The sequence below is a fragment of the Natrix helvetica genome (genome assembly GCF_964273705.1).
Source record: "Natrix helvetica genome assembly, chromosome: Z".
Taxonomy (NCBI): domain Eukaryota; kingdom Metazoa; phylum Chordata; class Lepidosauria; order Squamata; family Natricidae; genus Natrix; species Natrix helvetica.
In genome coordinates, this window is record NC_138554.1 from 108394763 (window position 1) to 108538941 (window position 144179).

Sequence of the window (144179 nt, forward strand, 5' to 3'; positions counted from 1 at the left end):
ATTTCAGTAAGGCATTTGACAAAGTAGACCATAATTTGCTTTTGGATAAACTAGAAAAATGTGGAATAGATAGCATCTCCATCAGATGTATTCATAACTGGTTGACAAACTGCACTCAATGTATGGTCCTTAATGGAACTACATGGAGGGAAGTAAGCAGTGGAGTGTCTAAGATTCTGTTTTACACACAATATTCTTCAATATCTTGATAAACAATTTAGATTAGAAATATCTCTTCTGACTACTGTATAGGGCCTAAGCTATAATTTACCCTTCTCCTGTCTCTTAAGTTATTTTCACAAATCATTACATAAAACTTGTTAGATTGGGTATTGAGAAGGCAGACACAGGCTTATAGCAACAACAGCTCTTTATTAACAGTAGAACAGTATGTACAATCAGCAACTGCTTGGTCTGACAGCAGCCCTTTTATAGGGAGCTGTCAGACCTCTTAACCAATAGGATTCAATCTCTGTTCCTGCCTGAACAGAGGACCTTGGTGGAAACCACAGTAGACAGAGTTAATATCTAATACCCCTCCCCTCTTAGTTGGGATGTTTCTATTGGTCACATAATCACGCAGGTAGACGGTTTTTGTTTAGTCCTACCAGACCTGCGCAGTTCATTTGGAACCAGTTCTTTGGGCAGGTCGGATGGACCTGTCTGCTCTCCAGTTCCGCTCTGTGGAACCTCCTGGAACTTTTCCCAGACCGTGGCTGGAGCTTCTGGGATTTATACAATAATAATACAATAGTAGAGTTGGAAGGGACCTTGGAGGTCTTCTAGTCCAACCCCCTGCCTAGGCAGGAAACCCTATACCCGTTTCAGACAAATAGCGATCCAACATCTTCTTAAAGACTTCCAGTGTTGGGGCATTCACAACTTCTGGAGGCAAGCTGTTCCACTGATTAATTGTTCTAATGTTCCACTGATTAATTGTTCTGATGATTTGCTCATTTGGAGCTCGCTGTGGGCCTGCAACAAATTCAGATAAGTCCGACCCCCCCGGTACCCTCAGGCTTGAACTGGCTATAGAAGGAGTGAGTGTTTGCTTCTTTTGGGTAGGGCTTTGGCTGATTTGTTCAGGAGTTGCGTCTGGTGTTCTAAGTGTGGAGTTGGAGAGGTGGCCACGGAGTTGGTCAATATGCCTCCTCCAGTTTCTACAATCCTTGAGGTATAATAGATACGAGCGAGGCCCGGTGATGCCTATCACCGTGGCAGGGATCCACAAAGTTCCCCCGGTGTAGTTGTGGGCGTATACCGAGTCCCCTATGCTAAAGTTTTGAATTTTGCTTGTGGAGTCAGGGGGCGATGTGGCAGAATAGTTTGGGTGTAGCCGGTCTAAGTGGGACCTTAGCCGGTGACCCATGAGAAGCTCGGAGGGGCTTCTCCCGGTAGTGGCACTTGGCGTAATGTGTTGGATTAACAAATAGTGATCAACCTGTGTTTGCCAATCCCCCGGGCCCATCCTAGTGAGGGCCTCTTTTGAAGATCACACCATTCTCTCCACCTGACCATTGGAAACCGGATGGAATGGCGCAACCAGGGCATGCCTGATTCCCTGACTTGCTAAGTAGGTCTCGAATTGTATGGCTGTGAATTGGGGCCCTTTGTCAGAGACCAAGATGTTGGGTAGGTTGTGCATGGAGAAACATCTCTGTAGCACCTTGATGACTGCTTCTGCCCTGGTGGAGGTCATCAGGACTACCTCTAACCACTTCAAGTAAGCGTCCACAAGTACAAGGAAAGTTTGGCTGTGAAATGAGCCAGCAAAGTCAATGTGCATCCTAAACCAGGGTGCTTGAGGACGGTCCCACTCCTAGCGGGCACCTCTGGGGGAGCTGGTTTGGACTCCTGGCACGGTATGCAGGTAGCCACCCATTCTTCTATCTCCCTGTCCATGCTAGGCGACCACACGCAACGCCTAGCCAAAGACGTCATCCTGACAATGCCAGGATGCCCCACATGTAAAGCCTCCAATACTGCCCTGTGCAGTTTGTTTGGAATAACCACTTGGTCCTCCCACAGTACATACCCATTAATTACCGACAACTCATCACTTTTTGTAAAATACAATTTAAAATCAGCCCCAAAGACTCCGGGTATCTCCTGCAAAAGCCGTTCCATGACGCTTTGGAACAGTCCACGGGTGATATTAACACCAAATTGCAGGCGGTGGCATTTGAATGCACCCCTGTGCGTCACAATGGTTTGAGTCTCCACTGTGGTGCCATCTACAGGCAACTTGGTATGCCTGCGCCATGTCTAATTTAGCAAAGATTTTTCCTGGGCCTAGCAAATGTAGTAGGTGCTGTACAATGGGTACAGGGTATGCGCTTTGTTGTAGTGCGTTGTTAATTGTATATTTATAGTCCATGCAGATGTGGACTGACCCATCCAGCTTGACCGGGGTCACAATAGGGGTCTCCCAGTGAGCATGGTCGACTGGTTCTAGGATTCCCTGGTTCAGGAGCATATCAATTTCCCTGTCAATTTTAGGGCGGAGAGCGAAAGGTACTCTCCTGGATTTCAGTCTAATTGGTGCTATGTTGGAGTCCAAGCTAAAGGAGATTGGCCTCCCCACATATGTACCGAGACCGGTACCGAAGACGTCCTTGAACTCCTTAAAGATTGCCTCGGCGCCGTCTTCCTTCACGGAGTTGATCCCGGTCACTTCCAACCCCAGGGCTTGGAACCAATCAAGCCCCAGGATCCTCCGCAGGTTGTTGCTGGCCACGGTCACGGGAAGTTTTATGCAGAATAGGGAGCTGTCAGACGTCTCAACCAATAGGATTGAACCTCTGTTCCCGCCGGAAAAGAGGACCTTGGTGGAAACCATGGTAGTTAGAGTGAATATCTAACAAAACTGAATGAACAATATTTCAATATTTTCTTACTACATCTCCTTGGATTGTCTTGACTGCACAGAAAGCCAAATACCTCAATTTGGAGACCACAATTCTATGGGACTATTTTCTATACCATGTGCCCTTCTCTCTGATCACCTTAAAAGAGATAGTTCAAGGTCTAAAATGTGTTTATATTTCAAATTTTATTTAGAGAGTCTTATGGCTTATAGTTCCATTTTACTTTATTTTTAAATGATATTGGTGTTTTATTTTCTTTAAATGTGTTGTTTTATATGATGTCAGCATAATGTGATTTACTTGTTTGATGTTCTGTACAAACTGTGGATTATTTAATAAGCCTTAGTAATAAAATTGTAACTTACTATGATTTACATAAATACTTCATCTGATACTATGATAACTTCCTATGTATAGCTTTCTTGTTTTTCAACTCCATCTTTCTTCTATTCCTCTTTTTTGCTCGGTTTATGGAACATTTTGACTAATTAAATATTGCGCCTGTTATTAAGAATTAAACATTGTATAGTAATGAATAAGCTACTTGTAAAGCAAATTCTCAGAAAAGCTGTTCCTTTAACATTTTTAGTGTGTCCACCCAGATTGAAGATCTGGCCAAATGCCTAACCATTCTGCATTCAGCTTGGAGCAATGAAAATGAGTCAAGGATCAAGTTCCAGATGCAAGGTACTATTATTTGCATCTGTACTAATTAGTTATTCCAGAACTACTGCAATTGTTAAGGAAAGAAAACTAATACCCTATCCCCAGAATGCATTTTCAAGATCCTATTTATTTTAAAATTATTTAGTTTCCAGTTTCAGCTTCAGTGCTTTCTAAAGTAAGGTAAGATGATGATGATGATGAGATGATGATAAAAATAATTTATCTTAGCAAAATAAATGCAAATCCAAAGCATATTATTTTTTATTTTAATGATATGATCAACAACCAACTGCTTTTTAACAATTGTTGAAATTAGCGATATGATATAAATACAGTACCAGTAGAAAAGAAGGCATTATTTTCTGTTAGACAATAAAAGTTTCGCAATATTATATAAAATTCTTTTTGGCATTATCAGTAAATCATACGATTGGAAATTTTATATTGGTGTCATAAGTTAATTATTGAATTTAGTAGAGATGCTCTGAATATTTAGGACGAGTCCAATCCAGTTTTCTGAATGTAAGCCCCACTGAAGGCAAATTTTCGCAATCCTGCAAAATTAGTCGTTTTGTAATATACTTTGTATTATCTTAGGTTCTATATTGTAGATATTTTGTAATGAATGCCTTTCATTGCCAAATAGTTTTCTCTCTGAATAGAATTAAATGCTACACATGATCAAAATGACTGTATCTGCTAAAAATGCAGTTTTGGAGCACATTTACACAAGCACTCTTTTTTTTCAAGAAAAATGGTCTGATTTTCCTCCCGAACATTAAATAACAGGATTGAGAGTCTTTTCAGCAATTTTTTTACACATTTTTTTTAAAAAGCTGATTATTTTTTTTAAACGTTGATGCTAATTCTGATAATTATTAATACCTAATGCAAGCCATGTTCATCCCATTATCTTAAAACAGAAAAGCATAAAATATCTGTGAATGCTTCAGAAAAATATGAGAAATAAACAAGATCTGTGAAACTTGCAAAACTTACGATTTTAGAAATCTGATATATCAGCCAGAAGAAAAAAATGCACAAGTATTTTCTCTTTATTTATTTAGAATAGTTGTCCTTGTTTTCTCTCTCTATGTTTCTATGGAAGCTTACAGTAGAAAAAGTTATAGCAAAATGAAATAGATTTTAAGATGAAGTAAATAAATAAATTAGACACCGCTTTTTCAAGGCCTAATAATAATAGGAAGATAAGCTAGTTTAATTTAAAGAATGAAATACTGCAATTTAATTTCAAAGTCGTAGACTTGTATAATCATTTAATAATATTCCGTACAAATCAGTATTCTGGGCTTTTTAACATGATGAAAAGTTAATGGCTTTTTTTTTTATTAGCAGGAGCAGTAAGCAGTCATTGGATTTTGAATGCAAGTCAATATGTGGAAAAAACACTCCGTCCTTTACCTTTTGGTTTTGGCCATTGCAATAAACAATGTAGTATATGGACAAAACAGAAGGAAGGGACAAAGGTTAAGTCCTCTAGCAAGAAAAGACAATCTTCAGGGTAAATTCCTAGAATTTGATATAAGCATTATAAACGAAAAGGAAGTGCTATAGGTTGCATGAGAGATTCCCAGGGGAGAGTGATATGTTTATCTGCATTTTGTATCCTCACAAATCTAATGGAATTCTATATTTCCATCTTCATTGTATTACAAAGGACATTGTTATTCTCTTCAGAATGTGCATCTCTTTCTAATGGCAGACATGATGCATCGAATATGCATTGAAAAACATATAGGGCCCACAATTATATTTTCAGAATAGTTTGGGAGACATTCAGCTGGTTCAGTAATCATATCATTTGATAAACATGGCTGTCATTGCCACTGGATTATTTTGATCCTGTTGATCTAATAATATCTTAATATGTGGGGGAAATAATATATAAGAATTGTGGAATAGAAGTTCTTCCACCTGCCTACAATTGTGAATTATTTATATGTATTGAAGATTATCTGTGATGTAACAAATATTAAATGCTACATTTATGTGCTCTTTCTCTCCAGGGAAGGGCATCATCATTTTGAATTTGTCACCTAAATGATCCATTCTATTCTGTAAATCAGAATTGTACAATTGTGAATTATGAAACAGCTCTAAGCAAATTAAAAATGATGAATGTTCAACAGTGCCCCGAACTATTTCAGGAGTTATTCTGTATAAATAGAAACTGGGCATGATCTGTTAGGAATGTTGTATCTGATATTTCAGATTCTGTATTCAGCAAAGGGATATTAAAGTAGAATAGAATAATCCAGCATTCCAAGATATTGGGTCATGCTTAATGAGACTTTTCAAGGGGTGACAGTTTTGTTTCATGCTTAAGAAGAGATGTATCATGTACCAAAGCAAAAATGAATTTTATGTTCTAAAACTTCCCTTATTCCATGCATTTACTTCCATGCATTTACTGCAGTTATTCTATTATATGAGAAAGAACCTCATTTTTTAACATCAACACAGTTAGTATAAATTATTAGCTTCTTCTTGATTAGAACTATATTATCTAATTAGCATGCTATTTAGTATTCTTCTGGTAGCAAACTATGTTTAGGCCTAGAAGATTTGATATATAATGGATGGGAAGAAATTTTACTGATGTCCGAAGATGTTCTTTTTCAAAAGGTAAGTGGACTTTCTTGGGGTTTTTTTTCTTTGAAAATATTTCGCTTCTCATTCAAGAAGCTTCTTCAGTTCTAACTGTCTGATGGAAAACGGAAAGATGTATATTCTTTGCAATCATATGGTCATTAGCATGCTCAATCAGAGTGTGAATGGTTTAGGTTTATAGGTTTATTAAATTGGGTGTGGAACATTCTTGAGAATCTTATATTCCTTCATTCCCAAGAAAACTCATACTCGTTTGCACTCTGATTCACTCTGAGGTGACTGATGATACAGATAAACCCCCAAGTGGCTTCAACAAATCTCAGAGAGCTAACAACCAATCCTCAGAGTGTTAATGATTGGATGACCGCAAAGAAAAGAAATCCTTCTATTCCCCTACAGTCAATTAGAACTGAACAAGCTTCTTGGATGAGAAGCAGAATGTTTTCAAAGAAAAAAAAAGTTGCTTTTTGAAAAAAAATCACTTTTGGGATAACCATGATCTGAATGATTGAGAATCTCCATAGATACTTTTGCTGATGTTTTATTGCACCAATTTGTACTACCTCTAACAGAGTGCATGGGGTTGAAAATTCTTATGTTTCATAAGTTGTCCATGCTTACGTGTAAAACAACTGGCAATATATAGAGGTATGTAAATCCTTTTGTACATCAATGTCCTTTGAAGTTTCACCATAGTTGCCTTGATAGTGATGTCTATGGAATCAAAATTATGAAAACAGCCCCATTCCTTTTGTACATACATCACAATGCTGCTTTTTAATAACGTATGACTTTTCTCAACATGTCATTTCTAATCTTGTCCTTTTTAGATTCTGTCTGTTTTATTGACATCATCTTTGTTCTGGATAGTTCTGAAAGTGCAAAAGGTATATTATTTGATAAGCAGAAAGAGTTTGCTATCCTCTTGAGTGATAAAGTCTTCCTCATAAAGCCTACCCGGGCTCTCAGATATGACATCAAACTGGCCATCATGCAGTTCAGTAGTACTGTCAGAATTGACTATCCTTTTTCAGTGTGGAGAAACTTGCAGATTTTTAAGCAAAAAGTCAATGAAATGAGCTACATTGGGCACGGCACCTATTCCTACTATGCTATTTCTAATGCAACTCAGCTGCTCAAAGCAGAAGGTCGTAAAACAGGCATCAAAGTGGTTTTGCTTATGACTGATGGTATTGACCATCCCAAAAGTCCTGACATTCAAGATATATCAGAAAAGGCCAGAGCTCTTGGAATATCTTTCATTACCATTGGTTTGTCTAATGATGTCAATCAAACCAAGCTGCATTTGATATCTGGTGATTCTCCAGGGAAGTCTGTATTCATTTTGAATGAGCCCAACCTTTCAGATAAAATAAGGAACCAGTTGGTAAGTCTTTTTAAAGTTTAATTCATTTTAATTGTTGAAGTTGAAAGGCTTCAGAAAAAGGGGGGGACATGATTTTAAGATTGTGGAAATAAACTTATACTATGGCAATTGCCAACATAGTATAGATGTGCTAATTATAACTATTGCAGGTATACATTATCCTCAGTTTAGAAAAATGTAAAATATAAGGATGGACTATTTTTGGAAATAGTTCTAAGCAGCATCTTTTCAAACTTGCATTTAAGCTACTTACTGGACAGTTATTATTTACTATTTTATAACTTTTGCACACATAATTATATTGTTCTAATTTAGTTTTTAATTGTTTAAATTATTTACTTTAAATGGTATAATTATAAGAATGCAATTGATCAACTAATCATAATTAAATGCCATTATTGAATTGTTTTACTATAAACTTTCTAACCTATTTTTATTTATTAGTCATTATTATTTTATCAATCCAATTCATATCTTTTGCGTTTCTTATTCTAACATGACCACCAATCCTTATTGATATGGTTGTTTACTTATTTAGACCTCAGAGAGTCCTTATGAAAGTTATAGCTGTCTGGAATCTACTGCCTCTCATTCCCAGCCCTGCCCTGCCCTCTTCTCTGCTCATCACCCAGCATTTCAGCATCACAACCTTCAGACATTCTTCAGTAACTTGTTGATGACACTCAACCAATGTCTGCTTGTTGGTGGACAAGACAAACTTCCAGTTCCTTTCTTCATTAACCATTATTGTCATGGCCAAGAATTGGGTCTACAATTCTTTAGAGGTTGTCCTATCACAAATTTTGATACATTTCAAGAGCAAGGGAATGTCAGAGAGGGAAGAAAATATGCTTCTACAGAATGAAACAAGAAAGCAGTCTCAGAGTAAGGGCAGAATGGAAGATCAATATTATAGTAATAGTTTATATTTCTTGTAGAAAAATATCCCAAATATTGAATATTGTAAGTAGAGTGAGTAGCGTTATGGCAGTATTTTTCTTTGACTCATCTTTGCACACACTTTCAGGCCCATCATTCAAAGACAGATACAAACTATAGGTTTTCCAGGAGCTAATTAGATCATTTGTTTTGTTTTCTCTGGTCATCCTGTTTTTGGAGTTCCTTCCTTTTTGAATCTTTTTTTCTTGTTGGCAGAGATTCACTCCTTGGCTCTGCAAGCATTCCAGAGTTTTTATTTTGTCTACTTGGTATCTGGTTTGCAACTCCTTTTTGGATTTTTTTAAAGATGCTGCTCCAGATGTATCTACTCTTGGCACTTTTTACCCCATTGACATTAAAAGTAAAACTAGAAATCAACAGCTCCCTCTCCTTCTTTCATTTTTTCAGTGTTGCTTTGTTCTGCTCTGCTCTACCTACTAAAATAGCTTTTCTCTTCAGTCCGCTTCCTATAGAAAACCTAGAATATTCCTTTCCTTCTTATTTTTTCCCTGATCTCCAAAATAAAAAGGTGAATGATGCAGCCTTTGTACCATTGTATATAACTTTTCCTAATAAGCCTTGCTTGTCCTTTGTAACGGTGAAGATCTGCTTCTAGTTTGTTTGATTTGCACAGTACATTTTACTAAGTATGAATCCAGTGAATAAAATGAAACATCCCAAAAGGATGCTCAACACAACAATTCCTCAAATTTGCAACCTCATTTCCTAAACTTTTCTATGAAAGAAATAAAAAACCTTGGGAGTCAATCAGAACACAGTGATATCTCAATCAGTAATGATACCCTATTCTCTTCACTATCGGTTCAGTAGCGGGAACTCCTGAACCGGTGCGAACTGGCAGCATACCACCTCTGATCTCAATGTATCTGAAACAAATCCAGTATGCTTCCAATCCTTCCATGAATTGGATAATATGTAGAAACTTCATGTATGCAGCCTTCAGTTCAAAGAAAAATAGGTTAAATACCCAGCTGCAGATTACCTATTTGTAGAGTTAAACCTAGACAGGCAGATTCTAGCTGAATAGGTATGTTTTTACTTTCATTTACACAGTTAGTAGAAGGGCAAATGTCAGATTAAATATATTTACAGACTCAGACAGAATACCTGTTTGGCAGCTAGGCATGTGTTTGAGCTGGCAGCTAGGCAGGTGTTGGATCTTGCACTGCCCATGAGGACACTGGAGGACAAAAGTTTAAGTGGCAGCACATTCTTCCTCACAGTGGTGACATTGATTCCCCCCCCCCTTTTCTATGACTGACCACTTACCATCTATAATACCTTGACCCCATCGTGTTTTTAAAACTTTGAAGATTATTTATACGAGGCTTGACCTGCTCCGCCTGCGGGAGACCCCCCTCTTGCAGGCATGGCCCTTGACGCTTACAAGGGCCCGCCTTGATGACGGGTTTATAGACCCCGAGAGGTGGAAGAAACGGAGGCTTAGGGGTTTTTTAACTAAATGTTTTTTATCCTTTTTAGGGGGCTCCAGGGAGGGTTTTAGGGTAGGAGGGGAGGGAAATCTGTCCAGGAGGAGGGCCAGTGCCAGGCGAACAGGTGAGTCCAGGAGGGAAGTGAGTGTGGTGGAGGGGGGAGGGGAAAGAACGTTCCAATAGAGGGTTGCCTTATTACATCGGTCGCGGGGAGGAGGGGATGCGAGGACAGGAGAAGACCTCAGCGTCGGTTGGGAGACCGCGGTTGTTGGTTACACCCGGTCGTTTGTACCAATCCCCGCAACCTAGGTGGTCAGGAACTACAGAGCCAGGGCCTGAGGCTGATGCTCTGCAATGCAAGGTCCGTGACCAACAAGGCCCCCCTCATTAATGAGTTGATCTCAGAGGGGGAGCTGGACCTTGCAGGGATAACGGAGACCTGGTTGGGCCACAAGGGTGGTTTACCCCTTGTGGAAATGTGCCCACCGGGTTTCCGTGCATTCCATCAGCCTCGAGCCCTGGGTAAGGGTGGTGGGGTGGCGGTAGTTATACGGGAATGTCTAGAGCCGAGGGAGTTCACTGTTCCTCAGATACCCGGATGTGAGTCCCTTAGTGTGAAATGGGGCCCAGGGAGGCAGTGGGGCTTGCTGATTGTATACTTGGCTCCTCGCTATACGTCAGCAGCCCTGCCCGAGCTCCTCGAGCTGATCTCAGAGACGGCAGTTGAGACCCCCAAGCTTGTGGTTATGGGGGATTTCAACTTGCCGTCGACAGGGGAAGCATCCGAGGTAGCTCGGGAGTTCATGGCTTCCATGACAGCCATGGACCTGACCCAATTAATTCAGGGCCCCACACACGAAGGTGGCCACACTCTGGACCTTGTTTTGTATCTGAACAGTGGGTGAGTGATCTGGGAAGAGGGGATGTAACCATTACTCCCCTGTCATAGTCAGATCACTCATGTCTCCGGCTGGACTTCCCTGGCGCTACCCCCCACCGCGAGGAGGCGGAACCAAACTGTCAAAGTTGGTACCGCCCCAGGCGCCTGATGGAACCAGATAGGTTCCAGACGGAGCTTGGGCCATTCCCTGTAGTCCTGACCCGCTCTCGCTCCGAGAACCTAGTGGCCGCCTGGAATAGGGCGGCCGCTGGGGCCCTGGACTGAGTTGCGCCTTTGCGGCCTCTCCTGCGGCGACGACCCACCCGGGCTCCTTGGTTTACCGAGGACCTGAGGGTGATGAAGCGCCATAGGAGACGCCTAGAGGGCAGGTGGAGGTCCTCACGCTCCGAATCTGACCGAACACAAGTAAGAGCCTATTTACGGACTTATCTTGTGGCATTAAGAGTGGCCAAACGCAGACATTGTGCCACTCTTATTGCATCCGCCGATAACCGCCCTGCCGCCCTGTTTCGGGTGACCTGCTCTCTCTTATCACAGAGGACGCGGGAAGCCCCTTTACAGGGTAGAGCAGAGGAGTTTCGGGAATATCTGCAGGACAAAATCGCTCAGATCTGGAGCAGATGGGCCCCCTTCAGTGGACCAGAGGAACCGCCAACAGTGAGTCTTGTGAGACCACTCTGGGAGGAGTTTGCGTCTGTTGCCCCCGAGGATTTGGATAGGTTGCGTGGACGGCTGCGACCGACCACATGTTTAATGGACCCGTGTCCCTCCTGGTTGGTACTGGTATCCTGGGAAGTGACATGAGACTGGCTACTGGGCCTGGTGAACGCCTCTTTGAGCGAGGGGTCCTTTCCTGCCGCCTTGAAAGAGGCGGTGGTGAGGCCCTTACTCAAGAGGCCTTCCCTTGACCTGATGGAGCTAGCTAATTATCGTCCAGTCTCCAACCTTCCCTTTTTAGCAAAGGTTGTAGAGAATGTGGTGGCACAGCAGTTTCCACAACACCTTGAGGAATCCGAATACCTAGACCCACGCCAGTCCGGCTTCCGGCCCGGACACAGCACGGAGACGGCCTTGGTCGCGTTGGTCGATGATCTCTGGAGGGCCAGAGATAGGGGTTGTTCCTCTATCCTGGTCCTATTAGATCTCTTGGCGGCTTTTGATACCATCGACCATGGTATCCTATTGCGCCGGCTGGGGGGGATGGGAGTTGGAGGCACCGTTTTGCGGTGGTTCGGCTCCTACCTCTCCGGCCGGACGCAATGTGTGTTGGCAGGGGGGCAGAGGTCGACTCTGAGGCCACTCACTTGTGGGGTGCCTCAGGGGTCGGTCCTCTCGCCCCTTCTGTTCAACACGTATGTGAAGCCGCTGGGGGAGATCATCCGTGGTTTTGCGGTGGAGTATCATCTGTACGCTGATGATACGCAGCTGTACATTTCCACCCCAGACCACCCCAACGAGGCTGTCGAGGTGATGACCCGGTGTTTGGAAGTCGTCGGAGTCTGGATGGGGGACAACAGACTCAAGCTCAACCCCTCCAAGACTGAGTGGCTGTGGCTACCGGCACCCCGGTTCAGTCAGCTGATTCCATCGCTGACCATAGGGGGTGAACAATTGCCCCCTGTGGAACGGGCGCGCAATTTGGGCGTCCTCCTAGATGCCCGGCTGTCAATGGATGACCATGTGGCAGCCGTGGTAAGGGGGACGTTCCACCAGGTTCGCCTGGTGCGCCAATTGCGCCCCCTACTGGACCGGGATGCCCTACGCACGGTCACTCATGCACTGGTGACGTCTCGGCTGGACTACTGCAATGCCCTCTACATGGGGCTTCCCTTGGGACACGCTCGAAGACTGCAGCTAGTCCAGAACGCAGCCGCGCGGGCTATTTTGGGGGGTACTAGGTACTCCCACGTAACACCTTTCCTGCGCGAGCTGCACTGGCTGCCTGTGGTCTTTCGGGTGCGTTTCAAGGTGTTAATCACCATCTTTAAAGCGCTCCATGGCTCAGGACCTAGGTACTTGCGGGATCGCATCCTACCACACACTTCCCTGCGACCGATTCGCTCTCACAGGGAGGGACTCCTCCGGGTGCCGTCCACTAAGCAGTGCCAACGGGCGGCACCTAGGAGTAGAGCCTTCTCTGTGATGGGCCCAACCCTCTGGAATGACCTCCCCCCCGATATCAGAACCACCACCGACTTTCTCTCCTTTCGACGAAAACTGAAGACTCACCTGTTCCGTTTAGCCGGCCTGGACCATTCATAACCTTATTATAACTCCTGGCAGATATATTTTAACTGGGTAATTTTAATTAGGTACTTTTTAGGATTGTTGATATACTGTTTTTATCTGCTTTACCTTGTACAGTGTTGTATTGCCTCCTCTTCTATGTTTTTATGTTTGTATGTTTGTATTCCATTTTATCTGTTTTATTTGACTGTACACCGCCCCGAGTCCCTCTGGGGAGAGGGGGCAGTATAAAAATCGAAATAAAGGTAAGGTAAGGTAAGGATGGTGAACTATTTTTCAAAAAATGCCAGTATAAGCCTGCTAAATGGACCAGGTGCTTTATGGCCCTGGTTTAGGCCAGACTTGATATCATGGAATCTAAACTTAAAGTAAGATAGTCAGGTAGTGGCTCATCATCCAGCAAATCCATCCATTATCTGAGAAGTTCTATGAATCAAAATGCAAGCAGCATTAGCATAATATAATGTACTGTTTGGAAGTTAGGAAATGAAGCAATTATGTTTTTAAAGCCCAGATTTAGGGATTAGTGTATTGTGTGAACCCAACCACTGAGCTACATTAATTTTTTTTACAAAGAACAGTGTAATGTCATAAATCACAATTAGCACTGAAATAGCATATTATGAAACCCAGTCATAATGTCTTATTTGGTAAGTGAAATCATGGTGTACAGTGATTTGTAAATCTAATATTCTTATATTAATATAAATAAAATTAGAAATTATAAAATTAAATGTAACAACAATGTACTTGCTACATGGAATAAACAAAAGCAGATAGAGAGCAATATTGTATGGCTGATCCTCCAGAATATCATACATAAACATAATACAAAAAATAAACAGGATATGGTTAGATCAGAAAGGAGCACTAGACATAATGCAAGATCAAAGTTCATAATAGAATTACTCAGGGGAGTATTAGAAGCTGCACAATTTACCAGCAAGACTTAAAAAATAAGAACTGTCATGAAAAATACCAAAATGAGATCAGTTGATGTACTTGTCCTTGAAAATCTAGAAACATCAAAGACCGGAAAAAATAAAAGATAATTTTTAACTGGGTGCAGCTTTTCCCAGCAATTCAGCTCTGTGAGAGGAGGAATTGCTATTTCTATGCAAACATTTTTTTTTAGTTTTAAATGTTTAAGATTATTTAGTCTGTTTATATGAGCAACCCTTTATTATCAAGGTTAAATTGTTTCCTGCATAATTAAATGTTTCTGATGTAGAAAGAATTTCAAACAATAGATGCATAAGTAAGTAGCAATCTATATTATTTCTCAAAAGATCGCTTATTTCTCTCTTTAAAACAAAATGCCAGGAACTGTTCTTCAGATATTCCCAGAATTTGATAGCAGAAAAGTGGGAAGAATCTGAATCCAAGTGGACTCATAGATAAAACTTTCAGGGTGCTTTTATTCTGAACTCTTAAATCCTGTTAGGAAAATGAAAATAAAATTAGAATATGAACAGTAAGACCAAATTAAAGAAAAAATTAAAATTACATTAAATCAATTATTTAGTAACCATTTATACAATCACATCAGTTCATTCCATTAAACAAATATTCATGAGTAGATATTTTCCAAGCTTTTACAACCATGCCTTTGGAGTTAATGTGGAACCAGTATCATTATAATTGGCAAAAGAGCCAATCTTGTATTAATTATTAATTTGTTAAATAATACTTTTTTCCTGAATAGGCTAGCATTTACACGGAATAATAGAGTAACAGAATAACAGACTTGGAAGGGACCTCGGAGGTCTTCTAATCCAGCCCTCTGCTCGAGCATAAAACCCCATATCATTTCAGATAAATGGTTATCCAATCTCTTCTTTAAAACCCCCAATGTTGGAATATCCACAACTTTTAAAAGCAAGTCATTCCATTGATTAATTGTTCTAACTGTCAAGAAATTTCTTCTTAGTTCTAGATTGGTTCTCTCCTTGATTAGCTTCTTGTCCTACCTTGTGTTTTGGAGAATAGGTTGACACCCTCTTCTTTGTGGCAGCTTCTTAGATATTAGAACACTGCTATCATATCAACCCTAGTCCTTCCTTTCATTAAGATAGACATACCCAATTCCCATAACTGTTCTTCGTATGTTTTAGCTTCAGTTCCTTAATCATCTTTGTTGCTTTTTTCTGCACTCTTTCTAGAGTCTAATCAACTTTTTTTATATCAAGATAACCAAAAGTGGGTGCAATATTCCAAGTGTAGTCTTACCAAAGCATCATAAAGTGGTATTAACACTTCATGTGATCTTGATTCTATCTCTCTGTTAATGCAGCCTAGAACTGTGTTGGCCTTTTTGGCAGCTGCAACAGAGATAATTTTTCCATGTGTGCATATATATATTACCTGGTCTTTATAGTATCTTGATTACTGTTTGCTAAATTCCTGTTTCAATGTAATGACCCTATTCATTCATATCATTCCCAGAAATTAAAATTAAATAAAACTAAAACTAAATGAGTGCATGATTCTATTTGCATGGAAACTTAGAATGGCAGGATGGTAAAATAACGAAGAGGAGCTGATGATTCAAACAAGAGAGGGTAAAAGAAAATAGGATGATTATAAAAGAAATCCCCCCCCCCCCAATTATTGAAAATCAGGCAGCATGCAAGTTTAATACATTATTGTGATTATTACCCTTTTCTCTATTATCTTATCTTTTTATTGTCTTTTATTAATGTTTATTACATTTTAATAAGCTTATCTAATAAGATTATTGTATCTGATTTTATACACTCATGGCAAAAGTGCTATGCCTATCTTTAATAAGTTATTCAAATATTTTTTAAAAGTTTAAGCTGGCAATCAGTGAACAAAGTATCATGTTAAGCTAATCTATTATTTCTTCTATTTTTTCAGGCCACTTTATTTGAAGAGAGGGTAAGTGGGAGAAGTTTTATGAATATGCAGTGGATTTCCTTTTTTGTGTAATGTGTACATTATGCTACCTAGAAATATTTTCTTTGACTTACTTATTCCATCCAAGTAAATATATAATATTTTCCAGCCCTTCCTTCTTGCTTAAAGTTATTATTATTCACTTGCAAAGAGTTAATCAACTGAAACCACCATGCAATGCATCTTTGAAGAAATTCAGCAGTTCTAAAATTTTCAAGTAATTTTCTCTTTGAGATGGCAATCTGAGCTTTGAACCAAAAGAATCAATGCACAAGTGGAAGAAATGAACAGTTCTCAGAAGCTTGAATTCCACAGATACAAACCCTACAAAGTAAAAATACTTCTGTGTTATGAATAATTTAGTAGTTCAGGAATGTACAGCTGTTTCTTTGTTTATGATTCTGTCTGCTTGTACAATAGGTTGAAAGGCAAACTAAATATAATATGTTGGCTGTAGAATTAAGTCACTTTTTCTTTGGAGAGGTGAAGATAGGATTTCAGCTGCAAGATAGTTGATATACTTGCCTTGTATTTGAAGAGACATCATGAGCATTGGCAAGAAGGTTAAGTCATATATGACATCATTGCACATATGACACTGTTGTGACTTCTATTGATACCTACAAAAAGATCATTTTATGTACTCTGTTCAACTATTTGGTCTAGGAATGGTTTGGTCTAGCATATTATCTAAATCCAGCCATTATGATTGGTAAACTATGTTTGATGTCTTTCTTCCTCAAATAAATAGTCCTAGATGTAGTCTATATATCAAACCATAGCTAAACTATGATGTAGACCTAGGGTTTAATCCAGGAGTATAGCATTAAATTGTTACATGATAGATGAGTTAGAATGATTAATCATAATTTGTAGCAGGAGTTTATTAACTTAAATCCTAGCACTGCATGTTATCTGAAGCTAGAGAGAGGTTTAGCCTCTCCTTCCAACCTCCAAATGTAGAGACAAGAGCACCTGGGGTTATTCCAAACACAACATCTCGGTTGAATCCGCTCTTCTGGTTCTTCCACACGGTTTCCCATAGTTTGTTTTTAATATGAATTGGATTACTGTAATGCATGAGGTTGCTCTTGAAGAGTATCCAAAAAGTTTAACTGGTGCAGAATGCAGCTCCATGAATGGTTTTGTGTGCCTATAGGATGGCACAGGTTATATCTCTATTCTGGGACCTGCACTGGCTGCTGATCTGCTTCCAGGTACAATTCAAGGTTCTGGCTTTAAAAATCTACATGGCCAGACTTTTTAAGGATTGCCTCTTGCCAATCATATCTCGTCCCATCGTGTCCTGTAGGAGGAATATATTGTGAGTCTTGTCTCCTAAAGAATTTCATCTGATAGGACCCAGATGGTGTGCCTTTTCTGTTGTGGCTCCCAAACTTTGGAACATCATTCCCCCAAAGCAAGGTTAGCCCCAACCTAGTTAGCATTTTGAAAGGCCCTGAAAAGTGATTCAATCTTGGGCATCCATGTGGTTGTATTGTATCTAGATGTTCTTTGCCCACAAACTTGCCATTATTATACTTTTAATTGTCATAGTGATGAATAAATAAATAAATACAATTTCTACAGCCTATTTTGAATAAAGGTAAATAAGTAATACCTGTAAACTTATTTGTGCAGGATTGTTTCCTAAGTGAATTCAGATTTGGTAATTTCAAATTGCCTTCTTCATTTCCAATACCAATTTATTTATGTTTCTATGTTTCCTAAAACTTTTAGTGTGGAAAGAGCTGTGAATGTCAAAAAGGCGACCCAGGGCCCCGAGGACCACCTGTAAGTGTGTAGCATAATAAGAAATGTGATATTTTCTCTACTTATAGCTCGTGAGAGTAAATGATAATCTCAAAAACTTTAAGGATAATGTATTGATATTTGAAAATAGATAAGAAAGGAAAGAATCAACAAAGAACAAAACATAAAATCCCTCCAGAAAATAAATTTAAATTTCAATTGTGTAAAACTTTTAAGAGAGCTAGTTTGATGAAGAGGTGAAGATATCTGGCTATAAACTGGGATATTGTGAGTTCTGGTTTCTCCTTAGGCACAAAGGCAATTTGGTGACTTTGGCCAGTCACTTTCTCTCAGCCCTTGGAAGAAGGCAATGACATGCCATTTCTGAAAAAAAACTGCCAAGAAAACCGCAGGGAGTTGTCCAGGCAGTCTCTGAAAATCAGATATGATTAAATGAAAGGGGAAAAAAGCTTCCTAACAGAAGCTTTACTATTACACATGGGCATTGCTAAGCTCATGATTAACATATAAACACTGCACAGAAGAGCCAATTTTGCGTAATTTATGTATACATTCAAGCATGAATGTTCAGTCTGGACACTTACTAGAACATGAGTATTCTGGGACTATTTTGTGAAAAATCAAGATATTGGCTATAGCCTTGGCAGCAGTATCTTATGGGACATAGGGGAAAAAAAGAAAACTGAGCTGGTGCAAAAACTATGCAAAGGAAGAAGGAAGAAAAGCGTGAGATATGCTACTACCATATATGCTCTGTAGTGCCTATCCAAATTTTGTTTCTGAATTTTGATTGAAACTATAGTCTGCCTTGAACAATTTAGCAGAAATTCTGCAACAGCTAAAATCAATGGTAAATACAAAGCTGAAACTCACTTTCATGCTATAAGTACAATTGATAAGTCACATGTTGCACTTTAGCCAAATTATATTTGATAGGTATAATAATTATACTACTAATGATTGCTTATTACTGGTAGTAATAGTAATAATAACAAATCTAGTAGTAAACTAGTTGTCAGTTGCTTTCAGATTGTCATTTATATTGGTTTCAACCTTTAAAGTAGGAATATACAACTTCTGTTGGGTTGAGGGTCAAACCATGCGTTGCACACTTTGTCAAGAGCCACAGTCCAAAAGGGAGAACATGATTTGAGAGTTCCATTGATATCTTTTTTATCTCCAAGGAATGAAGCACAATTTTTCCTCATAACTCCCCAAATGCAAAGAGCCAAAATTCTTTAGCTCTATCATTCTGTACCACAAATCATCACTCAAAACGATTCCAAAGGCACAGTTCAAGATCATGACACTTATTCTGAAGACAATGACACACCAACAGCTAAACATAATTCCTGAGTGAGTTTGTGAGAAACAAAGACAAAGGATTTTCCCAATAAATTTAATAAATGGATCCCCACAAGCAGCTGCATCTTCTAAAGAGTGTCAACTGCAAACCTTAAGATTATAGAGGAAGTTATTTCATAACATTATAACTGTGTTTGGATTTTAAACTTTGGTATCCCGTTTAGCTATTATCTATCTTGAGATTTTGTTGGACAAGTGGTGGTGGTTGTTTTCCAACCACATGGAAAAAGCCAATGTATTATATGATGTTTCTATTCTATATAATTTTTAGTTGATTTCTTTAATCACTGGTCACTTTGTCAGTCAGAAATACTGTATGTAATTATTATGTATGTAATGGATGTAATGGATATATATATGTATGTATATGTATATAGTTTTTTTGTTTCTTAAGGGTGGCCATGGAGGAAGAGGGGATAAAGGTGAACAAGGACCCAAGGGACAAAAGGTAAATCCAAATGGGAATTTCTTAAAAACACACATTCTTTGTTGAGAAGTTACATATCAGTCCTACATCCTATGTAATTTTTGGATGTTTACCAGTATTTCATATCTGTGTTATGGTGCTTTCACTTTCATATTTTCCATGGAATACATAAACTATTACAATTTTTCTAAAATATTTCTTGTCCCATGATTAGGAGTCAACTCAGTTCTTATTGAGTTTTGGTTTACATTACAATTAGGGTCCCACGTTTGTGAGTTCAAAAAATCTGGTCCCTTAATAATTCTGGCTTGATATCTGCTAGAATAAAATTCATCTTCAAAGTTAGACATTCTAAGAAGAAAAACAAAATCAGTATGGCCACCCAAATGACTCTTCAGGGAATGCTCCAAGCATTTTTTAAAACGAAGGATTCCATATTAGTGAGAAAAAATAAACATGATTGTGGGAAAGATGTACTTGTTATCATCCCATTGTGGAACAATCAGTACACGTCTTTGGATCTTTGTCAATAGATTTAAATAAAATCATTATCAAAGTTGGATTCTATACTTGGTTAAATGTAGCATATGTGAAGCAATAGTTTTTTCCATATACAAAGACAATTTTTAATTAATTTCTACCTTCCTTTTCCAGGGCGAGGCTGAGAAAGGAGAACCTGGTGAAAAAGGTTCAGAGGTATATGGATAATTAGAATGATCATTTAGCTAAAAGCCCATCTATATAATGAACTGTCAGTTCTTGAAAAAGATGCTTTCTGATTAGTATCTTTTCTGCCAGCTTGTTATTTGATGCCATTGGTTCATTGCTCCAGTTTCACAATGGGGTTTTTGAAAGAAGGGATATTCTATTTCTTTTACTTGACTAGAGGAATCCTAGGTGGACAGAAAGGGAACAAATTATGCAAACTCTTCTCCAGTGCAATTGCAACCTGTCTGTCTTGTATATGTGATATCGTATGCATATGGGAAAGAGGTAGAATTGCTTTTTTGAGAAAGATGGGCAGACTCAAATAGATAAATAAATAAAATATAAATAAACAGAGCTTGTATTGCAATGCTATTGTAGACACCCTAGTAATTGCTTCATTTAATAGCTTTGATGTTAAAATAGGTAGAATGGGATCTAGTCTTCTTTCAGTTTTCATTTAATAGCTTTGATGTTAAAATAGGTAGAATGGGATCTAGTCTTCTTTCAGTTTTGTTCTCCTAGAGATAAGATAAGAAAAACTCATCAACATATTGTATGAGAACAGTGGAATAAGAGCGGAGAGACCCAGCTGCAAATTCACATTAGATGACTTATGACCAATTGTTATCTATCAACTTCCTGTTAGTATTTTAGGGTAAATGACATAGGAAGACAAATATGCACACTAGCCTTCCCAAATCTGGACACACTCCAAAAATATTCACTTTGATATTTTCAGAATCCACAGGCAGGAAATCTATACATCTAGAGGACATGTCTGAAAGTTGATATAACTCATCTATCAGGTATAAGGAACATAATGAAGCACTCACTTATGAAGACAGGCAATGAAGAGTGTCTGTTCTTTTATTTTCTTGCATATGAACGCAAGTTGAAATGATCAGGAATATTTGCATATAAAAGCTGTATGTGTAAAAGTGTATAAATCTTATTTTCTTCGCTATTTTTTCTCCAAAATGTCCAACTACTTATTATTTTATTGATATTTCTAATAAAATATTTTAATAAATAAAATATTTTTAATATTATTTTGTAACAGGGAAACCCTGGATATAAGGGAGAAAAGGTAAACTGGCTAATAAAAATCTTATTCTCATAATTTGTACATATTGTAATTACATATTCAAAAATGCAGTACTTAAATATGAGTTTGTATATTTTCAAAGATAATGAAAATGGACAGCATAATTATTTGACTTTGTGGATCAAGATTTCGATTCAGAATTTGAACGTGTGTGTGCATGTGTATATGTGTATTCTCTTGAGTTTTCTTGAGTAATGATTAAATTGAATGATTTATATCTGTCTTACATACATTAAAATTTATTTACAAAATATCATGATTAGTTTCATGACAATTTGTCATTATTGTATTTCAGAACCATAAATGTATAAAATAATGAAATAGACAATATTTTTTTCAGGGTGACAGAGGAGAATGTGGAACACCAGGGTTAAAAGGAGACAGAGTAAGTTAAAAATATTATTTGATTATTTTTTCTGTTTAAAATTGTTACTACTTGAAGAAAAATGGGGATTTTTTTGTAATGAAAAAGGCAATATCAATAGTTCTTAAAGAATCCTGTGTGATGTGACGTTTCATATTCATATTGGTTTGTAGAATGCATAATTGATAATATACATTTTCATTAAAAAATCAAACCAAAAGCCAAAAAATAGCATAATAAACCAGTAAGGTTGACTAAAATAACTTCAAGTTCACTCTTACAGCATTCAAGATGAATTCAAGCATTCAAGTATTTCCAGAAACAGTGGCACATCTTCTTCAAGACTGAATTATTAAATACAGAATTCAGTATTATTAAATATAGAATCACTGAAAAAGGGATAGATGCTGGCCACACTTCATCCAACATACACAGGTTGTGCATATTTTCTCATCAAATCAATTTTTATTATGATCATAGATCAGCATAAGGAAAATGGGCTATTTTAATTAAAGAGCATAAAAGATACAAAATCTGACCTGCTTTGACTGTACAACATTTATATATTGATTAAAAATGTGCAAAGCCCAACCTATTAAACCAAGGGAAACACATCTTTTAATTATAAAAAAAACAGTTTTAAAATAAAAAGTTGTGATGACCATAGCTTTGGCTGGATAGATGGATGGACGGACAGATGGACGGATGGATGGATAGATGGATAGATGGTAGATAGATAAATCGATAGATGGGATGGATGGATGGATGGGTAGGTAGGTAGGTGGGTCGGTGGGGGGTGGGGGGATGGATGGGTGGGTGTGGGGATGGATGGATGGAAGGATGGAACTCAGGGGCAGTTTATGTTTCCTCCTGTTCTCTGGCAATTACAGCACTGTGCTTACGTGTCCTCAAAAAGAAAAGGGTAAAGCACCTACTTGTTTAATTTTTATTTATTTATTGTGCTTTTATGCTTCTCCAGTCTTAATGTCATTTTTTCAAATTTATCTTCTGTTTCCCCCAGATGATATGCACTGATGTGTCATAGCAGAGCACAATCTGACCTTGAAATAGCTAAGCAGGTTTTGATGAGAGACCTCCAAGGAATTTCAGAGCTATAAATTAGAACAGGAAGTTTAAACAATTAGAAAACAAAACAACAAAATATTGGCTGTTTTCACCTAATTGATAGAAGAACAGTTTAATGTGAATGACACTTTATTTTTAAAGCTTTGGTGTATGGAAGTTGATCATATTATAAATATACAAAATACAATATCAATAGAAAAGAGCATATGTAGCTCAGGTTTGAACTGTAGATCCTTGGTGCACATTGAGTTTGGTGCTCTGAATATCCTGTATGGTATTGAAATGTCTGCAACCATCATCAGAAAGCACCAAGGATTCCACAGTACTACACTGTATTAATTAATATGTACTCCCAGAAAAATAATTGTGTGCCTAGTTTAAAAAAGTAGACAATCTACAACTCCACAGAAAATAAGAGTTCTAATGTAATTCTCATGTTGGCATGTATAACGTGACAAATGTAACTTCTCAAGCCGCTCTTATTACTTTAACATTCTTTTTAGACATTATCTTTTGCCAATAGCTGGCAACCTGATTCCTTGGTGAGAGGCTGCAATTAAACATGCAACTAATAACCATTGTTTCCTGCCTGAAGAGGGGGTTAGATTAGAAGACCTCCAAGGCTCCTTCCAACTCAGTTATTCTATTATATTGTTTTCTATTGTGGACAAAAAATGTTTAATTTGGTAAACAGGAACCCATATGATCCATAAAGTTTTTATCACATTATTGTCACATTGTCTATTGACACTGAGAGCATCTATTCTAAAGCCATAGTAGAGGATAAAGTGAAATATGTATGTGTCTCTATGTGTGTCCCCTTAAAGAGAAAATCCTAATTACAGAGCAGCTGGTGGAAAAAAGGGAAACCATATGTTTGGATTGTAGATATGTAAGGAAACAGCTTTGTCTGGGCATTCAGATTTTTGTCAAGGCAAAGAATAAAATGGCATGGAACATCTGTAAAGGATTAAAAGGCCATAATGGATTAGGCATTCAAAAAAATTTCTGAGTCATCCACAATTCTCATCACCCACAAGTTTCCCACTTGCTAGAAAAAGATGAAAAGGGTTTGCCAAAAGGTCTTTTTTTTTTCCACCAAGAGAAAGACAGAAATTATGCTGGGGGAAATAACCAGACATGTAGCAGGAACATCGAGGAAAATATTAAGGGAACAGTTCCAATCTTCAAGGACCCATTTACAGTCGGGACAGATCATCATTATAATATAATGGCTCTACTGTTATATGCCCTTTCTTTGTATTTAGATAATTCATTACTGATGTTTCCCTTTGTCCCTAATTTTGGGCTTCCCCAAAGAACACTTGGAATCCCAGCTTTCATAATAGCTAAACAGATGACTACTGCATGGTTGAATACAGAATCTGACATGGACTATTTGTACAGATTTTCAGAGAACAAGTTGTGTATAGTTAAATTAAAGGAGCTGCTTATGCCTGTCAGATAAAGAAAAAACTGTGTACTCATTTCCAGGACCCAAGCAAACTATCCTAATGAATTTTACACACTCTTCTCTCTCTTTTTCCATATTAAATATTCCCCCCTTGACTTAATTCACTTTTTATTTGAATTCCTGCAATTAAATTTTGTACAGCATGTAAAAAAATTATTGGTGTTGAAAGGATGTTACAGATGGCAACATAGAATGAAAGCCAATGTTGTTTTTTAAATCACAAATCTGAAATGTAATCAGACTGAAATATCACATAACTTCTATAGCTTGAAATATTTAATTGGTTTTATACACGTGGTTTAACTTTCAGGAAACTAATGTATTGTTAGACATTGTGTGATTTTGTGATTGTGCAAAAATCACAATGGTGGCAAAAGAAGTTGTTAATGCTTAACATACTGGTAAACTATCCACGGCAATTGGGACTGAAATTTCTGTTGCTTAGTAATGTGGTTGTAAAGTTTACTGTTATTGCTTAGTAACAGCAATTCCGGTTGCTGTCATAAACCCAGGACCATGTGGGTCATTAAGCGAGTGTCTCAAGTGGCTGACTGCAACATGAAAATAGGTGGGAGTATCAGGCCAGTAGGCCAGCCGCTGAGAGCTGCAGATGACAGTCATGGGAGAATGGATGGGACTCAGAAGCTATAGACATGAGCAGATGCTGTAGACTATGAACAACATGGGTTGCCATGGGCAGGGTGCTGTAGGTGCTGTAGGTGAATGAGAAAGTGCCATTGCAGATACTATGGATTCACACATGCTGTGGATAAGGTGATGGATGCTGGGGTTGGGGGTGTCAAGAAGTGTCATAGCAAGATAATATGGAATAGGGCAAGTGAATGAGTGCCACAGGCAGGTAAATGAAAAAGTGGTAGAAGAAACTTGTGAGCCATGGTGGCACAGTGGTTAGAATGTAGTACTGCAGGAGTTCAATTCTGAGTGCCTCAAGGTTGACTCAGCCTTCCATCCTTCTGAGGTCAGTAAAATGAGGACCCAGATATATGCTGACTCTGTAAACTGCTTAGAGAGGGCTGTAAAGCACTGTGAAATCGGTATATAAGTTTTAAGTGCTATTGCTATTGCTATCTTTAAAGTTGGCTTCCACATTGACTTTGCTTGTTGAAAAACAGCAGAGAAGGCATAAATGGCAATCATGTGACTTCAGGTCATTGCACCTTTTTGTTTATTTGTTTTGAGCTGGTTGTCAAGGGCCAAAACTGTGATCCTGTAAACATGAGAGGCTACTACAGGTGCAGATTTGTAAACCAGTCATAAGTTCCCCTTCATTAAGATCTGTCATGATTTTCAACAGATGCTAAGAATGTGTGATAATAATCTAAGGATTATATGTAATCCTTAGTTTACCCTCTTGTGACTGATGGTTAGAATTGTTATTTATGCTTTTCAAAAAAAATCTGGGAATATGAATGTCATAAAGATGTAGGAAATCTACTGAAAACAATACATGGATGTTACATTGCTGAGTACAGGGGATCCAGGGGGGTAGGTCAAAAAATTTAGGTTAGAAGCTATGATCCATATGATTGATGACCTTATTTTTTTTTACTGATGTTGCCTGTAAGATGCATGTAAAACAGAACAGGGCACCATTTGCATGATTCTACCTGCCATCATGACTTTTTGACTGCAAATGCCACTCATTTAGTAGGCTAGGTAGCACCTGGAGGTTATGCCAAAAGGAGAACCATTTTCAGTATCTAGAGATGTTCACCCACAACATTAGGAGGTTCAGTTAAAAATAGAAGGATGAAACAAATGTATCTGCTTTTCTTCCTTGCAAGCCATTGTTTGAGCATGGTATTCATGCCAATTAACTAATTCATGCTTTTGAGTATAGTATGCTTCTTATTGCTAAATATCAGAATAGTAAGTGATGAAATATATCAGAAACACTGTAGAAATATTCAGTATTCATATAACATGACTTCATAGGTGATAGCTGAAAACTGATAATATAAAAAAGAACAACACTGAGAAAGATTGTAAAATTATCCTCTAATGAAGATATAATGCTCTGTTGCATACAGAATGATTTTAAAAGCATTGTTTAAACCAGCTCACTATTAACACATCCATTTTTATTATTTTATTTGAACAGGGTCTAGATGGCCCTTCTGGCCCCAAAGGACCCAGAGGCCCTCAGGTAAGTTTCTCAAATTCTACAAACCATTTCATTATCGTTTGTATTAAAAATAATATTTTGTCCTAATTCTCCGGGCTAAACTACATATCATACTGAATATGCACCTGTTTTCTTTTACCTAAGCAGTGATTATTTTGGCCTGAGCAAAATATGTTAGAAGGAATATTTATCCTTTCTTTTATTAACTATGGTTCACAGGGGTTCACAACCCCTACTGATTCACAACCAGCACTGATTCATGGCCTGTTAGGAATCAGGCTGCACAAGCAGTGGGTGAGCAAGCAAATCTTCTTCTGCATATGTGTGGAATCTAGGCTGATGCAGAACCATCTCCCCCCTACCCTCCTGATCCATGGAAAAAATTGACTTTCACAAAACCAGTCCTTGGTCTCAGAAAGATTGGGAACCGCTATCATATAAGATCTGGGAATTTAAATATTTTTGTTAATAATTTCATGATAAATCATTGATAGTTTCATGAAGCTGTCACTTATATTTTTATATTGTAATTTAAATTCTTCTGTTAAAATTTTTCCTCATAAAAACTGGCTTGATTCCAACACTTGCTCAATATATAATAAAGGAGACAGATGAGCTCCTGCTAATTATTGTCCATTTGCTCTCTGTAATTAGCAAACATAATGCTAGCTTTGGCACAAATTGCAGTACTGGAGGTATTCTAAGAACATTATAGGTCCAGTACAATGTCATTTAGGGATAGATATTTTGCAATAAAATCACTCCTAATATTTGTTTGTTGGTTTATTTATTCAATTTGTATGGCAACTTATCTCAAACAAGTGACTTTGGGTGGCAAACAATCATAAAAGTAATTAAAAATCTAGTAACAATCACAATACTAAAACTTAAATAGTCACAGCAACCAAGAACAATATTACAATTCATAGACTTAAATAGTCACAGCAACCAAGAACAATATTACAATTCATAGACATAGCCAGGAAATGGATCCCTTTACACACATAGGATTCCAAACCTAGAATCAACCAAACTTCAAGACCTTACAAAAGGCCAACAGGATGTTCTAGAGGCAGGTGCTATGGCAGAAAAGGCATGCCTTTTAATTCTTGCCAACTAATTTCCTTGACTGACCACTGTTGAACTGTAACATGCCATTCTGCCACCCTGGATTAAAGAGGTAGAAACAACTGGGAGATGATGCTTCACCAGGTAACTTGGTCCCAAGCTATGAAGGGCTTTAAAGATGACAATCAGCAACTTGAATTGCACCCAGAATCACACTGGCAACCAATGCAGGTCACAAAGTGTTACATGTTCCAGGTGACCAATACATTTACTCCACCAGCTGAAGCTTCTAAATGTTCTTCAAGGACAACCCCATGCATTGGGGATGGGAGAACATGTGAGCATGAGTGACAAGGAGCAGACCTTCCTGATCTAGGAATGGGGACAACCCAAAGATGTGCAAAGGTTATCATGGTTACCACTCATTCTTCGAGCATTTCAGATTAAATTACGTATCACATATTACAGCATTGCATATTATATTAACTATGGCATCATTTAGCAGAGAAATATTATAAACTTGCAAGTGGTGCTCTTAAGTTACTGTAATAGAAAACACTTCAAACTGCCCAAAACCAAAAAAAAATCTGGTTTTTCAGGTCAGTTTAAATATTAAAATGCAGCAAACATTCTGGAGAGTGAATGCAAAGCAATACTTTTTTATAATCCTTTTTTAAATTAAACATTAAAATACTCCCAAAAAAGAGAAAAACACAAAAAACCCCAAAATGAGACAAAACTACACAAAAAGTGCATAAAAACAAAACAAAACAAAGCAGATTATATATATGTGTGTGTGTGTGTGTGTGTGTGTGTGTGTATGTATGTATGTATGTATGTATGTATGTATGTATGTATGTATGTATGTATGTATATATATATATATATATATATATATATATATATATATATATATATATATATATATATATATATATATATATATATATATATATATATTGTTTTCGTAGATTTTCACGGGTGTAGGTATGCTGGTTTTGTTGTATTCGGGTCTTTTCCCGTGTAAGGTTGAGATTGTCTTTGCAACGTTTCGGCAGGATCACACCTGCCATCTTCAAGCTGTGGGCTTAAAATGTGATCGGAGCTGCCGTTTTTCTGTAAGTCTTGGTGGGAGGGGATGGGGTGCTGGCTTTGTTTCAGTAAGTGGAATACTGATATATATATATTTGTGTTGTATTTGTACTGATAAATAAATAAAGGGAGACTAGTATAGATCTATTTTGAGCTAATTAGCTCTCATCAGCTAGCCATACCCTTACTGGGATTTGAATTTATTTATTTATTTATCAGTACAAATACAACACAAATATATATAAAAAAAGGCAACATTAAAAATAAAAATATGGTTTTCTGCCTGCATGGTCTTCTGTGATGAAGCCGAAGGACAGAAAGAGGGAGTGTGACCTCCCTCCCATATTCAGGCATACCAGGGGTTGTAACACAAATATATATATATGGATATGTATGTGTATGTGTATGTGTATGTGTATGTATATATATATAATCAATCCCCACCCCGCCACCCCATTGAATACTGCTAAGTATATTTCAGAGATAACAACTCCTCCTCCCTTGTAAAGCAGGCACACAATTTATAAATGTGTACAATACTGTTTAGCCGAACTCACTTAGCCTATATGGAAACATTCAGGTAAAAATGTGAAGCAACCCTAATACTTTTACAAAAAACATTTAGAAATTATTTGAAACGTTAATAACTTGCCTTTATGCTCTGGAGCTGTATATAATCTTAAAATTGTTTTAAAAATGAAACTTTTAAATATTCATGTTTGGCTTGAGTTTCATGGAGGTATCTGGCTAATGTTCCCAGATACTTGAATGCTGGGTGCATTCCAGTGTCATAGCATAAGACTTTTTTTGTTCTAGAAACTCAAATAACTGAGAGCACTGTAATGCTGCCTTCTTAAATATGAACAGATTTTTGTCCCCGTTTTTATTTTTAATAGCTATCAATCTCTGACTTGTCATTTATTCACATTCAGTATTTTGTTCTACTATCCTTAGCTTGAAGTAATACTGTGAGAACATTTTTGTCTTCTCAGTGGAATTGCTAGCTTTTCTCCCTGCCAATTCTTTAGCCTTTAGTACAAAAAATATCTAGCATTTCTCCATATTTATTCTTCTCTATTTAAGATAGATTCCCATGGGTAGAGAATTGTATTGCTACTGAACATCTAATTGATTTGGATTTTATTTTTCGGATGTTTTGGACTTCAAAACTCTCCGGGTCAACCAACTATACCAGTTGGAACAACATTGGAGAAACCTATGACTCTAAGGCATTTTTTTCTAGATTGTCATCCTAGCATTCTTGACCATGACCTCTAATCTCATGCCTTTGTTGATTTGAAATAACAAACAGGATGGTCTTTTTTGTGGGATTCGAATATAAAAGCCTGATATTTTCAAATAAAAGTCCCAATCGTATTTTATATTATTACCTGGAAATTGTGCAATTGTAATTTTGAAATTTTGTTGCTGAATATTGGTGACACGACCAAGTAATGGTGTAAACAATGGATCCTGTTTCTTGGTCTTGTTCACTGTTTGAAACCACCACTCTAATAATTCCAGAGAAACAGTGAAATGACTCATTGGTTGTGTTATAGGGTGGGTGTTGTATGTTACCAATTTCTAGGTTTGAGTAATAACTTTTGAACTACTGCTGCTCATATTGTTTTAAAGGAACTGACGCTGTTAGGGCAACACATTTATAACAGTTTGTTCATAAAGAATAATTATATGTAGGCCTCCATATGTTGCTTCTCACTGCAATGCAGCAGGTTAGTAATTGCTTTAATCTAATAATCTAAATAATCTAATTATTTTTTCCATCATTATTGTTGGGGGAAAAGTCCCTTATGACCATTTCCTAGATTTTTTTCAGAGGCCTGTTTATTAGTTTTGCTTCCCAACTCTGGCATTTATTTTATAGTAATTTGGTTTTTGTCTGTAATTCTCAAATTGGCAGTCTTAAGAGATGGATTTCAGACATCCTGCTGGACAATTCTGGGAGTTAATATTCACACACCATAAAATTGCCATGTTTGAAAAACACTGCCTTATATATTTATTGTTGTGTCAGTTAAACAAGAAATTAAATGTATTTTTGTAGCCAGATCTTTAAATTGTAATGATTTTAGTATTTTTTAATTTTTAAATGACTTTACATTTTTATATTTTGTTTCTTGATATTACACAACTTTTGGGCACAACTTTTAATATTTGTGCACTACATATAAAAGTTTGAGCATTCTCAATGAAAAAACAGTTTATAAGGCAACTACTCAATATACAGTTAAAAAAAAGAGAAAGATAGCCTCACATTGGAAAAAATAAATATCTTTTTAAAGCATTTTCTACACATGTCTGAACAGTCACTTCTTTTTCTTCACTCTTTCATAAACTGGATATTTAAGTTTAATGAAAGTCCAGCAGAATGTGATTGTAAGGTGTAATTTAATGAGTAACCAAATATGAAATGAAAAACAAATGCCGAGAATGCATCATTATTTCATAGAAATACTTCCCGTGCAATAGTTGGCTTTTAGTACTATCTTTATCACAACTGTTTTCTTTACACATTATAACTTTATATGATTTTAACCACCTCAAAAATAATAGAATTTAAGCAGTTATTTTGAAAGGCTTAAGATGGGGTTATACAGTATGTCATGCTTATACTATATATGTTTGTGATTAATCCTCATATGCTTTCCGGAATCATATGTAAAGGGACAGTTAATATAAATCAAATAAATAAATAAAATTCAGACAGCAGAAATAGAACAATAGGATAAAGTCTTTTGTAATAACATGATTTCAATCATTCTGCACTTTTTTGTACTTCAAAACTTGAAGTTTGTTTGCTTGCAGGATGCCTTTGCTGCTATTACTGAAACAATGTACTTAATTCCATCTAGGATATCTTAAGAAAAATACAGCTTCTGATGAGTAGAGCATGATTCACAAATGTAATAATAAATATATCTCCATTGATAGAAAATTTAATCCCCTCACTTTTTTTTCACTAAAGGGTATTGGTGGCCCACCAGGCGATTCTGGCTCAAAAGGTATTCAAGGAAACAAGGTAAGAAAGATATGATACATTGTTTTACAAATACATGTTAGTCAACCAGTCATGTCCTAGTCAGGTTCATAATTTTCTTTTCTTTTTCAAAATGTTCTGTGACCAATGGATTGGTCTGATTTTATACACTTCTTTTTCCTTTCTCCCTCCCTGATAAGCATTAAGTTGCTCCGTATACCACATATAAAATGTAAAGAAAGAGAAAAATTTTGAATCTTATATTTTGTACACTTTTGCAGAAACCAATAGCTAAATGTTCATAATTCATAAAAGATCATAATTGCCCAAACAAATGCACATAAATAATATCCAGGGTTTCCAGATACACCAAGATCCCAGGTAGGGGAACAAAGCCAAATCATAAGAGATTTCCAGACTACATATCTGGAATAAAGATGCTGTTCCAGAGGGCAAATGCTATGATAGAAAGGCATACTTCCTTGATTCCATAAGGGGACAGGGCCAAGAGCACACCCACTCTGCCTAATTATATGGGAGACGCAAAAATAATAGGGACCAATTCTTTTTTTTTCCCAAAAAGTTTTATTGGTTTTTTAAAACATTTATAAGGAAAAGGGTAAGTGGAATGGTTACAAATTTTGGCAGTTGCAAGTGTGGCAGATGCCCCCTCCCTCCAAACTCATAGGATACATCTAAATATAAAACATTAATACATAATCATAAAAAATCAGCATATTAATTCTAGAAAAAATAGTTTTCAATCAGTTTATATAGTTATGATATATAGTCTAGATATAATTTCATTATTACTTTCGGTCTGTTTATAACATTGTGGTTTTCTTATTCATTTTTGTGATCTGATCTTTCTTGGTGTTGCCCCTTCACCCCCCGCTGGCAGAGCTCCGGCCCCTCCCGTGTCCTGTGTGACCATTGTGGTGTCTTCTGTTTTTTCTAGGTTCGCTTTATTTTTTTCCATAAAGGCCTGTGCCTCTATGGGTGTATTGATTCTGATTCTTGTCTCCTCCCAGAATATCAGCATACCTTCAGGCATCAACCATCTAAACCACACCCCCTTCTGGTATAGTTTATTCGCCAATTGCGAATAGTTTTTCCTTTTCTCCCTAATTTTTTTGGGGATCTGCTTCAGGATGGTTATCTCCCTGTCATGATATGTCAATGTTTGCCCCCTTTGTGCACCCAGAATTTCATCTCTTGTGCTTTTCCTAAGGAATTTAATATGAACCTCCCTGGGTACATTGTGTGTTCTGGCATATGCTGAATTCACTCTATAGACCAGATCTATCTCCCATTCCATCTGCTGTTTATCTTTGTGTATGTATTCAGCTAAAATATTAGTCATAATGTCCCTTATATTTTCCCCATCTGCTTCTATTACATTTTGAAATCTAAGATAAAAGGACATTCTCTCAAACTCTGTTTTCATTTGTTGGATATCAAGTTCTTTGTTTCCCTTCTGTAGAGCCTCTACCCCCCCCTCGCCTCCGCCACCCCACCCTCCACAAGGTCCAGTCTCTGTGAGTTCTTATAAATTTGGACTTGATTCTCTTTAATTTCTTCCTTCATTTCTTTTAATTGTTTCTTAATTTCTTCCTGGCCCTGTATGAGTTGCTGGAGCATTTGTTGCAAATCCATCTCTGTACTCTTAGGTTGCATCAGTTCTGTAATCTTTGACTGTGTGGCAGGACTGGATGTTGCAGATGTCGGTGCAGAAGTAGCAAAGCCAGGTTTTCCAGGGGGTGGTCTTTTTGGAGACATGGTTTATAAAACAAAGAGATCAGTCAGTGTAGAGACTGGGCAGCTGGAGAAGTAGAGCAGGCAGATGAGTCCAGAAGGCAGAAGATCCGAACAGGTGGGAGTTTCTTTAGTCAATCTAGCAATAGATGAAAGTTTTTTCTCCAAAGAGTTCAGGAAATAACAATCCACAAGAGATTCCTCTGGGTGACACGGAGACAAAGACTGGAAGCCTGAATTTTAAAGGTGGAGTCAGGTTTCACAGTTCATGAAGACAACGGAAGTGTGCCATCTTGCCCTGCCAGCTTTGGGCTCAGAGGCATAGGAAAATTTTTAAAAGTTCACAAAGTTCTCAGGTCATCAATAAGTTCTGGAACTAAGTCCCATGAAAAACACTTTTACTGGGGTGAGGCATCATTAGTTGGCTCTCCCCCCTCCTCCTTCCCCTGGGGGCGAGAGCAGAATTTTTACAAGCCGCTTGTCCAAGGGGGGGGAATCCCCCTCCCTTCCAGCCGCTCCTCCAAGAATAAATCCGAAAGATTAACTTTTAAAATTACTGAAAAGTCCATCAGCTCAAAAGTAAGGGGATGAAGAGAGGAAGCATCTCACCGCACCGCCGCTGCTTCCTTCAGTTTTGCGTTCTCCGATCAGCATAGAGCGAGACGCAGGCGCGCCCTCCGAAACTGCTCTCCGGTGCCTGGAGCAAAGTGGAGAAGCCCCCACCAGCCGCCGCCGGTGCCAGAGCCTTCCGCGAGCCGCTCCTTCAGCAGGACGCCTCTCCGGGGCGTCCTGTGTCCCCCCGAGGACGGGGGAAGCCCACCGAAGAGCGGGAGCGGGCACTTCCGGTTCCGGCGGCTACGGCTACGGGCAAGAATAGGGACCAATTCTTGTACTCTTGCAATACGTTTCCCAATATCTCAGATGTAAACGAGATGTAAAAGAGTTAGGCATGTTGCCTGTAGAGGGGAAAACACTCCTAGAGAAATATTTTCATAGTTCAAATGTTATGGATAGTTGTTAAATCAAATTAATTTGGGGAAAGAAAATTATGGCTGTAGCTCTTTTTCTTTTTGCCAATCTATTCTTTCTAGTACACATTTATATAAATATTATCTGTGATACTTTACAAATCTATTCCAGGACTGAATAACAAGATGTTTATAAATGTGATGCTACTACTCCTGTTTTGCATTTGATTGTTAAAACACTGTGCTCATAATGAATGCAGCTTCTATTGCAGCATACGTGGGTGTTCCTGACGTGAAATATCTTGGCTTTATTTCTGAGACAACCAGAACATTTGAGGACACACATTTTTTTTTAATGTAGAATACATTTATGACCATAAAGATTTTAGAATCTTGGTTTCTCTTTTGTGTTTTCCTTGCATTGACTATTTTCATCCTTGGTTGGTCATCTTTTTTATAGATAACCTCTATTATTTTAGCAAATAAATAAAGAAATAAATGTTATCCTCAAATGTTTATGAGGATAAATGCCAGGCATTAATGAATTTAGAGCTTTTAAATATAATGGGTTGGATTCAGCTGGGGGCACTTGCAACTGTGCTAGGCCTTGTGTAGCACAAGGCCTTTTTCTCCCCCCCCAAAAAAAATTCCTATATAGATGCCCACCCACATTGGGACAGTTGTCATGAAGAGATCCACATTTTAGCTTTTTTCCTAAGAATACATTGGGGAAACTGCCTTAAGAAATTGAGATCAAAGACCATTTAACTTTTTTTTTTGCTCAGCATTACAAGACAAGATAGAAAGACCTTGTACATGGATTAGAGAATAAACGAAAGTATATGATATCATCAAGAGAGTAAAATAATTGAAATGGAAATGGGATGGTTACATAGCAAGAAGAACTGATGGCATGTGGACCAAAGCAGTCATAGACTGGATTCCATTTGATAAAAAAACATCCACCATAGAGACCTTAAACAAGATGGACCAATGACATCAACAAGTATTGTGGGCCCAATTGGCAAAAAAAAAGCTCAGGACCATATTGGTTGGAAAGATAAGAAAGAGGCCTTTTCCTGCAGTGGATAGACAATGGTTAAAATAATGATGATTTTTGCTTAACATTTTATTTTTGAAGGTAGAAAATGGATCATTAGAGAAGTAAACGCATACATAAATACATATTAAGCTATGATTTGTTTTAACCTTAGTTTGAAAAATATACCATAAGATATTCAGAAAACATAATATGTCATAATTCGTTTCATTGACTCGCATAAATTCATGAAACAACAGTGGAAATTGCCAAGCGATGAAGAAAAAGGATGATAGGCTAAAAGATTTCACAAAATTATAATTATGTATTTGTATTATATCTGTGAAAGCACTGGAAATAGAAATATACAAAAAGAGGAAAAAAGAAGGAAAGTTTTCCAAAGACCTCCAAACATATAAAGAGGTTTCTACCTTAAATGATATGTTAAAAGATGCTAACAGGCAGGTACTAACTGAAGACCAAAGAAAGATGGAAAGAATACATTGAAATATTTACACTAAGACAGCAGCATCCAAAATAATTCTGGCATGACAAAAGGAAGTTTAGATCAGCATTCTAATAGTTAACTATATTGGAAACTACAGGAACTGGTGGAATAACTACAGAAATACGGCAAGTAACAGAAGAATCAGTACAGTTATAACTATACCATTGTTGCAAATTTGGAGAATGACACTGGCCCATAAATGGAAAGAGATCATCTTATGTATCAATAACAAAGAAAGAAGACTTGATAGGACAAGTTTTGCTTGACTCGCTTAAAACTTACAGCCTGGGCATAGCACACACTCTTCCAGCTCCTCTGCCTCTTCCCTCTTTCTGGATTCACTCAGATGTTTTTAAAATTCACAGCCTGTGCACAGCACACACTTTTCCAGCCTCTCTGCATCTTCCCTCTTCCTGGATTCACTCTGACATTTGTGTGCATGTGCACAGGCTGTGAGTTTTAAAAATATCTTGTGTGTGCACAGGCTGTGAGTTTTAAAAATGTCTGGGTGAATCTAGGAAGAGGAAAGAGGCACTTCCCTCTTCCTGGATTCACTCAGACATTGTTAAAACTCCAAGCCTGTGCACAGCACACACTCTTCCAGCAGCCCCTCTGCCTCTTCCCAACATCCTCCCTCTCTACCCCAGCCACTCACCAGTTCTTTCTTCTTCTGAGAACTTTTCGGCAGCATGGTACAGATGGGCGGGGTGAGTGAAAGAGTGAATGAAGGGAGGGAATGTTCCTGTACAGGGCCTCCTGATCAACGGTAAGGGAAGGCATGCTAAATTTCACCATCTGGTACAGCCGTACTGGTCCGTACCAGTTAAAACCCATCCCTGTTGCAAAGATAAGAGCTATTTGAACAAAGCCTTTTCCTGTGTTTTCTATGGATGAGAAAATTGGATTATGAAGAAACAGGATAGAAAGACTATTCATGCGTTTACCTTCTAATATTCGAAAAGACTCCAAAGAATCTAATGAATAGCCAAGAAAACTAATAAATAGAATATCTGAATCCACTTACCTCCTGTAGCACAATATTATTAAGGTGTGGAGAAATTGCCATTTTTGAAAAGAATAATTTTATCCTGAAACATTTGATTTAGAAAAGTGGTAATGTTAAACTTAAGGTACATTGCTTGAACAGTAGGGAAACTTTATAAAATTCTCAACAGCTGTGATGGCGGAGTGGCTAGAATGCAGCCTTGTAGGCAAACTCTGCCCACTTCCAGGAGTTCGATACTGATCAGCTAAAGATCGAGTCAGCCTTCCATTTTTACAAGGTTGGTAAATTGAGGACCCAGATTATTAGAAAAAATATGCTGAGTCTGTAAACCACTTAGCTATAAAGCACTGTGAAATGGTATGTAAGACTAAGTGCTATTGCTATTAGTTACCCTGTTCAATAGGTAGCAAATGAACCTTCTATCATGGCAAATAAATTTGGTTCTAATGGAAAATCAAATGATGCCTAATTGATCCTCATTCTTAGCAAAGATTTTGCAAGGCTTTATATTTAAAGAACTTCATTGATTACTTTCTATATTTGCAAATATATGAAGCAACAAAAGACATCTGTCTTAACTAGTTGCATTTTGGTATTCTTTAAATTTCTGATAAATTAATTCCTTGCTCAGGAAGAAATTATAAAGTAAAGTGAATCATTGTTTACAGTTAATAAATACCCATTCAACTAGAAAAGGTCAGCTCCGTTTTCATGTGAGTATTATGGCTGACAGATATTTAGCTGTCCCTCCAAATTTTTGTTATCTTTATAGAAAGAACGTTCAACTATTCTTTTTAACTTTCCAGACACTTATGAATGAATTCTAAGTCTGGTAGTTATTTATATGATGAGTACTCTTTCCAAGTATATAAATAATAAGTCTGTCTCAAGATAATGCCAGTGAGTGGAACAAGTCAGTTGCTATGGAAGGGCTTTCTCCAAGAGGATAATTAATTATTGGAGATTTGCAGAAGAAGATCTAGATGGTTTTTCAACTTAAGTACAAATATGGCACACATTGCCTGTGCTCAGATCTTCTGTTTATACATCCTAGTACTAGATAGAAATAGTCATTTTATTATATATGTAGATTGTTAAAAGCTAATCAGTCACAAGATAAATTGATAGCTTCTGGTATTCTCCCTGAGTTACAGTCAGGAAAATTGATAGTTTATGGAACAAAACACGCCCAATTCAGATGTGTTTTTCTGTACTAACTTGCATAATGTGCATGCTTCAGCATTATTTATATAGTTGCAGTGTGTGCTTTCTTTCTCCAACTTTGATATTTGCATTGTTGTTGAACCTTTTTTATTTATGTTATTGATTACTATTGATTTTTAATAATAATTTTAATACATTTTTAAAAGACGTACAATTTCAAGACATGTACAATTTGCATTAAATGCTTTGTGTTATTTTTTTAAATATAGTTTCTTGAAAGGATAATTGCTTTGCAGGGAAAAAAATCAAATTCTGTGTTAGCCGAGAGATTTCAAGTATACATCCATTCAAATGACTTATTTTTAATATTCTATGAATTGATCTCTAAAAAGAATCTATACATAGATTGTGCCTAAATAAATGTCTGCTTATCCTTACTTTATAATTCCACTGCTTAGAAATTATGTTTCTATTATTTAGATCAGTGGTTCTCAATTTTCCCAATGCCACGACCCCTTAATATAGTTCCTCATGTTGTGGTGATCCCCAGTCATAAAATTGGTGTCTCGGTTCCTAAGACCGTCAAAAATATGTGTTTTCTGATGGTCTTAGGTGACCCCTGTGAAAGGATCGTTCAAAGGGGTCCCGACCCACAGGTTGAGAACCACTGATTTAGATCGATCAAATGCCAATTTCAAATTTTAAAAAGGCTATGTTGTTAAAATATTTTTTTCTCTCTCTCTCTTTTATCTAAGCATTGCTATGTTACCAAAATGTTGGTAACAATGGCTACTGCACCTTGCACAGCAGTAATTAGAGTAAGGAGATACTAGTCAGTGTTTGAGGGTATGGGGATCAAGACCTGCAAATAAACATTTGTATGTAGTCAATGTTTTGAACTCAAAACTACATTTTGAGTTAGAAGTATATTTCAAGTTTCAACAGGTGTTTAGACAGTACTAGAAGTATCGGAACAGAATTTTGACTATCCCCCACAACAATGTTGTGTTTGATGTTCACAACATTTCTGCAATGTTGGAACTGTCCCAGAATCCATCCAGTAAGGTAGAATAAGTTGACATGAACTTAAAACTCAAATACATGCCTACTTAAATAAATCAGCAGGATTTCATGATGAGTCATATTATGAGGTTTCTTAATTTTGATAACAATTTATGAATACTATCATTATGGTTTGTAAACTTTTGATTTCATTCGATTTGATTGTTTAAGATTGATTGGTTATGTGTTATCATTTTCAACTCCCATTAACCACATGGAGAAGACCTGAAAGAACAGGTAAGGGACACATCAACATGGTGTTTCTCTTACCTGTACTTTCAGGTCTTTGAATGGTGGACCTTATTGCCACTATAACTTAATCCATGCACCTTGTGCTCCTCTTGTTTTCTTTCTTTCCATCTTTCCAAGCCTTATAACCTTTTTCAGAGAAATGTATGATTTATAACTTAGCACTATAAATTATAAATAATTTTGTCTGGTAACCCTATCATTGCTGAAAGAAACCTTGTCCTGTCCCAGAGAAATTGACATATGCCTTTTCCAGTCACAGAGAAATTGAGTGATATAACTTAATATATATGTATTTTCATCTGTATATTAAGTGAACATATGAAACTAATTATAAAAATATATTTAGTCAACAACATTAGATGTTTTAAAACTGATTTAATTACCATTAAATCGTACTAAACAGTACTATACTTGATATTTTTTTTGCCTTTAAAATTATAGGCTTCTTAGTAGGAATCCTATCAGCATAGAAAACTTTGCCAAGATAATTAGAAGAAAGTAGACACATATTAGCATTGTTATTCTTGGCTTTTCTTCATTTCATGCTGATGAGAAAATGTTTTTTGTTGATAATTAACATCAAAGCATTAACTTTTCCCTCGTCAAGCAAGCATGGGGAACAGATTTATAATAAGTTTATATTATTTTAATAAAATACCGGTATACAGATCAAAACTGATGGAAAATATTGACATATATTCTAGCTTGAAAGGAAATATTTAAAGGATGAAATGCTATGCTATACTGACATTTAATTGATTCCACTATATGGTTTCTGCAAAAGTTCTTCTGTGTGCTTGCAGAATCTTAGGATACCTGTCATGAAAAATAATGAAGTTTGCATTTGCTCTCAGTATATACAATTGCACTGAGATCTGAGAAATGCAAATCTAATTATTAATCCTTAGATTGCAATACTAACTATATATTTTTCAATATAGTTGAAAAAGAACCAAATTGGTGTAGTGGTTCAGGCCTCAGGTTAGAAACCAGGAAATTGTGAATTCTATTTATGCTTTAGACATAAAACCAGCTGTGTGATCTTGGACCAGTCCTTCTCTCTCAGCCTTAGAAGGCAGGCAGTAGCAAACCACTTCCAGGAATTAACAATAATTTGAAGATATGTGTGCATGTGCATGTGTGCATAAACATATATTTCCACTTACTTTCAAATAAACACATAGATACCATTTCTCTCTTTTGACTCATTTACTTTAAGGAGAATTTAAAGGGGTGCTTACATTGTTCTTATTGAGAACATTGAAAGAAATATGTTGTATCCTATCTGGATTTTGCTATATTTTTGAGAACTTAATTTATTTTAGATAAGTGGGAATTTTTATGAAATTGGCATGTCCTCTTTATAAATTCACCATACCTATGTCACTTGAAAGTTGGACAACTTGTTTCCAAAAGTTATCATCCATTCATGGTTGCTGATTTGCTTGCTGGTACAATTTCTGTTGTTTTTGCTTCTACTCTTTAAAGTAAAAGCTTTAATAAAGGCTCTTTGTCCTAATTAATTGCTCCATGGAAAATAAAGATATAACTGGAAATTCATGCTTAAAAACAATCCTTCAGAAGGGAAGTATTTCCTGGAATGGGAAGATGTTAAAATATCAGACCACCTGTTAGTATTCAGTGAAGTACAGGAACAATTAATGAACAAGAACTAGAATCTGGAGCAGTGAGAAAGTTTTGGGATATTAAGAATAGAGCTTTAATTAATTGATCTCCCTAAAATAGATACTATATTATCAATACAATACTAATAAAAGGATAAGAAACTATACTGAAAGGGATATGGCAAAATAAAACTAATAGATTGTTCAGAGACAATTCTATCACCAAATTGGATTCACAAATCGCCCTAATTGGAAAAAAACCCCAACCCCTCACTTAACATACGAGAACCATAGATATTTATAATTGAAAAAGATAATTGCAGTTTACCATACATTACATTGTTTTTTTTCACACCAGGTTTTGCATACTACAGTGGTTGTTATATGCATTCTTTCATAATATAATATCCTGTCACATGAAATCATATAATATTATGATTAAGACCCGAATACACCAAAACATACATACATTCATTCATGCATGCATGCATACACACACACACACACACACACACACACACACAGATATAGGAGTATTTGGGTCTTTTCCCATGTAAGATTGAGAGTAACTTGGCGACATTTCAATGAGGTCCTACTTGCCATCTTCAGGCTGGTGCCTTCGGCTTCGTGCTTGTGCGAGCAAAGTGATCGGAGCTGCCATCTTTCTATAAATATTGCTGTGTGTGTGTGGAGTGTTGGCTTTGTTGCTGTAAGCGGATTGGTTGGCTATGTTGTTGCATCTTGATTAGTTGATGGAGTTGATTTATGCAGATTAGTCGGCTGTTTCGTAACATCCTGTGTAGCTGAAGTACTAGATGTGTGCCCATTAGTCTTTTGTGTTGTAACGGCCTGGGTAATGGGCTGTGTGATGACATCCTGAGCTCTATTGTAGTGATATCGTGAGTCCTATGCTGCAACATCCTGGGAGGTTGCCTGCGTTGTAATCTCCTGAGCCTTTGTGTTGTAACCTCCTGAGTTCTGTGATGTAATGTCCTGAGCAGATGGCTGTGATGTAACATCCCGGACTTTGGTTTGGCTCCGAGTTTGCAGTCTGACCATGTGTTCATGGCATGTGTCAGTTTGCTTTGTGTGGGGGTCGGAGTGGGGGTGCAGCAGTTGGTGATGCCGCTATGGTTTGGCTTCTGGATGATGGTTGCATTTTGTCTATGGGATGGGTTTGGGTTTGAATCTGGTGAGGGTGATTGGTGGTGGCGTCCTCTGTTGTTCTGGGTTGGTGTCGGTTTTCGTGGCTGGGACTAATTTGGTTATATATATATATATATATATATATATATATATATATGTGTGTGTGTGTGTGTGTGTGTGTGTGTGTGTGTGTGTGTGTGTGTGTGTGTGTGTGTGTGTGTGACATATCATATGAAAGACCATTGTATGACATGTAGACCCAAAGTTATCAGCAGTACTGTTCTTGAGCTGCAAAAGATAAGCTCCAACCGTTACAAAGATTGTTACTAAATATAGTACAATTTCAAAATTTCTGCACATTTCCAAAACTAGCAGATAATGCCTCCATCTGTTGTTTATAGTGGGGAGAGGATTAGAAGTCAATAGGTCTATTATATGGAGAAATATGTAATGAGAAATACAGATAAATCTGGATCTAGAATACAAATTGACTTTTACATCCTTTCCACTCGGGTTTATTGCATTAAATGAAGAAGACACAGACTATTTTATAGCTATGTATTTATAATTGGAATAAAAATTTGACTGGATAAAGAAAAGTGGTTTACAAGGAGATACAAAGACATAGAAGAGACAAATGTATTCATGATAATTTCAACTTACACAACAAAGTGAATGAAGCAACAGGTATCTACAAAAAGAAAACCAACAACCTAGTTGAGAAGAAGGGGAAAAGCACCTTGGATAGTGTTAGATTGGGTATTGAGAAGGCAGAGACAGGCTTATAGTAACAACAGCTCTTTATTAACAGTAGAACAGTATGTACAATCCAGCAACTGCTTGGTGTGACAGCAGACCTTTTATAGGGAGCTGTCAGACCTCTCAACCAATAGGATTCAATCTCTGTTCCCGCCAGAACAGAGGACCTTAGTGGAAACCATGGTAGTTAGAGTGAATATCTAACACCCCTCCCCTCTTAGTTGGGATGCTTCTATTGGTCACATAATCGCGCAGGTAGGCGGGTTTTTGTTTAGTCCTACCAGACCTGTGCAGTTCAGTTGGAACAGTTCTTTGGGCAGGTCGGATGGGCCTGTCTGCTTTCCAGCTCCGCTCGGTGGAACCTCCTGGAACTTTTCCCAGGCCACTGCTGGAGCTTCTGGGATTTGTTTGTTTGGAGCTCGCTGTGGGCCTGCAACAAATTCAGATAAGTCCCCCGGTACCCTAGAGCTTGAGCTGGCTGTAGAAGGAGTGCTCCTTTTGGGTAGGGCTTTGGCTGGTTTGTTCAGGAGTTTCATCTGGTGTTCTAAGTGTGGAGTTGGAGAGGCGGCCACGGAGTTTGTCAATATGCCTTCTCCAGTTTCTACCATCCTCAAGCTCTAAGAGATAAGAGCGAGGCCCTGTGATGTCTATCACCGTGGCAGGGATCTACAGAGTTCCCCCCGCGTAGTTGTGGGCGTATACCGAGTCCCCTACACTAAAGTTTCGAATTTTGCTTGTGGAGTTAAGGGGCAATGTGGCAAAATAGTTTGGGTGTAGCCAATCTAAGTGAGACGTTAGCCGGCGACCCATGTGAAGCTCGGAGGGGCTTTTCCCGGTAGTGGCGCTTGGCGTGATGTGTTGGATTAACAAATAGTGATCAACCAGTGTTTGCCAATCCCCTGGGCCCATCCTAGCGAGGCCCTTTTTTGAAGATCGCACCATTTTCTCCGCCTAACCATTGGAACCCTGATGGAATGGAGCGACAGGGCATGCCTGATTCCCTGACTTGCTAAGTAGGTCCTGAATTGAATGGCCATGAATTGGGGCCCGTTGTCGGAGACCAAGACATCAGGGCAGGCCGTGCGTGGAGAAAAGTCTCCGTAGCACCTTGATGACCACTTCTGCCATGGTCGAGGTCATCAGGACTACTTCTAACCACTTCGAATAAGTATCCACAACTACGAGAAAAGTTTGGTCATGAACTGGGCCAGCAAAGTCAATGTGCACCCTAGACCAGGGTGCTTGAGGACGCTCCCACTCCTTAGCGGATGCCTCTGGGGGAGCTGGTCTTGACTCCTGGCACGGTGTGCAGGTAGCCACCCATTCTTTATCTCCCTGTCCATGTTAGGCCACAAAACGTAACTCCTAGTCAAAGACTTCATCCTTACAATGCCAGGATGCCCCACATGTAAAGCCTCCAATACTGCCCTGCAGAGTTTGTTTGGAATAACCACTCGGTCCCCCCACAGTAGACAGCCATTAATTACCGACAACTCATTGCATTTTGCAACGTACAATTTACAATCAGCCCCAACAGGCCCCTTGGGCCACCCCCTCCGCACCCAGTTCAAAATTTGTTTGATGATGGAGTCCTTTGCAGGCAACGTCATTGGACAAGACAGATCCAGTGTCCAAGCAGTCAATGAGCAGGGCCGGTGTCTCGGGAGTGGGGTCAGCCAGAAGTTCTGATCGGGGACAGCGGCTCAATGCAGGTGTCTCGGGAGTGGGGTCAGCCAGAAGTTCTGATCGGGGACAGCGGCTCAATGCGTCTGCGTGCCCCAATGTGGAGCCAGGGTGGTGGACTAGTTTGTAGGAGTAGGCAGCCAGGAAAACAGTCAACCTAGTCATGCGAGGAGATAACGACACTGGGGTAGGTCGGTCCCCAGCCAATAGTCCCAACAACGGCTTGTGGTCGGTCACAAGTTCGAAATCCCGGCCGTAAAGGTACTCGTGGAACCTTTTGACTCCCGCCACTGCAGCCAGAACCTCGTGGTCCATCTGGCTGTAGTTTCTTTCCGCAGAGGACAAGGTTCGCGAGAAAAAAGCAATAGGGGCTTCTGTGCCGTTGGGCATGCAGTGGCTGAGGACAGCACCAACGCTGAATGGAGATGCGTCGCAGGTTAACACCAATGGCAGGGTCTGGCTGTACTGGACTAGAAGGGAATCAGCTGTCAGTAGTCGCTTGACCGCGGCAAATGCAGCAGCCTCAGCTTTGCCCCAGGACCACTTGGCGTTCTTGGCCAGGAGATGGTGAAGCAGTTCAGCAACGGTGGCTTTCTGTTTGAGAAAGATGCTGTAAAAATTAAGGAGCCCAACGAACGCCTGCAGCTCGGTTTGAGTGCGGGGTGTGGGGGATTCCTGGATTGCTTTTATTTTTTGTGATGTCAGGTGAATCCCAGAGCCATCGATCATGTACCCCAGGAACTCAACCCTTGGTACATTAATTTTGCATTTTTCTTTTTTAAGCCAGAGGCCCTTTTCTCTAATTCTGGCCAAAACCATTCGAACTCATTTTAAAAGTTGCGCCTCATTTGCAGCCGATACCAAGATGTCGTCAAAATAGGGGATGACTCCTGGTATCCCCTACAAAAGCCATTCCATGATGCTTTGGAACAGACTAGAGGCGATGCTAACTCCAAATTGCAGATGGTGGCATTTGAATGCACCACTGTGCGTCACAATGGTTTGATTCTCCGCTGTAGCACCATCTACAGGCAACTGTTGGTATGCCTGCATCATGTCTAATTTAGCAAAGATTTTGCCTGGGCCTAGCAAATGTAGTAGGTGCTGCACAATGGGTACAGGGTATGCGCTTTGTTGTAGTGCATTGTTAATTGTACATTTATAGTCTGCGCAGATGCAGACTCACCCATCAGGCTTGACCGGGGTCACAAAAGGGGTCTCCCAGCGAGCATGGTCGACTGGTTCTAGGATTCCCTGGCTCATGAGCTTGTCAATTACCCTGTCAATTTTAGAGCAAAGAGCGAAAGGTACTCTCCTGAGTTTCAGCCTAATTGGCGCTATGTTGGGGTCCAAGCTAAAGGAGATTGGTGTCCCCACATACTTACCAAGACTGGTACCGAAAACATCCTCGAACTCTTTAAAGATGGCCTCTGCACCATCTTCCTTCATGGAATTGATTCTGGTCACCTCCAAACCCAGGGCTTGGAACCAGTCAAGTCCCAGGAGACTCTGCAGGTTGTTGCTGGCCATGGTCATGGGGAGTTTAGCATAGAATTCTTTGAACCTCACACAGAAGGTGCCCTGGCTGATGATGGGGACTTGGTTCCCCTGATAGACTCGCAGGCTGATGTCAGGGGTGCGAAGGTGCTGGTTTTTCAAGCTCGGAATGGCTTGCTTCAGGGTCGACCAAGACAAAATCGTTAAGGACGATCTAGTGTCTATTTTGAGCTCACAGGGAGTGTCCTCTATGAGGACAGTGATCTTCAGGATTTTTGGCCGCCTAGTGCGGTCTTGTCCTATCGCAGTGTGATAGGTAACCTTTGTTTCTCTCTCTGGGCACCCTTGCGATTTATGCCAGGCCCCTGGATGGGCCTCTGTTGGCAGTTAGGAGTATCTTTGGGCTGCCATGTGGTGGCAGGGAATTCACTCCGGCACACTTTGGCAATATGCCCCTTTCGTTCACAACGCCAACAGGTTGCGTCTCGGAACCAACAAGTAGACCGGGCATGGTCTCCTCCACAGCTTGTTCAAAGTGGCAAACGCGAGTTGAATTTCCGTGCCGGCTTCGTGTGGCACGTTCTGTTGGCACTGCAGAGTCTCCATTGACTTGTCTGTTGACTCGGATGCTCTTGCTTCGTTGAGTGTGATCTGCAGGGACAGATTTGATCTGGCAAGCAATCTTCTCTGTAGATTAATGTCCCGCACACCGCAGATAATGCGGTCCAATATTAAGTCGTCCAGGTCACGGAACTCGCAATAGGCAGCTGCCTTGTGAAGCGCCGCCACATTCTCATTGATCGATTCGCCTCTCTCTGGTTCCTAATATTGAATTCGTGGTGGCGAACGTGCCTCGATAGTTTGGGCGCATAGTGGGTTTTCAAAGTATGTTATAATACTGCCCAGGGAACTACTTGTAGTGGGGTTGGCTCCGACAGGTTCTTCACAGTTTCAAAAACCTCTCAGCCGCAATACCCCAGAAACAAGTTCTTCTTTCGGGTTTCAGGGACGCCCATTAGGCCGTTTGTCTTGAGGAAGCATTCAAATCATAACATGTACAATTCCCAGTATTCAGCCACCTGGTCATATGGAGTTGGCGGGGCGTGCATGGCCATTTTCGTACAGAGGGTGATTCGAGTTTGCCGCTCAAAATCGCTGCTCGATGCCACGCCGAGAGCTCTGAGGTGGATCTACTTGGTGAATTCGCTGTTCTTCTTTGCCTATTTGCCTTCCAATCCCACCTTCGTCACCAGTGTTAGATTGGGTATTGAGAAGGCAGAGACAGGCTTATAGTAACAACAGCTCTTTATTAACAGTAGAACAGTATGTACAATCCAGCAACTGCTTGGTCTGACAGCAGCTCTTTTATAGGGAGCTGTCAGACCTCTCAACCAATAGGATTCAATCTCTGTTCCCGCCGGAACAGAGTACCTTGGTGGAACTTTTTGAGGACACTAGTGATGATATTGATATGGGAACTGTAACAACTGGACCAAGCATCACTATGTAGGAGGTTGAACATGCAATAAAAATAGCAAAAACAAGAAAAGCCACAGCACCTGATGATATCCTTGTAGAAATTTTAAAATTCTGGAAGACGATGGGAAGAAATTGTTAATGTAGCTGTTCAATAGAATATATGAAACAGGAAAGATACAAAATGGTTGGCTAAAGTCAACCTTGGTGACAATCCCCCAAAAATAAATGCAAAGAAGTGTACTGAATACAGAACAATACATTTAATGAGTCACGCCCTGAAAATATTCCTGTGAATAATTCACACAATAACATACAACAAAAATGAGGAGTGTCTAAGTAACACGCAATTTGGTTTCAGAAACAATCTTGGTACACGTGATGCGCTATTCAGCATTCAAGTTCTTGTACAGTGCTGTAGAGATATCAATCACAGTATTTACATGTGCTTTATCGATTTTGAAAAAGCATTTCATAAAATAATACATAGCAAAGTATTACAAATCCTGAAACAAGTGGGATTAGATGATTAAGACATCTGAATCATAAAGAATTTATACTGGCATCAGGTAGTAAATGTGAGTCTAGGCCAAAAATACTCAGATGATACAGAAATATGGAGAGGAGTCAAGCAGGGCTGTATTTTGTCTCCGCTGTTGTTTAATATTGATTTTGAGTTAATTTTAAGCAAAGCACTGGAAAAAATTGCTGCTGGCCTCAAAGTAAATGGTGTTCAGATCAACAATTTAAGATATGCTGATGATACAGTTCTGCTTGTCAGTAAGAATGAAGTCCTTCAGCTCCTCATCAGCAGCTTCTCAGAAATAGCTGAAAAATATGGCTTGAAGCTTAACACCTCAGAAACCAAGATCATGCCTGTCATCAAACAACCCATTAACTTACCACTGAGAAATTTGGAAGGAATACCACTAGAAAAAGTTGAAAGGATCACGCATCTCGGTTTTAATTTACATGAAAGCTGGGGCATGATAAGTAAAGTAAGGACAAGGATAGAGAAAGCTCGAACAACAGTCTTCAAAATAAAAAAGGTCTTCTGCAGTCCCGATATAAGCGTAAGACTGAAAATCAGGCTTATCAGATGTGGCATCTTTTCTTTCCTGCTCTACAGAGTAGAGAGTTGATCTCTGACAAAAAACCACTTGAAGAAACTAGAAGCATTTGAAATGTGAATTTACAGACGGCTGTTGCATATAAGCTGGGGTGACAAAATCATAAATGAGGAAGTAATAAGCCTCCTGGGAAAGTAAAGGAAAATCATCAAAGACAGTAAAAAGTGAAAGTTAGAATATTTTGGACATGTGATGTGACACTCAGAAAAATACGCATCCTTCACTTAATCCTCCAGGGAAAGATTGAAGGCAAACGAAGTCCAGGCAGAAGAAGAACATCATGGCTTCAAAACCTAAGGGGCTGGTTTGGACAAAAACTCAGCAGCACTTTTTAATGCGGCTGTGGACAAAAATAGGATTGCCAACATGATCGCCAACGTCCAATGGCACAAGAAGAAGATATATTTACATTTCATCTGTGTTTAATTTTTTCTTTTTTTCTTTTCTTTGTTTTTCTGTTCTAGTATTTTCCTTAGATTTTTAGTGTTGCTTTTTTCCTCTTTTACTAATTTTTATATAATAGATCTTATAAAATAAATGCAGTTTTTTCCTTTGAAGTACTATTTTCTGTTGTAGCAATATTCTCGGTAATAATTTTACATTATGTGTGTGTGTGTGTGTGTAATGTTTTACATAAATGTTAAAGTAATGTTAATAATTATGTTTTTATAGTTTCATAAAAATAATTTTAAAAACTCAGAGGAACCAGGAAACAAAGCAATAATGGGTGCTTTGTTATGAAACTTTGGACATGTGATCAACAGCATGCACAAGGTGGTATTTTTGTTGTTGTAGTTCAAACAGTTAAAAGGCATTACATTTTTATTTACTCTTCTTTAAGAAAAGAAAAAGATGGAAGAAGCTTTATTGGTAGATACCAATAAATGCAAAACATCATCTTGACTGATCTCCTCAGAATAATTATTCAATTAAAAAATTCATCTGGAAGCACTTGGAAAGCAATTTTCAGGATGGGTCATCTTATAATTTTTTTCCTTTAGCAGGGCAAACATTCAAAATAAGTGCAGAAATGATCTTATTAAAAGTACAAACTGAAGTATTAATAGAATGCTTTACAGAGAAAAACCATTACTTGTGAAAGAAGTTTTTATATTCTGACCACATGTTTGAGCTTGTGGTTCCAAGGATCCCTTATGTTGGCACTGATAGATTGTAATATATTTTAGCTGCTTTCTGTATTAAATTTATTTTTTTGTGTTTTGACTGTTTTAATAACTTTTATGATCATTTGCAATCTAGAGTCACTGGTTTAAATTGGGCTATTATACAAATTGAAGAAATGAGTGAAGGAATGTTCTACTTTGCCTGAAGTTTTAATCAGTAAAATTAATAAAGGATCAAGTTAGCACTATTGGGAATCTGGATACACTAAATGTCAACATTTAATTTCTTACCATTTATTTTCCCATGATACAAAGAATTAATTAGCAACTTTTTATTCATTTTAAGGGAGAGCCAGGACCAGCAGGTCCTTATGGTCCTGCAGGAATCCCCGGAATTGGATATCCAGGACCTAAGGTAATACACATTGAGTCATACATAGCTCTATAGACTGCAGACAGAGGACAGCAGTTTACATGGTATATTACTGCCTTGTATGAATGGGCAAATGCAACCCTTTTTAGCCTTTCAGTGTTTTACATTTCTACTCTTTAAATCATATAAACACAGGAAAATTAAGGATAACAGTGAAAAAAGGCCTGACACATTTAAAAAAGAGAAAATAAGCCATAAAGTTCTAATTTTGCCACTTAGTGTCATCACTACTGTGGTTCTAACAAATGTGCGGTTCTAACAAGCTAAATTTTTTCTTGGCCATCCAAAGGAGGTTATACTTATCATTTCTTCAAAATAAAATGAATTGACGGAAACACCTCTTTGACCCGAACAACGAGGTAGGGCATATCTTTTCATGTGCAATCAAAAAGCCAGAAGTCAGAGTTCGATTTTGTTGGCTAGGAAAACGTTTTTAAAAAATCAATCAATGATGTCTTTCTCACAAGTTAATGTATCTAAGTTGTAAAGTCAGCCAAATTATGTCAGAATATGACAAAGCAATCTTGCAAGCCCCTCTGTTATTGCCTCGTCATCTGACAGCTAAAATGTAATAATAGCAACTTGTTCCTTATCCAATATACTAAAACCTTTCATGCCACTCAAAATGTAATGTCTGTGATAGCTCTCTCATAGTTCCTAAGAACAGGAGAAGATTGATGGGAGAATGTAAATAGCAAACCATCTTGTTATATGGCAGCCATGATGGCCCAGATAAAGAATTAATGTAAGATTTTTTGGGGGGGAATTTAAATATTCTAACATTGATGAAAGTTAACAGTTACTTCTCTGAGAAGTTTTGAATCCTCAGAATTTCAACAAGACCATATAGTGTAGTGAAGTCCAATTTGTTTACATTTCTTCTATTATTTCTTATGCTAAGCCACTATGCTAAAGCTTCTGTGTCTGCAGTTGGTAGGATTTAGGATTCATTGATAGAAAATGCACAACATTTAGTGGTAATCTGTATAATTTTTACTGTTTTCATTATTCTAACGTTTATGGAACACTCTAGCATTTGATAATAAAGATTTGGGGAACGTGTAAATACTAATACAGAAAGTCCTAAAAATGAAATGTTATACTGGATGGATCAAAGTTTAGCTTAATGCTAAAGAAATGGTTGTGATCATTAAGTCATAACAATTAAAATATGATAAACCTATTTTGATGGTGAACATCATCAAGTTGATACTATGCATGTTTTATTCAGAAGGAAGTTATATTTAATTCACTTACACATATTCCAATATAGTACATAGCCTATGGCTGATAATATATTTCATTTTAACCTTCCTGGATACCTAGGCTTTCTATTGTATAATATTTTTTAATAAAATGATATAGTTTTATTTGAAGAAGTAAATCAAAAGTGTGATTCTATTTTTTCCATTCTGGTCCCAAGTCTCCAAATTGTCTGCAATCATCCAACCATGACTGATTATCATGGGTCTTAATAACTAGATGATGCAGTAAATCACTAGCAGAGAAATTGTCTTGGAAAATCTATTTGGAGCAATAACAATTTAAAATTTTTCATTTTAAAAATTATTTTACAAGGGTGATAGAGGTCAAGAAGGAAGAATTGGGCTTCCAGGACCAACTGGAATTGGTGAGCCAGGCTTAACTGTAAGTAAATTTGTAAATATTTTTTTCTAAAATTGTAATTACACTTTTATGCTTTATAATCTTTAAAGTAAGTTTTGAGATAGCAATGAACTCTGGCAGGCAGTTTAAACGATTTGTGATGGATAGTTAATTAATAAATATAACATCCAGCAGCATTATCAGGTTCTGAAACACCTATAATATTAAAGCAAACTACTATTACTTTTTATAGATATTTGTTATCAATAAATAAATAGGATGTGCAGATGTTAAGATATGAATGAAATAAAAATGAGAGGTTTCTATATTGTCTAGACCAGTGGTCCACAACCTTTTTGGCTCCATAGATTGGCAGTGTAATGATAATGGGAGAGAGGAGATGATTTCGCATGCATAATGTAATCCTGTGCATACACAAATAAAGCTTCGTGTGCTCGGCCACTGTTTGCACAATCTAATCCTGCACAGCCTAGTTCCCAATGGGTCACGGACCAGTACTGGTCTGCAGTCCTGGAGTTAGGACTCATGGTCTACACAATAGGGAAGTATCTTAACTTCCATATCAAGTGTCAATGGATCTCAAATTGCTACTTATACAACAAAAATTAATATTTATAATTTATAATAATTTATTGAGGATCCAGATTGTTGAGGGCAATATACTAACATTGTAAACCTCGTAGAAAGGGCTGTAAAGTACTATGAAATGATATGTAAGTCTAGGTGCTATTGCACTATATTTGTGTAGAAAGGGACTGTCAAAAACAACAGTTCATTGGAGATGTAATGATTAGGTAAAGGTAAAAGATGCTTCTATAATGTTGCTTTGATGCATTTATCAACAGTCTGGTGGGATTAACAAATTGTATAAATATGATTAGAAGCTAAAACATTTTCAGAGAATGTACATGGAATCTGACAACCAAACAACATAGATTGATTTTCTGTGCCTTTACTATGGCTAAAAGGCTGATATACTATATATTGCAGCCCTGAAAAAATAAGTGTATGGCTCCATTTATTCAGTGGGTTGAAGACCTGATTGTACTTCCCTTTTATGAACAGATTGCCTATAGAGGTTGTATTGACAAGTATAATGAAATATGAAACTCGTTTATACAGAATAAAGTAAAATTTAAAAAAGGATATTTGTATAAATTATTAGAAATACTTATGTGTATATATTTAAAGAATATTTACTTTAGACATGTATACATAGAATTGTAACTGTTTATTGTTATAATGATGCACGAATATCATAATTATGTTTTTTATTTTGTCATATTTCTTTCCATTTTTGTTGAAGCAGTTTTTATGTGTTATTTTTTTTTAATAATTAAAATGTATTAATAGTAATAATGGTGGATCATGTGTTCTGTCAGGCACTCTTACAATATACTGTATAGTTCACTTTGAATTATAAATAGCAATTCTGCTGTTTTCCGTTTTCTCTTCAATGGGAATGAACAACCTGCTTGATATGGTAAATACATTTGGCATTTTGAAAACATGTTTCAAAAACCTTTCCTAACAAATTATGATGCCAGATACTTGATCAAAAATGTAGTCTTAAAATTCTGAAATGTCAAAAAAAAACCTTTTATATTTCAGAATTGTGCTAGTGCTTTATTATGATTCTATGCCATATTGATTGGGTTTATTTTGGTGTGCCTGATTTGAATCTTATGCTCATTTGTTCTCTGTGAAGATTTTTATTGCTGGTGTAGGATTGTTTTTATAGTATTTATTTAGTTTTAACTAATGGGATAAAATGGAAAAAACTTCGGTTGGGTGGCCTAAAAGTGCAATGAAAATAAACAGTATGCTTGAAGTTAAGCTGATTCTACATTTTTCAACAAAGGAATCTAAATTAAGTAAAAATCAAACACAACAATGGGCCTTTTTAAGTGTCAGAAAAACACTGAGCACATGGAACATTTCACAACATTGATGAAGGTTGTCTGTATAAGGGGAATAGTGTATATATGATACATCCATTCACAATATTTTCTTTTCTTGAAATTCAGGGGCCGCGTGGTCCTGAGGGCATGCAGGGAGAAAGAGGTCCACCAGGTGAAGGACTCCCAGGACGGAAGGTAAATATTCTATCTAAAACAAAAAGACTTCCAACTAGACATAGTGATTATTTTCCTGTTTTAATTATTTCTTTCTAGCAATTTGTTCATAGGCAATGTCCTCTTGCCACTAGATTTTTCAGCTTTAAAACATTTCCTTGTCCCCTGAAATGTAAGAAAACATGTTTCCTCTTTTTCTAGAAGGCATGGATATGACAATTCCTCAGTCTGATGGAAGCTTTATCACATTTTCAGTATTTTGTAAACAAAAAAAAGTTGAGTAAAAACATAAGGGTTGCTAGAGGTATAGAAAATGAGGCAGACTGTGAAACGAGTAATTAGGATTAGTTATTCAGCTTTATGCATATTCCTAGCAACTCGTTCATTTGTTTAAATAAATCACAGGAGATTTAAACAGATAAGAAGAAGTCCTGCAAGTCATATATACTTAAATGATTGTTTTCCATAAAACATAGTGAGGACCCTCAATTCAACCTGAATAACTCTAAAAGGTAATTAAAGTAATTTAGGAGCTATGGTAAAGTACTTCTTCAAGTGTTTATTCCGTGTCCCTCCAGTGACCAACCTGATGCCTACAAAGAGTCAGACAACAGTGCATTTGCTTTCATGTTTGTCAAATTGGAAATTCAGAGGAATGCACTTTCTCATAGTGGAAGTAGTTTGTGGCATTGTTTTTCCAGTGTCTACCTTACAATTTCTCAGACGTTTTCATCAATTGTGAAGGAGGCTTTTATTATTTTTTTACTTTATTCTAAAGTGTTTGAGGATTTCTTTTGGGCTGATTAGTTCTTACTTTAGTGTGGGAAGGGCAACAGAGGTGTCACTCAGAGGTTTCTGTGTTGGGGTCAAGCAGTTCTGTGGATTGAAGCCCTGCAATTTTGTACATGTGTCAGCATAGTACATGTGTACTGCCCGGCCATCTATCTCCAGTTCAACCCATAAGTTTGGCTCTCTTGGCACACTCATTGCAGATGCACCTGGAACTGATACTGGTATTGTCATTTTGTGTTGCATATCTATCCATTACTCTAAAACCTTCCTGGATGCCTAGGCTTTCTATTGTAAAAAAGTTCAGAAAGAATGGTTTGCCCATATTGCTTTCCTTTAAAATTTAATTGAAGATAGGGAGACTACAGATCACTGGAGCTTTTACAATGAAAAGACAGGATATTATAATTAAATAAGAATTCCCTACTACACTCTATCCATTTAGGTATCACTGATCTTCCCAAGAGGAAGAAAATAGAACAGCAAATGCATTCACATCATATTGAATAATAATTGGCAGGGGGAAAATGTGTATGTTTCCTGCATAGTACCATGACTAGTAGCCATTTAAAGTCTTTTTCAGTGAGACCAACAAACATTTCTATCCTGAGCATCCCTAGCTTTCTTATGTTTTCCCAGACTTTTCCTTTCACCCGACCTTGAATGTGAATGATGGGACCCAAGGAATGTTATAATGAATCTCCATGGACATTTATATTTTTATGGAGTATTACCAGCATTTGGAAGTAAAATATATGAAGCTACTAAGTAACAAAGAAGTTTAAAAATGTAAAAACAATGATGTAATTGTGGGAATTAAAGCAATATTTATTTCCTGTTCCCACACGTATCCTGTACTGACCGATATACACCGGAAGATTCACGACCTCCTGCTGGATTGAGATTACTCATTTGTTTTTCTAGAGACTTTTCCTGTACAATTTATAATTTATTCATATTTAATTAAGGAAACTCTGATGACAAAATATTTAATATTTAGTAGGAATTAGATTGCAACCAAGTGATTTACTGCATATACTGCATAACCTTAACATAACCTTAACTTTAACCTAGTGATGCCAAATTTCTGTAGTTATTAGAAAATTTTAGAAATTTAGAAAAACTACCATGCTGTCAAGTCCAAAGAACACAAATGACAGGCAGAGTTACTGCTGAGTAGTTTCCCCTGCTTGCCAGACTGAACAATGCTCTACATAACTATAGATATACTCTGTGAACTGCTAATGAGGGACAATCTTAGCCTTCTTCCTGGCTACCAGATTTTCCAAGCTCTGCTGTCTTTTTGTCCTCTGGGAAGCTGCGTTTCCTTGCTGGGATTCCATACTGCATTCCACCACACATATATTCTGCATCTTCTTCTATTTGCATCTGCATGAGGATGGTCCATTTACTAATTCTGATGGACATAAGTGCCTGTCTTCAACCATTTCTAGTCAGCTGCGGGGAAAAAAACCTCTAATCAACTTTTTTTGCTCCATGTCAAAATGTAGTTTTCCAATCTCTGCTAATGCCAATGATGATATTTTCCCAACAACATCTGCAGGGTGAAAAGCGGCAAATCAAAAAAAAAGGATGCAAGTTGAGATTGTACAGATTGAGGGTGCTGTTTTCCAAATGTGAGGAAAATGGAGCATGTAGAAGAAAAATTTAATTTTTTTTCTCAAATAGATTACTCTTATAGAAAAAGATGTAGGAGCAGAAATTCATGCCAGTGATTGACTGAGTATGTGATCCGGGCTTCACTGATTGCCCTGCTTAGTGCCAGAAAGAACTCTCTAATATGAATTAGAGCAATGGAAGATTCACAATATCTTTTTCTTTTAAAAATCTTGTACTACATACTACCCTGTATGTGATTTGACAGAGCCCGAATCTGTTTTGTCTTCAATTAGAATGCAAATGTGATGTACTTTGTCTCTCATTCTCTGCTTTCTTTTATTAGTAGTAGAATTGAGTGTTTTATTCAATATGAAAGTAAATATATAACATCATCTCGGCTGGAAAATGGGAGCATGAGAGAAAATGGGTTAATCTTTTGTCTTTTTGCAAACACAATTGAATGGATGCACAGAGTGATTGATAATAATGCTACATTATATATTGTGCCTTGAATCTATATTAATTGTTTGAGACAGTGTTTCTCAATCTGTGGTCCACAGACCCATGGAGGGAACAGTCTTACCATAGGGGGTCTGCGAAGGCTTGAAAAAAATGCTATGATTTAAATCTTGCATTAAGTTTTGAGGATCTGTGACCATGGTCCGTGGCCACAAAAAGTATTTAAAGGGGGGTCCATGGTGAATAAAAAGCTAAGAGCCGCTATTTAAGACCTAAACTTTATATTAAAGAAGTGGTCCTTGCCTATCTGACTGTTCAAATTAATATAATTAAAAACACTTCTGTGGTAAATGTTGAATACAGTCCTAAGTCAACTCAGAAAATCTTAACAAATCTTTCAGGGAGATAAAGGTTCTGAGGGACCTGCTGGACCGGTTGGATCCCCAGGCTTATCCATCAAAGGAGATAAGGTACCATATAGAACTGACGGTATAAAGAGAATGTAATACTGCTGAACCCCCAGCATTGAAGCTGCCACATGAAAAATGCATCAGAGGAATTAAAGACAAAAAAATTCAAAGCAACGAATAGAGAGAAGATTTAGAGAACAACTGATTAAGCTGTGAGGTAGCTTAGAGCTAATGTTAAGATGGTGGTCTCACATTTTAGCTGATACTCTGTCATTTTTGAAAGTGCAACCCACAGTGTTTGATGCACATACCAAAGGGCAAGGTTTTTGATCACTTTGCCACAATTGCCATCTGGAATTTTACCATGGATGTTGCAGCATTAATTAGGATCATTGAGATAATTACAGCTTCACTGCCTTGTGACATAGTCTCATTATTTTCCCAATTGTTCTTCTCTCATTGCTCTCACACCCAACCCAATTTTGTTTCTTTTGAGTAATTTGTAAGCTATTGTGCAATCGGGATGCACAGAAGACTTTCAAGTTTGAACCTAACATAATTTTGATGACATTTCAATTAAAGCAATAATTTATGGAAACATTTTTCATGTAGGGTGAACGAGGGATGGAAGGAGCGCAGGGTCCATTGGGACCACCTGGAACTGGCATCCAAGGAAATCAGGTAACATCTCATTTGGTCGCCTCACTCTACAATCCATCATTACCTAAATATTTTAAAATTGTCAGTGGGAGGCAACTACAATTATGATCATTGACTATTTGCATATCTAAGTTAATTTATAATTCTAGGATAATCAGAGTCTTAACAACTCCAAGCAAATTAGAATTGTTGCAGATCCTTAATTTTTGTACTGTTCCCAAAAAGGGAAATGCTTAATATTAAAGCAAAACCAATCAATATAGAAACTGCCTTATATCAAGTCAGACTCTTGGTCTATCTGCCTTACTCTTGGTGACATAATTACCCAGAGCTTTTCCAGAGTTTCAGACTGCAGTTCTTCATGCGTCCCAAAAGAAATCTGGGATCGAACCAGAGAAACACTTCATGCAGAACTGGTATTTCATCACTGAGGTAGAGCCCCATCATTTTAAGAATAAAAACAATGTGATATCTTTTTGCTCAATTTCAATTTCTTAATGGCAATTTATAGCAAATATTGAGAATAACTACAGCTATCATCAAAAGTTTTTTGTTTTTTGAAAATTATTTGGGGGTGTTTTCTGGAGTGTAACAAATTATTCTAGTACTCTCGGATCTGTAGTTGAACAGGACCAGTCTAGTTTATGTCCTTTTATTCAGTTTGTAACTTAATGTCTCTGAATTCATCTGCAAATCTAAACAAAATGCCTGCAGTTTACTTCTCCTGCAAGAAAATACCATTTTTTTTTGTAAATAAATGTAAATGAACTGTAAAATCAAGATGAACACTCTAACATTGGATAACTATAAATCTGGATTATTGTAAAGAGCTCTCTCAACCAAGTATTCCTTTGATTGTTTTGTAATGCAACTCCTGGAATTCCAAGCCAACAAGGAATTTTAATTCATTGTAAATCAATGGTGGAATGCATGCTTTAGATGTAGCCATTCCTAGGTTCAATTCTTGGTATGTCAACATACCAAAACTTAGCTAAACTTAGATGTGACATAAAATGTGACATAAATTGCGGTGCAGTGGCTAGAATGCAGTATGGCAGGCTGTCTTCTGCCAGGAGTTCAATCCTGATCGGTTCCGGGTTGACTCAGCCTTCCATCCTTCCGAGGTTGTTAAATGAGGATCCAGATAGTTGGGGGCAATATGCTGACTCTGTAAACTTTTTTGAGAGGTCTGTAAAACACTATGAAGTGGTATATAAATCTAAATGCTATTGCAAAGTGCTATTAAAGATGCTGAAGCCTTCAGCCTTGCTACCACCTAGAGTGGATATATCTTGGTTAGTCCAACAAATTTCTAATAAAGTTGTTGTCTTGTGGTCTAGGAGTAATATTTGAAGAATATTTGGTTCCAGCTCATTAATATTTGTCCAAGAAAGTCTAATGCAGCAATAACTGTATAAAAAATTGTGGCTGGATATTATGAAATTCAAAAAGTTAGTTATATTCCAATAGATAGAAAAATGGGACAAAACAAATGACACGTAGTTAACCTTCAACATTAAATAAAATCATGTTTACGCTTGCGTTTGAAAGTACAAGCTACCAAATTATTGTAAATCAATTTTGTTTATTTTATAATGACTGTCTATTCTGTCAATACAATTGATACCTGAACAAGGAAGGGCAAGTTTAGCCAATTGAAAAATTATATTTTCAGGGTATTCAAGGGCTGAAAGGTGCTCCTGGTGTGAAAGGGTCACGAGGAATAGGACTGCCTGGACAAAAGGTATGTATATGTGTGTTAAATTTATAGGCTGATACGATCTACTACAACTCTGATGCATTTACAGAATACAACAATAAAAGCCATCACAATTAATTCCCACAACATTGTCAAACTATCTAGTAGGGTTGTATTACCATTATCCTTCTACCTTGCCTATTACCTATTTCCTTATCTTTTTATGACTATAACTTTATTGCTTGTATCTGATGATTTATATTAATCATTTTATTTAATATCATAGTATGATTTATGTTGATTGCTTTGTTAGTATCCTGTGACTATCACTTATGATTATGATAAATATATTTTATGATGATTATGATCATTATTTATCATTTGTAGCTTCTATGTACACTGAGGCTTATGCACTGGAGACAAATTCCTTTTGTGTCCCATCCCATTACACTTGGCCAATAAAGAATTCTGCTCTGTTCTGCTCTCCTTTATTCTATTCTAGTAAACAGAATATATATTCAAAAAGTAATGTCAAGAGGAAATCAACAATCAATTAAAAGATAAAAGCATCCCATCCCATCCTATCCCATCCCATTCTAATTAAGGGCCTGGAGATATCACCAGGTTAAGGACTCATTTCAAAAGGCAGGGTGGACCTGTGAATTAAATAATGTATATATTTTGCAATAAATAATTTCAGGCTAGTGGTCAAAGTGCAGTAGATACAGTACAATATATATGATTTGCAATTAGGAAGATTTCATGTGTTCATTATAATAATAAAGAGTAAAAGAATTTTCGATAGTATGCATTTAATTCTACAACATATTGTGTGGGTATTATTGCTATGCTAACCAGGGGTGGGTTTCAACCGGTACAGCCTGGTACGGCCGTACTGGGTGGTGAAATTTAGCGTGCCTTTCCATACCCGTTGGTCAGGAGGCCCCACTCCTGAACATTTCCCCTCGTTCATTCTTTCACTCGCCCCGCCCATCCTCACCATGATGCTGAAAAGTTCTCAGAAGAAAAACCAGAAGAAGAAAGAACTGGTGAGTGGCTGGGGTGGGGTGGGGTGAGGATTTTGGGTAAGAGGGAAGAGGCAGAGAGGCTGCTAGTGTATGCGTGTGCACAGGCTGTGGGGTTTAAAAAATGTCTGAGTGAATCCAGGAAGAGTGAAGAGGCAGAGGGGCTGGAAGATACTATAGGGACACATACTTCCAGCCCCTCTGTATCTTCCCTCTTCCTGGATTCACTCAGACATTTTTAAGACTCACAGCCTGTGCACATGCACACACTTGCAGCCCCTCTGCCTCTTCCCTCTTCCTGGATTCACTCAGACTATTTAAAACTCAGAGCCTGTGCACATGCACACTCTTCCAGCCTCTCTGCCTCTTCCTGGATTTTTAAGACTCACAGCCTGTCCGCAGCACACACTCTTCAAGCCCCCCTGCCTCTTCCCTCTTCCTGGATTCATTCAGACATTTTTAAAACTCACATCCTATGCACACACAAGTAGTTTTTAAAATTCACAGCCTGTGTACAGCACACACTCTTCAAGCCCCTCTGCCTCTTCCCTCTTCCTGGATTCATTCAGACATTTTTAAGACTCACAGCCTGTCCGCAGCACACATACTTCCAGCTCCTCTGCCTCTTCCCTCTTCCTGGATTCACTCAGATGTTTTTAAAACTCACAGCCTATGCACACACAAGTAGTTTTTAAAATTCACAGCCTGTGTACAGCACACACTCTTCATGCCCCCCTACCTCTTCCCTCTTCCTGGATTCATTCAGACGTTTTTAAAGCTCACAGCCTGTGCACACACTCTTCCACTCTTTTAAAAACGCCTGAGTGAATCCAGGAAGAGGAGAGGCAGAGAGGCTGGAAGAGTGTGTGCTGTACACAGGCTGTGCGTTTTAAAAACATCTGAGTGAATCCAGGAAGAGGAAAGAGGCAGAGGGGCTGGAAGTGTATGTGTGTGCACAGGCTGTGAGTCTTAAAAACGTCTAAGTGAATTCGAGAAGAGGAAAGAGGCAGAGGGGCTGGAAGTGTGTGTGTAAGGTGGTCAGTAATGTTCAAGACCAACAAGGACAGCCATATTTTCTCTGTAAGTAGCTGCTTTATTGTTTTGTGTACTTATTTTTTTTTTTAGTAGTAAGTGCGCAAAATAATAAATTTCCTTTTTAAATATATTCTTTTTGTAGGTCATTCTTTGTGGCAAAGAATTCAGTGACATCGACTTGGCCACTCCCACCCTGTCACATGACTGCCAAGCTACTCCCACCTGGTCACATGATCACCAAGCCACTCCCACTCAGTCACATGACCATCAAGCCACTCCCACAAAACAGGACACACCTACAGAATAGGTTCTAAAAATTTTGAAACCCACCACTGATGCTAACATATATTTAAACCATTTAAATTCCAACAATTTTCTATAATATAGTTGACAGTTAACATTAAGAAAATACAGAGATATGAAAAAATAGCAGAGAATCCATATAACATCAACAAAGATAGTTTAAAACATTTAAACAATAATTTGATAAAAATATAAATATCATATTACCTGCATGAATTAGAAAATGCCCATTTGAAGTTAGCTATTACAGTTTGGAAGTAGAGTTTTATCCCCCCCCCCCCAGTGCATGTCTCTCCATGTGAATGATGTTAATGCCTTCAGCCTGATGCTCGGAATTCCAAATTCTAGTCAGCTTCTTTGAGATATTTGCTGCTGTTGTGGACACATTTCTTTCATTCTGTTCCCTGGCCATTATTTTCCAGTTCTATTCTGCTTTAGGCGCACTTCTTTCTTTTATCAAAAAAAGGCCTCTTTCCCTACTTTGCTTGCCTTTACTGTTAAACATGGCAAAAAAATCAAGGGTTATCAGAAATACTTCTAGCAGAAGTGTAGATGGAGAAGAAGCTAAAGGGCTACTGCCTCATTTCCATTTTCATCAGGGTAAAGATGGGTCAAACACACCATCAGTTTCAAGTTCCTTCATGCTCACAAGAGCTCTAAGTCCAATCCACTTTGAATTCATTGGTTCCTATCTACTGCCAATTTTCTTTGACCGTTAGTAATTCAAATTCTTATAGAGATGTTAAACTTGCAATAAACTTGTATATTCATTTGAACTGCCTGGAGTCCTGGTTTTATATGCTTGATAGACATGTAGATTAACTTGTGACCAGCTCTGATCTTCTATCAAAACTTGTCTCCTCCATTAGCAGTTAATAGAGATTTTCCTGTTGATAGGAAATCCACCAATTACTTTTCTACACTTCTGCCTTAGATATGTGGTGGCAACACCAAATTCTGGAGAGAAATATTTTAGCAGAACAGCAAAACAAATCTTCATCTGAATGAGAGGATGCTTTTTCAAATCTAGTAATGAGAGTTGTCAGATTAAACTTGAGAAAGCAAAATGCAAAGTGAAGGGTTCTATTCCTTACATGGAAACAATTGTGCATCTATTTATGTCTATAAATAGGTAATGTGTGAATTATACATTATTAGGAAATATTGGTTTATTTATTTTTATTTTTGTTTTTACAAGGGAGAATTGGGGCCATCTGGACAAAAAGGAGATATAGGAGCGCCAGGAATTGGGCAACCTGGACCGAAAGTGAGCCTGTTTTGCACTCATAAATCTAAAATAATTTTTGCTTGATGAAATGAAGACTTAAAACTTTCCCATGAGTGGTGATTCTGGAAATTGCATTACCCAAGGGGACAATTCTTTGAATGCAGTAGGAATATTTGTTACATCAGTTAATAATAGCACACAAATATTTCTCAATATTTCTATCAAAACACACCATAGTGATGATACAATAGCTTACAATATCTAAGTAAGTTAAGTTACTCACTTTCATTCTTAACTGAATTTCACACATTTAAAGAATTAGAATGGAAGTAATCAAGCATCCTCCCCAAATGATGCAAATATGTTGAATTTTACTTAAAAAAACATTTAAAAAAAGACACTTTCTTTCAAAGGGAGACCCAGGAAGATCAGGATTTACAGGAGAAAGTGGGAAACCAGGAATACAAGGGATACCAGGAAAAAAGGTAATTGGTTTGTTTATTTTATATATGTGGGTCTCTAAGACAGGGCTACAGAACCATCAAATGAATGAGGAAAAGGCAACCCTTCATGTTACTATGCCCCTAACCAACATTGTCACTGTGTTTGAAGCAAGAAGTTGTTGCGTGTTTATATTTTGGGTTATTATCGTAAAGCTACTGAATTTTTCATGCTTTAGTTTGTTGTTTCACAGGTGCTTTGTTTGTTTTTGGTATAATACAGTATATATTTATAGTGCTGAGTAGAATCAATACCTTAATCTTGTTGATGATAGGGAGAACAAGGGCTGCCTGGTCCAAGAGGCCCAGATGGAATTCCAGGAACAGGACATTTGGGTCCAAAGGTATGATTTAATTTTGTTTTGTAATTGTGTAGAGCAGAGAAATAAAAATAAAAAGGAATCAAGCCACACAGCAGTGTGTTTTTTTATCCAGGATGATGTTTTTTCAAAAATGCTTTGGAGCTTAAATATTTTCAATATACATAGTTTATACAAAAACACTTTGTGAACAAAAAATTGCTATCGTTGTATTGGAACTAAGATGACAAAGTATGACATAGAAAAGGTGCTGACCTTTTAAGCAATTTCCAATTTGCAGCTCAGACATGCTTGCTGAAATTTTTCCATATCAGTTAGACTTGGAGAAGGAAAACAATCCTTTGCATTACAAGCTTTTTCAAGAGTCATTATAATGCAGAGTATCATCTGAGGGATAGGATTATTCTGTGCAAATCTCAGTTGCCAAAAGATATGAACACAGGTGACAAATTTAATTTAAAACCTAAGGAAACTATATTTTGCATGAAAAAAATCTACCAAATATCTGTCATAGTGCTTCATATGTCACAACTTGAATTCTATATCAAGCAGACTATTAAGCAAAGGGATAGTGATAAAATTGCTGAGCTAGGATCTTCAGAAATAAGTTTAAACAAATCAGTGGCAAACAACTTCCATATTGCTATTAATGCCCATAAAAGTACCAAGAGTCAAGCTGAATGTAAAGTAATTTTTATACTTGTTGCTTTATATGTTGAACTACATGAAAAAAGAAGAGATTTAAATGTATTAGGTTTTATTAAATCTTATGCAGGCATCACATGCAGGGCAAAGGAAAAATATGTTGAAACAGATTCATGAAACTAGCAAAATAGTTTGCTAAAGAAGTTGGCCCCTTTTTAATATTTGAATATGGAAAACACCTGGAATTTAAGCCTATAAAGCCTACCTCACATATTCATTTATTTTTGCCCTTATAGCATGACTCTGTTCTAAAAATATTCTTAAACAGAAGTTGTCAATTCAATTGTCTTGAGGTAGATTAGGTGGAAACCTCTGTATGCTGATATTGCTTTTCTTAAAAAAACACAGGGTGAAGACGGTCAGAAAGGTTCTCAAGGATTAGATGGACCACGAGGTATTCCAGGCCCTGCAGGACCAAAGGTATGTTTGGTGCATTTCTCAATTGTTACTATATGACACCATTCAGTATTCTTCGTGCAGATTGTTTGAGTACAATTCACATGTACTTTTTAGATAGCCTCCAATGATTAAACATAGCATGTCTGCTGGGGAATGTAAATTATAGTCCAGCATATCTGGAGAACATCTTTCTGGAAAAGGGTGATAAAACTTATATTGATTAACAAATCATGAAAGTCTGGTGAATTTCACTGCTATCATTATAGTTGCTTAGAACAAACTGGATACTAATTCAAGGATTTCAAAAATTCATAAATCTCTAAATAAGAACAAGATCAGATATAATATAATATATATTATAGATATAATATCACTAAGACATACAGTATCCTACAAATGAGTTTCTTAATTTATGAATAGAATAGAATAACAGAGTTGGAAGGGACCTTGAAGGTCTTCTAGTCCAACCCCCTGCCTAGGCAGGAAATCCTATACTATTTCAGACAAATGGCTAACCAACATCTTCTTAAAGACTTCCAGTGTTCTGGAGGCAAGTTGTTCCATTGATTAATTGTTCTAACTGTCAGGAAATTCTCCTTAGTTCTAAGTTGCTTCTCTCCCTGATTAGTTTCCACCCATTGCTTCTTGTCCTGCCCTCAGGTGCTTTGGAGAATAGATTGACTCCCTCTTCTTTGTGGCAACTCCTGAGATATTGGAACACTGCTATCATGTCTTCCCTAGTCCTTCTTTTCATTAAACTAGACATACCAAGTTCCTACAGTTCCTCATATGTTTTAGTCTCAGTCCCCTAATCATCGTTGTTGCTCTTCTCTGCGATCTTTCTAGAGTCTCCACATCTTTTTACATTGTGGCGACCAAAACTGAATGTAGTATTCCAAGTGTGGCTTACCAAGGCATTATAAAGTGGTATTAACACTTCACGTGATCCTGATTCTACCCAGGGGTGGGTTCCTGCCAGTTCTAACCCCTTCTATAGAAAAGATTCCACAAATCTATAGTGCCATTTAGAACCAGTTCCAGCTCCCTCCTCTCGCCCATCATCAAGATGAAGAGCGAGAGGAGGAATTCTTAGAGTTGAAGTCCACAAGTCTTAAAGCTGTCAAGTTTGAACACCCCTGGGTTTTTTTTCTAAAGAGTTAGTGGTGCAAGGGTCTTGTAACTTGACAACTTTAAGACTTGCATGCTTCAAATGCCAGTGTTTCTGAGCCAACGTTTTGGTTGCTAAGCAAGAGTGTTGTTAAGTGAGTTTCACCACATTTTACAAGTTGGCCACGCCCACCCAGTCACATGGCTGGCAAGCCACTCCCACCTGGTCACATGGCTTGGAAGCCACTCCCACCTGGTCACATGGCAGGCAAGCCACTCCCACAAAGCAGGCCACACCTACAGAAGAGATTCTAAAAAAATTTGAAACCCACCACTGATTCTATCCTTCTGCTTATGCAGCCTAGAACTGTCTTGGCTTTTTTGGCAGCTGCTGCACATTTATGAATGAACAAAAAGGAAAATATGGAATTAAAATATGTCTGTTGAATGTTAACTACTTTCCAGTAGGTCTAAGGAAGGAATAACTGCAATCTAAGTGTCTTAATCCAGAATTTTGAGAATTTATAATATTCTGCTTATTATACTGATTCAATGGTATTTAGAATAAAAAGAACAAATAACATAAAGGCAGACAATTATGATAAATTGAGTTCCACTGAACCTAATTTAGGGCTGCACTGTGATTTGGATTTAAAGGTGAAAAGGAGTGTGCATGCTTAGAAACTGTCTGCAGCTTCTGATTTTCTTAGGATCATGTTTTTTCAGGGAAAAGAGGCAGGAACTTTAGACAGGTGTTATATAAGCATAGTCATATCTCCAAAAGCAGTATTTGCCTTTGAATCTTAAATGCTGCATGTTTTCTACATATTTTATAGTATGTTTGAAATATTACAGGCCCCTGTAATATCACCTGACTTAATTCTGCACTAATAAAAAGAGTCTATAGAGAACTGAAAGAGAGAGTTTTCTTTTCATTGAGTGCTTAAAATACAAATGAAAAATGTGTTGATATCAAAGTACATAAATGGATTGTTTTCTTTTAGGGAGAATCTGGAATCAAAGGTGACATTGGTTCTCCAGGACCTTCAATACGTGGGCTACCTGGCCCCAAGGTAAATAATCTATTAGCCGTTCATAGGAAGAATACTTACCTGATGTTAGCCCTGCATGTGTGTAGAGGCAAGAAGCACAGCCAGGAGTATTAACTCTATTTTTATTCAAAGGCTACAATAAGAGAATCTTGCCAAGTGGAAAATATTTCTCCCCTTTATTTTTACTTTGAAGAAAACTAGGGAGTATCCCTTTGAAAACTAGGAAGGGATCCTTTCCCATACTCTTGCTTCCTCTGTGGGCTGACATTTTTTTTTACATCCAGCTCTCCCTTCCGTCTCTCAAGGACATTCCCACATACCATTACATCTGAAAAATAATAATCCCTAGTGGTTTAAAGCAAAAAAAAATTGTTGATACTTAAAAAATACCAAAAAGGAAAATATTTGTAGCTCAAGGTTGAAATGGAGACTCCTTAGTGCTTTGTGAGCTTGGCTGTTTTCTTGTAGATATTTCATTACCCAAACTAGGTAACATCATCAGTGTTAGACATTGATTAACAGTGTCTGTAAGAAAACAATCAAGCTCAGAGAGCACTAAGGATCCCTCTCTTTAAAAAAATAATTATGTAATGGCATATGTTTTTGTTAAGTTCGAACGAAAGGCGAGCGGAGACGTGAGGAGAATTCAACCAACTTTATTGAACAAACTATTCACAGTCAAATACAGGAGAGAATCAATGCAAGGATCGTCTGACAGCTATTTATACGAAGCTGTCAGACGACCCAGCCAATCCCCAACCCAGAGTTTCCCCGCTCTCAGCCAGGCCGCGTCTTAGCCAATCAGACGCGACCTGGCTGTTGCTAGTGCAGATGCCGGCTGTCAGGGGAAACTCCCTGACGTCATCTGCCCGGACACAACACTCCTCCCCCCCCAGTGACTGCGCATGTGCAAGCGACGCACAAACGTAGTCACGTAGATAGTCTGGGCGGCGCCGGACCCGCCCAGAACGCCTCAGTTCGACAGGAGGCGCCGGAGAGGAAGGTGGTGTCCGTTGAAGCTCCTCCCGCAAGGGAGTGGAGCTCCGGGCGCCATCTTGGAGGCCCACCCCTGACGGAGAAAAACCAGGCCCAGGTAGGCAGGGCCGAGGGGGCGCGGCCGAAGGCGGGCTTGAGCTGGGCATTTGTTGGTAGGCCTGGCCTGACTCGGGGAAGGCCACTTGGAACCCGGGAGGCTGACGCCTAACGGGCGACCCCCTCCCAATATTGGACGGCCGGGAGGTGGCGTCCAAGAGCGGGAACGCCCTGGGCAGCTGGACCGGGCGGACGATGTCTGGTGGAAGGGCACCAGGGAACAGAACGTTGGAGGGCTCAGGCGCAGCGACGTTGATGGTCGACCTTGCGGGGGTGTTGTCGCTGGTGCTGGGCAGGCGGCGCCTCAGTTGATCCAGGTGCCGCCGCCATTCGGTCCCATCATGTAGCTGGACCCTGTAAGAACAGGGGCCGGTTATGGCGGTGATGGTGGCAGGCACCCACCTAACCGCCCCTGAGAATGCCTGAGCCCAAACAGCATCGCCCAGGAGGAACGCGCGGGGAGGGGGCCCCAGGTTGCCAGGCTGTTCACTTGAATAGAGTGGGTGCAACCTATCCAAGGTGGTCCGCAGGCGCCGGCCCATCAGCAGCTCAGCTGGAGACTTCCCGGTCAGGGGGCAAGGAGTGGCATGCTGTACCAAGAGGTAAGCAGCCACCCTTGATGGCCAGTCAGCCCCATCCATCCTGCCTAACGCCTCCTTGGCCGAGCGGACCGCCCTTTCCGCTCGGCCATTACTAGCTGGATGGTATGGGGCGACTGGGGCATGGCGGATGCCCTGAGAAGCCAGGAACAGCTGGAACGCGGTGGATGCAAATTGAGGCCCGTTATCAGAGACAAGGACGTCCGGCACGCCATGGGTGGCGAAAAGCCTAGTCAGTTCTCTGATCGTGGCCTCGGCTGTGGTGGACCTCATGAGGATGAGCTCCACCCAGCGCGAATATGCATCCACCACCACCATGAAGACCTGGCCTCTGAAGGGACCCGCGAAATCCACGTGGAGACGGGACCAAGGTCCACGAGGCAATTCCCATTCCCTAGGAGAGGCTGCCGGTGGCGCCGGTCGGGAATGTTGGCAGAGGGAGCAGCCGGCCACCCAGGCGGCTATCTCGTCATCAATGCGAGGCCACCAGACATAGCTGCGCGCCAGGCATTTCATGCGCACTATGCCCGGGTGGCCCTCATGAAGGCGAGATAGTACCTGATGGCGCAGGCTGGGTGGAATGACCACCCTGTCACCCCACAGGAGGCACCCACTGTGAAGTGACAGCTCCAACTGCCTGGCCCTGAAGGGACGAAGGTGCTCTGGCACCGGACCCTCAGGCCAGCCCCTTTGGACCCAAAGGATGACCTGGGACAGGTCAGGGTCAGCCCTAGACTTTAAGGCCACCTCTCCGGAAGAGAGTGGCAGAGCCAAATCTGCTATGGCCAAGACCGACAGGCAAGGCACTGTCGGGGGGTCAGTAACGGGCAAGGGGCAGCGGCTGAGGGCATCAGCGTGCCCTAAGTGCTTGCCCGGGCGGTAGAGCAGAGTATAGCTGTATGCAGCTAGGAACTCTGTCCACCTGGTCATGCGCGGTGACAGGATGGGAGGGGTCGGCTTGTTACCTGCCAAAAGCCCAAGGAGTGGCTTATGGTCGGTGAACAAAGTAAAGTGCCGACCATAGAGATAGTCATGGAACCTTTTAATCCCTGACACTGCAGCCAGAGCCTCCTTGTCGATCTGGCTGTAATTGCGTTCCGCAGAAGTCAGTGTCCGGGAATAAAAGGCTATGGGGGCCTCCGAGCCATTGGGCAGCACATGGCTCAGGACCGCCCCCAAACCCACGGGGGAGGCGTCACAAGCAAGAGTCAAAGGCAGCTTGTCCGAATACTGAACGAGGACTGCCTCTGACGTCAGCAAGTCTTTGACAGCCGCGAACGCATGCGCTTCGCGGCTGCCCCAGCGCCAGGCAGCCGATCGGTCGAGCAACCGATGCAGCGGCTCGGCTAGTGACGCCTTATGCGGCAGGAAAGGCGCGTAGAAGTTAAGCAAGCCAAGGAACGCCTGCAGCTCCGTCTTGGAGGCAGGCGTGGGGGCGTTCCTGATGGCTGCAACCTTTGAAGGGGTTGGGTGAATTCCTTGGGCGTCAATCGTGAAGCCCAGGAAATCAACCCGGGGCACAGCAAATGAACATTTGCTGCGCTTTAATTTTAAGCCCGAGCCCCTGAAACGCTCGAGGACCTTCACCAGTACTTCGATGAGGCCCGATCGGCTACTAGCGGCGATCAGGACGTCATCGAAATACGGAACCACGCCAGGGAGCCCATGGAGCAGCCGCTCCATGAGGCTCTGGAAGATCCCCGGGGCTACGGAAACGCCGAATTGCAAGCGGCGGCAACGGAAAGCTCCACGGTGGGTGACGATGGTCTGCGCAGCCGCCGCCTCGTCATCCACCGGGAGCTGCTGGTAGGCCTGCGCCATATCCAGCTTCGCAAAGATGCAGCCTTGCCCCAAAGAGTGGAGCAAGTGCTGCACTACCGGAACTGGATAGGGGTTCGCTTGGAGGGCAAGGTTGATGGTGGATTTGAAGTCGGCGCAGAGGCGAATGGACCCATCCGCCTTAACTGGGATGACCAAAGGGGTCTCCCACTTGGAGTAATCCACCGGCTCCAAGACTCCCTGCGCGACGAGCTTGTCGAGCTCCGCATCAACCTTTGCCCTCAAAGCGAAAGGCACCCTACGGGCCTTCAGCCTAATGGGGGCAACCTGGGGATCTAGGTTCAAGGAGATGGGCGTGCCCTTATACGCCCCCAGCTGCCCATCAAACACATCAGAAAATCTGGCAAGGACGTCGGCCACGTCGGGAGGCGTGGCCACCACTTGTCTAATCCCGTGCACTGATAGGCCGAGTGCCGGGAACCAGTCAAGGCCCAGGAGGGCCGGTAAAGGCTTTTCTACAACTAGTAGAGGAAGGCACCCCGAATAGTCCCCGTATTCCACCCGCACCAGGTGACAACCCAGGGTAGGAATTTGAGTCCCCTGGTAGTCCCGTAGGGTTGCGTCTGGAGGGGCCAACTGGGTCTTTGAGATGCCTGGACAGAGGCGGGAGAACTCTGTCCACGACAAAAGGGATCGGGACGACCCCGAGTCCACCTCCATGGTGCAGGGGGAGCCCTCTATGAGGAGCGACGCCTTGATGCGCTCCGCACCTGCACCCGTGTGGAAGGCCAACTCTGCGGGGTTGGCGTGGAAGTCTGCGTCCACGGCGTAGCAGCCTCCGCGCGAAGGCTGCTGCTGCTGCTGCTGCTGCTGCTGCTGCTGCTGTCGTCCAGCACGGCCTCCAGGTCGCTGTTTAACGGCGGCTGTGGTCGGGACGTCGTCTGCTCGCTGTGGCAAGGGAAGCTGCGCTCGGCAGACCTGGGCCAAATGTCCCTTCTTCAGGCAGCGGCGGCAAATTGCGGTTTTAAAAGGGCAACCCGAGCGGTCGTGGTTGCCTCCACAGCCAAGGCAAGCGGGCACAGCTTCCCGGGCTCGCTGAGGAACGCGTCTTCTGGCGGACTGGCCAATGCGCGCCACCGCTCCCTCTTCAGGATAGTCATTAGGCAAGGGAACTAGTTCGTCCACCAGGCAGGTGCGGCCTGGCGGGGGCGGCAGGTTGAACATCTCCGCCATTGACTCGTCGGAGAGTTCAGCCGCCCTTGCCTGCTCGATGGCCCCAGTCAGCGTGATGTCTGCCTGTGACAGGAGCCGCCGGCGAAGGCGCAGATCTTTTACGCCGCTGACGAACTGTTCCGTCAGGTTGCGATCGAGGTCGGCAAACTCGCACCTCATCGCCGCGGTGCGAAGCGCCTGGAGGAACTGGCTCACCGACTCCTCCGGCTTCTGTACACAGCGCCGGAAAGCGTAGTGCCTCGCCACCCAGGATGGAGTGGGGGCGTAGTGGCGCTGAAGACGTTCGGTTAATGTCGCCCAGTCCAGAGAATGGACTGGCTGTGGGGCGGCTAATGAGCGAGCGGCGCTAAACATTGGCGTGCCGCAACAGCTCAAGAAGAAGCTGCACTTCTCGTCGTCTGGAACGTCGCGACGGCCGTTGGCTATGAGGTAGCACTCGAAGCGCTCCATGAATGCCTCCCACGTCTCGCCGTCGCAGCCAAAAGGCACGAAGGTTGGCATTGCCGACATGGTCTCCTCAGGAACGAGCTAGGCCGGCCAGGAACGGGTCGCCGGTGCGATTGTGGCAAGATGACACGCTCGGTGGGTTTCGGTGGGTTAGCGGCTGGATCCCACCTTCGTCGCCAGTGTTAAGTTCGAACGAAAGGCGAGCGGAGACGTGAGGAGAATTCAACCAACTTTATTGAACAAACTATTCACAGTCAAATACAGGAGAGAATCAATGCAAGGATCGTCTGACAGCTATTTATACGAAGCTGTCAGACGACCCAGCCAATCCCCAAGCCAGAGTTTCCCCGCTCTCAGCCAGGCCGCGTCTTAGCCAATCAGACGCGACCTGGCTGTTGCTAGTGCAGATGCCGGCTGTCAGGGGAAACTCCCTGACGTCATCTGCCCGGACACAACAGTTTTAAGAGATTATAGACCCTTTCATCAAACGTATGGATCATTTTCCTAGTATTGCACCGTATATACAATGCAAGAAAGGAAAAATAATAAAGAAGGATGTAAGAGAAATGCAACATAAGCATTTTTGCATTGCTGTATTTCATATATGTATGTGAAAACAAGAGATTAAAAGAATCTGAAGGGGGAATAAAACATTAATGGATGCAGGAGAACATAGAAATCAGTTTATGGCTAACTAAATCTATTACAGTGCAAGTTTAAATATCAAACTAAATGGTCATTAAGATTAGTTTGAGGTACAAGTATCTAATGGATTTTAAACACTTCTGCTCAGAACCTGTCAATATTGTATCTTGAAGCAGGATTAGTGTCTGCAGGCAGCAGGGAGGTATAAAACATATGAAATAAATTGTTTTTATTTATAGTTTTGGAATTGTCAAATTGGTGGACGGATCTTCTCCTAATTATAGTTTGAAATAACTTCACATCAAAATTGTTCAGATCAATACCTGAAGTTGTTCATTTTCTTAAAAAAATCAGACATAATGCAATTATTTTAATTTGATTCATATTTCTATGTTTAGGGTGAACAAGGATACCCAGGCCCTCCCGGAAATGATGGAAGTCCTGGACATACAATTATGGGACCTAAGGTAATAAATAAATTAATATGGCTTAAGTATAAGTACTTAAAAATGACTCCATTTCCTGAAATTTCTGAAATATATTACCAGCCTGATGCAGCATAAGGTTGATTATAAATTTGAGTCTAAAACATTGCTTTATTCAGAATAATAATAGTACATTATTCACTCAGCTTCTTCCATCAATATTGTTTGACTTAGCTTCCAGTTTCATAGATATTCACGCTGTTATTTCACAATGTGGATTTTCTTGTATTTTTGAAAAAAAATTCTATAGAATATTTAACAAAATTCATAGGTTGATACACTAATAAATGAAACAATAGTAAAATGGATAATTGTAATGAAGACCAGAGATAAATGTCCTTCTATCTATGCCTCTATGTCCTACATCTCAAATATGTATGCTATTTATTATCATCCTAGACCTACAGTCGAAAATTTGTTAGCAGTTTCAGGGAATTTGATAGGTGTTCTCCTTTGTCAGACAGTCTGAGAACTTACCCTCAAAGCTACTAAGCAGAATTCAGCTATTTCATATGTAATTTTGGTGCCACAGAAAAAATAAGATACATACTCTCCTCTACCTGGAAAGCTTTTAGAAGAAGCATGATTAAGATAAGTCCTTATATTTCACTATGGTTCATATACTCTATTGCAGGAGAACACAATAGCTTTATTACATCCCAGACATAAATTGTTTCAACTTCTACCCTCAAAACGACGCTATAGGGCACTGTACACCAGAATAATCAGACACAAGGACAGTTTTTCCCCGAATGTTATCACTCTGCTAAACAACTAATCCTCTGTCATATTACCTATTAAGATAGTATTATTATTATTCTTCTCTTCCTTCCTAGTACCTATCTTTTCCCACTTATGACTATAACCATGTTGCTTGTATCTTTTATATTGTTTTATTTGTTTCCTAGTATGCTTTTATTGCTTATTAGTATAATCTATGACTATTACTAAGTGTTGTATCTTATGATTCTTGATGAATGTATTCTATTTTTTTATGTACACTGAGAGCATACGCACCAAAAACAAATTCCTTGTGTGTCCATTCACACTTGGCCAGTAAAGAATTCTATTCTATTTGCAGAGATGTAGAAAAAGGGAACATTTCAACTTTTGATCTTGCACACTTGAAATGACACTGTCTATATTCAGTGAAATATTCTGACCTTGTGTTGGAGAATAAAAAGCACAATTTCCGAAAACTTGTTCTTGTAATCTCAGGAGGAAATTATTGGACAAAATACTCAGTTTTTAAGAATAGGATGTTTGCAAAGTAAAAACATATGTTTGGCAACTCTGCCTTGCACAAGACCTTGGAAGTCAAAATACAAAGATTTTGCCCTTAAATTTCCTTCTTCACTAAGAGAATTAATAAGAAATTGTTATATATATGAAAGAATGCCTTCCAGAGGGATTCTTTGGTACATTCAATATGAATTTTGGCTTTCTCTATCTTTCTTGGAAAGTAATTTTTCCAATATTCTACCATTTTTTAAACTAATAATGTCTCCTCAAAATATAAGCAAGAATAGGACAAAACTAAATGTCATCTAACGTAATTTAAATACAAGAAACCAATTTATTACATTTAGCATTGTTGATATGATTGATATTTAATTGTTTTATTTCTTGAAATACCATTAACATAATTTTGCAACAACGTTTGACAGCCTTCTGGAAGTGACAGGTGGTGAAATTTCTAATATACTTTATTACAGGGGTATCAAACTCAAGGCCCCAGGTCCAGATCCAGCCTGCAGGGTGCTTAGATCTGGCCCACAGTGCCACCCTGGAAACAGTGAAGAACTGGCATGCAGTGTCTCTGCCAGAGAAAATCCTCCCGAGCTCTGTTTTCGCTGGCAGAGGTTTGCAGGAGGTCATTGGAGCTGAAAACGGAGCTCAGGAGCCTGTTTTCTCTGGCACCACAGGCACCCCCAACATGAGTAACATTGAGCTGGCCACACCCACCCTGGCCACACCCACTCCGCCCTTCCCCCCACAACCCTGAGGCAGCTCTAAAGGAAATTGAGTTTGAGAGCCCTGTTTTACTGTAGCACTTCTAAAATTTCTGTGGATTCCCAAGTGATCTAGGAGATTATTAATCCAATGCCATACATGACTGCGCACTCTCAGATTCAAGAATGCATTTATTGCATCAGAATCTCATATACTTTTCCTAATAGCATTGTTCAATAAGAGGTTACACCTTCCTTCCTGTATATTCCATACAGAGGCACAGCTTTTTATGCTATGATACAATATACTGCCAATTGAATTATGACATTTCAGTTTTAATGAAGATAATTTATCTTAATGCCTATGATTTATGTTCAGGGTGCTCCAGGTGTTATTGGACCTCCGGGACCACATGGGGCTAAGGGAGATGGTTTTCCTGGTCCACCAGTAAGTTTAATTTCACTTATATGTTCTTGTTGGCATTTAAGGATGATAAATGGGGTTGTTAATGTTTTATATTACATACATACATACATACATACATACATACATACATACATACATACATACATACATACATACCATACGTACATGCTATCAGAAGATTATATTACAGTCTTATACAGATTGTGAGCACATACAATACTGAGCCATGATTTTTAATCAGGTTTGTTGTTGAAAAAGTAAAAGTTGCTTGGTGTGCACATTGTGTTAAGCCAAAAATAAACAAATCATATTAGGTCTTAATGATAAACATGAACCCTCGTGTCAAAAATTTTATTCTTAGTCCTATCTCCCCAGGCATTTCCCCAGATTGTCCTGGAGGCACCAGAAACTGAATTTGGGTTCTTCTGCCTGTAAAGTGTCCCCTTCTCCTGAATGCCTCCAATTCAAGGAAACACACCCGCATATACAAGACCTAATGTTCCGCACATACAAGACCCACCTCTGTTCTCTATTGTTCTGTAAAGTTAATTTGCCTGTTTCTTTAACTCTGCTAGGGATCTCAAGGATTGCCTGGCTTTCCAGGACCAAGAGGCCTTAAAGGAGCTGGTGACCCTGGACAAAAGGTGCAAATGCAGCAGTCTTATTTAACTTTTGAAATATACATCCTATTAATTTCAATATTATTGTGATAAAGCATCTTTTATAAGGTATAGACAATCCAATCTTTGAGTAATAAATATATCTCTACAAAGGTAAAAGAACCAGAATATTCAGATATAATTAATAGAGTTCTACAGCAATGTTTCTCAATCTGACCATTGCATCTTAGACCAATCTAAGATGCATGGACTTCAACTTCCAGAATCTGGGAATTAAAATCTACACATTTTGGAGCTGCTAAGAGAAAAATTGTTCTACAGTATTTTTGGCAACTATAAAACTGTTTGGACTTTCATTCTCATGTAATATTTGAGTGGATTTCTACAGTTCTTTGTGTCAATTTAGCATTCTAACATTGTCATGTCATTGGGAATTAGACCTATTAATTATATGCAGCAGAGACTTGTTGTTATTTGTGGTGACAAATACAAATTGCATTTGTATAGCTACTGTTTACAATTTACTTCCATGTTTTTGGTGCTACAAGTGAGGTTCTCAGCAAATTTTAGAAAAATTCAAAAATCTCTGAGCTGACTTTGGTATTTTTGCAAGACTTAAATTTGAGAGTAAACTCTGTCTATAAAAGGTAAGTATTTTAAGCTGTCATGTTCTTGTAATTTAGAACATTCTCTCAAATGTGATTTGCCTTTGGCTGTATGGATATAATTCGCATCAAGAAAAGCTGTTGGTATTAATATACTTTAAAAAGGACTATGCACATTGTATTATAAAGAAAACCCATATATGAAGGATAGGTTACCTGGGGGAAGAATGAAATTGTATTAAGTGTGATTGCAGTTATATGAATAGTTTGATTTTTGATCTGTATCAAGGTGCTGAAGTTTCTTTAAGGTATGTGGATTTCCTAGAATCCCCCAATCAACCTGAGACAGTCTGGGAACTGAAGTTCACACATCTTATAGTTGTCCAAAATTAAGAAACACTAAGCCAAAGCATAACACCTACTGACTTTGAGAATAGAATGTAGCATAACTGCAAGAAAGACAGGGAAAAAAGGATTGAAGGGCAGGAAGAAGTACTGTGTCTTTTTTTACCAAGGGATAGGATGTCTTGCACTAGTCAAATTGGTCGGTTTGACCTTGTAGCCCAGCACTGCCTATTTTTTTACCTTCCTGAACCTCAGGGCTATATTTCTCATCACATCATCTTATACCTCATATTGGAAATGGCATGAATCTAGGGCAGGGGTGGGTTGCTGCCGGCATTATTGCCAGTTTGGCGCACACAAAAATTTGCACACACGTGCTTCGCTCACACGCACAACAAACGCACACTCTGTGTGCATGCACATTTGCACCTAAAAGGGTCTGCACATGCGCACAACATTAGAAAAGGGAAAAATACATTTCTGCATATGAAGATTGTTCTACCATGTGCAGAAACTAAAATCAAGATGGCAGCACTAGGGATAGAACAGGTTCGGAGGCGTGGCAGGCCAAGTTACTTCCTACTAGGCCAAACCGGTGCAAACCGGTAGGAACCCACCTCTGATCTAGAGTTCTAGTCAATCTAGGGATTTCTATGCTACAACATTTTCTTCATGTTTCTTATTACAGACCAGAAGAAACACCAGCATAAGAGCTAAATCTTACTACTCTTATGCAAGGTCTCTTCTCCCTTGCCATCATTACTAATGAATTCTTCATTTTGCTTGTGGATTATTTTTCCTTTTTGAGGCACAGCATTTACCCCATGGTGTGGGAAAGTGGGTTCCTGTCTGATTTTATTTACTTTTTGTTTGGGTCCTGCTATATTATTTTTTTTATAACTAAATCAAGGTGGTGAACATATCCAACACATTTTCCTCCTTCTGTTTTCCTCACAACAGCTGTGAGGTAGATTAGAATGAGAAAGAGTGACTAATCCAAAGTCGCCCAGATGTTTTTCATGGCTAAGGTGGGACTGGTCTTTCTCTCTCTAGCTCGATGCCTCAAACACTAAACCAAACTGGCCCTACTGGGTCTTCCTCAGAAGCTTGCCTGAGCCTTCTTGATCCAGAATGTATATGGAGGCTTCTGCTAGTTTAGCCAACAATAGCAATATCATTTAGATCAGTGATGGCTAACCTTTTTGTTGTTGGATGCCAAAAATGCAAGGGTGTGCACCCAATGGTGTGTGTGTGCGCTGGCACATATAATGCAGAGTGCGTCCCCACATGCGCATGTGCGCACAACCCACACACACACTCTCCTTCACTACTTGGCTCCAAGCTGAGCTTGGTATTTCCTCTGGAGGAGCGGGGGGCGTTTTTGTCCTCCCCAGGTTCCAGGAAAGCCTCCAGAGCCTAGGAGGGTGAAAACGGGCCCAATATGGCTGCCAGAAGTTCAAAAACGAACTTCTGTTTTTCACCCTCTCCAGGTTCCAGAGGCTTTCCTGAAGCTTGGGGAGGGCAAAAATGGCTACACCCAGCCCTCCAGAAGGCCAAAAATCAGCTGGCTGGCATACACATGTGCACTGGAGCTGACGCTTCGCGTGCCAGCAGATATGGTTCCGTGTGCCACTTGTGGCATGTGTGCCATAGTTCATCATCATGGACTTATGTACTGCTTCATAGTGTTTTCCATCTCTCTCTAAGCCATTTTCAGAGTCAGCATATTGCCCCTCAACAATCTGGGTCCTCATTTTACCGACCTTGGAAGGATGGAAGGCTGAGTTAGCCTTGAGACAATCAGGATCGAAGGCACATTTTTTTCTCTCATGCATGCGAAGACAGAGATTGTATCCTTCTGCATGGAAAAGAACATGTAAATGCAGGCTTTCTTCTATTTAGCTCTGCCTTGCTGAATCCAGAGTTATAGTACCAGCTTCTGGTTGAGGAATTCTAGGAACTGAGATCCATGCATCTTAAAGTTGCCAAATTTGGGAAATGTTGCATTAAAATATTGCCTAGGTGTCCCCAATTGCTGGTCTGAAAGGAGTATTGCATGTTGCATTACACTAGGACAGCAACACCAGTGGCCTCATTGTACATTAACTTTAAGGCAACACTTTTTATATCAGGATTACAGACTTTAAACTGCATACAACATAGTTGAACCATCAAATCTAGGTTTTGGATTTTTATACTTTTTCCCTATCTCCAGATTCTGTAGTCTTTTGGATATTTTTTCTCCATGAAATAGTTAATAATAATAATAATAATAATAATAATAATAATAATAATAATAATAATAATAATAATAATAATAATAATAATAATAATAATAATAATAATAATGGCACAAACCAGCAGTGGTAATTCCAGTGGTAATCGGCACACTGGGTGCTATTCCAAAAGCACTGGAATTACAGTTAAAACAGTTAAAACTTGACAAAATCACCATCAGTCAAATGCAAAAAGCTGCACTGCTTGGATCTGCACGTATATTACGAAAATACGTTACGACGTCCTAGGCCCCTGGGTGGGGCCCAACTAGTAATCAATGCCAAATCCGGCGAAACAACTGGCCGCTGTGATACAATCGTATAATAATAATAATAATAATAATAATAATAATAATAATAATAATAATAATAATAATAATAATAATAATAATAATAATAATAATAATAATAATAATAATATATTATACTTATTGTTATTATGTTTTCCACACGGGATATTATTTTTCTTCTCTCACTATTGACATTGTGTAAGGACAAAAATCCAACAAATCTTTTTTGAGACTACCTTAATTTTTAATTTACACTGCACTGCTTTAATTCCCAGATACTTAAAACTGCGTTCTTTAACTGAAAAGCCCCCATTAATAAATTTGCATACAAGTCAAGCTGGAATGCCATTAATTTTTGCAGTGTTAGAATGTTCCTGAAGATCAGTTGGGGCTCTGTTTTCTTGGCTTGAGAAATAAATGGCTCACACAAGTGGCCAGCGAGAACTGGAATTTGATGTAACAGAGACTTAATTCACACCAAATTGCCTGTGGGATGCATGAACTGTATGGGCACCGACTTGTTGTCAAGGCATGGTACACAGTAAAGGAACATACTTGTAGTCACAAATGAAAATAAAATGCATAACTTTCAAGGAATGGCAGCTTAAATAGCACAGTAGTGGCAGAAGCTCTACAGTATTCTGCCTATAAACCAGATCAAAGACCTATACCACCAACATCGTCCTTAGAAGATACGCTAGGCAGCTGCTGAAAGAATGTCTTTTTAAATTGTGACCTCTCAAGTTCTGGCTGAACTCCCAAAAAGAGCAGACTGACTTTTCCTCACTCCAGGCATCCTATTAATCTCACGGCTACTAACTATTCAGGGCTGCTGGACTGGCTCAAAATATGTTGCTACCAGAAGAGACAGATCAGCAATTACGATGGAATGCTCTCTGCTGCATCCAAATCTGGTGGATAAGTTAGAAGGCTTAGGATATAATGTATGAAAAGCATAAGAACCACAGTTCTTCAACCTCTAGTGCTAATAGTGCGGCTAGCATTATGGAATGTAGTGGGTAGAATTTTAAAATTTGGATGCAGCTACATAATTGTTCTGATAATTACATGCAACTACAGGCATTTATACATGGACTAAAAATATATACATTATGCTATCTTATTTATTTCAAATGTTGCTATTTTCTTTATTATAAAGCATTCAAAATGCTCCCATCATCATTCATTTTTGTCTGTTTTTGTATCAGATGTTGGTGGAGAAGTCTGGCTGCTATTCGCTAGGGAGAATTAATCTATTGTTGATTTTATAGCTGTTTTGTGTAAGTCATTCAGTCTTTTGGAGTTGGGTGGCCTAAAATTTTTATTATTAAATAAATGATAAAAAGTTAACAACAGTAATAAAAATGTTTTTTTTTTAAAAAAATCAATGTCCAATGAAAAACAAAATGGAAATACACTTCCTCTTTTTTGGTATTGCTTAACAAGATATCCTAATTCTAGTTCTTTATGAAGGGCTAGATCAGATCTATCAAATCTAGTTGAAGAGGCTGCATAAGAATGATCTTTTGCTCCCTCTGCTCCATCCTCCTTCCACTGCCCTGCTTATGGAATGCGGGTAATCTCTGTGCAAATGAAAATAGATATAAAATGACAGCATGGTAGAGAGACAAGAGGGAGGCGGTGGCTCAGTGGCTAAGACACTGAGCTTGTCGATCAGAAAGATCAGCAGTTTGGTGGTTCTAATCTCTAGCACTGCATAACAGAGTGAGTTCCCGTTACTTGTTCTAGCTTCTGTCAACCTAGCAGTTCAAAAGCATGTAAAAATGCAAGCAGAAAAAAAAGGAACCATCGTTGGTGGGAAGGTAACAGTGTTCTGTGCACCTTTGGCATTTAGTCATGCTGGCCACATGACCACAGAGATGTCTTTGGACAGCTCTGGCTCTTTGGCTTTGAAACGGAGATGAGCACCACTAACTGGAGTCAGGAATGACTAGCACATATGTGCGAGGAGAACTTTTAGCTTTACCTTTAGAGAGACAAGAAATGGATAGAGAACTTCTGTTTTCCAAGAGTTCTGGCAAAGAGGGTTCAATGTCCAAGGGGATTGTTGGTGGAATTCTGTGGTTCGCAAACGTGACTGCTCATTGAGTCATGACTTTACTATGGCTGCATTTTATAGATTCAGGGAAGAGAGACTCAAAACATGCAAAAAGACGCAAAAGGAATGTACATTGTGCAAAAGATTGGTGCAAAGCTTGCTGGGAAAATATAATAGTAAGCAGCCTTACAGTATAAAATCACTTATACTGATTTTGAGATATGCCAGTGGAAAGCAGCTTCATGCAAGCAGGAAGTCATAGAACTGTAGCTTAATATGCGCTGTGTGCTCATTCTTGGCAATTCCGCAAATGTCTTCAGATGCAAAATTATCTGAATAATTTAGGAATCATTTGGCTCCACCTACTGGTAACATTTAGCACATTAAGAATCTCAACACCAATACAGATAGTCCTTGACTTACGGACACAATTGGGACTGAAACATCCATCACTAAGCGGCGCAGTTGTTAAGTGAGTCACATCAAATTTTATAACCTTTTTTGCTGTGGTTGTTAAGCAAATCACCATGGCTGCTAAGTGAATCATATGGTTGCTAAATGACTCCAGCTTCCTATGTTGACTTTGCGCATTGGAGGCCAGGTGACCCTAGACACTGCAAGCATCATAAACATGTGTTAGTTGCCAAGTGCCTAAATTTTGATTATGTGATTATGGGGCTGTTTGACGGTTGTAAGTGCAAGCAAACATTGTAAGTCACTTTTTTCAATACCACTGTAACTTTGATTGGCCACTGAATGAATGGTTGTAAATTGATATTACTAGAATTAATGCTAATTGTAATTGTAACCATTGCTACTTGAAGTTGCTTCTTTTGGAGTTATATACTGAGCCGAGGTGGCGCAGTGGTTAGAGTGCAGTACTGCAGGCTACTTCAGCTGACTGCTAGCTGCAGTTTGGCAGTTCAAATCTCACCGGCTCAAGGTTGACTCAGCCTTCCATCCTTCTGAAGTAGGTAAAATGAGGACCCAGATTGTTAGGGGCAATATGCTGACTCTGTAAACCGCTTAGAGTGGTATGTAAAAGCACTACAAAGTGGTATATAAGTCTAAGTGCTATTGCTATTGCTATATTAGATTTTTATCCCAGCTTTATATGTGTGCATGTGTATCATGTAAGGTATACCTAATACTCTCTAGTTTCTTTTCCTCACAATAACCGAGGAGGGTTGGTACCCATGATATCATATTTCAGATCCCTAATTTCAATGTGGAAAATATTTATCTTAAATTGGTCAGTATCAGCATGTATTGCAAATTGTATGTAACATAGAAAATGGAATTAAAGTAAATATAGCAATCAAAACTATGTCACCAGTTGTCATAGTGCTAAATTCTTTTGAAGTAGTATATCGTTTCCTTGTTTTGTTTGAATCATTAAAAGAACCACTGTGTAAAGATAATACACACTGCAAACAGTCTTAATTACTCCAAATTGTGTTCCTGGTATTTTCTTTATCATGAGGTTTTGAGCACATGAAAAGTCTCTGTGTGGGAGAAAAGTGGTTTGAAGTGATGACAGAACACAGAGAACAGGATACTGGCCCCCTCTCTCTATTACATGTTTGGTTTCAAGAGATGTTTTTCAACCTCAGGAATTTTAAGATGTGTGCACTTCAACTCCCTATCCTTCCATGCTGTCTAGCGAATTTTAGAAGTTGAAGTCTACAGGTCTTAAAGCCCCTGAAGTTGAGAAACACTGGATTAAACAAAAACTGTAACAGACAGGAGAGAAGAAACACAGAGAAAATATATAGACTAGGGGACAGCTACTATGAAGCATTAAAGTAGGTATAGTAGTATATGAAGTATCTGTACCTTGGAGAGAGTGCAGAGATAGTGCAAAGCATATAGGATAATGCTAATAATTAGTTTCATTTTATTCTGATTAGAGTTTTAATTGAATTTGACTACCACATCACGGCACATTTCTATTTTCCAAATATTTCCAAATATTGGAATTTACCTTTCAAAATTAAAAGAGCTAAAAGTCTCTTCTAAAGTCTCTTCTAAAAATTAGAATAAGGCTATTATATTACACATAAGGTTCATCTGCTTGCAAAGTTACCTTCTTGAATCCAAGATCTACATCTTTGGAATACTGTTTCCCAAGGTATCTATGGTAGATGGCTGCCTATGGTAATAACCAAGCCTTGCACTTATAGATGTGGAGAATCTGGTTTTAGAGTGTAGCATACACTTCTTGAAATTAAATAAAAATAAATTTAACATTTTTCCCAGAGGCCATTGCCTCTGAGACTTGCTATGATAGCCTAAGGCACATAAGATAGCTCAGTTTTCTGTCATATCACAGCCCTGTTTTCAGAAGGGGGAATCCAGCATTGGATCCCCTATTCCTGTCAGACTTTGCAGATGAAATTTTTCTCTATCTTTTCTTTGCAAAGGCCCCAGATAAGGGGCAATGGTAGTGTTGGAAGAAACTTAGATCTGAGTGATCCAGTTCCTATTTGTTTTATTGACTAAGATGCCTTGCGAAGTACTGCTGGCTGAGGAATCATGGGAGTTGAAGTCCACAAGCCTTAAAGTTGCCAAGTTTGGAAAGTCCTGCTCTAAGTCATTAGATTTGTGTGTACATTACATGAAATATTTGGCTTTGCTTTTTTTGAATGAAATGCCATATATTACTTCTAATATATGCTTTGCTTTGAAATCATGCTTGGCTTATGAGGTTGCAATGAGATTGCTCTTATCTTATATCTTCCTTCCTTCCTTCCTTCCTTCCTTCCTTCCTTCCTTCCTTCCTTCCTTCCTCCCTCCTTCCCTCCCTCCCTCCCTCCCTCCCTCCCTATCATTCATAAATGTATGTGTATAATTCCTCTCTAATTTATTTCTGTTAGGGAGAACAAGGAGCACGAGGACCACCAGGGCCTCCTGGGCAAAGAGGAGTGGGAATACCTGGGCCAAAGGTCAGTGAGATGTTGTTTTGATTGCTGGGTAAATGGAGATGATGAAGGTGAGGAAAACATTTCAACAAGGCTTCAAACTCTATTTGACACTCTCTAATAAATATTTGGAGAAAAACCACATAATTTACCAGGTTTGATTCTGATGCTTTACATCTTACTTTGTTCCCTCTGGTCAGTCCTTAATCCAATGTCTCAGCTCTTCACCAGAAAAATAGGATCACTTCATATTTATAGTCAATAACAACTTTAGTTGATGTGCCCAGCTTTTCCAATGTTATTTGTACTCTAAAGTTCTCATAAAGAATGTAGGCTTTTTCCATACTGTTCAAGACTATGAAAAAGAGAGCATTGTCTGATTCTAATTTTAATACTGATTCACTCCTTAGCTCCTGTTCTTTTGGAAAACCTTAATCATAATGTACATTTTATAGATCAGAGTGCTCTACGTTGACCATTTTATTATTATAGTTTCAACACTTTTCTCACCTGTTTTGAAAAATAATGACTATACAGATTTGGGCAAGATATTGGTAGGAACAATCTTAAGCTTGGCTGTTTCCACTTATAGTTCATTCTTTATCTGTTTTCTTTCTATGAACTTGTTTCATTTTTCCCCAGTCTACGAGAGACAGACTTAGTTAAATAGCATATTCTTTTTTATTCCAACACAATTCAAGGGCAGCCTGTTGGTGTGAACAACCTGTTATATGTTGTCACCATTACATCTTGGATGCCTGGATTCCTTAAATGTCTTAAATGTTTACATATCCAGTGATAATTATCTAAAATCCATCCGTACAACAGCAAATACCTACATCTGATTTATTAGTTTTCCATCCCTTTCTCATATGTGATCATGATGAAGCATTGTCCATGATGAAGCATTGTCCATAATCAATTAAAAATATTCTGTTTAACTTTGGCCATAAACAGGAAAATTGATTTCATTGCTTATCAGAGTACATTGACCCAAAGAATACACTATAAACTTTCACTTCCCATCTAGGTAACTGCCAATATGATATGTTAGAAGAGGAAAAAAAAAAAAGCACAGATGAAAAAAGGAACAGAAGTAATTTGGAAAAACCCAACTACATAGGCAGTCCTCATATTGCAACCTAATTACACCCACAACTCCATTTCTAAATGAAGCGATCATTAAGCAAAACATAATTGCCTACTTGCTGCAGTGGTCATTATTCAAATCATTTGCAATTGATAAATGACACATCATGTGACCTTGTGACCTGGAAAGGTCATAAACGGCAATCACATGACTGCAGGATTCTGCAACAGTTATAAATGTGCAACAATTGCCAAGCATCTAAATTGTGATCTTGTGAATGCAGACACACTGTGACAGACATAAATGTAAGGATCAGTTGTAAGTCATTTTTTCAGTGTTGCTATAACTTCAAATGTTCACTAAAGAATGGTCATTGAGCATGATTTATTTGTAATGAGGAGGAGGAAAGAGGAAAATAGTGATATTTGTTAGATTTATAACTTACTTTTCCTGCAAAAACTCAAGATGATGTATGTGGGGATCCTTTTTTCTTTTTGCCCCCACAACAGCAACTCTTGTGAGTTAGTTTGTGCTGAAAGGGAGTGACTAGTGAAAAATTACAAGTGAATTGAACTATTTACTTAATGTGCATATTTGATAAAATCCAAACAGAGCTATAAGACAGGCTTACTATGCAAGATTTGAAGGAAACTAAAAAGAATGACGTGGCTTCCAAGCATAATCAGGATATTAGCAGGATATGAATCTTCACTGTAAGAATGTATGGGTATTTATCTTTGGGATAATGCACAATGTGTACATTAAGCTTAAGGACTGTGGGTTGGCATCTACTAGGGCAATGGAAAGCAAAATTATTTTATCAAATGTAAATCAAAATAACCTACAAGGAACAAAAAAAGCAGGCAAACGTCTTGCTACAAGGAGCATAATATTGAAATAGGTACAAAAGGCATAGAAAGTATTGAACAAAATAGTAAACACAAGCACTTGGAAAGATATAAAGCATTAAATACTCAGATAAGAAAACTCAGATAGAGCTTGGGCGTAATATCTGTGGTAAGGTCCGTGTTTGTTAGTACAATCATGGATTAAGCCTGCGTCGCAATGTGCTCCAGCTCCCAAAATAGCCAGTGAAGTTTTGGGTTGCATCAATAAAAGTACAGCTTCAAAATAAGAATATGTGATAATACCACTCTATGTGCACTGCTAACACTACATTGGGAATATTGTGTCCCATTTTTGTCCATACAAAAATAGTTTTGTGGCACTAGGGAGAGTGTATAGTAGAACAAGAAAGATAATAATGGATTTGGAGGCTAAATGCTATGCGAGGTTAAAGGAGCTTGGTAAGTTTAGCCTAACGAATGACAGGTTAAATGGATATATGATACCAGCATCCCACATATTTTATAAAGGGAGGTCAGCCGGAAGAAGTTGTGGACTTATTGTTCAGAGCACCAAAGGGTAAGACAAGGACCAGAAGGTGGAAGCTTAACAGAGAGAGATCAAAACTTGAAATAATATTTAAAGTTATGAAACAGTGGAATGTCCTATCTCCTAAAGTTGTGGATGTGCCATCATTCGGAGTTTTCAATGAAAGATTGGACTTTGTACACAATGGCAAAACTTGCCTCTACTGATTAGAGGTCTTCAAGGTCCTTTTTAACCTGTGATTCTGTAATTCTAAGGTAAACCAAAAAAGAAAGTCACAGAGTTACATCAGACTAAGATGGGGTTGAGTAAGGGATCAACAATATGGATAGTCTGATACCTAATGGGAAGATTTCACTTTGTTCTTATACTGTTGTTTTTACTGATTATGAATCAATAATACAATACAATAATACAATAGTAGAGTTGGAAGGGACCTTGGAGGTCTTCTAGTCCAACCCCCTGCCTAGGCAGGAAACCCTATACCGTTTCAGACAAATGGCTATCCAACATCTTCTTAAATACTTCCAGTGTTGGGGCATTCACAACTTCTGGAGGCAAGCTGTTCCACTGATTAATTGTTCTAACTGTCAGGAAATTTCCCCTCAGTTCTAAGTTGCTTCTCTCCTTATTTAGTTTCCACTAATAAAATGAACCTAGAATCAATAAAATTGTTCAATAAAATGAACCTAGAATCATTATATGAGATAGACTGTCATATAACTTCTCTCTCTCTCTCTCTCTCTCTCTCTCTCTCTCTCTCTCTCTCTCTCTCTCTCTCTGTGTGTGTGTGTGTGTGTGTTTGTGTGTGTGTGTATATATGTTGGGGCAGGAATAATTTTGATTTGTGAAATGACAGCAATATAAAAATTTTGAAGCAAATCTGAAGATAGACCAGTAGAATTTACTTTTCCTTTGATATAATGACACTGTATATTTATCAAAAATGTTCTGATTTTCTATTTTTCAAAACTGGCTTGAAGATTTCTAGTGAAGTTTTGGGATTTCTTAAATTCTTTTTTCCTCCCCCTTTACCTCCTCCCCCTTTTCTTAAATAGGGTATTATGGGACAAAAGGGTTTTCCTGGCCCTCCAGGTGCTCCAGGAGACAGCATACAAGGAAATAAGGTAAGAATATTAATGCTAGGGAAGGCTTTTGAAAATGGATTATTTTTCTCATGTTTTACATAGGTATTTGTTTTATTGCTGCTTTCCTGTGAATTTAAAAACTCCAGCTGATTGACAGATCTCAAATCAATCACAATTATATCAATTTAAATTCTTAAATATAGTCTAATAGAATGACCTGTGTTTTTTTAGAAGATAATCCAGCATCAATAACTAAAATATTGCCAGGAGGTCTTCTTCTATGTGAAAGTAATCCTTGTTTCAAAGTGGGGAGCTAGTTGCTTTCTAAATGTGTTTGAATTAGAGCTATCAAATTCAGCCAGTGTGATTTAAGGTACAGATGTTGAGCCTTGTTATTTGACAATATTTGGAAGGTCAGCAGATCCATACTCTTTATGAATGTAAGACAAAGAAAAACAAAAATAGATACCGTAAAAGTTCTAATCAATACTAAGCATTGACTTTGCCATTATGATAACAGAAGCTAGTCCAAATTTGTGTCAATGCATATAAATTAGTATATTAAAATGAACACCTGAAATTTACTCAATCTTAATTTTGTGGAGTAGATTATAACTATTAGGGAAGATAATGATCTAATTGAATATATGCTCAAGTATTGATATTGACCAGGGATCCCCAAACCTGGCAACTTTAAGACTTGTGGACTTCAACTCCCAGAATTCTCCAGCCAGTGCTGGCTGGAGAATTCTGGGAGTTGAAGTCCACAAGTCTTAAAGTTGCCAAGTTTGAAGACCTCTGGTATAGACTATCTCTCTCTGTCTCTCTCTCCTTCCCCCTTCCTCCCTCCTTCCCACCCTCTCTCTCTCTCATTCGCTCTCTTGCTTTTGTGTCTTAAAACCAACGTCAAACAGTAAAAATGAAATAGAAGCCATTTTGCCTCCACTATTATCTATAATGACCACAAATGCCTTTCTAATTTCTTCAGCAAATTAATTATGAAGAAAACTTCTCAAACAATTTATCAAGGCAGAATTTCTCCTTATATTGCCACTATTGTTGAAAAAGCCCAAAGCAAGAAAGCTGGCTGCAGAGCTTGATTTTTATTTTTTGCAAAAGATGCAGAGATATTTGCATCTGTCAGTTTTCTGGGGAAAGGGTCTCATTTACCCAAAGGGATGTTAGCGTTCTGGCTTTCCTTGTATTTTCTTAAAATCCTAGGATTCAGCTGTTTGGAGATTTTTCAAAAGAAAACAGAAAATTGCTTGTGTTGTTCAGTAGCTGTATCATAAAACACCTATGCTCCAGTTCTTCAGCATGTAGATATGAAACTGTTCCCTGGAAATATAAAACCACACACTGAATAATTATCTGATTTTTGTTTGTATTAACTCACTGGTTCCCTAGGCAATTGACCTCAGAGGTGTGCTATTGAGAGAAATATAATAACTCAAACCTCATAACTATAGAGAAGGTTCTTATATGTTTGCTTTCTGTGACTTTAATAAAGATAACTATTTAACAGACATAGTTGTATGTACACAGAAGTCCAAGCTCAAGAGATATAAAGCTGAACCACTTCATTGGAACATAAAATGACATAGAATCAGGCTGAAGACTATACAACTCTTCCTATTGCTCTGTACTCTTAATTTTCATGAGCTCAGTTGGCAGAGCCAATGATCAACCATTTCAGGAACTACAAAATTCTTTCTTCTAAATAATACTGAAAAGCAAACAGAATAAATCTTTATTATGGTCAAAGACCAGCAATTCACATTACTTTTTACCATATGTTAAAAGTACTGACATTACAATACAGTATAATTAAAAAGTATTGAAAAGTGGATAATAACATACATGTTCTCAAATTGTTCAGGTCACTCCCTGGTTTACCTGGATGCAAAATCGATAAGTATGGGAGTAAATACAATGGTCCAGAAATTGTTAGATATATGTCCAAATAATTGGTACAAGATGACAAATACACTTCTGTAACCAATTTTTTTCTTGTGGACATTGCAGCAACACAGAACTTTGCCACTGCATACATGGTAGCCGGGTTTGTGCCCTGGAGGAGAAAGCCTAGATAAAAATTGTCTGCCCTCCCTGGGAATCTCTCTAATAAGGGGAGAATATGTGCAGACCTACAAGTTCTGTATAGAACACAGTGTAATAGAACTTGTGAGATATCTTCCACTTCTCCTTACCACATATACAAACCGTTCTGCTGGTGTTCTCTTATACCTGCCCTGGAGGAGTGCTGAAGGAAGAATGTTAAATCTGGCTCTGAAGAAAGTTGTTTTGGGAAGATGAGGTCATTTAGATACCTTGCCGATTCCCACACACCCTGTTTGATTCGGTCCCTACTGTGGAGAGGCAACCTATTTAGTTCTTCTTGGAACTCCATGTCCTTCATTCTGTTGATTACTACTTGCTTTGCTTGATCAAAGCCTAGGGACATTAAGAATACCGGTGAGAGCCCATAAGAGCCCAGCTTGTGATCAATCGCCTGTTTCCAGGGGGGGGGGGAAGTTGTCAGTCAACACTAACGGGGACAGTCTCTCTGGGAAAAAAATCATTTTAAGCCAATGAATGATCATCATCTTCCAGGCTCTTACCTGAATTTGAGGCGTGCCTGTCTCAATTCTTAACTGGGAATTTGGAGTTCCATTGGGTGCAGCAAAGATAGCTCGCAGGAATTTGGTTTGTATGGTTTCTAGCAAGTCTTTCTTTGCAAGGATTCCTGTTTGTGCCCCATATAGAATTTGTGCCAATGTTTTGGCCTCAAAAAGTTTTAAGGCAGCAGGTATTAACTGACCTCCACCTGTGTAAAAGAAATGTTTAATTGCGTTTGAGGACCTATTAGTTGCTTGCAATGTGTGATCCATGGAAGGTGTGCCTTCCATGTCCCTTGCGAGTGGAAAACCACCCCAAGGTATCTAAATGTTCTAACCTGTTCAAAATTATGTCCTTCTATTTTCCAGGGTTATTGGCTAGGTCTTTTAGCAAAAACTAATTTTTATCAAAGCTAAGGACCAGCTTGTTTTGCCTACAATAGCTGAGTGTTGCCCTAATTGCTCTCTTCAGTCCTACGGGGACTGAAAAGCGAATATTTCTTTAGCCTCCTCAATTTTATGGTACAAAATATATTTTTGCAAAGATAAATTTGGAATTAATCTTATATATTATTTTCAGGGAGAGCAAGGAATTCAAGGTTCATCAGGACCAAAGGGCTCCATAGGAATTGGATTACCTGGTCCAAAGGTAAGAGATTTTCTTTTTATCAATCAATTAGATTAAATATTCATGAATACTTTATTTAGAAATATCTTTATAATAACTGATGGCACTTTTTTCAATTATCTTTCTGAATCAGAATTCAGATTGTTTGTAGGAAAGTTTTCCTACAATTTTTTGTTTTAAAAGGGCAAGTATAGACATGTAGTTTCTGACATATAACGATTCATTTACTGACCGTTCAAAGTTACACCATTGAAAATATAGCTCACAACCAATTGTTACCTTTACAATTATCAGTTTCCCCCACAGTCATGTGATCAAAATTTGATGGCTTGGCACCTGTTTATAATGGTTGCAATGCCCTGGGGGTCATGTGACCCTCATTTAGAACCTTTCCAGTTGGCTTCCAGCAAACAAAGTCAATGGTCAAAGCGAGATTCATTTAAAGACCACATGATTCACTTAACAACTGAAGTGATTTTTTAAACAACCATAGCAAAAAAAGGTCATAAAAATGAGTGCAAGTTACTTAACAACAGCCTTGCTTAGCAATGGAAATTCTCATCTCAATTGTGGATATAAGTTGAGGACTACCTGTATACAAATCAGAATTTCTTCCTCAGTTTTTATTTAGGCTGAATTTCAAAAACGAATGAGCATTTTTGACCCCTACATTAAACTTTTGAAACAATGGGCCATAATTACAATGGGCAAATTTTTTATGTTTCTTGAAAAAATATCAAAACATCTGCAACAGAAGAATAAAGTGATTGTTATACTTTTATCATAACGTTCTTTCATGTAAGCATGTAATGATTTACAGTGACCAGTTTATTTATTTGCTTGGACTTACATGTTGCCGATTCCCATGGTCTCTGAAAGGCTTATAAATTGCCAAAGTTAGCATTAAAATCATTGCATCACTTTTGTTAACCTCTGTTAGCAATACTATCTCTAGCTTAGGCTAAACAATTGCATCTCTAGAAGTTTTCCTGAAGAACCAGGTTATTCATTTTTTTCAGGGTTTCTTTCTTGCATACTATTAAAGATGGAAACAGGCACAGAAAAACAAAGAAAGTCTTCCAAAGTTCTCCAAATTCAGAAGGAGGTTTCAAGCTTAGGAAAATATAGTAAAGGATGCCAGTGGGCAGTTGGTACCTGATTCAAAGACCAGCAGGATATCATGAGTTCAAGTATCATCTTAGCCATGAAAGCCAGCTGGGTAACTCTCTCTTAGCCCAATCCACTTATGAGTGGTTGTTGTGGGGAACGTAGGAGGAGAAAGGAGTGTTGGATATGTTTACCACCTTGAGTTATTTGTAAAAACAATAAAGGCAGAATGAAAACAAATAAACAAATAAAATTATAAAGATGTCAATGTTCAAGATACATTAAACTATATTCCTTATTTACAATATATACTTTTGTATTAAAAAAAGTAAGTTAGACCAACACACTGTCATTACTAAGTGGAAGGCTACAGGAATTGATGGAATATCTGCAGAAGTACTGCAATCAACAGAAGAATAAATAAAGGTTCCAACCAGACTGTGCTAGCAAATCTGGAGAATGACCCAGTAGCCATCAGATTGGAAAAGATCCATTTACATGCCAGTATTACACAAAGGAGATAATGCAAACTTTAATAGTAATGAAAGTCAAGGAGCATAGTGAAAAAAAATGCTGTGTTGTGATTCAACCTACAAAGATTACTTATTAATGAATAATTAATAGGTTTAAAGAAAAAAGCTAAATATCAATTGTACTTTAAAGCAGTGATTGTGCAGAAAGATGCTAGGGTAAATTATTTATTTCTACCTTATTTCTTTTATATAAAGTTCTTTTATTCTAACCATATTTGATTTGCATAACAATATCATTATTCATCAAAATAATAACTTGCATTGATTATTAAGATATTAAGATGCTTCATGTACGTCTTCCTGTCATTCATTCATGTAAGTAAAAGAATGTTCTGTCTTTTTAGGGTGACTATGGAGAGAAGGGAGACCAAGGAAAGAGAGGCAATAAAGGAGAAATTGGGGAGCCTGGCCCTCAAGGACCAAGGGTAAAACTTAAATATTTCACATTGGATTGGGTCTAGATTAGTCATTTGAAGAATATCTATTGAAATCAAAAGAAGTGTAATACACCTGATTTACTATGGAGCCAACCTTTATTTATATTACACAACACAAACTAACGGTATATCTTGCAGAAGACTATGAAATAATGTGCCATTGTTTATATTCTAGGGATTTTCAGGACAAAAGGGTGAACCTGGTCTTACTGTAAGTACCTCTATCATTTGTTGACATCAAAATATTATTAATTATTAAAAACCACAATTAGCCCAGTTTACGTATTTCAACTGAATAGGTATAAAATTAGAAAGTGTACAATCAGCCCCTTCTCCTATTTCAACTTAATTTCTGAAAATAATAATAATCTCTTTCAGGTATTATGCCAGCAGATACAAATAATATTTCATTCACAATTGATGTTGACTTAATACGTATGCATTCTGAGCAGTGCTAGATTGGAATTCACCAGCATTTCTAATTTATTTGTATAAATAAAATTGTAGAATTAAAGCCATGTTTAGAGATAATATATATTGATTGTTTCCATGAATACAATAGCCCAGTTAGCTGCTCCCTTGTTAACAAACTTCCATGTAGTGGCAGTATACATTTATGGTGAATCAATCAATAAAGAGTAGTTATATTTTAAGTTTACCAAGAGAGAGTTATGTTAGCCTTATTGATTCAGGGACTATCTTGGTTGGTTGCTGGTTGGGGTATTCAAAGAACATATTTTTGTCCCTGTCTCCTCAGTGATTCAATTAAACATACAGTAAAACTTACTGAAACTTGTGTAAGCTTACTGAAAACTACTTTTTAAAAATATACCTGTGGCACTTCTAATTCTGAAAGACCAAACTAAAGTCTTCCTCTCTTTCAGAAAGAAGAAATAATCAAACTCATTATGGAGATATGTGGTAAGATCTACTTAAGGAAAGAAATCTTTTTACTTTACAAATAACTTTTGCTTAAAGAATTCAAAGTAAATCTTATCAGTATAAATTGCACTTAAATTTGTTGAGTGAAAGGCAAATGAAAACAAATTTTGAACAAACTTTATATTGGGATTTATGTTGACAAACTATGGAGTATATAGTAGGTACTTTGGTGCTCTCATAAAATGGTTGCCATAGTTGGTATGGCAAATTCCAAAACCCACTCTAGCTTCTAAGGCCTATCATCCCAGATTACCTCTGTTTTTTCTGGCCATATAAGGAATATTTGGGTGCTAAAGAGTACTATACAAGAGGAAAAGTATTGTAGTAATGTTATTATAAATAAGAATGGATACGTTTACTTGATCTAAAAGTTGCACAATTATATTAATTTTTGATAGAATAACTACTTGCATATCATCAGTGAAATAAGTATTGGAGATTATAATTATGTGTAAAATTTGTGCATGTTAATTTACACTACTTTTTTCAAATTTGGAAATTATCGTTGTAATGCAAAGCGAACCTTAAAATGTGGGAGCTCCATTTGCATGAGCTGCAGGCACATATGTCCACCATTCTCGCAAATGGAGCTGCACACCCATGCATGCCCACTCTCCTGCGTAACCATCCCCTCTCCTGCCCGCAAAGCCGAAAAAGTTGGGAAATTCTGCTATTAAGTACCATGAAACGTTATATAAGTCTATGTGCTATTCCTAATGCTATTTATCAAATCAAAACTGAATCTGATTTACTGCCTTGGTATAGAGACTGAAAAATACATGCCCATATGACTGAGCTTTTTTTTTCTATTTTTCAACTACACATTAGAGGGGAAATAGGCAGCTTTTATCTGTTAGTTTGCTTATAAGATTTGACTGCTCATTTTAAACATAACTCTGGGTAACTGATATGACAAATGCCTCATGTTATTCCAAGTTTATTAGTTCTTGGAAAATCATACACATTAAACATTGCTTACCCTCTTATTCTATCTACCACTCATTTCAGGCTGTGGTGTTAAGTGCAAAGAAAATCCTTTGGAGCTTGTATTTGTGATTGACAGTTCTGAAAGTGTTGGGCCTGAAAACTTTGAAAGGATTAAACGGTTTGTAAAAACTATGATCGATGCTATCACAGTCAACCAAGCCACAACCCGCATTGGCATCATCAATTTTAGCCTCAAAGTGGAGGTGGTGTCCACACTGCAGCAATTTCCTACCAAAGACAGTCTGAAAAACGCTGTTGATGCAATGCAATATTATGGGGAAGGCACATACACTGCTACTGCTATCAGCAAAGCCATTGATGTATTTCAGATGGCTCGACAAGGAGTTAGAAAAGTAGCAGTGGTAATAACAGATGGACAGGCAGATCAACGTGACCCACATAAACTGGAAGTAGTGGTGAGAGATGCCCATGCCCTCAAAATAGAAATATTTGTAATTGGAGTGGTACAGAAGACTGATCCCAACTTTGAAAATTTTCGAAAAGAAATGGATCTAATTGCTACTGATCCAGACAGTGATCATGTCTACCAGATCGATGACTTCATGACTTTGCAAGGTAAGAGTAACCTTACCTTGGTAACCTTACCAAGGTAAGACTTTGCAAGGTAAGCTGCCTTTACTTGAATATATGATGTTCACATGGCTAAACTGTGAATGTATCACACATTAAATATCTGATTACAAGAAATATTAATATTAATATAATATTAATTGTCAGCTATCCTAGGTAAACCTGACACAAAACAAGACTAGATGAGTTAAATCCACTTTGTTGTAAGGTGACACTGACAGAATCTTGAGAGTAGAAAACTTCCTGTAACTACCTTTAACTGCTAGATCCACTAGAATCCTTCTTTCTCTGTGACCATTAAAACCCTGGGGCTCCTTCTTCTCTTGTATGACTGTTTCCTTCCCCTCTTTTCACAAGATAATTACCATATTCTATTGCAATCATTAGTTGAAAGATACGAACCTATAAAAATGAAGTAATTATTGCATGAGAAAATAATGAAACACATCAGTAGCAGGCGGTGGACTCTTTTGACTATGATTTGACTATGAAAATTCATTCAGTAACACATCTCTTTGATACTTTTTGATACTGTTAAAGCACCAACATTCTTTAAACTTTAGAACAAGAGTCATATTGGATGATGAAATTGTATGTATGTGAATAGATAGATAGATAGATAGATAGATAGATAGATAGATAGATAGACAGACAGACAGACAGACAGACAGACAGACAGACAGACAGATAGATCACATCTAATTTCAAGTAATTCTTATTTATATCTATCTATATCTATCAATTCTCTCCATCCATCCATCTATCTATCTATTATCTATCTGGGTAAAATATATATCACATATAATTTCAAGTAATTCCTATATGCAATTCCATTTTATAACGCTGTTTTCTTTTTCATATGTTTAGCTCTTGAGGATAAGATTTTCAAACAAATTTGTGAAAATGATTTGAGTTCCTATATCACCGAAGTGCTCAGTTCAGCTCTTTCTCCAAGATTTGAAACCAGCGAACATGGCACTCAGTTAGCCAAAATTGATATTCCTGGATCATATGCCCCTCCGCTTCACCCAGAGACTAGTGATTCTGTAAGTATTACTAAAAATGACATTTGTACAGGAAAGACAAAACTTTAATGATAGAATTCATGCTTTCTGTAAGACCACAGTCTTTGAATTAAGCATTGTTAAATTTTGTTACTGATCTTTTTCTTTATTGTAAATATAGCTTTCAAAGAGACCTAATGAGAAAGAAGCATTATATTTGGATCGGTATCATAATGTTACCCCAACCACTTATAAGCATATTCCTGAACATCATAGGCGCCCAGTCACTCCTCATCCAGATTTAGCAGTTGTGCCTACACCAGCTGTTGTTCCGCTTCCTACAGTAATACATGTTATGAAAGGTATGGAAACGTTCTAAAGCTGAAGAGATAAAATGGATAAACAGACTTAGTAGGACATTTTCTTTGTTCTCAGATGAATCTCACGATAATTTCTAGTATTAAAAAAACAAAAAGACAAATTCACAATTGCTTTGCTTCTATTTTTTCTTCAGGAAGCCAGAGGCTAAGATGCCAGTAGATGGCATTAGGACTCATCACTAGTCCCTGTTCCTTATGAGTCAGAACTTGTACTTGAGTGCCATCCTGTTAGCCAATGAATTGTATTATAATCTCATGGAGACACTTAGTAGGAGACAGAGGATCAGCTAGCACTGGAATATTTCTATATGCCGACCAAGCCTTGTATACAGTGGCTCACATTATAAACTCATATGCTTAGCTACAGCATACCTAGTTGTTGCAAACCTTTTTTCAAACTTCAGTCTTTACTTGATTGTGTTGATGAACATTTCATGTCTTGTAAACTTTAATAATAATAATAATAATAATAATAATAATAATAATAATAATAATAATAAACTTTTATTTCTAGACCGCACCCTTTCCTAGGCAGGACTCGGGGCGGTGTACAGTCATGTTAAAACCATATACAAATACATAGACATGAACGTAGACGTAGACATAGACGTAGACGTAGACGGAGGAGGTAAAAAATAAACTGTACAATTCTTAGTTAAAATACAAATACAATTAAAATTCCCTTAAAAAATTCCCCAATAAAATGTTTGCCAGGAGGTGGAAGATGGAACTATCAATCGGCTAAGCCAGCTAGTCGGAACAGGTGAGTCTTGAGCTTCTGTCGGAAGGAGCGGAGGTCATTAGTTGTTCTAATATCGGGAGGGAGGTCATTCCAGAGGGTTGGGCCCATCACAGAGAAGGCTCTACTCCTAGGCATCACCCGCTGGCACTGCTTGGCGGATGGCACCTGGAGGAGTCCTTCTCTGTGAGAGCGGATAGGTCGTAGAGATGTATGAGATGAGATGCGGTCCCACAGGTAACTAGGTCCCATGCCATGGAGCGCTTTGAAGATAGTAACCAACACCTTGAAACGCACCCGAAAAAACACAGGCAGCCAGTGCAGCTCACGCAGGAATGGTGTTATATGGGAGTATCTTGATCCTCCCATGATAACCCGCGCGGCCGCATTCTGAACTAGTTGTAGTCCTCGGGTGCATCTCAAGGGGAGCCCCATGTAGAGAGCATTGCAGTAGTCCAGGCGAGACGTCACCAGCGCATGAGTGACTGTGCGTAGGGCGTCCCAATCCAATAGGGGGCGCAATTGACGCACCAGGTGAACCTGGTGGAACGCCCCCCTCGCCACGGCTGTCAGATGGTCATCCATTGACAGCCGGGCATCAAGGAGGACGCCCAGATTAATAATAATAATAATAATAATGATAAAATTTATTTCTTAGCCGCACCCTCTCCCGAAGGACTTGGGGCGGCGTACAATAAAACACATGAAAACAATATGGACAATACACACACAAAATAAACGGATACGTGTACATGGAGGAGGTAGGAAGATGAAAAAAGACAGTTAAAACACAATTTAAGATCCCCTAATAAAAATCCAAAAGTCACAAAATTAAAAAACCCGTCAGGAGCAGTGTGAACGAACTATGGTTGAGCCAGGCCAGCTACTTGAAATAGGTGGGTCTTGAGCTTTATCCAGAAGGCGCGGAGGTCAGAGGTAGTCCTAATATCCGGGGGAAGGTCATTCCACAGGGCTGGGCCCGCAACAGAGAAGGCTCTACTCCTAGACGCCGCCCCCCGACATTGTCTGGTGGACGGCACCTGGAGGAGTCCCTCTCTGTGCGAGCGAATTGGTCGCAGGGATGTATGGGGCAGGATACGATCCCGCAAGTAGCTAGGTCCTGAGCCATGGAGCGCTTTAAAGATCGTTATCAAGACCTTGAAACGCACCTGGTAGACCACAGGGAGCCAGTGCAGCTCGCGCAGGAAAGGTGTCACATGGGAGTACCTTGTACTCCCCATAATTACCCGCGCGGCCGCGTTCTGGACCAACTGTAGTCTACGAGTGCATTTCAAGGGAAGCCCCATGTAGAGAGCGTTACAGTAGTCCAGGCGAGACGTCATCAGCGCATGAGTGACTGTGCGCAAGGCATCCCGGTCCAATAGGGGGCGCAATTGGCGCACCAGGCGAACCTGGTGGAACGCCCCCCTTGCCACGGCCGTCACATGGTCATCCATGGACAGCCGAGCATCAAGGAGGACACCCAAATTGCGCGCCCGCTCCACCGGGGCAAGTTGTATGCCCCCGATTGCGCGCCCGTTCCACGGGGGGCAATAATTCGCCCCCTATGGCCAGTGATGGCGTCAACTGGTTAAATCCGGGCGCCGGTAGCCACAGCCACTCAGTCTTGGAAGGGTTGAGTTTAAGTCTATTGTCCCCCATCCAGACCCACACGGCTTCCAAACACCAGGACAACATTTCGACGGCCTCGTTGGGGTGGTTTGGGGTGGAAATGTACAGCTGTGTATCATCAGCATACAGATGGTATCCAACCCCAAAACCACGGATGATCTCACCCAGCGGCTTCATGTATGTGTTGAACAGGAGGGGCGAGAGGACCGAACCCTGAGGCACCCCACAAGTGAGTGGCCTCAGGGTCGACCTCTGCTCCCCTGCCAACACACACTGCGTCCGGTTGGAGAGATAGGAGCGGAACCACCGCAGAATGGTGCCGCCCACGCCCATCTCTTCCAGCCGGCGCAATAAGATACCATGGTCGATGGTATCGAAAGCCGCTGATAGATCTAATAGGACCAGGATAGAGGAACAACCCCTATCTCTGGCCCTCCATAGATCATCTACCAACGCGACCAAGGCTGTCTCCATGCTGTGACCGGGTCGAAAGCCGGACTGGCGCGGGTCAAGATAGACTGCTTCCTCCAGGTGACGTGGGAACTGTTGCGCCACCACACTCTCTACAACCTTCGCTAAAAAGGGAAGGTTGGAGACAGGACGGTAATTAGCTAGTTCCTCCGGATCCGGTGAAGGCCTCTTGAGCAGGGGCCTCACCACCGCCTCTTTCAAGGTGGTCGGCAAGGACCCCTCCTCCAGTGAAGCGTTCACCAGACCCAGGAGCCAGCCTCGTGTAACCTCCCAGGATGCCAGTACAAACCAGGAGGGACACGGGTCCAGTAAACATGAGGTGGCTCGCAGTCGCCCACGTAACCTGTCCAAGTCCTCGGGGGCAACAGAGTCAAACTCCTCCCAGCATGGTGTCTCAAGACTTGCTTCCGACGTCTCCCCTGGTCCACTGAAGGGGGCCCATCCACTCCGGATCTGATCGATTTTGTCCTGCAGATATTCCCCAAACTCCTCTGCTCTACCCTGCAAAGGGGCTTCCCGCGACCTCTGAAATAAGAGAGAGCGGGTCACTCGAAACAGGGCGGCAGGGCGGTTATCTGCGGATGCAATAAGAGCGGCACAGTGTCTACGTTTGGCTGCTCTTAGAGCCACAAGGTAGGTCCGTAAATAGGCTCTTACCTGTGTTCGGTCAGATTCGGAGCGTGAGGACCTCCACGTGCTTTCTAGGCATCTTTTGTGGCGTTTCATCACCCTCAGCTCCTCGGTAAACCAAGGAGCCAGGGTGGTTCGTTGCCGCAAGAGAGGCCGCAAAGGCGCTACCCGGTCCAAGGCCCCCGCAGTCGCCTTATTCCAAGCGGCCACTAGGTCCTCCGTCCGGGAGCGGGTCAAGGCTACAGGAAGTGGCCCAAGCTCCGTCTGGAACCTATCCGGTTCCATCAGTCGCTTGGGGCGGAACCATCTGGGACAATCAGGTTCCGCCTCCCCGCGGTGGGGGGTAGCACCGGGGAAGTCGAGCCGGAGAGAAGAGTGGTCTGACCATGACAGGGGTGAGATAACTAGATCCCCTATTCCCAGATCACTTGTCCACTGTCCAGATACAAAAACAAGGTCCAGTGTATGTCCACCCTCGTGTGTGGGGCCCTGAATTAATTGGGACAGGTCCATGGCTGTCATGGAAGCCATGAACTCCCGAGCCACCTCGGATGCTTCACCCGTCGACGGCAGATTGAAATCCCCCATAACCACAAGTTTGGGGATATCAACTGCCGTCTCCGCGATCAGCTCGAGGAGCTCGGGCAGGGCCGCTGATGCATAGCGAGGAGCCAAGTATACAATCAGCAAGCCCAACTGCCTCCTGGGCTCCATTTCACACCAAGGGACTCACACCCGGAGATCTGTGGCACAGTGAACTCCCTCGGTTCCAGACTCTCCCGTATAATTACCGCCACCCCGCCACCCTTACCCTGGGCCTGCGGCTGATGAAATGCACGGTAACCGGGTGGGCACATCTCCACGAGGGGCAAACCAACCTCGTGGCCCAGCCAGGTCTTTAGGACGAACATTATTCCTAACCCTAACCCTTGATAGGTGTTGGGTAGAGACAGTTTGGGTTGAGGGCTTATAAATATCTTGTATTTATGACCAGACTGCATATCATCAAAGTGATGGAGTCTGATCTATTTGATCTGACAAACTCCTGAAGCTACACAATGTTTTCATGAACTGCTGAAACATTTTAAACGAACAGTACATTTTTAGAGGTTTTTCCTCCTGACTTCCAATGTTATTCTTAGCTTTTATATGAAATCAACCTATTAAAATGCAATAGGGAGTTAAATCTAAGGTTCTTCAATTTATTGGTGCTTCCTTTCCCCTTCCATCTCTCATATTTTCTCCAGAAAACACCAATAGTAGCAATAGTACATCACAATTAGATTAAGATCACCAATGAAAAGGAAAAAAAGTGGAATTTATTCTTATAGATCTCAAGAATTTCAACAGACTGAAAAGACTGAAGAGCCAGTTTGGTTTAGTAGTTAAGGTAGTATTGGAAGTCCTCAACTTATAACTATTTGTTTAATGATGGCACTGAAAAAAGTGATTTATAATAAATTTTTCATACTTATAACTGTTACAGCATTCCCCTGGTCATGTGATCAACATTCGACTGCTTGGCAACTGACATGTATTTATGACAGTTGCAGTGTCATGTCTTAAGAACATGTGATTATCTTTTATGACCTTCTGACAAGCAAAGTTAATGGGGAAGCCAGATTCACTTAACAACCAGGTTATTATATCTTAACAATAGAGGAAAAAAGATCACAAGATGGGGCAAAACTAAGTTAACTGCTTAGCAATAGACATTTCGGACTCAATTGTGGTTATAAATGAAGGACAACCTTATAGTCTAGAAAGTTGGAGACTGTATGTTTTAGTATCACCTTAGCCATGAAAGCCAGTTGGGTGGCCTTGATCCAGTCATTCTTTCTCAACTCTACTTGTTGTGGGGAAAACAGAAGGAGGAAATGTGTTAGATATGTTCACCTCCAAGAGTTAATTGTAAAAATAATAAAGGCAGAATATAAATAAATAAAAGGAAAGTCAGCTAATTATAAAGAAAATCTTAATGTTTAAGTAACATAGGCTTATTCAATTTTTATTTATTTATTACATTTCTATGCCTCCCACTTCTCCTGTAAGGTTACTCTGGGCAGCTTGTTCTAAGCTACATGTTTTCTTAAAGCCCAGTTGGCTAAAGGGATTTCTGTTTATAACAATTTTACAATATACTTCATTGGAATATGGCCAGAAATTTGGAAGGTGAATCAATTGGTGAAATCATTGTTATTATTAACCTTTGAACCCTCCAAGCATTACAAAGAAGGATTGTATCTGCCAGTCAATCAGCACTATGTACAGTTAGTACTACTGTAATCTTGCAGAACCAGTAAAGACAGAGAAAGCTAGGAGTGTCATGAAAGCCGAAAATAATTCAATTTTAACTCTTGCTTACATTTAACAGTAAAAATACAGGCAGTGGTGGTGATGTGTAGTAATAAAGTTTTATAGATAATACATTTTATCTTCTATAGAAGTACAGCAAAACAATATATATGTATACATTGTTTTCAGAAACAAGGTGTTTAGAACCACTGAAAACTGGAAGCTGCCGAAAGTATCAAGTAAAATGGTTTTATGCCCAAGATACAAATTCTTGTGCCCGATTTTGGTATGGAGGTTGTGAAGGCAACCAGAATAGATTTGAAACTGAACAAGAGTGCCAAGCAATTTGTATTCAAGGATGAAATGGTAAGTAATATATCTTGAATAAGATATTTGGATTTATAGATTTTATTTAATTTAGAATAGCCATGCAAACATTTTTCTTGAACAAACGTATCAGTTATTTAAGGTTGCCCTAATTTAAACTTTATACTGTCCTCTAAAAAATCTATACATATAAATTTGCTGATTTTTAAGAGTTAACATTAAAATGTATTTCTCTCTTGCAGAAATCTCAAGTGAAGCCAAAGGTTGCATAATCATACCAAAAGAAGTTCAAATACTGTATTAATAGTACTTCTACAATATATTTGGTGCTTTTATGAAACATTGATCTTTATAGTATTATAAAGTAGAATGTGTTATAATGGTATGGTATGGTATAGATTATAGTGTAATACAATATTATATCTTTATAGATGATAGTTTTACTTGATACAAAGCAGTTTACACATTTATGCTTATTGATCCATGTTTCAGGAGCAATTTTTAAGAAGCTAGATATCAAAGATTGGAATAATTAGCCTTCATAGAACATGATTTTATTATGTTAAAATGAAAATATTGTGTACCACACAATCTACAGAATAGAATGTGAATTCTGTATCATCATCAGAACCAGCAACAACCACAAATAGAAAACTGTATCGTAATTGGGAACTTTCCAAACAGAATCTCTCCCTATAGAAACAGCTCTAACTCTTTTCCTACATCAAACCATATGTAATCTTGCAGCTAAGGATAATGAAAATCTGGTTATTTGCTATTTTCCCTTTAGTAATCTTTCTTCAGGTGCCAAGATCCAGCTATAATTGTAGCAATAAGCCACAGAGAATGATTAACAGCTATCTACAAGTGTCCTATTTATATCAAGACACCATCCTGCCAATTCCATAATACATTTTAGGACCATTAAGGGTGATTTCTTTTGCAAAAATCTTTGAGTAAAAAAGGACCAGTATTTTGAACATTATTATTGTTACTCCATATACTCTTGTTTCTCAGGGGTCTTAAACAAAAAAGGAAAATAAATTCATAGTAAATGTCAAAATCAATTATAGAAAAATAGGGGAAAGCACAGAAAGATGTATAAAAGTATATTTTTTCATACTGTATTTTCTTTTTAAACCTTACCTCTGCACCAAAAGTACTGTACATGCTAAAACTGATAAGTGATAATTAAATGTACCACATGAACAAGTTGTTGATGCTAAGTCATGTTCAACTCCTTGCGAGCCAATAAACAGATCCTGTCCTCCATTGTTTTCTAAAATTTGCCCAAATTCATGTTCATTGGGGCATTGTCTAACCATCTCATCCTCTGCTGTCCCCTTCTTCTATTGCCTTCAATCTTTCTCAACATCAGTTTCCTTTCCAATGAGCACTTTCTTTTCATTTGGTGGTCAAAGAATTTGAGCCTCAGCCTCAGTTCTGCTCCTTCCAAAGAACAGTCAAAGTTGATTTTCTTTAGGATTAACTAATTTGATCTTCTAAAGAAGCTCTCAAGAGTTTTCTCCACCACTATAATTTAAAAGCACCAGTTGTTCAGCACTCAGCCTTCCTATGTCCATCACGCTCAACCATACAGCACAACTGGGAAAAGTGTAGCTTTGACTAAACACATTAACAAGAAGGTTGTTTTATTTGAAAATATGATAATTTTCCCCATCAACTTAAATAAATTCAGCTAAAATAAGTGATGAAATTAGCAATGAATAGGACCATTCAGCTAAAATAAGTGATGAAATTAGCAATGAATAGGACCATAGAGCATACATTGACTAGCAAAATCTTGCCATGATTTCAGACAGCACATTGTTGGCTAGCTGTGAAAAAGGAGTGAAACAAGGACATATTACAAAAGTACCAAGAAAATGAAGGATTTCTATAGTGTATATGTCTTCATCCCTACACATAGGAATAGGTGAATACATTGTGGTTCCTCAGGGATATTACAAAGCCATATTGAATTATCTCGTGTGACTCTGTGGGTCAGATACAAGGATAGAAATAGGATCATTTATAGGATCTTATCAAATCCCACATATATTCTATTGGCCAGGGATCTATGGAAAGATGACCCAGTTTTGCAAAACATGGCTGGTAAAGCAAAAAAAGCAACAGGACAAAGTCCCTATGGAAAAGGTACCTTTAGTCCTCATCCTTTTTCAAAAGTTACCATGGTATTTCAGGCCTTTACCATGGACAAGTAAATATATTCTGGAGGTCTCTGATTATGTCAGCTGGTAACCAGAAGCAGTTACATTAAGAAATATGACCGGTAAACATATAGTGGAGGAGCTGGTCATTATTGACAATACCACAGGAGATTTCTACAGATCAGGACACAAATTTTCAATCAGGTATGCTGAATAGCTATATTCAGACCTGGGAATAAAAGGGTGCATACTAGTCCTTAGTACACACAGGCAAATGGTCTTACGAAACAGATGAATTTAGGAATGGGCTAAAGAATATGCTAAAATACAGGGCAGAACCCAAAGCATTGGAACACTTGGCTGCCATTTCTGTAGGGAGTTCCATTAGGCATTCAGAGGATTTAGTCCTTTTGAATTATTATATGGGAGACAGCCTTGTGATGTGTTAGATTTAAAGAAGGGTAGACTGGAAACCTAGAAGGCCCTAAAAACCTAAATACATCTTGACACAAAGGAATACGTTGAAGGCCCTAGAACACAGAAACATTTAGCAACTGCCAGGAAAAGCCAAAGACACAATATGATCAGGGGTTAAAGACTAAAAAATTTGATATATTGGACCAAGTCCTATTATTGATGCCATGTAAGAAAATAAACAACAGGCACTGCCCCTATCTAATAAAGAGAAGAACTGGTCCAGTAAATTATGAAATAAAACTGTAAAGCCAAACATGAAAATATACCAAGTGAACTTCCTACAGAAATGGCATAGTAGAGCTGACCCTGGGATGACCCTGTTGGTATTGAAAGAAAATAATCTAAACTGAGTGGACCAAGTTTGGAAGGTACTACAGCAACCATCCCAAGGAACTATGGATGTAAATTTCAATCTAAGAGAGAACCAAAAGGATGAGTTAAGAAGAATGTTGAAAATTATAAATGCATGGTTACTGGACAGAAAGGTAAAACTACTTTGGAGGATCACCAGCTAGGCATGGGGGAAACTTGAGCTATCTAACAGTGCTCTAGAGGATCCTGAATAGTTGAAAGGGGACCTACAAAAAGAGGTAAAAAAAATTATCCAGATGAATATAATAGAATCATCTATTAGTACAATACAATACAATACAATAGTAGAGTTGGAAGGGACCTTGGAGGTCTTCTAGTCCAACCCCCTGCCTAGGCAGGAAACCCTATACCGTTTCAGACAAATAGCTATCCAACATCTTCTTAAAGACTTCCAGTGTTGGGGCATTCACAACTTCTGGAGGCAAGCTGTTCCACTGATTAATTGTTCTCACTGTCAGGAAATTCCTCCTCAGTTCTAAATTGCTTCTCTCCTTGATTAGTTTCCACCCATTGCTTCTTGTTCTACCCTCAGGTGCTTTGGAGAATAGTTTGACTCCCTCTTCTTTGTGGCAACCTCTGAGATATTGGAATAATGCTATCATGTCTCCCCTAGTCCTTCTTTCTCTCAAGCTAAACATACCCAGTTCCTGCAACCGTTCTTCATATGTTTTAGACTCCAGGCCCCTAATCATCTTTGTTGCTCTTCTCTGCACTCTTTCTAGAGTCTCCACATCTTTTTTACATCGTGGCGACCAGAACTGAATGCAGTATTCCAAGTGTGGCCTTACCAAGGCATTATAAAGTGGTATTAACACTTCACGTGATCTTGATTCTATCCCTCTGTTGATGCAGCCTAGAACTGTGTTGGCTTTTTTGGCAGCTGCTGCGCACTGCTGGCTCATATTTAAATGGTTGTCCACTAGGACTCCAAGATCCCTTTCACAGTTACTACTACTGAGTATGGTATCACCTATACTGTACCTGTGCATTCCGTTTTTGTTGCCTAAATGTAGAACCTTACTCTTTTCACCATTGAATTTCATTTTATTAGATAGTGCCCAATGTTCAAGTTTGTCAAGATCCTTCTGTATCTTAAGCCTATCTTCTGGAGAGTTGGCTATTCCTGCCAGCTTGGTATCATCTGCAAATTTGATGAGTTCCCCATTTATTCCCTCATCCAAATCATTGATGAAGATGTTGAAGAGTACTGGGCCTAAAACAGAGCCTTGGGGTACTCCACTGCATACTTCCCTCCATGTAGATGCAGTTCCATTGAGAACTACACGTTGAGTGCGGTTGGTCAGCCAGTTACCAATCCATCTGGTGGTGATGCTGTCTAACCCACATTCTTCTACTTTATCTAGTAGTAGGTTATGGTCTACCTTATCAAAAGCCTTACTGAAGTCCAAGTAAACTATATCAACGGCATTCCTCTGGTCCACTAATTTTGTCACATTATCAAAGAATGCAATAAGATTAGTCTGGCATGATCTGTTTTTGACAAATCCATGTTGGCTTTTGGCTATTACTTTGTTTGCTTCTAGGTGTTCGCAAATTCGTTGCTTGATTATTTTTTCCAGAATCTTTCCTGGTATTGAGGTTAGGCTGATAGGTCTGTAGTTTCCTGGATCTAATTTTTTCCCTTTTTTGAAGATGGGAACCACATCAGCTCTTTTCCAGTCCTCTGGTAGTTCCCCGGTGTTCCAGGATCTCTGAAAGATATAATTCAGTGGTTCTGAGATCTCGTCTGCTAGTTCCTTCAGAACTCTGGGGTGTAATCCATCCGGTCCTGGTGATTTGAACTCATCTAGGGTAGACAGGTGCTCACTTACCATTTTCTTCCCTATTTCAACTTGTGTTCCTAATTTTGTGGTGCTGCTTTTGATAGGTTGGACTGTTTTATCCCTTTGTGTAAAGACAGATGCAAAACATGAGTTAAATAGTTCTGCTTTCTCCCTGTTGCTTGTCACCTTCTTGCCACTTTCTCCTAGCAATGGACCAATTGTTTCCTTAACTTTTTTCTTGTTTTTAACATGTTGGAAGAAGCTTTTTTTGTTAATTTTTACTTTTGTGGCAAGCCTTTCTTCATTGTGAGCCTTAGCTTTCCTCACTTCATCTTTACAGGCTCGGACTATTTGCTGATATTCTGCCTTAGTTATGTCCCCCTCCTTCCACTTTTTATACTTACTTTTTTTGTCTTTCAGTTTGTCAGATAGTTGTTTATGCAGCCATGCTGGTTTCTTTTGGGAGCTGTTGTTTTTCTTCTTCATTGGTATTGTGTTAGACTGGGCTTTTCTAATCTCATTTTTCAAAATTTCCCAAGCTTCTTGAGTTGTTTTCCCCTCGAGGATTCTCATCCATGGAATTTTTCCCAAGCTCTCTCTAAGTTTATTGAAATTAGCTTTCTTAAAGTCCAAGACTCTAGTTTGACTTTGTTCTACTACTTGTGTTTGGATAATGTTGAATTCCAATATTGCATGGTCACTTGCCCCCAGGGTTCCTATGGCTTCAACACCTTCTATCATTTCCTCTCTGTTAGTGAGAATTAAGTCCAGTATGGCTGATCCCCTTGTTTCCTTCTCTACTTTTTGGAAAACAAAGTTGTCTGCTAGGTTTGTTAGGAACCTGTTGGATCTTCCACTTGGTGCAGAGTTTGTTTCCCAGTTGATGTCAGGGTAGTTAAAATCTCCCATTACTATTGTGGTGTGCTTCCTACATACCTTAGTTAGCTGACTAGCAAAAAGTTCATCTTCTTCCTCTGCTTGGTTGGGTGGCCTGTAGTATAGACCTATGGCAATGTCATTTTCCCCACAACCTTTAATATTGACCCAAATGCATTCAAGATAGTTCTCATTATTGTTGTGCTCTATTTCTGTAGAGACATAGTTATTTCTTATATATAGTGCAACTCCACCTCCTCTTTTATTTGGTCTATTTCTTTTAAATAATTTAAATCCTTCTAGCTGTATGTTCCATTTGTCAGTTTCATCCCACCAAGTTTCTGTAATGGCAATAATATCATATCTGCCCTCTTTTACTTGAATTTCTAATTCTCCCTGTTTATTCCTCATACTCTGTGCATTGGTATATAGACATTTGAGTCCATTTTGATTGACCTTGTGTTTACTGTCTACATAACCTGTATTATGCCTGACTGCCCCTATTTTCTTGCCACTTGTGTGATTCATGCACATGGTATGACAATCACTATTACATGCTTGGTTTTGCTTGACAGCAGGAGTGATAATCTTACCCACACACACATCTATGTTACATGCATTTATAACCCTATGAATTTTAGTTTGCTGGGGACAGAGATGTTCTGTATCTATTAATTCTCTGTCCCCGCTCTTCAGTTTAGTGAAGTGCCAAAGCCGAATGGCAACATAAGGTTTTGGGTAGATGTCTGGCAGTGGTGAAATTTGTTAGCTCCCTGCTGCACAGGATGGATGAACTTCTGCATAGGCAGTATACCTTTTTTAGATGATATTGTTGTCTACAGTAAGACCTGGGGAGATCATGTGCATCATGAGAACCTAGCCTTGTCACGATATTACAAAAGGTTTATCTGCATTTCTCCACCATTGCTCAACCCCTAATGGAGATAACCAGGAAAACTTACAATATAAGGTGGGCACAACAATGGCAGCAGACAATTGAAAGGTTAAAAGATGCTCCATGTAGAAAACTGGTTCTGAGGTACTGGATTTTATGCAATCATTTGTTGTACAAATAGATGCATCTGTTAGTTCAGATGCAGTATTGACGCAAAACAATGAAGGAAGCCCCCCCCTCAATTTATTTATCAAAGAAACTCCTCCAAACAATGAAGGAAGCCCCCCCTCAATTTATTTATCAAAGAAACTCCTCCAACAAGAAGACAATTATAATACCATCAACAAAGAGATGTATATATTGAAATGGGTGATCAATGCCCTGCATGTGTATTTCTGGAGTTGGGAATTCATAGTGATCAGCAATCATCAGCTACTCACATGGTTATAGAAGATAAGAAACACCAATGTTAGATATTTTTGTGAGTGGGAAGTTCCCTGAGGTCGAGCTCTCGTATTAGTCTGAAAGGTTGGAAGTTTAAATCTCTGGTGCTAGTTAATGACCAAGATTAGATTTTGCAACAATATCCTGGGACACATACTATAATTTGTCTTCATTCATGAGTAATAAATTTATGACTGGGGGGGGGGCATTTCTGAAGCCTTTTAGGGATTTCCTGGTTCACACCCTCCTTCAAGCCATCACTTGATCCCACCAGCCTGGACAACTTTCGTTGCTTCCCATCTTCCCTTTTTAGGAGTTGCCTGGCAGCTTCAGAAGCTCCTGAGGAAATTATTATCTGTGCTCTTTTCAGTCGGGATTCAGATCTGTTTATGGCACAGAGATAGAATTGATCATATTTGTAGATGATCTCTGGTGATACCAGGATAGTGCAATCATCCTCACTTTCCTTGAATTCTCAGAGTCCTTTTATACTATCAACCATGGCATCCTTTTGGGTTGGACATGAGGCTGGGGGCACAGTTTTGTGCTGGTTTGACACCAAAGGTGTCAAAGGCCATACCCAGTTGGTATTAATAGGGATGGCTTCTCTTTTAGGGCATGTTTCAGGGCTCCATACTCTCTACACTCCTTTTTAAACATCTACATGAAGCCACTAGGTGAGATCATCCATCACCATGGGTTGTGCCATCATCAGCATGCTGATGATACTCAACTCTATATCTCCAACCCTGGTGACTCAAGTGATGGTATTGCTGCCCGAGGTTATGGGAGTCTGGATGGGGAATAATAGGCTTTGGCTGAACCCTGGCAAGAGTCAATGGCTTTAGTTGCATGGAGCTCCAAGATCTGAGACTTTTACATTGTTAGGTGTGGATGGGATGGCACTATGCCAGCAGATCTGCAACTTGGTGGTTTTCCTGGACTTGCAATTCCTGCTCCAGGAGCAGGTAGCAGTTGCAGCTAGGAGAGCCTTTGCCACATCTGTTTTGCCACTGGCTGCCTGTTTGCTTCTGGGTACAAATCAAGGTGTTAGTTATCACTTTTTAAGTCCTTCATGGCATGGATTCAGGTTACTTGAAGAATCATCTCATTGAAATGGGATTGGTTTATCCCACTTGTGCCAGCAGAGGATGCATGGTGCAGACCTGTCAGAAGAAATTCTGGCTGGCAGGTCCAGAAGACCCTTCTCTGCAATTGCTAATAATGTTTGGAACATATTGCCCCCCTCCCCAGGTCAGCTGTCACCCTCCTGACCTTCTTCAAGAGCCTGAATAAGTGACTCTGCCAGTTGGCATCAAGCTCAAAGGGAGGAGTGTCACCCTTGAGTTGGTTGTTAAAGATCCCACCTCCCCTTCTGCTCATCCTATTCCCTTCCATTTTTAGTTAAAGTAAATAGTTGTATATTTATAAATTTTATTATATATTTGTTTTTGATATTTTTTCTGTGTAACATAGTAGAAAAAATGTGACACCAACTCTGAGTTTCTTCATGATGAAATGGGCAGCAAAACAATTCAATAGTCATTGGCAAAGAAGAGCAGAGGTAGCCATACAAAGATAGAAGTGGCCCTACAAGGTTAGAATATTTATATAATATAGTATTAGAATGTTTTATTTGAGCATTTATACTTTTATTAGGATCCAGAACTCATGTCTCATTTGGTTTTAAGATTTGTTGGCTTACCTACTTGTCATTGTTCATAAGCCTTGAAGAAAGCCTTCCTGGGAAGTGAGATAAGGTATACAGGTGAAAGACATCTTCTCATTAGATAAATGTGTTTTTGTAAATGTTAGAAGCAAGGAAGAAAGGAAGTTCCTTACATGTAATAATGTGAGGAGGAAGCTGGTTCAACGTATAGGTAAAAGTACTATTAAGCTATCTTAGACAGTTTATGTTGGATGCCAATCTACTGAATAGGTTTTTGGACACAAACCCTATGATCTCATTTTCTTAAGAAAAGAACAGGATAGCTATAAAATATTATAAAATATACAATTTGTCAAGTAATTCAGACACTAATGTCAAGGGCCATTTTAAAGAATAGGTTGATCAGAAAAATATGCCTATTGTTCTGATCAGCCTAGGTATGGTTTGAATTTTTCATGCTTAAATAGCCTTGACTTGAATCACTATAACAGAACTTTCCACCACAGTCCTTTGACCTCCACAAAAGCTATTCTATAAAGTGCTCAGAGTAAGGACTACAGCTAGAATAGCAGGAATAGGAGGACATGAGTTGCTGGATCTAATCATTGTCTATTCTACAAGACACTGCAAAAATTAGCAAACAAAATTATTACTAATAAATAAAGCAATGTATTTATTATAAATGAACATCATAAATTTCACAAATGAGGGTCTGCCAAAAACTTTTGTAGGCTAAAAGTTGCAGTGAGAAGAAAAGTGATATTAAGGAAAATGGGTATATGGATTGAGAATGCTTCCTGACAAAAGCTTAAAAAACTGGATTCTTGTTGTCTCTTTGTCAAAAGCTATTATTTCTCAGTAAATTGTTTTTTGAATAATTAAGAATTAGGGTCCATAACTGTCTATAAAAGGCCTTAGTCTACTTTCTCCACAGACTAGCCAAATAATTCAATGGTAATTTACATTAGATGCTTGGAAAAAAAATTCTTTGTGGTACATAATATGAACACTACTAAAAATAAGCCCAAATATCACTAAGAAATTGTAGAATATTTGTAACATCAGTTACATTTGTAATATAAGAATACCATTCTTATTAAATATCATATGACCATAAAATTAATAGTTGAATATTTATCTCAGCAAAGGAGTCACTGAGACTTTATAAATTTTGGCAATTAATTGTATCTTCTTACTTTTCTTATGACTAGTCTAAATGTGAAATAATGAAATGTAGAGCAAAGTGTTTGTATTCTTTGATAAATTCTAGTCTCCAAAAATTCTCCACGCCACATTTATAACATACTAACTAATAACCCAGCGTTGTCTGTGCATTTATTATCTCAATTCTGTATTAGACAGAAAAAGGAATGAATTCTAAGTAGCAATATAAGTGCAGAATGGGCTGCCCCCCCTCCTTCCATTAATGTCACTGCAATTCCTGAAGAGGCGATGGCAAGAGCAAATACTCCCTGAGCCCTCAAACGGGCGACAATTACATTTGTTAAAAATGTTTTCTCTCTGTCCCCAGAAGGGTCAAGAAAAATGATACCACTGTGTGGAAAATGTCCGGGCCAAACAAAATTTCTAATTATGTTTATGTTATTATGTAATTACATTTCTAATTCTACAGTAAAAGCCATTTTAAGGCACAACAGACTGCATTTTGGCAGAACACTGAGGGATGTTAGGGATGTCTTACCCCCACAGTATTTTTTTTCCAGAGAGTAAGTCATCTGTACACCATGTTTGGTTGAAATTGCTCAAAGTGTTCCAGAATTATGCTGGAACACGAACACACACATACACACACACACTTATGGTTCATGATGTATCATTAAGAGATACTGTAAATTAAGGCAACCGATAAAAAAAAGAGAGACAGAAGAGTGTAATAGTAAAATCAACACTTTAATAATTTGTAAGCATGCCAACTTACTTCAAAAAATATATTATATTATATAGTATGCCTTGCAAAACAATGCCTTGCCAAAAAATGCTATGTAGGGCATATCAACAAGAAGAATATAATACAAACTTATACAATGATGTTAGCAGAATTGTTTAAGCAAAGAATTCTGATCATCAAAACAAAAGCAGAAAGATTCAACATATACATACTACAATAAGAAATTGTCTCACAATTCAGTGTACATATAGTATAATAAAATATAATATAGTAAATAATGATAACATACTAAATAAAAAATTACAAATGTAAATATGTATAACATTTCAAGCTCAAAACACTTTTGGAATAGTCAAAAGAACATCCATTACAGCCAGTAAAACAAGAGAAATATATTAGTGTGTACTTAAAATTTGGACACTTACAAACTTTACAAAAATATGTATTTAAAATTAGATAACTGCAACAAAGAATGATGTTGGAGATGTCAGATGACTTTAAGAATAAAGAGTTCATATACAAACTTGATTATTTTGCAAAACATCAGTTCCCGATTTAATAAGACAAATAACATGAAGTTAATTTTGAGGGGGGAAAGAGCAGAAAAGTCAAATCATGCTAAATGCTGAAAGTCCATGGGTGAATAGGAAGAAAAGTATTTATTTCAGTTGTAGATTGAGTCCGTCAGTAAAACAAAGCTTTGTTAGAAGAATACATGCACTTCCATGAAATATGAAAAAAAAAAAAACAATCCCAGCATATTGGAAAAAGATATAAAAGAACCCTTTGGAAACTCAATTTTTAATTAAGCAATGCTCCTTATTTAGAGGCTTTGGGGACATTTTCTTCAGCTTTTATTTTAATACCACATTGTGAAATCTGAAGAACTAAAATTTTGTCTATCTGAGACAAAAAAAATTAAAAACTGACATATTGATAGAAATACAGTAATGGTATTTACACCTCTCATTCGGGCACTATTCATAACTTATGCAAGGTGGGAGACAGAGAAAGATACTAAAGATTTGGAAAAAAAAGCATAGTTGAATTTAAACTATTGGAACCAATTACTGGGGGTTTTGTCAGCTGACTTTATGTGTGACCTTCATTAACAAAATTTATTCTCTTGCCAAACACCAATTTCAGATATACTAAATCAGATAAATTTAACGGGCCATTTTCAGAAAAGAATGCAAATAATTTGGGGGATTATAAGAAAAATAGGAAAAATATACACATTCACACTAGAAAAGAAATTCTGCCACAGTTCTTTTAAATAGTGACATGTAAAATATATCAAGTTCAAAACACTTTTTCAGTGGTCTAAAGTGTATACGTTGCGTTCAGGAGCAATCTATGATGGTATGTTTGAAGCTCAAAACCTTTACTTATCCCTAAAACTGAACTGATCGTTGATTGAAAGTACATCAAGAAAGGGAAAAAATGCAATTGTCAAAAGTTGTAACCAAAATGTTAGTGAAGATTAAGAAGAAAGAATATAAAGCAAACTGAAAACTAGGGAGAGATAAAAATATTAAATTAGTACAATTACTAAACGTTCTAATATAAACAAGTCCAGTTCTTAATATATAGAATTAAAATTGGAGATGTCTATTTCTACCTACTTAATATGAATACTTCTTATGTCCTCTGAATTTTGATTTCCAGAGGAAGCTTCCTATGTATATTTCATAAGTCCTCTGGAACGTGAATTAGAAAGGAACCTCAAAAGAAAGGAAAAAACAAAAGAGCAAAAGGAAGAAATATAATTTTGTTTATCCAAGAAAAGAAAAAATGTAAAACTAAATATATTGATAGAAACACAGTAATGATATTTACACCTTTCATTCGGGCACGATTCCTAATCTATGCAAGGTGGGAGATAGAGAAAGATACTGAAGTTTTGAAAAAAAGCGTAGTTGAATTTGAATGTTGGAACCAATTACAATGCTGGGGGTTTTGTCAGCTGAATTATGGGCTAAAGTGTGACCTTCAATAACAAAATTGATTCCCTCGCCAATCACCAATTTTGGATAAAATAAAATAAAATAAATTTAAGGGGTCGTTTAGAGAAAATTGCAAACAATTCGGAGGATTTTGAGAAAACAAGGAAAAATATACACTAAAGATTTGAAAAAAAGCGTAGTTGAATTTAACTGTTGGAACCAATTACGATGCTGGGAGTTTTGTCAGCTGACTTTACGGGGTAATGTGTGACTTGGAGATGTCTATTTCTGCCGCCTTCCTATGAATACTTCTTATGTCCCCTGGATTTTGATTTCCAGAGGAAGCTTCCTATGTAGTTCTATCCAAAATGTTAGTGAAGATTTAGAAGAAAGAATCTAAAGCAAAGTGAAAACTAGGGAGAGCTAAAAATATTATATTAGTACCCTTACTAAACATTCTAATATAAACAAGTCCAGTTCTTAATATATGGAATTAAACCTGGACATGTCTATTTCTGCCGCCTTCCTATGATTACTTCTTATGTCCCCTGGATTTTGATTTCCAGAGGAAGCTTCCTATGTATACTTCATAGGTCCTCTGGAACGTGAATTACAGAGGAACCTCAAAAGGAAAAGAAAAAACAAAAGCGCTAAAGGAAGAAATAAAATTGTTTATCTAAGACAAAAACAAAAACAAAAAACGGAAACTGAAATATATTGATAGAAACACAGTAATAATATTTTCACCACTCATTCGGGATATTCCTAACCTACGCAAGGTGGGAGACAGAGAAAGATACTAAAGATTTGAAAAAAAGCGTAGTTGAATTTAACTGTTGGAACCAATTACGATACTGGGGGTTTTGTCAGCTGACTTTACGGGGTAATGTGTGACCTTCAATTACAAAATTGATTCTCGTGCCAATCACGAATTTAGGTTATACCAAATCAGATAGATTTAACAGGTCATTTTCAGAAAAGAGTGCATATAATATGGGGATTATGAGAAAAATAGGAAAAATATACACATTCACACTAGAAAAGAAATTCTGCCACAGTTCGGGTAAATAGTGACATGTAAAATATTTCAAGTTCAAAACACTTTTTGGGTGGTCTAAAGAGTATCCGTTGCATTCAGGAGCAATCTATGATGGTATGTTTGAAGCTCAAAACCTTTACTTATCCCTAATACTGAACTGATCGTTGGTTGAAAGTACATCAGGAAAGGGGAAAAATGCAATGGTCAAAAGTTGTAACCAAAATGTTAGTGAAGTTTAACTAAAAAGTATCTAAAGGAAAATGAAAACTGGGGAGTGGTAAAAATATTAAATTAGCACCATTACTTTACATTCTAATATAAACAAGTCCAGTTCTTAATATATGGAATTAAACCTGGACATGTCTATTTCTGCCGCCTTCCTATGAATACGTCTTATGTCCCCTGGATTTTGATTTCCAGAGGAAGCTTCCTATGTATACTTCATAGGTCCTCTGGAACGTGAATTACAGAGGAACCTCAAAAGGAAAAGAAAAAACAAAAGCGCTAAAGGAAGAAATAAAATTTTGTTTATCTAAGACAAAAAAAAAAAACGGAAACTGAAATACATTGATAGAAACACAGTAATAATATTTTCACCACTCATTCGGGATATTCCTAACCTACGCAAGGTGGGAGACAGAGAAAGATACTAAAGATTTGAAAAAAAGCGTAGTTGAATTTAACTGTCGGAACCAATTACGATGCTGGGGGTTTTGTCAGCTGACTTTACGGGGTAATGTGTGACCTTCAATTACAAAATTGATTCTCGTGCCAATCACGAATTTAGGTTATACCAAATCAGACAGATTTAACGGGTCATTTTCAGAAAAGAATGCAAATAATATGGGGATTATGAGAAAAATAGGAAAAATATACACATTCACACTAGAAAAGAAATTCTGCCACAGTTCTGGTAAATAGTGACATGTAAAATATTTCAAGTTCAAAACACTTTTTAGGTGGTCTAAAGAGTATCCGTTGCATTCAGGAGCAATCTATGATGGTATGTTTGAAGCTCAAAACCTTTACTTATCCCTAATACTGAACTGATCGTTGGTTGAAAGTACATTAGGAAAGGGGAAAAATGCAATGGTCAAAAGTTGTAACCAAAATGTTAGTGAAGTTTAACTAAAAAGTATCTAAAGGAAAATGAAAACTGGGGAGAGCTAAAAATATTAAATTAGCACCATTACTTTACATTCTAATATAAACAAGTCCAGTTCTTAATATATGGAATTAAACCTGGACATGTCTATTTCTGCCGCCTTCCTATGATTACTTCTTATGTCCCCTGGATTTTGATTTCCAGAGGAAGCTTCCTATGTATACTTCATAGGTCCTCTGGAACGTGAATTACAGAGGAACCTCAAAAGGAAAAGAAAAAACAAAAGCGCTAAAGGAAGAAATAAAATTTTGTTTATCTAAGACAAAAAAACAAAACAAAACGGAAACTGAAATACATTGATAGAAACACAGTAATGATATTTTCACCACTCATTCGGGATATTCCTAACCTACGCAAGGTGGGAAACAGAGAAAGATACTAAAGATTTGAAAAAAAGCGTAGTTGAATTTAACTGTCGGAACCAATTACGATGCTGGGGGTTTTGTCAGCTGACTTTACGGGGTAATGTGTGACCTTCAATTACAAAATTGATTCTCGTGCCAATCACGAATTTAGGTTATACCAAATCAGATAGATTTAACAGGTCATTTTCAGAAAAGAATGCAAATAATATGGGGATTATGAGAAAAATAGGAAAAATATACACATTCACACTAGAAAAGAAATTCTGCCACAGTTCGGGTAAATAGTGACATGTAAAATATTTCAAGTTCAAAACACTTTTTGGGTGGTCTAAAGAGTATCCGTTGCATTCAGGAGCAATCTATGATGGTATGTTTGAACCTCAAAACATTTACTTATCCCTAATACTGAACTGATCGTTGGTTGAAAGTACATCAGGAAAGGGGAAAAATGCAATGGTCAAAAGTTCTATCCAAAATGTTAGTGAATATTTAGAAGAAAGAATCTAAAGGAAAGTGAAAACTAGGGAGAGCTAAAAATATTATATTAGTACCCTTACTAAACATTCTAATATAAACAAGACCAGTTCTTAATATATAGAATTAAAGTTGCAGATGTCTATTTCTACCTACTTCCTATGAATACTTCTTATGTCCTCTGAATTTTGATTTCCAGAGGAAGCTTCCTATGTATACTTCATAGGTCCTCTGGAACGTGAATTACAGAGGAACCTCAAAAGGAAAAGAAAAAACAAAAGCGCTAAAGGAAGAAATAAAATTTTGTTTATCTAAGACAAATAAAAAAAACGGAAACTGAAATACATTGATAGAAACACAGTAATGATATTTTCACCACTCATTCGGGATATTCCTAACCTACGCAAGGTGGGAGACAGAGAAAGATACTAAAGATTTGAAAAAAGGCGTTGTTGAATTTAACTGTCGGAACCAATTACGATGCTGGGGGTTTTGTCAGCTGACTTTACGGGGTAATCTGTGACCTTCAATTACAAAATTGATTCTCGTGCCAATCACGAATCTAGGTTATACCAAATCAGATAGATTTAACGGGTCATTTTCAGAAAAGAGTGCAAATAATATGGGGATTATGAGAAAAATAGGAAAAATATACACATTCACACTAGAAAAGAAATTCTGCCACAGTTCTGGTAAATAGTGACATGTAAAATATTTCAAGTTCAAAACACTTTTTGGGTGGTCTAAAGAGTATCCGTTGCATTCAGGAGCAATCTATGATGGTATGTTTGAAGCTCAAAACCTTTACTTATCCCTAATACTGAACTGATCGTTGGTTGAAAGTACATTAGGAAAGGGGAAAAATGCAATGGTCCAAAGTTGTAACCAAAATGTTAGTGAAGTTTAACTAAAAAGTATCTAAAGGAAAATGAAAACTGGGGAGAGCTAAAAATATTAAATTAGCACCATTACTTTACATTCTAATATAAACAAGTCCAGTTCTTAATATATGGAATTAAACCTGGACATGTCTATTTCTGCCGCCTTCCTATGATTACTTCTTATGTCCCCTGGATTTTGATTTCCAGAGGAAGCTTCCTATGTATACTTCATAGGTCCTCTGGAACGTGAATTACAGAGGAACCTCAAAAGGAAAAGAAAAAACAAAAGCGCTAAAGGAAGAAATAAAATTTTGTTTATCTAAGACAAAAAAACAAAACAAAACGGAAACTGAAATACATTGATAGAAACACAGTAATGATATTTTCACCACTCATTCGGGATATTCCTAACCTACGCAAGGTGGGAAACAGAGAAAGATACTAAAGATTTGAAAAAAAGCGTAGTTGAATTTAACTGTCGGAACCAATTACGATGCTGGGGGTTTTGTCAGCTGACTTTACGGGGTAATGTGTGACCTTCAATTACAAAATTGATTCTCGTGCCAATCACGAATTTAGGTTATACCAAATCAGATAGATTTAACAGGTCATTTTCAGAAAAGAATGCAAATAATATGGGGATTATGAGAAAAATAGGAAAAATATACACATTCACACTAGAAAAGAAATTCTGCCACAGTTCGGGTAAATAGTGACATGTAAAATATTTCAAGTTCAAAACACTTTTTGGGTGGTCTAAAGAGTATCCGTTGCATTCAGGAGCAATCTATGATGGTATGTTTGAACCTCAAAACATTTACTTATCCCTAATACTGAACTGATCGTTGGTTGAAAGTACATCAGGAAAGGGGAAAAATGCAATGGTCAAAAGTTCTATCCAAAATGTTAGTGAATATTTAGAAGAAAGAATCTAAAGGAAAGTGAAAACTAGGGAGAGCTAAAAATATTATATTAGTACCCTTACTAAACATTCTAATATAAACAAGACCAGTTCTTAATATATAGAATTAAAGTTGCAGATGTCTATTTCTACCTACTTCCTATGAATACTTCTTATGTCCTCTGAATTTTGATTTCCAGAGGAAGCTTCCTATGTATACTTCATAGGTCCTCTGGAACGTGAATTACAGAGGAACCTCAAAAGGAAAAGAAAAAACAAAAGCGCTAAAGGAAGAAATAAAATTTGTTTATTTAAGACAAAAAAAAAAACTGAAACTGAAATATATTGATAGAAACACAGTAATAATATTTTCACCACTCATTCGGGATATTCCTAACCTACGCAAGGTGGGAGACAGAGAAAGATACTAAAGATTTGAAAAAAAGCGTAGTAGAATTTAACTGTCGGAACCAATTACGATGCTGGGGGTTTTGTCAGCTGACTTTACGGGGTAATCTGTGACCTTCAATTACAAAATTGATTCTCGTGCCAATCACGAATCTAGGTTATACCAAATCAGATAGATTTAACGGGTCATTTTCAGAAAAGAGTGCAAATAATATGGGGATTATGAGAAAAATAGGAAAAATATACACATTCACACTAGAAAAGAAATTCTGCCACAGTTCTGGTAAATAGTGACATGTAAAATATTTCAAGTTCAAAACACTTTTTAGGTGGTCTAAAGAGTATCCGTTGCATTCAGGAGCAATCTATGATGGTATGTTTGAAGCTCAAAACCTTTACTTATCCCTAATACTGAACTGATCGTTGGTTGAAAGTACATTAGGAAAGGGGAAAAATGCAATGGTCCAAAGTTGTAACCAAAATGTTAGTGAAGTTTAACTAAAAAGTATCTAAAGGAAAATGAAAACTGGGGAGAGCTAAAAATATTAAATTAGCACCATTACTTTACATTCTAATATAAACAAGTCCAGTTCTTAATATATGGAATTAAACCTGGACATGTCTATTTCTGCCGCCTTCCTATGATTACTTCTTATGTCCCCTGGATTTTGATTTCCAGAGGAAGCTTCCTATGTATACTTCATAGGTCCTCTGGAACGTGAATTACAGAGGAACCTCAAAAGGAAAAGAAAAAACAAAAGCGCTAAAGGAAGAAATAAAATTTTGTTTATCTAAGACAAAAAAACAAAACAAAACGGAAACTGAAATACATTGATAGAAACACAGTAATGATATTTTCACCACTCATTCGGGATATTCCTAACCTACGCAAGGTGGGAAACAGAGAAAGATACTAAAGATTTGAAAAAAAGCGTAGTTGAATTTAACTGTCGGAACCAATTACGATGCTGGGGGTTTTGTCAGCTGACTTTACGGGGTAATGTGTGACCTTCAATTACAAAATTGATTCTCGTGCCAATCACGAATTTAGGTTATACCAAATCAGATAGATTTAACAGGTCATTTTCAGAAAAGAATGCAAATAATATGGGGATTATGAGAAAAATAGGAAAAATATACACATTCACACTAGAAAAGAAATTCTGCCACAGTTCGGGTAAATAGTGACATGTAAAATATTTCAAGTTCAAAACACTTTTTGGGTGGTCTAAAGAGTATCCGTTGCATTCAGGAGCAATCTATGATGGTATGTTTGAACCTCAAAACATTTACTTATCCCTAATACTGAACTGATCGTTGGTTGAAAGTACATCAGGAAAGGGGAAAAATGCAATGGTCAAAAGTTCTATCCAAAATGTTAGTGAATATTTAGAAGAAAGAATCTAAAGGAAAGTGAAAACTAGGGAGAGCTAAAAATATTATATTAGTACCCTTACTAAACATTCTAATATAAACAAGACCAGTTCTTAATATATAGAATTAAAGTTGCAGATGTCTATTTCTACCTACTTCCTATGAATACTTCTTATGTCCTCTGAATTTTGATTTCCAGAGGAAGCTTCCTATGTATACTTCATAGGTCCTCTGGAACGTGAATTACAGAGGAACCTCAAAAGGAAAAGAAAAAACAAAAGCGCTAAAGGAAGAAATAAAATTTTGTTTATCTAAGACAAATAAAAAAAACGGAAACTGAAATACATTGATAGAAACACAGTAATGATATTTTCACCACTCATTCGGGATATTCCTAACCTACGCAAGGTGGGAGACAGAGAAAGATACTAAAGATTTGAAAAAAGGCGTTGTTGAATTTAACTGTCGGAACCAATTACGATGCTGGGGGTTTTGTCAGCTGACTTTACGGGGTAATCTGTGACCTTCAATTACAAAATTGATTCTCGTGCCAATCACGAATCTAGGTTATACCAAATCAGATAGATTTAACGGGTCATTTTCAGAAAAGAGTGCAAATAATATGGGGATTATGAGAAAAATAGGAAAAATATACACATTCACACTAGAAAAGAAATTCTGCCACAGTTCTGGTAAATAGTGACATGTAAAATATTTCAAGTTCAAAACACTTTTTGGGTGGTCTAAAGAGTATCCGTTGCATTCAGGAGCAATCTATGATGGTATGTTTGAAGCTCAAAACCTTTACTTATCCCTAATACTGAACTGATCGTTGGTTGAAAGTACATTAGGAAAGGGGAAAAATGCAATGGTCCAAAGTTGTAACCAAAATGTTAGTGAAGTTTAACTAAAAAGTATCTAAAGGAAAATGAAAACTGGGGAGAGCTAAAAATATTAAATTAGCACCATTACTTTACATTCTAATATAAACAAGTCCAGTTCTTAATATATGGAATTAAACCTGGACATGTCTATTTCTGCCGCCTTCCTATGATTACTTCTTATGTCCCCTGGATTTTGATTTCCAGAGGAAGCTTCCTATGTATACTTCATAGGTCCTCTGGAACGTGAATTACAGAGGAACCTCAAAAGGAAAAGAAAAAACAAAAGCGCTAAAGGAAGAAATAAAATTTTGTTTATCTAAGACAAAAAAACAAAACAAAACGGAAACTGAAATACATTGATAGAAACACAGTAATGATATTTTCACCACTCATTCGGGATATTCCTAACCTACGCAAGGTGGGAAACAGAGAAAGATACTAAAGATTTGAAAAAAAGCGTAGTTGAATTTAACTGTCGGAACCAATTACGATGCTGGGGGTTTTGTCAGCTGACTTTACGGGGTAATGTGTGACCTTCAATTACAAAATTGATTCTCGTGCCAATCACGAATTTAGGTTATACCAAATCAGATAGATTTAACAGGTCATTTTCAGAAAAGAATGCAAATAATATGGGGATTATGAGAAAAATAGGAAAAATATACACATTCACACTAGAAAAGAAATTCTGCCACAGTTCGGGTAAATAGTGACATGTAAAATATTTCAAGTTCAAAACACTTTTTGGGTGGTCTAAAGAGTATCCGTTGCATTCAGGAGCAATCTATGATGGTATGTTTGAACCTCAAAACATTTACTTATCCCTAATACTGAACTGATCGTTGGTTGAAAGTACATCAGGAAAGGGGAAAAATGCAATGGTCAAAAGTTCTATCCAAAATGTTAGTGAATATTTAGAAGAAAGAATCTAAAGGAAAGTGAAAACTAGGGAGAGCTAAAAATATTATATTAGTACCCTTACTAAACATTCTAATATAAACAAGACCAGTTCTTAATATATAGAATTAAAGTTGCAGATGTCTATTTCTACCTACTTCCTATGAATACTTCTTATGTCCTCTGAATTTTGATTTCCAGAGGAAGCTTCCTATGTATACTTCATAGGTCCTCTGGAACGTGAATTACAGAGGAACCTCAAAAGGAAAAGAAAAAACAAAAGCGCTAAAGGAAGAAATAAAATTTGTTTATTTAAGACAAAAAAAAAAAACTGAAACTGAAATATATTGATAGAAACACAGTAATAATATTTTCACCACTCATTCGGGATATTCCTAACCTACGCAAGGTGGGAGACAGAGAAAGATACTAAAGATTTGAAAAAAAGCGTAGTAGAATTTAACTGTCGGAACCAATTACGATGCTGGGGGTTTTGTCAGCTGACTTTACGGGGTAATGTGTGACCTTCAATTACAAAATTGATTCTCGTGCCAATCACGAATCTAGGTTATACCAAATCAGATAGATTTAACGGGTCATTTTCAGAAAAGAGTGCAAATAATATGGGGATTATGAGAAAAATAGGAAAAATATACACATTCACACTAGAAAAGAAATTCTGCCACAGTTCTGGTAAATAGTGACATGTAAAATATTTCAAGTTCAAAACACTTTTTAGGTGGTCTAAAGAGTATCCGTTGCATTCAGGAGCAATCTATGATGGTATGTTTGAAGCTCAAAACCTTTACTTATCCCTAATACTGAACTGATCGTTGGTTGAAAGTACATTAGGAAAGGGGAAAAATGCAATGGTCAAAAGTTGTAACCAAAATGTTAGTGAAGTTTAACTAAAAAGTATCTAAAGGAAAATGAAAACTGGGGAGAGCTAAAAATATTAAATTAGCACCATTACTTTACATTCTAATATAAACAAGTCCAGTTCTTAATATATGGAATTAAACCTGGACATGTCTATTTCTGCCGCCTTCCTATGATTACTTCTTATGTCCCCTGGATTTTGATTTCCAGAGGAAGCTTCCTATGTATACTTCATAGGTCCTCTGGAACGTGAATTACAGAGGAACCTCAAAAGGAAAAGAAAAAACAAAAGCGCTAAAGGAAGAAATAAAATTTTGTTTATCTAAGACAAAAAAACAAAACAAAACGGAAACTGAAATACATTGATAGAAACACAGTAATGATATTTTCACCACTCATTCGGGATATTCCTAACCTACGCAAGGTGGGAAACAGAGAAAGATACTAAAGATTTGAAAAAAAGCGTAGTTGAATTTAACTGTCGGAACCAATTACGATGCTGGGGGTTTTGTCAGCTGACTTTACGGGGTAATGTGTGACCTTCAATTACAAAATTGATTCTCGTGCCAATCACGAATTTAGGTTATACCAAATCAGATAGATTTAACAGGTCATTTTCAGAAAAGAATGCAAATAATATGGGGATTATGAGAAAAATAGGAAAAATATACACATTCACACTAGAAAAGAAATTCTGCCACAGTTCGGGTAAATAGTGACATGTAAAATATTTCAAGTTCAAAACACTTTTTGGGTGGTCTAAAGAGTATCCGTTGCATTCAGGAGCAATCTATGATGGTATGTTTGAACCTCAAAACATTTACTTATCCCTAATACTGAACTGATCGTTGGTTGAAAGTACATCAGGAAAGGGGAAAAATGCAATGGTCAAAAGTTCTATCCAAAATGTTAGTGAATATTTAGAAGAAAGAATCTAAAGGAAAGTGAAAACTAGGGAGAGCTAAAAATATTATATTAGTACCCTTACTAAACATTCTAATATAAACAAGACCAGTTCTTAATATATAGAATTAAAGTTGCAGATGTCTATTTCTACCTACTTCCTATGAATACTTCTTATGTCCTCTGAATTTTGATTTCCAGAGGAAGCTTCCTATGTATACTTCATAGGTCCTCTGGAACGTGAATTACAGAGGAACCTCAAAAGGAAAAGAAAAAACAAAAGCGCTAAAGGAAGAAATAAAATTTTGTTTATCTAAGACAAATAAAAAAAACGGAAACTGAAATACATTGATAGAAACACAGTAATGATATTTTCACCACTCATTCGGGATATTCCTAACCTACGCAAGGTGGGAGACAGAGAAAGATACTAAAGATTTGAAAAAAGGCGTTGTTGAATTTAACTGTCGGAACCAATTACGATGCTGGGGGTTTTGTCAGCTGACTTTACGGGGTAATCTGTGACCTTCAATTACAAAATTGATTCTCGTGCCAATCACGAATCTAGGTTATACCAAATCAGATAGATTTAACGGGTCATTTTCAGAAAAGAGTGCAAATAATATGGGGATTATGAGAAAAATAGGAAAAATATACACATTCACACTAGAAAAGAAATTCTGCCACAGTTCTGGTAAATAGTGACATGTAAAATATTTCAAGTTCAAAACACTTTTTGGGTGGTCTAAAGAGTATCCGTTGCATTCAGGAGCAATCTATGATGGTATGTTTGAAGCTCAAAACCTTTACTTATCCCTAATACTGAACTGATCGTTGGTTGAAAGTACATTAGGAAAGGGGAAAAATGCAATGGTCCAAAGTTGTAACCAAAATGTTAGTGAAGTTTAACTAAAAAGTATCTAAAGGAAAATGAAAACTGGGGAGAGCTAAAAATATTAAATTAGCACCATTACTTTACATTCTAATATAAACAAGTCCAGTTCTTAATATATGGAATTAAACCTGGACATGTCTATTTCTGCCGCCTTCCTATGATTACTTCTTATGTCCCCTGGATTTTGATTTCCAGAGGAAGCTTCCTATGTATACTTCATAGGTCCTCTGGAACGTGAATTACAGAGGAACCTCAAAAGAAAAAGAAAAAACAAAAGCGCTAAAGGAAGAAATAAAATTTTGTTTATCTAAGACAAAAAAACAAAACAAAACGGAAACTGAAATACATTGATAGAAACACAGTAATGATATTTTCACCACTCATTCGGGATATTCCTAACCTACGCAAGGTGGGAAACAGAGAAAGATACTAAAGATTTGAAAAAAAGCGTAGTTGAATTTAACTGTCGGAACCAATTACGATGCTGGGGGTTTTGTCAGCTGACTTTACGGGGTAATGTGTGACCTTCAATTACAAAATTGATTCTCGTGCCAATCACGAATTTAGGTTATACCAAATCAGATAGATTTAACAGGTCATTTTCAGAAAAGAATGCAAATAATATGGGGATTATGAGAAAAATAGGAAAAATATACACATTCACACTAGAAAAGAAATTCTGCCACAGTTCGGGTAAATAGTGACATGTAAAATATTTCAAGTTCAAAACACTTTTTGGGTGGTCTAAAGAGTATCCGTTGCATTCAGGAGCAATCTATGATGGTATGTTTGAACCTCAAAACATTTACTTATCCCTAATACTGAACTGATTGTTGGTTGAAAGTACATCAAGAAAGGGAAAAAATGCAATTGTCAAAAGTTCTATCCAAAATGTTAGTGAATATTTAGAAGAAAGAATCTAAAGGAAAGTGAAAACTAGGGAGAGCTAAAAATATTATATTAGTACCCTTACTAAACATTCTAATATAAACAAGACCAGTTCTTAATATATAGAATTAAAGTTGGAGATGTCTATTTCTACCTACTTCCTATGAATACTTCTTATGTCCTCTGAATTTTGATTTCCAGAGGAAGCTTCCTATGTATACTTCATAGGTCCTCTGGAACGTGAATTACAGAGGAACCTCAAAAGGAAAAGAAAAAACAAAAGCGCTAAAGGAAGAAATAAAATTTTGTTTATCTAAGACAAATAAAAAAAACGGAAACTGAAATACATTGATAGAAACACAGTAATGATATTTTCACCACTCATTCGGGATATTCCTAACCTACGCAAGGTGGGAGACAGAGAAAGATACTAAAGATTTGAAAAAAGGCGTTGTTGAATTTAACTGTCGGAACCAATTACGATGCTGGGAGTTTTGTCAGCTGACTTTACGGGGTAATCTGTGACCTTCAATTACAAAATTGATTCTCGTGCCAATTACGAATTTAGGTTATACCAAATCAGATAGATTTAACGGGTCATTTTCAGAAAAGAGTGCAAATAATATGGGGATTATGAGAAAAATAGAAAAAATATACACATTCACGCTAGAAAAGAAATTCTGCCACAGTTCGGGTAAATAGTGACATTTAAAATATTTCAAGTTCAAACACTTTTTGGGTGGTCTAAAGAGTATCCATTGCATTCAGGAGCAATCTATGATGGTATGTTTGAAGCTCAAAACATTTACTTATCCCTAATACTGAACTGATCGTTGGTTGAAAGTACATTAGGAAAGGGGAAAAATGCAATGGTCAAAAGTTGTAACCAAAATGTTAGTGAAGTTTAACTAAAAAGTATCTAAAGGAAAATGAAAACTGGGGAGAGCTAAAAATATTAAATTAGCACCATTACTTTACATTCTAATATAAACAAGTCCAGTTCTTAATATATGGAATTAAACCTGGACATGTCTATTTCTGCCGCCTTCCTATGATTACTTCTTATGTCCCCTGGATTTTGATTTCCAGAGGAAGCTTCCTATGTATACTTCATAGGTCCTCTGGAATGTGAATTACAGAGGAACCTCAAAAGGAAAAGAAAAAACAAAAGCGCTAAAGGAAGAAATAAAATTTGTTTATTTAAGACAAAAAAAAAAACTGAAACTGAAATATATTGATAGAAACACAGTAATGATATTTTCACCACTCATTCGGGATATTCCTAACCTACGCAAGGTGGGAGACAGAGAAAGATACTAAAGATTTGAAAAAAAGCGTAGTTGAATTTAACTGTCGGAACCAATTACGATGCTGGGGGTTTTGTCAGCTGACTTTACGGGGTAATGTGTGACCTTCAATTACAAAATTGATTCTCGTGCCAATTACGAATTTAGGTTATACCAAATCAGATAGATTTAACGGGTCATTTTCAGAAAAGCGTGCAAATAATATGGGGATTATGAGAAAAATAGGAAAAATATACACATTCACGCTAGAAAAGAAATTCTGCCACAGTTCGGGTAAATAGTGACATTTAAAATATTTCAAGTTCAAACACTTTTTGGGTGGTCTAAAGAGTATCCATTGCATTCAGGAGCAATCTATGATGGTATGTTTGAAGCTCAAAACATTTACTTATCCCTAATACTGAACTGATCGTTGGTTGAAAGTACATTAGGAAAGGGGAAAAATGCAATGGTCAAAAGTTGTAACCAAAATGTTAGTGAAGTTTAACTAAAAAGTATCTAAAGGAAAATGAAAACTGGGGAGAGGTAAAAATATTAAATTAGCACCATTACTTTACATTCTAATATAAACAAGTCCAGTTCTTAATATATGGAATTAAACCTGGACATGTCTATTTCTGCCGCCTTCCTATGATTACTTCTTATGTCCCCTGGATTTTGATTTCCAGAGGAAGCTTCCTATGTATACTTCATAGGTCCTCTGGAATGTGAATTACAGAGGAACCTCAAAAGGAAAAGAAAAAACAAAAGCGCTAAAGGAAGAAATAAAATTTGTTTATTTAAGACAAAAAAAAAAAACTGAAACTGAAATATATTGATAGAAACACAGTAATGATATTTTCACCACTCATTCGGGATATTCCTAACCTACGCAAGGTGGGAGACAGAGAAAGATACTAAAGATTTGAAAAAAAGCGTAGTTGAATTTAACTGTCGGAACCAATTACGATGCTGGGGGTTTTGTCAGCTGACTTTACGGGGTAATGTGTGACCTTCAATTACAAAATTGATTCTCGTGCCAATTACGAATTTAGGTTATACCAAATCAGATAGATTTAACGGGTCATTTTCAGAAAAGAGTGCAAATAATATGGGGATTATGAGAAAAATAGGAAAAATATACACATTCACGCTAGAAAAGAAATTCTGCCACAGTTCGGGTAAATAGTGACATGTAAAATATTTCAAGTTCAAAACACTTTTTGGGTGGTCTAAAGAGTATCCATTGCATTCAGGAGCAATCTATGATGGTATGTTTGAACCTCAAAACATTTACTTATCCCTAATACTGAACTGATCATTGGTTGAAAGTACATCAGGAAAGGGGAAAAATGCAATGGTCAAAAGTTCTATCCAAAATGTTAGTGAATATTTAGAAGAAAGAATCTAAAGGAAAGTGAAAACTAGGGAGAGCTAAAAATATTATATTAGTACCCTTACTAAACATTCTAATATAAACAAGACCAGTTCTTAATATATAGAATTAAAGTTGGAGATGTCTATTTCTACCTACTTCCTATGAATACTTCTTATGTCCTCTGAATTTTGATTTCCAGAGGAAGCTTCCTATGTATACTTCATAGGTCCTCTGGAACGTGAATTACAGAGGAACCTCAAAAGGAAAAGAAAAAACAAAAGCGCTAAAGGAAGAAATAAATTTTTTTTTATCTAAGACAAAAAAAAAAACGGAAACTGAAATACATTGATAGAAACACAGTAATGATATTTTCACCACTCATTCGGGATTTTCCTAACCTACGCAAGGTGGGAGACAGAGAAAGATACTAAAGATTTGAAAAAAAGCGTAGTTGAATTTAACTGTCGGAACCAATTACGATGCTGAGGGTTTTGTCAGCTGACTTTACGGGGTAATGTGTGACCTTCAATTACAAAATTGAGTCTCTTGCCAATTACGAATTTAGGTTATACCAAATCAGATAGATTTAACGGGTCATTTTCAGAAAAGAGTGCAAATAATATGGGGATTATGAGAAAAATAGGAAAAATATACACATTCACACTAGAAATGAAATTCTGCCACAGTTTTGGTAAATAGTGACATGTAAAATATTTCAAGTTCAAACACTTTTTGGGTGGTCTAAAGAGTATCCATTGCATTCAGGAGCAATCTATGATGGTATGTTTGAAGCTCAAAACATTTACTTATCCCTAATACTGAACTGATCGTTGGTTGAAAGTACATTAGGAAAGGGGAAAAATGCAATGGTCAAAAGTTGTAACCAAAATGTTAGTGAAGTTTAACTAAAAAGTATCTAAAGGAAAATGAAAACTGGGGAGAGGTAAAAATATTAAATTAGCACCATTACTTTACATTCTAATATAAACAAGTCCAGTTCTTAATATATGGAATTAAACCTGGACATGTCTATTTCTGCCGCCTTCCTATGATTACTTCTTATGTCCCCTGGATTTTGATTTCCAGAGGAAGCTTCCTATGTATACTTCATAGGTCCTCTGGAATGTGAATTACAGAGGAACCTCAAAAGGAAAAGAAAAAACAAAAGCGCTAAAGGAAGAAATAAAATTTGTTTATTTAAGACAAAAAAAAAAAACTGAAACTGAAATATATTGATAGAAACACAGTAATGATATTTTCACCACTCATTCGGGATATTCCTAACCTACGCAAGGTGGGAGACAGAGAAAGATACTAAAGATTTGAAAAAAAGCGTAGTTGAATTTAACTGTCGGAACCAATTACGATGCTGGGGGTTTTGTCAGCTGACTTTACGGGGTAATGTGTGACCTTCAATTACAAAATTGATTCTCGTGCCAATTACGAATTTAGGTTATACCAAATCAGATAGATTTAACGGGTCATTTTCAGAAAAGAGTGCAAATAATATGGGGATTATGAGAAAAATAGGAAAAATATACACATTCACGCTAGAAAAGAAATTCTGCCACAGTTCGGGTAAATAGTGACATGTAAAATATTTCAAGTTCAAAACACTTTTTGGGTGGTCTAAAGAGTATCCATTGCATTCAGGAGCAATCTATGATGGTATGTTTGAACCTCAAAACATTTACTTATCCCTAATACTGAACTGATCATTGGTTGAAAGTACATCAGGAAAGGGGAAAAATGCAATGGTCAAAAGTTCTATCCAAAATGTTAGTGAATATTTAGAAGAAAGAATCTAAAGGAAAGTGAAAACTAGGGAGAGCTAAAAATATTATATTAGTACCCTTACTAAACATTCTAATATAAACAAGACCAGTTCTTAATATATAGAATTAAAGTTGGAGATGTCTATTTCTACCTACTTCCTATGAATACTTCTTATGTCCTCTGAATTTTGATTTCCAGAGGAAGCTTCCTATGTATACTTCATAGGTCCTCTGGAACGTGAATTACAGAGGAACCTCAAAAGGAAAAGAAAAAACAAAAGCGCTAAAGGAAGAAATAAATTTTTTTTTATCTAAGACAAAAAAAAAAAACGGAAACTGAAATACATTGATAGAAACACAGTAATGATATTTTCACCACTCATTCGGGATTTTCCTAACCTACGCAAGGTGGGAGACAGAGAAAGATACTAAAGATTTGAAAAAAAGCGTAGTTGAATTTAACTGTCGGAACCAATTACGATGCTGAGGGTTTTGTCAGCTGACTTTACGGGGTAATGTGTGACCTTCAATTACAAAATTGAGTCTCTTGCCAATTACGAATTTAGGTTATACCAAATCAGATAGATTTAACGGGTCATTTTCAGAAAAGAGTGCAAATAATATGGGGATTATGAGAAAAATAGGAAAAATATACACATTCACACTAGAAATGAAATTCTGCCACAGTTTTGGTAAATAGTGACATGTAAAATATTTCAAGTTCAAAACACTTTTTGGGTGGTCTAAAGAGTATCTGTTGCATTCAGGAGCAATCTATGATGGCATGTTTGAAGCTCAAAACATTTAATTATCCCTAATAGTGAACTGATTAGTGGCTTGAAAAGTTCAAAACACTTTTTGAGTGGTGTAAATAGTATCTGTTGCATTTACCTATCCCTAATACTGAACTGATCGGTGGCTTGAAAAGCACATCAAGAAAGGGAAAAAATGAATCTGTCAAAAGACGTAACCAAAATGTTAGTGAAGATTAACTAAAAAGCATCTAAAGAAAAATAAAAACTGGGGAGAGCTAAAAATTAAATTATTAAATCAGCACCCTTACTAAATATACTAATGTATACAAGTAAAATTCTTAATATATAGAAAGTAATATATTTAGTGAAAAATTGAAATCATTCTAAGTGTTATGATATAAGGAGAAATCTACTTCTAATGAATTCCAGTTGAAACCAATATCTAGAACAGCGATTGGGAACCTTTTTTGGTTCATGTGCCACAAGGGGGGGAGCACAGGGGGGTCGTACGTGGGTTTCACGCACTCATGCTATGTGCAGTCCCCCCAGTGCGCATGCACACGAGAGGCGCTTCCCCCCTTTTTTGCATGCTTTTTTGGCCCTCCATAGGCTCCAGAGGTTTTATTGGAGCCTGGGGAGGGCAAAAACAGCTTTCCTCCGGAGGCTTTAGGGACGTTCAAGAAGATTCCTGAAGCCTCCGGAGGACTAAAAAGGACCCTACGAGCAAACCGGAAGTCACTTCTGGTTTGTTCGTAGAGTCGGTATAAGCCCTCCGGAGACTTAAAGGACCTTCAGGAGGCTTCTCTGAAGCCTCCGGAAGACTAAAAAGGACCCTGTGTGCAAACCGGATTCCGGTTTGCTTGTAGGGCTGGTTTAAGCCCTCCGGAGGCTTCAGGGATGCCTCTGAAGGTCCCTGAAGCCTCCAGAGGGCTTAAACCGTCCCTACGAGCAAACTGTAATCCCGTTTCCGAACTTCCGGTTTGTCCATAGGGCTAGTTTTTCGCACTCCGGAGGCTTCAGGGAAGCTCCTGAAGCCTCTGGAGGGTCTCGGGGGAGGGGTCTTTTCACCCTCCTCAGGCTTCTATAAAGCCTCTAGAGCCTGGGAGAGTGAAAAATGGCTTTAAAAAAGGCTGAACTCAGCTGGCCAGCAAACGCATGCGTGCTGGCCAGCCAACAGGGCAACGCCTCACTTGTCCTCACAAATGGCTCCACGTGCCACCTGTGGCACACATGCCAAGGTTCGTCATTGCAGATCTAGAGGAAGCTCAACAGGAAAAGAAAATCAAAACAGTAATCTGAAGAAATAAAATTTTGTTTGGCTTGAACTACAATTTCAATTATTGAATCATATTTACAGAAATATAGTAACAATATTTACACTTTTCATTCGGCCACCATTTCTGATATCTTACTTTACTGAAATATCTAAGTTGGGAGAGTGGAAAAAAAGACTAAAATTTTGAAACTTTGAAAAAAAAATCTTATTTAAATTTTAACTCTTGGAACCAATTATGATGTTGGGGGTTTTGTCAGCTGACTTTAGGGTAAAGCGTCCCCTTTATTTACAAAATTATCTAAAAAACATCAATTTCTGATGTAATATATAAAATAACCTGAAGGGGTTCTTTTGGGAAAAAATTAAATAATTCTGAATGCGACAAAAGCAGAAATCTACACATTTGTAGTACTAAAAATAATTCTATCACAGTTCATAGTGTATAGTGACATGAGAAATATTTCAAGTTCAAACACTTTTTGAGTAGTCCCAATGACATCCATTGTATCCAGTAGCTATCTGTTATTGTGTATTTGAAACTCAACATGTTTACCTATTCCTAATACTGATCTTCTTGTGCTGAAAAATACATCAAGAAAAAAATGTAATTGTCAAAATTTGTTACCAAGATATTAGTGAAGATTAGTTAAAAAGTATGTAACTCTAAATGCAAAGTAGAAACAGCTAAAAATACTAAATTTGCAACATTATTTAATATTCTAATATAAACAAATCCAGTTCTGAATATTTAGAATAAAACTTAGAGAAGTCTATTTCTAATGAATAGTTCATATAATAATTCATGTTCCAGAGGAAGTTAAAACAGTGAAACAAAACAAATTAAAAATAGTAATATCAAGAAATATTTTGTTTGATTAGACAAGCTTTCTAATAATTGAATTATATTTACACATATCTACTAACGATATTTGCACCTGTCTTTTGGCTACCATTAAGACTTCATTCTATGGAAACATTCTGGCTAGGATACAAAAATTGCAATAAAAGTCTTCAAGCTGTTAAGAAAATCTTAGTTAAATTTGGCCTCTTGCGGTCATTTTTAATGCTGCAGGTTTTTTCGGATGATTTCATGGCATGAAGTGTTTTCTTCATATACATACTGGAATGTTTTCATCATTTTCTGATTTAACAAAGCAAAGAAAGTGATATTTTTTTTTGTTAGAAAAAGGTAATAATACATTCAAATCCTAATGAAAAAGGATGACAACGTTGAAGGTCCATGTGTGAAAAGGAACAAAAGTATTTGTTTCAAGTGCAGATTGAGTCTATGTGTCAGTAAATTAAAGCTTTGATAGAAGTACTGCATGCAGTCCCTTGGCATATGAAAAAAATGTACCAGCATATTAGAAAAGGATACAAAAGAATACTTTGGAAATACACTTAGGAAATTCATTTTGTCACTGTTAGCTGAGCAACCCCTTATTTAGAAGCTTTTGGAAGATTTTCTTCAGCTTTGATTTTGATACCACCTTTTGTAGCCTCACTTAAATTTTGTTTTTCTGGGACATCAGGATTGTATCTGAATTGATAACCGTAAGGACGAAGATGGTAAATCAAGTATTCCAAATGATACATAGTAGTAGCATCTACATAGTGAAAAGAAACTGCTAGATCAGAACAGCAAGCAGGGCCCTAGAAAAAGAAAAAGAACAAAATCAAAAGGCAACAAAGAAAACAGTCATGTTTTATAGTTAATTAAATGCAGATCAGATGACTTCAATCATAATGGTTCTGTCCTTTGTTTACAAAGAAAAGAAACATGTTGTTTCTGAAAATATTTGTTTTGTATTTTGTCTCTAAATATGAATTGTATACAACTGTTTTGTAATGATATAGTAGACTCACATCGGGGAAATGTTATTTCAATCTCTTCCACATATGGATGCTCTCCAGGGTATTCTTAGAAGTAGGAAATATTAAATGTAGTATGCTGTAGTTTCCATGCATAAAGCTCAGATATCTCCCATTTTTAAAACAGATGTGAAATAATAACATTTATGCCTTAAGGCAGGGGTGTCCAAACTTGGGAACTTTAAGACTTGTGGACTTCAACTCCCAGAATTCCCCAGCCAGCCGGCTGGGAAATTCTGGGAGTTGAAGTCCACAAGTCTTAAAGTTCCCAAGTTTGGACACCCCTGCCTTAAGCCATAATAATGTCCTAGATGTCATAAGGCTACATGGATCCTGCATATGATGTAAAAAAGCAACTACAGAAGTTCAACAAAGTTAAAACATTTCTAATAACCACTAATAAATAATAATCTAATAAACAATAATATTTATAACCACCCCCATAATAAAACTTACCTCCACAGCAGGGTAATAGTTGTAATTCCAGTACCAAAAGTTTTTGGGAAGATATCCTTTGATTAAATGATGTTCTGGCACAAATGGATGGAATGTTTCCTTGCCGTTTGTATCCCGAGAATCTCCAGCTTCAACATTAAGGCTCTCCATACATTTGCCTAATGCTAAGTCTTCAATGGAAGAGCTATGAGTACATTTGTTATTTTTGAAGGCATCCACAAATCTTTTCAGAGCTTCTTTGCTAAGCACATATCCTGCCCCACCACTCATATAGCCCTGTTTTACAAAAGGCTTAAATCTTCGCCCAAAATAAATGGGTTTTTCAGGATTGTATTTTGAGAGGAGCCATCTCAAGTTGTCCAGTGCAACATAAGTGTCATCATCTGCCTTCATGAACCAATCTGCTTCATCAAAATAATGTTCATGTACATACTGGAAAGCTTTAATAGTTTTCCAGTATAAGTGGTCCCTGCCTTCTTTGGTTTCTAATCCTACTGTTGGAAAGTTTTTGTTTTCCTCAGAGCTCATAAATAGGATTTTGTTGCAATGCTGGGCCCAAGTAGCTTTGACATGTTTGGCTTTTGTTTCCAGATTTTGAGGACCTGTCATCACCCAGCAAAGTATTCTTACCTTCTGGTACAAGTCTTCAGCAATGTATTTATTTTCATCTGGGAAAGGTATGAGGAGATATGTTATTCAATTTGATTTTCACAAAAATGAGTAATATAAACAATTCTAAGGGGGCAAAGGATGGAGTGGTATGGCACACAGGAGTGCAGCCAAGTAGAAAAGGGGTTAGTGCAATTCAGCATAAATTTGACCAGATGCGAAGGGGGTACTACAGCACCACACAAAAGCAGGAATGTATTATGAGGATAGCTAGAAACTTGAGCCTGACTCACACTTTGTCCAAAAAATAAACTTGGGAAGGGGGGGGGCAATGGAATTCTTATATATGTATACTCTTAAAAGGAAAATGTGTGTAAAATTATTAATATGGAAGATGTTTACTATTATTACACCATCAATATTAAATGGAGCTTGCTCAGACACTGAAATACACCACGTAAATCAAGCGGAGAAAGTGGAAGGGAGAAAGGTAGAGAAAGGGGGAGGAAAGCTAGAATCAGGGAGTTAGAAGGGAGGAAAAAGGTAGGAGAGACAGAAGGAGTGGAAAGAGGAGAAGGAGAGAGGAAGGGGAAGCAGAGAAGAGAGGGATGGTAGAGAGAAGAAAGGAGGTAGGGAGGAGGAGAAAGGGAGAAGGTAGGGTGGCTGTAAAATAGTGCATAATATGGTGGAAGAGCAAATGATAGTAGTTGTGGGTTGATGCTAAAGGGAATTGATATAATATTGGATAACACAAAACAGTGTCTGTTAAGATGTAATGGTATACTTGTGGTTACTTATATAAAAATAAAAAAAAAACTCTTCAAAAAAAAGCAGAAATGAACTATGGACTGCAGGAAGAGTGGGCTGCAGATGGGTGAGCAGTACAGAATATGAGATCCTGTAGTATACTTCTCAGGAGAAAAAGCAGTGGAAACCACTTACTGGAGCAGTTCTGACCTTTCTTGCCAGCTTTCCCATTGAGTTTGCTTGTGGCAAAAGCTGGCAAGGGAGGTCACAAATAGTGATCTTGTGATTGTGAGACACTGAAACCATCCCAATCATGTGACTACAAGAGCATTGCAATGGCTAGAACTTAAGAAGACCATAAGAAATTACCACTCATTCAATGTCATCATAACTTCAAAGTTTCTGAATGGGGGCTCCTTAACTGACTACCTGCATATTTTAGATCAGCTCTGTTTTTGGCAGTGGTTCATTTAAAATATGACCGTAAAATTTTTATTTCAAATCTTTCTTTCAAGTAAACATGATACTTATTATGTAGAAAAATAAAATAAAAAATAAAAAAGTGCTCCACGTAGAACATATAAAATACCTTTATGTTGCCCAGCATCAGCATTGAAATTCATTTGTCCTTTCAGGTTATTGTTTCCATCGTTATCTGAGTGATGACCATGAGGATCGTTATGAAGAATGTGAGGCTCAACCTTGATTTGTTCCTCTAATCTTAAATTAAACAGTAAGTAACATAGGAAAAAACCAATTGCCGATCCAAAAGTGAAGGTCAGAATATTCAGTAAGGATTTTGGAGACGCCATTTCCTGAGGGAACAGAGGAACCATTGGTTTACTTTACATTGGTTACACATAAATAGAGGAAAAATACATTCAGCGATGAAATTGAATAATCACTAATTAATCAGGTCTTTAGCTCTCATGACAAGGGAGAAAGGGTGGGCTGGACGGACCCCTTCCAAACAAATGCAATATAAACAAAATGAATTTATATTCGGAAGCAAAGGGTACAATATGTTGGGGGGGGGCGCACACTTGTAAGAGAAAATTCCTATATGTTTATGATCTTGCTGGGAAAAAGATGAACTTTTGTAAAGGTATTTCATTACAAGGGCACTAATGGATTTTTAAAAAGTACATGCGGCTTTTGTCTCCTGCAGATAAAGAGAACAGAAACAGGGAGGCACAAGTCAACTGCATAAATTTATGATTCAACATTTAACAAAATGTTCAGATAATTGCAGAGAATCATTTGCCACGTAAGACATATATAAAACATTTAAGGATATTTTTTTTACTGAAACTTATAAGGATCTTTTTCTCATGTCACTCCAGGTGGAGCATCTTTTATAGAATGCAATGGAGGCATAATGCAGCTATTCTTTTTTCTATCACTATGACTCCAGGAAGCATTCTTTCATTTCAGCTTGGCAAATATCCACTGCAAACATGGAATGAATTGTGTGTCTTCCTGGTTCTGAAAAAAAAAAATCCTATTCTCTCATCTTCCACATGAGCAAACTTTTTAAAATGTCTTCAGGTGTGACATATTTCTACCCTGGAAGGAGAGTTTGCAATATTTTTATGCCTGTTTAACTGTTTTAGTATTGCAAGCTGCAAACGTAACATACCCAACATTGCAACTGCTGACACTACTCAGGGGTGTCTAACTTGCGATAACACATCATCACGTGGCATATCACAACTTTCTCCCCCTTCGCTAAACTGGGACTAGGGGTGGCCAGCACCTCACACATCCAGTCGGTGGGGCCCGAGTTTGACACCTCTCTACTAACTCATTTTTCCCTGCACGAAGCCATGAGTGCACTGACATTTCAGGGTATATAGAAAAGTATGATTATTTGGATCTTCTTGCTCTTCAAACGTTGTTACATGAAACAACTCCCACCCTTAATCTCATATGAACCTACCTACAGTGATAATTAATAACATCAGGCTTAATAGGTAGATCAACCCAAACACATCAATCGGAGCAGTTTTAGATTATTAAGCTATAATGTTTACCATTTAGTTAGCACGTCCTGACCAAACTGGTTGGGAAATATGAAACTTATGGCACAATTAGGTCCATCCTGGTTATTCAAAGATGAAAAGGCTACTGCAAGAAAGAGCAAAAATCGAATTCAGCAGCACAGAGAATGACACTAAGATCAATTTTGAAACCAATTTATTCCTTATGTCTTTCCTTTAGGAAAGTAAAATTGGATGGGGGGAGGGAGAAAGAGAGACTAGAATATCATATTACAAAGATCACCAATCCATTTCTGGTAATTAATGACCAAACGAACTAACCTGCACAAATAATAGCAAACTGGTAAATCTTTTACACATTCTTCCTTGATTCTTCCTTGAACCCACAAACGAGTTGCCCAAAACAGCAAAAAAAGAAGTTTGCAATATGAGAAGTGTATTAAAATCCTTTACCCGCTGGTATTGCACATTCACCAAATTAAACATTATAAAAGACACGTACGTACGGGCTCACATCCTACATCCCTTCCCCCAAAACGGCTTTCCTTATAAAAATACCTGGTCTTTATATCCCATTTATAACTTAACTCCGGGGGTTTTCTTTACGTACTCGAATAAATCTTTTCTCTTCCAAAGAGCGTATCTGGATTTCATTCCGATTTGCTCTTGCGCAACCCCGGCTCAAATTGGGACCCCCCAATATTCCATCGACAGTAACAAAATTCGCCATTGCTTGGGGGCGATAGGATTTGCGATAAAACACTCCCGGAAGACATCAGACTAAAGCGGCCCCACTGAAATTAGCGCAGTTTCTTCGGCTTCAATATCATTGCTGTCAAAATGCCTCTAAAGCAACATTTCAGCCCTTTGTACTCCACGCGGCGTTTTGCATTTCCACCCTATCTCTAAGAGACAGTATTATACGCGCCTCGCCACTTTTTCAACCTTGCGGAACCGGGAGCGCCTCGCCCTTCGCTCCCTCGGCTCCGCTCTCCAGGCCCGACCACCACATTTCAGCCTCTCCTCTTACCTTTAATTCCTGCCAGTCTTTTTCCAGGGGAGCAGCGCGGAAGGCCGATAACTCCGCTCAGGAGCGCTCGGGGAAGAGCAGAGACCACGCGGGAAGTGCTGTCAATAGCATTCCCCGCTGGCAACCTCGCGAGCAGGCTGCCACACCGCAACTACCCAGACTGCAGGTCGCCGGCCGGAGAAAAAGAGGGAACCCGACCCGAGCTCCGCCTCCCCTTGCTCCTCCCAGCCCCTCGTTCGCTCGCGGATAGGGTCCAAGCGCTGAAGCTGTGGAAACGGGGTGGAGTTGAGCGCTTCTTCCCGCCTACCTGATGATCGGGTGGGCGAACGCGGTGGCCGCTTGAGGGCGGAAGAGCGACGCGCGAAGCGGCCGGGAAGGTTGCCCTTGTGGGGTGACTCGGTTGCGGACCCGCTTTCGCGTCTATATTCAGGGGGGTGCTTCACACTAAAACAAAGAGAAAGCAGGCTGGCACTGGCTGGCATTAAAAATATAAAGTACCATTTTTGCTAATAGTGGCCGGAAATTTTTGTTTTAAATAAAAATGGGTTGTTTTACTCTGTTTGGTGTGGAGCATGGGTACTTTTATTACCATGCAACTCTTATTAAAAAGAACAGTCCTTAATTTCAGAAAGCTGTCCTTTAGATTTAATTTTTTATTATTTTTGCTGTTGAGCTTTTCTTTTGTAAAGCAAAGTTATCAATATTTTTTAAAGAAATAAAAAAAATCCTTATGTATCCCTTAAAGATTTGCCCCTTTTCAGATTTGTCTTTAATTTTTTTTTTTAAAAAGAAAATATTATTATTCTAGGTATGGCTGGAAAGACCAGGCTTCATTTCTTTAAAATGGCTAAACCTTGTCATCAATAAAACGACCTTGGGAGCCAGGAGCCAGACCAGTATGTAAATGATGTCTCAGCCCTGAGAGATAAGAGTTTCACCATGAATATTGTTGAAGAGAATAACGGAAAGGACCATGTAGGTCATCTAGTCCAGGGTCACAAACTTCTCGGACCTCAGGGACCACTAAATTCATAATTTTAAATCTCGCGGACCACTAATATGAATTTTAGTATTTAGTGCAATATAAAAAATGCAAATACATTTTCTGCAGACCGTGAACATTTTCTCACAGACCACCAGTGGTTCACAGACCACCAGTTAGTGACCACTGATCTAGTCCAACTCCCTTCTTGAAGCAGGAGACTTCCATTTCTGACAAGGGACTGTCCAGTCTCTTCTTGAAAGCCTCAACTGATGAAGAATCCACAACTTCTGACAGTAAGCTTTTCAATTGGTTGATTTTTCTCGTTGTCAGAAAATCACTTTTTGATCAGTTTCCGTCTATTATTTCTTGTTTGGCCTTTGGATGCTTTGGAAAAAAGGTTGTCCCCCTCCTCTCTGTGACAGCCCTCAAATATTGGAACACTGCTATCATGTCACCTCTGATCCTTCTCTTCACTAGGCTATACATGACCAGTTCTTGCAACTCTTCTTCATATATTTTAGCCTCTTAGCCCCTAATCATCTTTATTGCTTGTCTCTGCACTCTTTGTAGAGTCTCAACATCTTTTTTATAGTGCAGTGACCAAAACTGGATGCAGTATTCTAGGTGTGGCCTTACTAAGGCATTATAGAGTGATACAGTATCTCATGTAATCTTGATTCAGTTCCTCTGTTAATGCAATTTAGGATTACATTGGCTGTTTTGGCTGCTGCTGCACACTGTTGGCTCATATTTAATTGGGACTCCAAGATCCCTTTCATAGTTACTGCTATTAAGCCTGATTTATACACGTAAACCAGGTTTTTCCCCGTACAGAATAGAATTATATCTGCTATATTTTCCCATCAAGCAGTATTTAAAAAGCACAGAAAAAGTTCCTAGGTAGTCATTTTCTGGAAAAATATTTTAAAACTGTACACCAAAAATATTTACTAGGAAGTAATCTTCCTTGAAATCAGAAGAAGTAGTGTATTGAAAATATAGGGATTAGGCAATCTGAAAATTTACTGACTTGGGCAATACCTTAGCTAGGTATAACTGGGGAAAATAATTGTGCAAGTACACTTATGATAAAATTACAAATCGGAAAATGTCTGCTTTAACCAATTTAATTAACTTATGTTGCATTTTTAAAAGCTTTTTCTTTCTGTATTTCCAGTAGATCCTATCTGAAATTGAAATAGATATTACAGGTAGTCCTTGATTTATAACCATTCATTTAGTGACCATTCAAAGATACAACAATCCTGAAAAAAGTAGCATGACTGTTTTTCACACTTAGATTGTTCCAGCATCTGCATGGTCACATGATCAAACTTTGGATGCTTGGCAACTGGCAGTTATGACTTTCCTGGGGGGAGGGAAGATCACATGATCATCATTTGTAACTTTCCCAGCCAAATTCTAAAAGCAAAGTCAATGGGAAATCCAGATTCACTTAATGACTACAGTGATTTGCTTAACAACAGTAGCAAAAAGATCTTAAAATGAGGCAAACGTGCACCCAGTCCAGCACTTTGCAAAGGACAGGGTCTGTTGCAGATAGCCTAGCAATATCCCGGGCGGATATTGGC

The 144179-nt window shown here is 38.1% G+C and overlaps 2 protein-coding genes across 3 annotated transcripts; one reads left to right on the forward strand and one right to left on the reverse strand.

Moving 5' to 3' along the window:
- The first annotated feature begins 3572 nt into the window (after nt 1-3572).
- On the forward strand, nt 3573-105179 carry COL28A1 (collagen type XXVIII alpha 1 chain). The gene is made up of 36 exons (XM_081969848.1): nt 3573-3713; nt 4887-5055; nt 6995-7551; nt 15973-15993; nt 17752-17805; nt 19544-19597; nt 20231-20272; nt 21345-21371; nt 21730-21774; nt 26436-26480; nt 31606-31659; nt 50158-50226; nt 51823-51891; nt 53898-53966; nt 57215-57283; nt 57836-57904; nt 59559-59627; nt 63144-63212; nt 63587-63658; nt 63949-64017; nt 65047-65118; nt 67209-67277; nt 73450-73518; nt 75868-75936; nt 76491-76559; nt 84987-85055; nt 88572-88640; nt 91800-91868; nt 93832-93912; nt 94100-94135; nt 94809-94845; nt 95875-96429; nt 97312-97490; nt 97630-97810; nt 103785-103961; nt 104165-105179. Exons 2-35 carry the CDS (start codon nt 4917-4919, stop codon nt 103955-103957), a joined length of 3459 nt encoding a protein of 1152 aa, XP_081825974.1. The 5' UTR covers nt 3573-3713; nt 4887-4916; the 3' UTR covers nt 103958-103961; nt 104165-105179.
- A 30417-nt stretch (nt 105180-135596) lies between these two features.
- Nucleotides 135597-141740, reverse strand: C1GALT1 (core 1 synthase, glycoprotein-N-acetylgalactosamine 3-beta-galactosyltransferase 1). Of its 2 annotated transcripts, XM_081932991.1 has the most exons (6): nt 141603-141740; nt 140894-140948; nt 140606-140699; nt 139162-139387; nt 137217-137884; nt 135597-136541 (listed from the first exon to the last, which is right to left on the reverse strand). In XM_081932991.1, exons 3-6 carry the CDS (start codon nt 140606-140608, stop codon nt 136329-136331), a joined length of 1110 nt encoding a protein of 369 aa, XP_081789117.1. In that variant the 5' UTR covers nt 140609-140699; nt 140894-140948; nt 141603-141740; the 3' UTR covers nt 135597-136328. The 2 variants fall into 2 exon arrangements, with proteins under 2 accessions (XP_081789117.1, XP_081789118.1); XM_081932992.1 differs by lacking the exon at nt 140894-140948.
- Between the last annotated feature and the right edge of the window lie 2439 nt (nt 141741-144179).

Bases quoted from the DNA above. Each gene is read 5' to 3' on its own strand.
- C1GALT1 (XM_081932992.1), bottom strand. The intron at 137,885-139,161 runs GTATTTTATATG...TACCTTTCCCAG, and splicing joins TGATGCTGGGCAACATAAAG to ATGAAAATAAATACATTGCT. The intron at 136,542-137,216 runs GTAAGTTTTATT...TTCTTTTTCTAG, and splicing joins ACTATTACCCTGCTGTGGAG to GGCCCTGCTTGCTGTTCTGA.
- COL28A1 (XM_081969848.1), top strand. From the start codon at position 4,917: ATGCAAGTCAATATGTGGAAAAAACACTCCGTCCTTTACCTTTTGGTT. The intron at 21,775-26,435 runs GTAAGTTAAAAA...TTATTTGAACAG, and splicing joins CAGGGTTAAAAGGAGACAGA to GGTCTAGATGGCCCTTCTGG. The intron at 57,905-59,558 runs GTAACATCTCAT...TTATATTTTCAG, and splicing joins CTGGCATCCAAGGAAATCAG to GGTATTCAAGGGCTGAAAGG.